The sequence below is a fragment of the Lactuca sativa genome, chromosome 8 (genome assembly GCF_002870075.4).
Source record: "Lactuca sativa cultivar Salinas chromosome 8, Lsat_Salinas_v11, whole genome shotgun sequence".
In the NCBI taxonomy this organism is placed as follows: Eukaryota; Viridiplantae; Streptophyta; class Magnoliopsida; order Asterales; family Asteraceae; genus Lactuca; species Lactuca sativa.
The window spans coordinates 333,717,852-333,862,030 of NC_056630.2; positions in this window are offsets into that span (position 1 = coordinate 333,717,852).

The following is a 144,179-nucleotide window of genomic DNA, read 5'->3' on the forward strand; positions in this document are numbered from 1 at the left end:
CACACCTCAACAAAATGGTGTTGCTGAAAGGATAAACAGAACTTTAAAAGACGCTGCAAGGACGATGCTGTGTGACTCCAAGTTACCCGTTTTCGTTGAGGCCGAGGCGATTCACATTGCTTGCTACGTTCAGAATCGTGTGTTGATCAACAAAGCTCAAATGAAGACACCATATGAGATTTTATATGGTCACAAGTCATCAGTCAGTCAATTATGTGTATTTGGCTGCCCTTTCATCCTTCTTCACCTAGAGTCCAACCCAAAGTTTCATGCCAAAGCTGATGATTGTTACTTCGTAGGGTATGGTGCACGCACTTCATATATGGTCTACAATAAAAAGACAAAGCAGATTGTGGAATCCTATGATGTGTGCTGGTTGGAGGAGAATGAAACCGATGCTTGAGTGGGTCCAGATTGGTTATTTGATTACACATCGCTCTTCAAGTCTATAAATGTGTCTTTGGATAGTTCATATAGGTCTTTCTATGGTTTGAAGAATGTTTCTGAAGAAGAAGACGAAGAAGTTGTCTACAGACCTCCAACGGTAACCTCTTCACCATCTGAGGGGGAGTCATCTACTACAACTAAGAAGGAGTCATCTGTTCCACTTGATAGTCCAAAGTCTCTAGTTCAAAATGTTACTCCAGATGCTGATGCTACACCTCTTACCCCTGTTGAAAGAGAGTTCATGTCGAGAGATGCTTCCCCTGTCACTTCAACGTTTATGGAACTACTCTTTCCTGAAGAAATCGCTAATGAGTTTGTCTCTGAATCATCTAATGTGGAACAATCAACAAATGATGGAGGTGTCAACATTCATAATCTTCCCATCTCACTAAATGATATCAGCCAGGAGATACCCTCAAGAATTCAACGCGATCATTCGATCGAAAACATCATTGGTCAGCTGGGCGAAAGAGTTAGAACCAGAAGTCGGAATGGAGATGTCAACACATGTCTCTATTCTTGCTTTATCTCTCAAATAGAGCCGAAGAATGTTGAAATGGCTTTGAATGGGCCCAGCAGTGTAGATGCCATGCATGAAGAGGTAACTCAATTTGAAAAGCTCGGGGTTTGGAAATTGGTTGAGTTACCAACGGGCAAAAAAGTCTCTTGACACACGCTGGGTCTATCGAAAAAAGCAGGATGATTCGGGTGTTATAGTATGCAAAAAGTAAGACTAGTGGTTCGCGGGTTTCGACAAGTCGAGGGTCTTGATTATACTAAAGTTCATGCTCCAGTGGCTCGCTTGGAGGCTATTCGTATCTTCCTTGCATATGCCTCTTACATGAATTTCACTGTGTTGGGCTGAAGTTCTGTTTTGTATTGCGTCTTTTGGGCTCGTAGATTAGCCTAGTATTCTCCGGTTTGGGCCTGTCCAACCGAGAGCCTTTTATGTATAGTATATAAGTTATCGCTTGCTTGCATATTAGGTTAAGATTTGAGATTCAAGATTTCTGTTTGAGCGTTTCAGAATTTACGATATTGTTCTCTTGTAATCTTCCAATCCTTTACAGTTGATGTTCTTAATCGAGCTCTTCTAAGGATTTTGTTAAATCATTCAACCCGTTTGATTCAAGCTGTTTGTTCTTTTTATTGCGTTCTGCCTTGTTATTTATATTGTGTTCTTGCAGTTTCATATTCATATAGCTGTTCATGATCTAATCGATCTTTATAGATTAAAAGTTATTGTTTTTAATCTCATCAATTGGTATCAGAGCAGGAGGCTGTGTAATCGATACACTTCTTTTCTGTGAAAAAAATTTTCATTAGGGTTTTCCGCAATCATCGATATTTATTGAGCCGTCATCTTAATTGACGTATCTTAATATTTATTGTTTTGCCCTAATCTGCTTTATTACAAGTCTGATCTTTGAACAGGTTATTTCGATCATTATGGACGCAACGCAATCAAACCCTATTAACATTTCCAACAACATTGGTTCGACGACAAAGATTCCAATCTTATACACCCATGACTATGAAGTGTGGGCACATCATTTTGAAGATTACGTGATTGGATCGGAGGACAATGGTTTTCTCATATGGGAAGCCATTATCAATGAACCGTTTTCTCATTCCGCGACATCCAGAGTTATTAAGACGCAAAAAGATTACAACGATTTGCTCAAGGACGTGACGAATATTGCGCAGGATGAGAAAGATAAATTCCAGTGCAATATTAAGGCACTAAGGTTGATCAGATTCGCCCTTCAGTCCGACACATTCAGACTAGTCAGCTCATGCACTACGGCGAAGGAAGTGTGGGATAGACTTCGCGAACTATATTCAACAGACGAAGATCTTGAACACTCCATCCAAACCTTGCTTCTATCTGAGTTTGGAGAATTCAGGCAAGGGGCCGAAGAAACCGTGACCCAGACGTTTGATCGCTTCAATCATCTTCTCAGCAAGATGATCAAACACGACATTGAAAGGAAGCTCATCGAACAAAAGGTTACTTTCTTGAACGGACTGAGATCGGAATGGAGAGCAGTAGTGTCTACAGTCAAAGCCCATGAACAGTTTAAATCATACTCTTTGGCGAAACTGGTGGGTATTCTAAAGTCCCAAGAGAAGATTGTTGTTCAAGAGAAGAACGTGGTGTCCAGTCTTGGTTCGTTGGCCCTCCTATCTAAAAGTAAAGCCGTGATGGAGGATGAAGAGCTCAACTTGGAAGAATATGACCTCACAACTGAGGATTATGCCATGATGGTATCCAATCCTAAGAGGTTCATAATGAAGAGATTCCCCAGCAACAAAAACCGAAATTGGCAGGGGAGTTATAGCTCTGAAAAGGCAAACAGTGAACCGAAGGCTGATGAGTCCAAGAAGGAACCGAAGGCAGATGGCGATTCCGGAGTAAGCTGCTTCTACTGTGGTGGCAAGAACCACTATGCTAAGGACTGTGTTCTTAAGAAGATGGCTGAAAAGGACGATGGAAAGGATGAGGAAGCTGTGCTGCAGAAGCGATTGGATGAGTTGAGGAAGAAAAAGTCTACCGCTAACCCTTCTATTAATGCTCTTATTGTGCAGGGTTCGGTTAATAACGATGAGTTCGGTAGCACCGAAGTTTGGTCTACTGACTCAGAAGACGAAGAAGTGAGGAAGCCTACTCATGGAAAGGCTTATGTGGCTAAGGAGGAAAGCAGTGGTGGAAAATGCTTCATGGTGTCAAGCGCATCTCAAATGAGGGGATACAATACCGATGGAGGAAGCAATGGACCGAAAGCGCAAGAAGATATGTGCTTCACAGCCAAACCACTCAGCCAACAGTTCAATGAGCTTGATGAACTGATAAAGAAGGTACAATCTGTTTTTATTTCATCTAAAGTACCATCATCCTCATATGAGAAAGAACTAAAAAACGTTAACACAAGAATTTCTCATTTAGATAGTAGCTTAACTCAAACTAGAGTCACCAATTCTAACCTGACTGATCAATTAAGCAGGGTGGCGTCGAAGAGTGAGGAGCGGCGTATGTGGATTGAGTTAAAAGAGTCGGAATTAATTAAAGTCAAAGACGAAAACATTTATTTGCAGAGAGACAATTTGAAATTGTTAAAACAACGAAATGTTTTTTGTTTAATAGCTAAACGTTTATATTCCAATATTACTCAACTGCATTTGGACTGTGAGATAGGCAAAAAGATTCACCGTATGATTTTACCATTCCTAGAATTTAAGGAGGATGAAATCGATGCCGAAGCTTACAATTGTGAGAGTGTGATTTCGTCTGATGATGTCAACCCAACTTATCAAATCGGACTGGACAAAATTGAGTCCTTCATTAAATCCAAAGACCATAAGGACATGCTCAAAAATCTGTTGGACGAAAATGATAGACTTAAACTGAGAACCGAAACCATACAAAAATTTGACTCTCTAAATGCCAAAGTAAGCTCAGAAAATAAAATTGATGTTGAAAATGCATCTGAGCTTAACGAGGACGAAAACATGAGTGAAATTTCTGTAGAGGATACGGTTGATTGCTCAGAATTTGTGAAAAGCGAAACTGAAAACCACAAAAATCTTATTTCTGAAAATTCTGTGGAATTCGCTAGATTGTCCCAACAAAAGTCCCCGAAATTAGTAGAAAAGGCTGTTGTCTATCAAAAGGTCAGAACCACTCCGAATCAGGTATACAAAGTGACAGGAGTAACCGAACATCAGACAGCTGAACTCACGGCTATTGTTAACGAAGACAATGCTGATGGCTGTGATGAGTTCTTCTGGGAAGCTCCTATTGACAATGGAAACGAAACCGTCGGCCTATCTGAAAGAACCTCTTGGATGAAGAAAGGGAGATACATACCTGAACCCTTGAACAAGCCTGATAATTTCAGTGAACCAAGCATAAGTGGTACCAAAGACACTCCTCAAGAGGTTGATCATTCAGTAAAAGAAGACATTCCTTCAACGCCAACAGCTCGAAGTGAAACTTCATCAGATACTCCTTCCACTTCCTCAGGACAAACTGAATCTTCTTCAGATATTCCCTCTGCTCCCTCGCTTCAAAGCAAAACTCCTAAAGTTCAAAAGGAATCAGCAAAGGATACATCAAAAGCGAAAGCGAACGTTCATCATCAACCTAAACAGATGAGGGATAAAAAGATAGAAAGGAACCTAAGATACAGGAAAAACCTTTCTGAAAGGAAACAATTCTGGCACTCCCAAAATGCATACTATTCACACAAGGACAAGAATCTGAGGTATGAAAATAATGATACCAACCGAAAGCCAAGGTTCGGTTCGCAAGATGATACCAACCGAAAGCCAAGGTTCGGTTCGCAAGAAGATACCAACCGAAAGCCAAGGTTCGGTTCGCAAGAAAATTCTAACCAAAAGCAAAGGTTCGGTTCTGAAAAGGAGTTCAACCGAAACCAAAGGTTCGGTTCCAAGAACAACTCCAACCGAACGCAGAGGTTCGGTTCTGAAGTCAGAAGAGAACAAGACTCAAAAGTTGAACCCACCAACGATCAAAAGCAAAAGGGTCACCTAGAGTCATCAGCAAGGAAGACACCTCAATCCAAATCCAAATCCTCTCTTCCTAATTCTTCTTGTTCATCTCCATCTTGCTCTAACTCTAATTCCAAGGGATCTCAAAAACCACGTCCACATGCTGAAAAGAAGGACAAGCAGAAAGTCGGTGAATTCAAACCTGAGTCTAAAGCGAACACAACCAATCCTAACAAAATAAAAGTTTTCACCATTAAAAAGAAAGATGAAACAACTTTAATTAAAAGAACATATCTTGTTGATATCTCTCTAACTATTCCTGTTCCCATGAAAACCTCACATGGACCCAAGAAACTTTGGGTTCCTAAATCTGCTTAATCTTTGCAGGTTATAAGTGACGAGCAGTTTGACGAAGAATGGTACATTAACAGTGGCTGCTCGCGTCACATGACAGGGAGGAAGGAGGAACTCAGGGAATACAGATCTCTTGCAAATGGTGGCAACGTTAAGTTTGGAAATAACTCTTTCGGCACTATAAAGGGATATGGGATGATAACGAATGGTGATTTTACCATAAGAAAGGTGGCTTATGTGGAAGGACTTCAGCACAACCTCATCAGTGTATCTCAGCTTGTTGGAGGTATAGGTCTCAAAGTTTCATTCGATGATGAAGGTTCTGAAATCATAGATAAAACAACAAAGAAAGTGATTCTGAAGTCAGAGCGAAAGGGTGAAATGTTTCCGTTGAACATGAAACCCATCAAAGGAAACCCAGCTATTTGTCTGCTATCAAAGGCTCAATCCGACGAAAGCTGGTTGTGGCACAGAAGACTCTCTCATCTCAATTTCAAAGATATCAACCGACTTGTCACTGGAGGTCATGTTAGGGGTCTTCCATTGCTCAAGTTTGACAGAGAGCATTTATGTGCTGCATGTGAAATGGGAAAGCAGAGTCGTCAAAGCCACCCATCCATTGTTAACACAAAAGTTGTTGAACCACTCGAATTGCTTCATATCGATTTATGTGGTCCTTCATCTATTGAAAGCATCGGTGGTAGCAAGTACATTCTTGTTGTCGTTGATGACTTCTCTAGATTTACATGGGTGTTCTTTCTAAAGCTCAAATCTGAAGCGACTCAAAAGCTAAAAGTGTTTATCAAGCAAATTGAAGTCCAGCTCAAGAAGGTCGTTCGCAACATCAGGAGCGACAATGGTCTCGAATTCAAGAACAGGGAATTTGAAGAGTTTCTTGCAGAAAAGGGAATTAGCCATAATTTCTCAGCTCCCTACACACCACAGCAGAACGGGATAGTCGAAAGACGAAACCGATCTCTATGTGAAGCTGCTCGAACTATGTTAAGTTTCGCTTCCTTACCTCTTTATTTTTGGGCTGATGCTATTTCTGCTGCTTGTTATACACAAAACAGGTCCTATCTCAACAAGCGATTCAAGCTTACACCATATGAGATATTAAACAACAGGAAGCCCAATGTGAAATTTTTCCACGTTTTTGGCTCAAGGTGTTTCATCTTTAACTCAAAAGAACACCGCAACAAGTTTGATGTCAAAGCTGACGAGGGAATCTTTCTGGGTTACTCACTCACTTCAAAGGCGTACAGGGTCCTAAACAAACGATCAAGAAGGATTGAAGAAACATACTATGTGACCTTCGACGATAGCTATGTCAAGAAGCTACAGGCCATAGATGACACTGCCAGGGAAATCTTCCCTCAAACTGGTCAAGTCACAATCTCAATCGCCAATATGTACGAGAATTTCCTGGATCTCTTTGATGAACCGGAAAAAGCTTCTCTCTCAGAAGCAGGGGCAGCCGACAACAAAATAGATCATATGAAGCAGATTGTCGAAGATGCTGCAAGAAGAATGCATGAAGGAGAATCGCCTACTGATGAATCTCCAACCATCAATGCTTCAGTCGAGGGGGAGCCAAATTCTCTTGTCGAGGGGGAGCCTAGCTCACAAGTCCAGGGGGAGCCAAGCTCTACTACTTCTACCGAAGGGCCTTCATCAAGCGAAGGTAACTCTCCAACTGAAGATGCCCCTCCAAACGAAGGTGCTTCAATGGCTAAACATCCAGCACCACAAGAAACCCCCGAACCTCATGCTTGTCAAGACTCATCAATTGAGGGGGAGCATGATGATATGACGCTTGATTTTGATAGCCAATCTGAACCTGAAGAGATGATCAACGCTGAACTAGATCCATCCTTTGATCCGAATTACCCTCCTCTTACAAAATGGACCAGAGATCATCCTATCTCTCAAGTAGTTGGTGATGTATCTGAAAAGGTTTTGACCCGATCTCAACTGAAGGCAAAACAGACATCCTTATTTTCAAAAGTTGAGTTCTGTATGTTTAACTCATTTGTATCAAAAGTTGAACCGAAGACAGTGAACACTGCCCTCGATCACTCTGATTGGGTTCAAGCGATGCAAGACGAACTGAATGAGTTTGAAAGGAACAAAGTCTGGCGCCTCATTCCAACTCCTCCAGATGCTTCGGTTGTTGGTCTTAAATGGGTCTTTAGAAACAAAATGGACAAGGAAGGTAATGTCATTAGAAACAAGGCTCGCCTGGTTGTCAAAGGATACTGTCAGGAGGAAGGGATAGATTACGAAGAGACGTTCGCTCCAGTAGCCAGGCTAGAATCGGTTAGAATATTTCTGGCCTATGCTGCTCACAAAAACTTTGAGGTCTTCCAAATGGACGTCAAGTGTGCATTTCTCAATGGAGAACTTGAAGAAACGGTGTATGTGGAGCAACCTCCTGGGTTTGTGAATGAAAAATATCCAAATCATTGCTACATTCTGGATAAAGCTATGTACGGCCTCAAACAAGCTCCGAGAGCCTGGTATGAAACGCTTACAAAATTTTTAAAGATGTCCAAATTTAAACAAGGTTCGGTTGACCCAACCTTCTTTCGCAAAAAGGAAGGTAACCACCTTATGATCGTTCAAATTTATGTCGATGACATCATCTTTGGCTCTACGAATCCCAGCTTAACAGCTGAATTCAGAAAGTTGATGGAGACTAAGTTTGAAATGAGCTCAATGGGTCCTATTAATTTTTTCCTTGGTTTAAATATAAGACAGGGACCCGAAGGCATCTTTATCAATCAGGAAGCTTACACGAAGACTCTCCTAGCAAAGTTTGGCATGATGGGAGACTCAAAAGTCAAAGTCCCTATGGCATTCGGCACCAAACTTACCCCTTCACTGGATAAACCGGCTGTCGACATCACGCTCTATCGTCAAATGATAGGCTCACTGATGTATCTAACTGCTAGCAGGCCTGATATCATGTTTTCAGTATGTTATTGTGCTCGATTTCAGTCTAACCCACGCGAACCTCACATGCTGGCAGTGAAGAACATCCTACGCTATCTCAAGCGAACCGCCTCCTTGGGTCTATGGTATCCTTCCAACTCTGGCTTCTTCGTTCAAGCCTATTCTGATGCAGACCTTGGAGGATGTGGACTCGACCGCAAAAGCACAACTGGTGGCTGTCAATTCCTTGATGGGAAGTTGGTCAGCTGGCAATCCAAGAAACAAACATGTGTGTCGCTGTCTACTGCTGAAGCGGAATACATTGCCGCTGCATCCTGCACATCACAAGTGATTTGGATCCAGAGTCAACTTCGAGACTATGGACTCAATATGAAGAAGATCCCTCTATATTGCGACTCTGAAAGTGCTATTAGGATCTGTCATAACCCGGTGCAACACTCTAAAACCAAACACATAGCACTGAGGTATCACTTCATCAAAGATCATGTGGAAGATGGAAATGTCGAAGTTCACTTCGTAAGAACCACTGATCAACTGGCTGACGTCTTCACCAAAGCTCTTCCAGAAGCCTCATTCAATAAAATTTTGCAAGGCCTAGGTATGATGGAATCAGAGTCAGTACCTCACACTACCTCTCAATCTCAAACGTAAGAAGCGAAACCAACCGAACGTTCGGGTTCGGTTCAACCATTTCACTCGCTCATTAATTCAAAGGTAGATTTTCTAAGTTGTATATTTCTTTTGCAAAATTTGTTTTTCTTTATGTAAATTTTTTTTTTTTTTGCATATCTAAACTTCTTGGTTTCTTAAAATTTTCAAGAACCGAAACCAACCGAAGGTTCGGGTTCGGTTTTTCAAAATTTTCAAGAACCGCAACCAAACGAAGGTTCGGGTTCGGTTTTTCAAAATTTTCAAGAACCGAAACCAACCGAAGGTTCGGGTTCGGCTTTTCAAAATTTTCAAGAACCGAAACCAACCGAAGGTTCGGGTTCGGTTTTTCAAAATTTTCAAGAATCGAAACCAACCAAAAGTTCGGGTTCGGTTTTTCAAAATTTTCCTGAACCGAAACCAACCGAACGTTCGGGTTCGGTTTTCCATTTTTTTATCAAAAGTTTTTTTTATTATCAAAAGTTTTTTTTTCTTGTCTTATTTTTAATCTTTTCTATTTTTTTTTCATTTTTAATTTTATTTTTATTTTTTTTATAAAATTCAAACACTCCAAAAATATTTTTTTTTGTATGTTCGTTTACTTATGGGGATATATTTGCTGAATTACTTAAGTGTCCCTAGAAGCATGCTGCTGTATGTGTCCCAAGCCTCATGAGATTTTGAATAATTGCCTTCACGACTTGGTATACACAAACCTTGTCTTCCCAATAAGGCTAACTTATTTATTCTAATCGCGAGCTACCTCACACTCTTCTCACATGAGTTAAGAGTCTCCTGCTTGGTCCTTTCTTTCACAGCAGAGGTACTATGTCTTCTTTCACCATCCCCATTACACTTCTCCATAACATTCGTTTCATCACTGTAACCCTAGAGACTCTCAGAAACTACCACTGAGGTTTATGGTTACACAACATCTGTGTTTATGATCTTAGTTTCGTGCCACTACGAGCTGAGTGAAACCCAAAATTCAACACCAAAGAATTGACGGTGACAAATTATTTTGATCAAGTTTTTACCAATGAATTGACGAATGTACCTTCCTGAAATCTCAATTTCTTTTCTTTTTGCGTGGTTCCAATGAAATTGTTACACACCATAACATTTCTTCCCAAGGGATCCAGTTTTAATTTTTTATCTGAGATTTCATATTCATCCAAGTCACTTAATAAACAACTCCAACCTACTTGTTCAACAGACTACACTGGTCTCACAAGTACTTTGTTCACATTCGTTCTTATATCAAGAATTGAATTGACGAATCAAAGCGAAACCACCCTTATTTTTATCTTATTAAAAGAAGCCTTTCAACATTTATTAATAAATGTTTGATCGTAATTCAACGGGATTCCACACTAACACTTTAAGGTCTCTCTTGATCTTGAAGGAAGAGATTCGTGCCCGGGATCATCAGTTTCGTGTCATAATTGACATCACAGATTATTCCAAAAAGAGTTGCTTTATTTCCTTATCTTTTACACTCTTTGCACGAAAATCCTAGATTTTCAAAAATTCCGTTACTAATTATTTTACAGGCTGGATAATTAATGGATGGTTCATAATGAAGTTGTGGTTACTAAAAATCCACGTGGGCGTTTTATTCGAAAGACAGCAGGTTAAAAAGGGGAAAAGTCAAAGATGCTGACGCGGCGGAAGTTCAAAGGATAGAAATTCAAACGACGGTAAAAAGGTGGGCGCGTGAATTTGAGGAGGCCGCGCTTTTTCTGACACTATTGGACGCGTGTACAATATTGAAGCGTCATCCATCAGGCATTAATGGCGCGTGTGGAAATGGAAACGGTTCATCTCTCTGAACCGGCGCTTATTGGGCAGCGTGATCCTAGGAAACTGACACTCTCTCTCCTACGTGATCATCGCACGTCCCAACTGTCATCAATCTGTCACTCAAATACCCTTCCATATTCCCATAAAAGATTTGAATCGATCTTTCTCTCTCCTATCACCTACTATAAAAACCCATCCAGACCACCTTTTACCTCTTTACTGCCCCCATAATTTCCAAAGCAAAATACTTCCAAACTCTCTCCCGGTCATCTTTTTCTCCACACCTGCAACAATGGCTGAATCCTCTTCCGTCCATGCTACTTCTCAGATTCTCCCCATCAGACCTCAACAATGCCTTGTCATTGATCTGAACCCACTAGCCTATGATCCCTACATGTCGCCCATTATTGAATGCCTCAAGTACTCCCAACTTGCTCCGGCATTGTCCAAGATTGAAACGGTGCCAATGGTGGCTCTTTCTCAGGTCTATGCGACGGCCTACTACGACAAGGGCGTCGACAGGATCTTTTTCGAAGTGGCGGAACACAAGACGTCAATTTCTCGTTCCCGCTTCTGTTCTATGCTTGGGTTTGCTGCTGACCCATCACGTGTTCACCCGGAGACAATTCCGGTTGGTATGCTCTATAGCATGTTCTACAACATGGGCTACACGGAAGTTCTCACCTCCGTCGCCAGATTCAAGAAGTCATGTCTACCGCCCCAATGGAATGGGTTATTCACAGTTCTCTTCAAGGGACTGTCAGAACGAAGCTCAGGATCGGACGGGGCCAGTCGTCTTTTCCTGTCGATTATGTATGCGGTGTACAACGGGATCAATCTGGACTACGGGTTTGTCCTCTGGCAGCAGCTGATTCAGAGCCTTTCTTCCACTTCTCGAGACTCTGAAGTGTCGCTGGCCCGGTTCTGGATCTTGATCACAAGATGGGCCATGGACAGGTTTGACGTCCAAACTGCTGACGGTGCACCGATGTCTTCGGTTGGTACGTTCCACACCACCAAGATCATCGTATCTGCTGCATCGAAATTCTCCTTCATTGGCTCTATCCCGGAGTCGATGTATGGTAGTGTGCCATCAGAGAGCAGTTTCATCAAGGCAATCAAGGAGTTAGGGCCATCTGGTCCGAGGGAACTGACTCCGGACATGCTGCGATCAATTCATGATGCTGACAAACCGATGGCAAGGGGTAAGAAGGCAGACAAGGGGAAGAAACCATCAAAAGCCCCAAAACCCACTCCCAAGAAACGCAAACAACCGAAAGCTGCTTCCTCTCCAAAACCGAAAAGGAGGAAGACCCAACCAAAACGGACGCTCATCCTTTCGTCATCCTCCAGTGAATCCGAAGGTAGGAGTTCGGACTCTGAGGGGTCACAAGGAGACGAATCTCCACAAAGAGGCAACACACCCCCTCGGTCCCCAACCCCGGAGATGGAACTTCACCAATCCCCAGTTCCTTCCCCTCCACCCACAATTCCTATTTCCATTCCCACCATAACCCCTACTATACCACCAACCTCATTCCCTATACCACCACCCATATTCACCACCTCAACCGAAACACCACCTGTAACCGAAACCCCTCCCGTAACCGAACCTCCACAAACCGAAACCCATACACAACCACCACCCGAAACTAACCCCCCACCTTCTCAACCTGAACCAACCAAACCCATAACACCCCCATCTTCACCACCACCTCAATCTCCAGAAGACGCCTCCGATGGCGATGATCAATATCTTGGTGGTGACCACCTGAACTTTGATTCGGTCTACTATAGTCCGTTTCAAGTTCAAAGTGATGAGGAGGATGATGCTCCTGTAACCAAGAAGCATCTCCGCGAGCTGAACGAGAAGGTTGATCAACTTCTCGCCTCCTCTTCCAATCAGCAGTCTTCCTTATCTGACGAAACCCTTCAACGGATAGTTGATGCCTTCTCTAGGGCTCAACATGACTCAGTGGCCTCTGCTACTGCTGCTATAGACGCCTCCACCCGAGCTTGTGAGGCAGCGACCGAAAAAGTCGATAAACTATTCCATGACGCTACAATCCTGCTGCAATCTATGCAGGAAAGCGCCGACGCCACCAAAACAACACTGGAACCACTTGTTCATCAATTGGCCCAGTTTGTGAAGACGGAGTTATCCTCGTTCGCTACCCTCAGACAAAACCTTAGCGACGACAACTCGGCACTCCGTGCCTCCATTGAAGCCCGCTTGGCAAAGCTACAAGAGGATCTTGCGGCTGAAAATAAACTGATGGACGTCCTGGCGAGTAAGACTACTGCCCTCAAGGTCAAGAGCACCCAACTTTCCAACTCCGAACAACAATTGGAGGCTCTTCGATCCGAAAGGGAAATAATCAAGACGTGTGTTTCGGATGTCCACGCCGCTCTGTCAAACATCCTGGAAGCACACGACCCCATTCTGAACCACTCGGTGAGGCGTACCCTTGCTGAGAAACTCTCTCCGGCCATGGCTCTATTGAGTAAAATTGAAGGCCTACCCAGTTTCGTGTCCATTCCGAAACAAGGGGGAGATGAGAAGAAAGGATCGAAACCACCTCCTTCCTCAAATGCAACTCACACAACCGAACCAACTCCAACTGGTCATGCCTCGGGTTCGGGTGTGAAGGACAAGGGCAAAAACATTGCAGAGGGAGGAGATGAAGATGAAGATGAAGACAAGGAGACTATTGCGGACATGTTAAAGAGGAAAAACAGTCGCAATACTGATGACGATGTCAGTCGTGTGGCACGTGAAGCTGAAGAAGCCGAACGTAAACAAAAAGAAGCCAACGATCTCCTTGAGAGCCGAAAGCTGCTCTTCCCTGCCTGGACCAGGGATCGACTGATAAAAGAGGCCATAGAGACTCCAAGCATACTATGGCTCGAGCCGGTGATATCATTCGACTGCATCAACTCGGTCGATTCGCAATTTGATATGCCGCTGACTCGAAAGGCGTTCATCTTTCACGCCTTCTCCAACATTTTCGAAGTCCCGCATCCGAACGATGAGCTTGACAGGGAGCTCATTGACTTTTATCTGGAGGCCGCTCGCCCTCAATACCTTACATGGAGCGCCCAGAAGATTGTCAATGTTCGGGTGATGAAGCCGTTTGCCGTGGGGAGATTCACGAACGTCAAGTTCAAGCTAATCCGAGGATCTGCAAGAACTGCTCACATGATCTCTCTGGCGGATCTGCCCAATCTGAACCCTCATGATTGGATAGTCTTGTACAACATCTTGCTGACAAACGAAGCTGAATATGGTCCCATCTTAGACCATGTCAAAAGGATGCTGGCATGCTACATCATGGAGGTGGCCCTAATGGATCAGGAGGTTGCCACAGTGTTTAAGAAGAAACCGAAAGTCAAGCCTGTGGGATCGGCCAGTGATCTAAACACGATGAAAATGGGCAAGATTGATTCGAGGCGAAACTCTGTGATGTTCACCAGAGCCGAAGGACAGAAATGTCTGTTCGCGTTAGCTGACAAGCACCTCTACACCACTCCCTGCTTGGAACACGTTCTATCTATCGTCAAGCGGTGTAAGGACAATTCGGCTGATGACATCAAATATTTTGAAGATATGATCAACTGGTACATCCGGTTTAGACAGACAATCCTTTCCATAACCAAGTGTCTGTTTAGTACCGTGAAGAAGAAGGTACCAGCTTCAGCTGCCGGCCCAAGTACGAAGTAATGGTCTCGCTCCAAATTGACGCAAAGGGGGAGATTGTTGGGCTGAAGTTCTGTTTTGTATTGCGTCTTTTGGGCTCGTAGATTAGCCTAGTATTCTCCGGTTTGGGCCTGTCCAACCGAGAGCCTTTTATGTATAGTATATAAGTTATCGCTTGCTTGCATATTAGGTTAAGATTTGAGATTCAAGATTTCTGTTTGAGCGTTTCAGAATTTACGATATTGTTCTCTTGTAATCTTCCAATCCTTTACAGTTGATGTTCTTAATCGAGCTCTTCTAAGGATTTTGTTTAATCATTCAACCCGTTTGATTCAAGCTGTTTGTTCTTTTTATTGCGTTCTGCCTTGTTATTTATATTGTGTTCTTGCAGTTTCATATTCATATAGCTGTTCATGATCTAATCGATCTTTATAGATTAAAAGTTATTGTTTTTAATCTCATCACACTGTTTATCAATTGGATGTCAAGACAACTTTCTTTTATGGCAAAGTGAAGGAAGAGATCTATGTCGATTAACCCCCTGGGTTTGTTAAATCGAAGTTTCCTAACCATGTCTACAAGTTAGGCAAGGCATTGTATGGGTTACTTCAAGCTCCTCGAGCGTGGTATGCGACTCCCACAAAGCACTTGCTCAAGCGTGGATATTCTCGTGGAACTATCGATCAAACTTTGTTCATAAAGCACTTGGGTAATGATAAGCTTCTAGTCTAGATCTATGTTAACGACATTATCTTCGGGTCTACCAGTCCACAATTATGCAAAGGGTTTGAAGGTGTAATAAAGAAGAGGTTTGAGATGAGTTTGTTGGGAGAAATGACCATGTTTATGGGGCTTCAGGTCAAACAAAGTTCAACCGGAATTCTGCTACATCAAGTTAAATATGTGGAGGATATTCTTGAGAAGTTCAGGTTTCAAGATGCTAAACCTGCATCGACACCGATGGCCGAAAGACCCCTGCTAAATCTAGATATTGATGGCGAATCTGTAGATCAGACTCTGTACAGATCGATGATCGGATCGTTGATGTATCTCACTGCAAGTCGTCCAGACATCATGGTTGCAGTGTGTCAATGAGTACGTTATCAGGCTAATCCTAAACTTTCACATCTTATTGCTATCAAAAGAATTTTTTGGTATATCAAATGTAGCCCGAAATTGGGTCTGTGGTATCTGAAAAATTTTGAATTTGATTTATATGCTTTTGCTGACAGTAATTATGGAGGCTATGAGCTTGATAGGAAGTCTACATCAAGTGGGTGTCAATTTCTTGGCGATAGGTTGGTGTCATGGCAGTGCAAGAAACAGCATACCGTCTCAACCTCAACAGTAGAGCGGAATATGTTGTTGCATCAGCTTGTTGCTATCAAGTTATCTGGATCCAACATCAGCTGTTAGATTACGATTTGAATTGAAATTGCTAAAAATCATGTCCAACATTCCAAAACCAAGCACATTGACATGAAGATTCATTTTATCAGAGATTGTTATGAGTGTTCACTCATCCGGCTGGAACAGGTTCCCACTGCTAATAATGTGGCAGATCTGTTCACCAAGTCGTTTAACAAAGCTCGATTCAATGTGCTTGTGGGTTTTTTGAAAATGATTCGTTTTGAGGATTAATTTTTATTTTTTATTTTTTAATTTTTATTATTATTTTATCTATTTTATCTTTTATTTTTATATTTATATTATTTTATTTTAGGATAAATTAGTTTAAATTTGCGCATTGTTTTATTTCATTCTCACCCATGTGCAAATTTAGGAGGAGAAATAAACAAAAACCAAAAAAAATGAAAATTTCAAAAATCCTAAAACATTAAAAATCAAAAAATCAAAAATATGTTGCTAGTACTTTTGGTTGTAGGTGATGTGCTAGGAAGTGATATTATCAAGTGATAACAGGCAATCTTAATCTGCGTATCATACCAAAGCTGAAGTGCCTACGCTCTGTGTTCGATGCGCTGGTAGGCACAAAAGATTTTAAATGGACTTGACTAGGTAGATTTGAACTTAAGGAATTCAAGACTTGACAAAATTAACCTAGTTAAATCCATTTAGCCTGACAATACGACGCTCGGGTAGGTTGAGCAGGGAGATATATATGGGAATCTTCTGTCACACTAAAAGAAACCGCATCTAGAACTGTGGACTAACTTTTCCTCGAGGTGTGGATTATGTCCTTAATCCCGATATTGATGGGGTGACTGTGGAATTCCAATAAGTTGGGTCTGTAGAAAGTTGTTTTCTTTCTTTCTTTCTGTCTGTTAGTCATATGTTGCCTCCTCTGCGTGATCGAGAATCTGACCTGGACTGTAACATATGACACTCTATCTTTATGCATTTTCTATCAATGCAATTCTTTCTGTCGGTTAGCCATATACTGTCTCCTTTGCATTACTTACAATCCGACCTGGTACACAGTATATATGCATCATTATTTTTCTTAGTCCCTCTAATACTTCAGTTAGTCATATGTTTCACCCTCTGCGTGCTTGGAAGAGATCCGACTTGGGTGTATAGCATATGCATTCGAATTCTATCTTCTCCTTTAATAACTGTTTGCTCACCCGGTGTAAGGAGTATTCTGGAAGTCCTTGATTACTAGAGCATACTAGTAAGGGGGAAACATGTTCTAGTATAATTAAGAACTAAACTCTTACAGATTGTCTGTAGATCTGGTTGCTCAATTTAGGTGGACAACAATATCTCTGGTCGTCGTCAGATAAATGGTCCCTAAGATATTAATTTAAGAATATAGGATCAAAATGTCTTGTCATTATTAGTCTGTCCTGATTCATCACAAATTCTTCGTGTTTAAGTTTACCACAATACCGGCGATCGATCAAACATGGACATGAAAGTAGAGGTACTGACAAGTGGACTAAGGCTGTCTAACAACTTTGATCCTAGTGTCACAAAATTACTTTAAGCATTTGTTAAGATAAATTCAGTCTTATTTTAATTTTAATTTTTATTTTGATTTTATTTTTGTTTTATTTTTAATTGTCAAAAATTTTAAATTTTAAATTTTCGAAATTACTTTATTTAGTTTATTTTCATTTTAATTTTAATTTTTAAATCCTCAAAAGTTTTATTTTTGAAAAATATTTGGAATTTGGACTGAGCCCTAGACTGTGTGAACAGCAGGTAAAATTAGAACATGGTATAAAATGTGGGTTTACAGCCGGAAACCCTTTTCACTCTTCACTTCTCTACTTCCGGCCACAAACCCTCTCTCCTCTCTCTCATCTTCGAAAAAAAAATTCTTTGTTTTTGTGAAATTGCTCGGTTAATCTCAAAAGTATTGCAAAATCGACCGTAAACTCTTAATTGACGGCCGTAAACCCTTAATTGACCATAAACTCCAATTTGACCAAAAAAAATTCTTTTTGGGCCAAAATTAAATCGATTAAATAAGAAAACTTAAAACATTAATTGCTCAAATATCTATGTTTTCTTACTTGGATTGTTTTAGTGCAGATAAAATGACAAATTTGAAGTTCGTTGACATACACAACTTGGAAATTGTACTGGCTGATCCTCCTGATGTTCATGGAGAATTCAGGTCGATGATCCACAGGCTGAGGGAATGCGGCTTGGCATCTGCTATTACTGTGAACCCCGTGGTTTATCAGATTATAATCAGGGAGTTCAGGCAGACCGCTAAAATGAAAAGAGATGATAGTGGAGTAGTCACTGTTCATGCAGTTGTGAAAGGATGCAAGATCGTTGTGACAACCCAAGTTGTTCCGTTACATTTCCTCGTTACCGTTAACGGAATATTCCAGTTTATAAAAGTTCTGTTAATTAGAGGTCGTTAATTTAATAAACATTCCATTTGTTTACATTTAATATGTCGTTAAGTCGTGATAAAAGGAAATAAAAACACATAACACACATTTCCATTTATTTGGAAAATGTTAAGTTTTATTATTACGACCACTAAATCGGGTGTGACTAAAAGCCCCGTTTAACGGCAGTATCGGGTAGAATATCACTAAGCTCTAACTCCCACCCATATATAAGGGGGAGTAAACTCCATTTGGAGCTTTTCCACCCCTCTCTCTCTATACTCTCTCTCTAGACTCGTTTTCGACCCGAATCCGCAACCAAACGCTTCCAAATTGTAAGTCCGCTTACCTTAGCTTATTTTAAACATTATGATTCGTGTTTATAGCCCAAAAATCAGACTTAGAAGCTGTTGAAAAGGAGTTTACGGCCTAAGCTCCTCCTTAGGCCGTAAACACCCTAAATGAGGCCAAAATGACCCCAAAATGTCCCTAATGGCTTTCAAAAAGGTTTTCAATTGTTTCAAAACTCTTACTTATATTGCTGTATCTAAAATCATTTCACACTGGTTTATAAAGGTTCCAAAGATTCTACAGGTTTTCAAACTTATTTTACCAAAGAATACCCAAAATGTGATTTTCCTAAGTATAAAGGTTTTCCAAGATTTTCGTCAAAGTTTTCCTTTCGTCAAAGATACACTTACTTTTGGCACACTTATAATTCACGATAAGAATCCACTTGTTACACACTCAAGCGTAGTTAGATGTATGTCTGTGCTTGTCTAGATGCATATAAGTAATGATTGAAGGACTTAGGAAGGCTTGTCCGCCCTATTTCCTTTTCTTCGTTGAGATGTGGTCTGGTGGGATCGGATGGCCGTCCGAAGGTCGTTTGCTTCATTAGTTATATTTTATGTATACGAGCATAGCCATACAGGAATTCTCAAGTCAGTTCAGTTAAGAGTCTCTACCTCTAGTCTATACTTACATTAGAAACACACTACCCACTATTTGGAAGTCTCTACCTCTAGTTCAGCACTTACACACTACCTACTATTTGGAAGTGTCTACCCAGTATTTAGGATGCCTCTTCAGGACACGGCCTTCCCCGTCGTCTAGTTGGTAACCAGAATCTCCTGTACGAAGAGCGGACATTGTGTGTATAGATCTATACGGGATTGACACCCCCACACCCAGACTGCTAGCTACAGTCCCGGCCTACCAAGCCACCGGGTGACAAATGTCATATTTTAGACGCTTGTAGGGCGTCTGGTACTCTAGTCAGTATGGTTACGAGTATCCCGGGTTACCTTATAATTCATTGGCTTTAAGGTAACAGTATTTCGCCAGTAATTTACACTGTATACTGGTAACTCTTTTTCAGAGTCACACTGTTTTGACCTTACAAGACGTATCTTTCATTTGATACTGTCTGGGGTCTTTATTCACTGTTTTGACCTTACAAGACGTATCTTTCATTTGATACTATCTGGGGTCTGTATTCACTGTTTTGACCTTACAAGACGTATCTTTCATTTGATACTGTCTGGGGTCTGTATTCACTGTTTTAGACCTTACCAGCTGTACCTTTCATTTGGTGCCTTCTGGGGTCTGTGTCTCCATTTGTTAGACTGAACTAGGCGTGTCGTTTGTTCGATACTTTCCTGGAGTCTATGATTCCTTTGCCTTAGTCAGCAGTCCTCATTGCTGAGGCATATGTATCTCCCTTAACATTGCTGAGGCATATGCTTTCTTAATAATCAGATTCAGTATTTTTGATAGTGATAGCAATTAAGGGAAAACTACTTTTTACCACATAACATTGACCAGTCTTGGTAGAAGGCTGCTTTTATTAAAGAAAATATAGGATTTCTGGAAAGAACTCTAATACACAGTAAATACTTAAACTACTACTTATTAAAGTTATTTGATTGAAACGTCACTAAATGCTTATGAACTCACCAGCATTTGTAAAAATGTTGATACTTGCTTTTCAAATAACTTGTATTCTCAAATTAGCATTGGACGGGTACATTCTAGGAGCCGTTGATGAAGATAGCTTAGTACCACGCTGTATTTATTCTATTACTTGTATTACTTTGATGTATTGTAATGTAACCATGTAAAACTGTTACTATTAATGCATTGTTTTTTTGTACTTTGATTAATATAATGCATGTGTTTTGATACTTGACATGACGTCATCCACCCCAGAACGTTTCCGCCGTTCCGGTTTTGGGGTGTGACAATCGTGATTAATGAACAATTTATCAGGGAAGCGCTGCTGATTGATGACCAACCAAATTTTCCAACTGAAATTGGGATTGAGGATGCTCAGAAGGTACTTAAGAAGATGGGCTACAAAGGCACTTTTCCTCCCACCATGAAGAAACTCCTACCACCATATTGGAGATTCTTGGCTCATGTCTTTGTAAGCTGCATTTCTAGGAGGAGGTCCGGTGCTGATGAGATCTCTCTAAGGAACACTGGAGCTATTGTGTCTCTAGCTGCGGTGATAAGCTTTAACTTTTCAAGGTTTATCCTAGAAGAGTTCGTAGTGAACATCAATGCAACAACCCGAGATACTTTCTTGATATATCCGAGGTTCATCCAAATGTTTATCAACACTCAATTCCCTGAGATGGTCAAGGAGGGTGAAACCCTAGATATGAAGTCACTAAGCACTCATACTATTGGACTCATAAAGCAAAATCACAAGGGTAAAGTCATTTTCCATGGATTGCATCCGGTTGTGAAGTTTGGAAAATTTGTTGAATTAAACGAGGGCTTTGAGTCTCGTGGATCGTCTAATAAAATATCCTCTAAGCCTGCTTCTTCAGAAAGGATGATTTTAGAAGATGAAGTGATCACGGTGTCAGAACATAACGAAAAAGAAGAAGATACAACAGTTCCCATTGCAGATGTGGTTGAGGAACATGATCTGACATCAGTTCCTATGCAAAGTGATTATCATGAAGGGTCTTCAAAGAGTGCAACTGAAATTGACTTATATGAATATCTTGATCTCACTGTCTTCAATAGAGATGAAATTCCAGTGAATTTTGGAAGCAATGAATATTACTTGTCAACTGAAAATCTCAACTCGCTAGTTAACAATATCGATGATGTCGCTCACACAACAACGAAGATACGGGACTTCGATGATGTTCTCGAATCAACGCCTCCTACTACCAAACAAGTGGTTGAAACAGCAACTCCTATGGTGACGGTTTCAGGGAATCCTCCCCATGACATTGTCCCTCCTATAACAGAACCACTTTAGAGTGATCATACAACAACCCCAACCTCTCAACCTCTTCTGAAAAAGAAGAAGAGGTAATCCCAAGCAGGGAATTCTTGATTCTGGTACTCTTCACGACCTGCAAATTCCTCCAACCACAACTTCTGCTATTGCCTCAATAGAACCTTTCAGAGAAGGCCCTAGAACCTTGCATGAAGCTGGCGGACCTTCTGCCCCAAAAGGATTGTCTCCTTCACAGCCATATCTTGATGCTGCCTCCGTAAGGCTTGCCCTAAATTTGGCTCAGGAACAAGATAAAGTACCTTCCCCTAGAGCCAAAGGAATTTCTATTAGGGAAGGTATCATAGGAAAAGACAATCCTTCTATCGTTGAGCTCCAAAAGGAAATAAGTGTGCTAAATCAAAAGAACATTGAGCTTGACATCAAGGTGGTTGATCTTATGAGTGAAAATATCATGCTCAAGACTCAACTGTTTGATCTTGAAGAACATAAGACGTTAAAGACCAAGCAGATCTCCAATCTTCAGACTCACTTTGGTCTCCTCATAGCTTGTTATTTCGATCTAAAGAAGAAACTGACAGAAGAACTTGGTGATAAGTTTAAGCCCTTTATTGATAAATCGAATATGTTTCTGCCATCTCAAGATCCTCCATTCGTACCACCATCTGCTCAATCATCCCGCCTTGTAGATCGTTTTGAGGTAGAGCCTATTCAAGCTCCTAACGTCGTCGCTTTTAAACGTGCTAGACATGAAATCTGCCGAGAAGGGACAACTTTTGTTTAAGAAGAGCTCGGATCAGAATGCACCTAGACATCAACCAAAAATCATTGTTACTGATCTCGAAGAAAGACGTTTTAGAGATACATATGGTGATACGTACGGAATTATTTCTTGGCATCAAGGTGGTTGAAATTATGAGTGAAAATATCATGCTCAAGACTCAAGTGTTTGATCTTGAAGAACATAAGACGTTAAAGACCAAGCAGATCTCCAATATTTGGACTCACTTTGGTCTCCTCACAGCTTGTTATTTCGATCTAAAGAAGAAACTGACAGAAGAACTTGCTGACAAGTTTAAGCCCTCTATTGATAAATCGAATATGTTTCTGCCATCTCAAGATCCTCCATTCGTACCACCATCTGCTCAATCATCCCGCCTTGCAGATCGTTTTGAGGTAGAGCATGTTCAAGCTCCTAACGTCGTCGCTTTTAAACGTGCTAGACATGCTAAATCTGCCGAGAAGGGACAACTTTTGTTTAAGAAGAGCTCGGATCAAAATGCACCTGGAGATCAACCAAAAAATCATTGTTACTGATCTCGAAGAAATACGTTTTAGAGATACATACGATGATAGGTTCAGAATTATTTCTTGGGGATTTCATGACACGCTGAATATGTGGATTCTGAGAAGAAAGAGTGGCAACACTGAATTGTACAAAGACTGCCATGATTTCTATTCATGGACTAGGGTGGATCTTTCAGAGTTATCTCAAGATCCTTTTGCAAATCCCTCACAAGATCCAAAGGAAACTTACTTCAAGCTCTTCTTGGAAGCCTAAGTGAAGAAAGGCTTTTTGGTGATGAAGACTCCAGAGTCTATTATTAAGCATTATCCAAATGTGATTGATCCCAAGACTTGTCATCCACTTCAAGTTGTGATGTGGCTTGCTACCAGTCAGGTTAAGCAAATCCCAGTACTTCAAAACTATCTAGATATAACTTTAAGCTCCATGCCTTATTGGGTATTTGACGAGACACCAGCCTCCACGGTCATCAAGCTCAAAGATGGATGCATTCGTCTATATGACCGGAGAGATCTATTCCAGTTCAGGAAATGGGATATCCATCAACCGAGTCTTCATCAAATTAAAGTTGTCGATGAAATTTTTGAGCAAGCTGCAAAAGAGTATACATTGATGGTTGCAAATATTATAAACAACAGAATGTGGAAGGGAGCAATGGGGAAGTCAGATGTGCTGGTGGTCAACAAAGATTAAATACAAGCTAGCCCCAAATCAAGGGGAGATTGAAGGGCTCAATTAATTGTTTGGTCTTGGCTTTCAATTTGTAATAGTTCTTTTGAGCATGTTTGGTATAATAGTAGGTCAAAGTTGGGTTCACGGTCAATGGAGAGTTTACGGCCGTAAACCTTGTTTCCGGCCTAGGTTCTTTTTGCAGTCATTGTCTATTATAAATAGGGGATGTGTAGGTCGTTATTGGTTGTTGATGCTAGATAGTTCACAGCTAAGTGTAAACAAGTTGTACCCGACGTTTTCAAGTAATAAATGTGTGCAAGCTTGGTTCAATTCTTCATATACTAATATTCTTGTTTCTGTGATTGTGTGATCGCTTGATCATTGGTAAAGATCTATTTTAGGACCTTACAGTTGTACATGACTTAATAAATCATACCATATGATATATTTTGTTACTTGCTAATAAAAATTATTATTTCCATGAAATAAATAATTTTGAATTTAATTATAACAGTTATATTGAATATTTATTAAAATCAATTTCTAATAAATAATGAATTGTATCAAGTTGTTGTTAGTGTGACCCATTAGTATCATATGTTCTTTAGCAATATCACTTTAATATGACTCTTGAGCACACACGACCTTTCAATCTCCCAATTGCGCACGACTCATATTAGACTGACATAGATAGTGGTGAACGTCTAGCAACATTTCACTACCCCTAAGACCATACGACTGTTTGCGCCATTCTATCAACTCCCAGTTCCCAAAAAGCTCAAAGGCACAATTGGTGCATAAGGTAAGTTTATCAATTATCCCTTTACTAAAGGCATCATGTTGAACATGAGATTCTGATCATGATTAATCTCATTAGTTTTTCAACTTTTGGTAAGGCGCCTTAGATGTCTAACTCTCAACACATAGGAGGAACAAATCCCATCTTGACTGCATAAGCCTCTTGCATAACTCACTCCATACCTAAAAATGGATTTTATAAATACTCATTTATGAAACAACATTTGACCATATCAAGCATAGTACTCCCTCGACTTGAGTCCCACTATGTATCTCAGGTGTTAAGGATACAAAGATAGTAGATTTTAATCAAGTATCATTCACGATAGCGTTCCATGAGATGATCTTGATGCGGGTCAAGGTCAATACTAGTTCTCTGAAAAGTACCTATGAAATATGGTTACAACCACTTGCCAATCTAGTGAGAATTAACCAATCCAATTTATATTAGTCTTACATCATAATTACTCCTACAATTAAAACTGACTATGAACTTTTTGAATAATAACATTATTCATGGATTAAACATGTTAATATAGAACACAACAAGTATTAATGTGATGATTATATCTCAGTATATCATAACACTATTTAATAGTTGCTGTTATAATGTTCCAATATCCAAATACTAAATCCAAATCAAAAATCCATTTCTAGAATAATAAAGTCTTATAGCCGAAGTGTGACCATTCATACTTAGCCCAAAAGAATGACTTTATTAATAGATCTATCAGAATTTAATTTGTGTAAATTATGTGAATACTATCATCTTCATACTTAACTGTACTCTAGGTATAGTTTAATATCCTGGAGATAGATTGATGTTTTTTTGTGACATAGAGTCTCTTATCTTGATTAAGTATACTCTCGAAGTCACAAAGATTTCTATGTGGTCCTCGAATGGCAGAAATCAACATAGTTTTTCAATGATCTCATTCATCCAATCATATTTGAATTCAACTTCTAAAGTAGTGTATTCTTATTTTGTAGTAGACTGTGTCATTATGTTTTGCTTGGACCTCATTCCAACAAAACTTACTTTTTATTCCATAATGAAGTCAAAATCTGATTATAATTCACAATTATTTATAGATGTTTAGAAATTAACATATTTTGTAGCTCTTTCCATAGATTTCCTTTCTAAACTGATTGTCTCATATACATTCTTTTAGTTCTTCTAAAGTACTCTTAGAAAATTTTCTTAGTCATCTAGTGACTTAACCATGTATTTAATTAGTATCCTGTGACATGCCTACAACATGATCAAATACCATGTCCTATTTATAATATGGCGTACATGATGAATTTATTTGACAGGCAAATAGAATATATATAATTTCATCTAGTTCAAACCTATGAGTTATGTATTTTTAAGGCTAGCTCAAAATGGTGCCATATGACAATGCCAAAAATTCTCTAAAAGAATCTTGTGTCTTGATCCCTTTCAAGATATTGCCAACATATGTATAACGACATCAAACTTTTAACATTCATTATATCAATCCATTATATATTTTATATCCTAAGAATGCATCTTCTCCTTCCTAAGTCTTTCATTTTAGAAATTGTTTCCGAAAAACAACCTTGCTTAGTTAGAATATGATTTCAAATGACTAAGTATGTCTCATTCATACAAGATTAGGAATTTCACTATTTTCCCACTAGTTCTTAGTAAACACACATGTTCTATTCATTTTGATATAAAAACATACCTTGTGCTTTTATATTGAAATGATGGTTTTCAACATTGAGATGTTTGCTTTATATCCACAGGTGGATCTCAAGATCTACACATTTTTTAGGATAACTTGGATTAAGAAAACCTCCAGGCTAGTGTATATAGATATCGTCATGTATATGTGTATTAAGAAAAAGCGATCTTTCTTGAAATCTATTTACTATATCTCATTTTAAGAATATGAATTTATAGTAAATAATACCCCATTTGATCTAATCATATCTACTTGTGAAAAAGGTTTCATCACCATCAATGTCATGAGTATGATGAGAATCATAGTCAATGACATGAGTATGAGAAAATCCTTTACTACAAGTCTTGCTTTAAATGTGTATGGTTATCCATGTAATTTATTCTATTTACTCCTTCTAACCTTGATATAGGGACAAATTTTAATCAAGCCCATTCTTGATTATCATACATGGATTACATCTTATGTTCATGACTCTAAGTCATTTATCAGATTCAAGATCTGACATAGCATCTTGGTATTTGATGGATTTTCCAAAAACCATCAATAAAATCTCATCAATGAGAGATTCCACATTTCTCAAATCATAGATAAACTCTACCATTAATGCGAAAAATATGTGTTTGTTAATAGATATTATTCAATTTTAACAATCCTTGTTAAAACTATTGCCAACTACTACTACATAAAGTTATAGTTCTTGAGCTGCTTCAAGTGCCATGTACCTCCCACTTGCTTTGTCATTAGAATCTTGCTTTCTACTAACTTAGCTTTCAAAAAAAATAAAAGAACTTATTCTTGATGGGTTTGCATATAATAATCTAAGCCACATTTAGAATACTATACAAATATGTGTTTAGCAGATTTTGGGTTTAGAAGCTTGTTAGGATGTAAATCCTTGAAGCTCGATTAGATTCTAGACAGTAAAGAAATAAAAACACAATGGAAGAATCAAAGTATGCTTAATAATTCAAATGTCACTGGCTCAGAAGAACTCGATTAAGAATTGCTAATGTAGAGGCATGGCTAGGTTTAGAAAATAGTATCCAAAAGTTACCAAAATATGATGCATGCATGAACCTTAAATACTATAACCCTAACAATAAAGACAAGTGGACAGGCCCAACCCGTTTACAATATAAACAAAAAAAATGGCCCATTGACACAACATAATAATCCCAACAATCTACCTCTTTGCGTCAATAGAGCAAAAGTTCATCAATTATGTATTCGCTTCTACACTTCAAATACTTTTGGAATTGTGCTCAATAATGCCTTGTGAACACGGACATACCAATAAATCTTGTCTGAGAAGCACTTTTTGTCACCCACACTGTTGCCCTTGAATTTGTTGACAAGGTCCAAAATAAATTCAAGACATGAAGTCGTATACAAATGTTTGTTAGGGAGGAAGAAACATGCTTTATGAAAATCAGCATCATTTTGTCCCCATGCTAAAAATACTACATACTAACATTCTTTGTAAATTTTCTCGACCTTTAACTTCTCAAACCCTTCCAGAGTCTCTTTAATAATAGCAGAAGGCTTCCTTCGTAACACAGCAGCTATCTCGATATCCATATTTCCCACCTCTTGAATATACAAAGTAATCACTAGCTTGAGGTGAGCGATAACTGGTTCGTACTTCTGTTCGTCTCTCAGCAACAAGTTGTAGAGCATGATCCAGTCATATGGGTTGATACACGATAGGTCTGTCAGAGTGAATTTGTGAACATGACTCGCAGAACCTCTGACAACATTGAATTTTGCATTTGGGAAACTGCCAGTCTCGATTGGTCTGGTGACCTTCATTGTCGTTATCTTTCTAGCACTCCACATCTCGTACTGCGGCCTCATATGCTTGAGATAGAATGCAAAGAGTAGTTGATCAGCACCATTGTCAGTAGATGGGACATTCTCAACTTTTTTGAAAGAACAAAACTTGAATGCTTTAGGAGTTATTGGAAGATATGATTGCGAGTCTTGTGTATTTTGAAGTTCGAAGGACACAAACGGTTCTAACCAATATTGATTTGGAGAGTCTACAACACGATTCTAGATTTGCTGCAGTCTCCACACATGAAACAAGAGTTTTCTGCTTTCAAGTGTAACCTAAGCTTTTCTTTCTGCCTTTTCTTTAGCTTCTGCCTCTCGAACAATTCTTTGATTCTCAGCCAACTCAGCTTCACACACTTTTCTCCTTTTACGTTCATCTTCATCTAGCTCTTCCTCCTCACTATTATCAACGATTGGTTCTTCAGAGATAAGCTTTTCTTTGCCTTTAGGCTCATATTTGCTTTTAATTTTTGGCTTGGGTGATGTCTTCTTTGGTTGATCTCCCCCTTGTTTTGGAATGCAGCTTGATTCTGAAACACCCTCTAAACGATGAAGCATGACAAAGACTAGCCTGAGCTTTTCAGCTCGATGTTTTCTAACATAAATAGTGATCATTGAATCCTTAGTCTTAATCATATTTGAGAGTAAGCCAGTAACGTCTGTGATACAACTTTTCATTACTGCCCTCTCATATAACAAATCATTGACTTGTTCCTCAGCCTGTTCTAGTTTGACAGTTAGAACTTCAACTTTTTCAGTCTTGAAAGCGAGGTATCCATTATCTTACTTTCCATGGTAAGTTCCTCCTGAAGCTTGGATACATAGGAGGAGACGGAAGACTTGAACTCATCATGGTCACTTTTAATGCCAGAACAAACTTCTTGAAATTTTTCTCTTTCAGCTTTAAGAGAGGAGCTGAGATTCGCAATGGCTTCATTAGCTTTCGTTGTATTTGACTCAAAGGAGGTCTGGAAGTTGTTCATGAAATATGTAGCATCAGAAATTAGTTTATCGACTCTTTCAGTCGTATTGTTGCAGACAACAGTAGAGGCATCAACTGCCTTGTTCATCTTTTCAAGATTTGTTGAATGTTCATTGGTGAGTGTCTCAAAGAGGGACTTGATTTTTGTTTGAGAATATTCATCAATGGATGAGGGCTTGAAGCATGAATCAACAAATCAAGTTTTTCATGGATGCCTTTGAGTTGCCCCCTCGTGATTGGAGCTTTGTCATCACTCTCAGTCCTGATAGTGAATGGACTGAAGGTGATTCCTGCAAAGTCATCTTCACCATCCCCATAAATCATGTCCAGGTCGTCTTGGCGAATTGGGGAATGGGTGGAAAATGTTAGATGTTGAAAAACATGAAGTATCAGCCCTTGGATCGGATGCGTTAACCAAAACAGGAGGTTCTACAGATGTTTTTGGTGGAGTTATAGAATCATAGAATAATGAAAGTAGATAAAGGAATAGTACTCTTTGTTTGAGATGAGACTGGTGGGGAGAGGGTGCAATAGTGATTGGTTTGGTAGAGGTTGTGGTTTTAGGTGAAGGATGAGGAGATGGAAGGAAATCATCATTTCGAATAGGCTCATTCTCGTCAATGCGAACATCTGATTAAGTGTCAGAATTCGAGTGTTCGGTTTTAGTTGGGGTTGGGGACTTGGGTTTGCAAACCGAATTCTTGGTCTTTCTCCTTTTAGGTGCAGGGGAACTAGCCTGACATTTTTGTTTCTTTGGGGCTTGAGTTTGAGTAGACGGACATTCTTGTCCCTCTATTTTTTTTCCTACTTTCTTCCCATCCTTTTGTGACAACCCTATATTTTCCAAAAGTATTGTAACACTCGAAAGCCAAATACAACGGAATCAACCTCGAAAATAAAGTGTTCAACTACCTAAGCTAGGATGCCTCAAATATTAGATATCATGCCAAGGTTTCCAAAAACATAAAGAACGCTCAAAACCGGGTTATATTGAAGAAAGTATAACCACTCGTATATTTACGACACGACGTTAAAACATTATTTGACGTAAAAAGTAAAATCGCAATAAAATACATTTTTGCCTTAAGTATCTAAACAAAAGTCGTAGATCTCGTTGAAAAGTGAGCGTGCATAAAAAGATCGCCCAAATTGGACCTTGTATGAAGAAGTTACGAATTTTCAAAGTTTCGTAACAGTAGTAGAGGTCTAAAAACTCGGATTGAAGATCGAGTGTTTTTTAGCAATCGCCACCTAAACGGAAGTTGAAGATCTCCTTAGTGGTAATAAAACGATAAAAAGACAAACGAAAACCGACGTCGAATAAAGAACCTATGAATTTTTAACGAACTTTAGGAGGCCCGGCCTATTAAAAATATATCATTAAAAATAAATTAAAAACTAGCCGACGGAGTCTAAATGAAAGTTGTAGAACATAATCTCACCTACGCGTGGATATAAAGAACACGAAAAACGGAGCTCGTACGCGAAAGTTACAGAATTTAGAAGAGGACAGGCCGGATTACGCCCCGCGTTCTCTGGGAGTACGCCCCGCGTACTAGACCCATAGTCGAGTCCCATCGGCCCGCCCCTCTATGCTTAGCTAGCTAGGAGTCGTAAGCCATGACGCCATATTACGCCCAGCGTAACGAGGTACGCGCCGCGTACTCCAAAATTACGCCCCGCGTACTCACTCTTCCAGCACTATAAATAGAGAGGTTGAGCTTCGAGTTTTGGCACACTTTCACAATTCCTCAGTCATTCTCCCAGCTCCAGAGACCACTCCCTCACCTCGGTTTCCGCACTCGAGCCCCCGACGAAGGATCTACGCTGCAGAGATTCCCGAGAACCCGAAGACGCAACTTTCCACGGTCAAAACTCTGCTCAACTCTAGCCTCTCTCTTCAAACTTAACGAGTGAGTTCATACCCCTACTTTTCAATTCTTTTCACGTTTTAGGGGGGGATACAAGTACATTACAAATCAAAGTATCATTTTATAAACATAATTATAATATCGTTCTGTTTTGATACAAAAATAACTTTATGTTTAAAGGGCTATTATATCACCAAGTTGTTATTACCAAATGGGAACATACTTTTTGAGAAACTATAATGAGTATAGTATTCCAGTTATTCATACATTTACATATACATCTCGACGAATGAAATACTTTCAAAAGAAGTAAAGTCTTTATTATCATAAATCTGTTTATACCAAGTAATGTGAGACATTTAAACTTCAACGTACTCGTATGTATGCATTTCAAGCCTTGTATTATATACCATAATCTCTTGGAGAGAGAGCATGATACTTGTGTATAGATCTATACGGGATTGACAACCCCGCACCTAAACTATTAGCTATAGTTAGACCGGCAGGTCTGGGGTGACAAATGTCATAACACTACAACACTTGAAGAATGTTGTTACAGGCCGTCAGAGTCAATAGTATGGTTATAAACATAAAAGTATAAAAACAAGTTTGATTTACGAGATTCATATATGCATTCAGTTTTCCATTTTGTTGTTAACACAAATTTTATCATTTTTATTCAAGTATGGAAAACACTAACGCACTCTAATACGGGAAACTTTTCAAATCATCTATAGAAAATATTGGATTTTCTGAAAACCTCGTACATCGATTTACTATCAAAAAGGACATACTTTTCAATGCAAAACTCTTATGAACTCACCAACTTAATTGTTGACACTTTTTCGAAACCACTTGTATATCACAGGGAATTAGTAATACAGGTAACCACCAGATTTTGGGGAAGGGAACACTAAGGATGTTTTATTATTGAACATTTATCATCATATTGTAATATTCTTTTGCTAATATGTATAACGCAACAACATACGTTTTCATTATATATGTGATGGTTGTGTTACTTTCTTTACAATATTCAATAGTTGTGATACTACGTGAAGTCATCCACCCCCGAATGTTTTCGCCATTCTGGTTTGGGGGTGTGACAGATTTGTATCAGAGCATTGTTTATAGTGAACTAAGTATATCGAACCACATACGATATACAAACTATAAATGTAAAGGGGACCAAAAACCCTCTGACGAAACATTTTCATGAACAAAATACTTTCTTTTAAAGATATACATTTTTACAAGCATGCATTAATCTCGTACCATAACAAGATTTACTAAAAAGTATTAAGGCAAGTTACGACACTATGATTGAGCCTCGGGGTATGTAATCAGGTCGAGAATAAATATAGCCTGATCAACTATATTTATCCTAGATTTGACCAACGTACGTCGAGGAATGGTCGTAGTGGACAACAAGCCAAGAACTTACCAAATACAAATTATTTTAGTTTCGCCATGTTGAAATATTATAGGAGTATTATTAAAATAGTTGTACAATAAAAATTATAGTTAAAAATAGTAAGTCGTTAAATAGGATTTTCTTTTCTTATAAAGATCTCATACATCTATCCTAGTACAGAAAAGTGGCCGGATTCCATTTACCAGGAGATCCCTACTACCCAAACCAAGGCAACGGCGGTTGGATAGAAGAAGACGCGGAGGAAGACCCAGAGGAAATCGAAGAAGAGGTCGAGGAAGAACCCGAAGGGGTTATCGAGGAAGAATTCGAAGTCGAAGTCGGAGAGATTTCTAGCGGGACAGACTCCGAGCCGGAAGTGATCGACCCTCCCATCCCTCATCCTCCCGTAATCAGACCATATCAACCGGGACCCATTCCCATCTGGGGAAGCCACCTCTACTACTGGAGCCGCCAGCAAGGTGTACGCCCTCCTTTCGGCATGTGCCGAGATTTTTACAATGTCAGTTGGGGAGGCTCAGCTGATCGAACACTTCCTGTCATCGTGAATGCTATAGCTAACCAGAACTACCAGGCGGACCAACAAAAAGCCAGAGTTCGCGAAATCAATGCTGCTACCCAAGGTAACGCCGCTGACATCCGCCGTTTGGAAGGACTACATGAGAATACCCAAATCTACACAGGAACACTTCAGAACCAAATGATAACGGCTCTGGCAGAAATAAGAGAGATGAAGGAACAACAAGTAGATCTCGAGAGGCGACTAATGGGAGTCAAACGGTCGGATGCCGAATCTAGCTCCAAACGCCGCAAGTAGAACTTGTTCGAGCCCCAACTATTTTGTTATAGATTAGGATTTCGGATAAAAGTTTTTCCCTTATTTCCCTTTTGTGTCTGTAATCGGAGACCCCTAGGAGGGTCAAATTTTCCAAACAAAACATGTAATGTAACACACTTCAGGTGTGACCTATATGTATGAACATGAAGTATTTCTTATCTTATACCTCTCAAAAAAAAATTATGAGTTTTAAATTTCTATGCCTACCTTGAAACCATAAACTAAAGTCAAAACAAATTACAAGATACAACTAACACACGATTGTCAAAACATTAGAAACTTATAGTATTCATTCTTATTTTTCTCTACCAGAACATGCCTCCTCGTAGATCAACACGCAGAAACTCAACTTCAACACCACCTCCACCACCTGCTTCAATTATGGACACCGTTATGTTCCAGACTGCTGTAACCGCTGATGTAACTGCAGCAATGGCACAAATGAGCAACAACGGATCGGGGGGAGGAACAAACAGTTTTACAAATGGCCAAGGTCAAAGCCGTTCAGGGGTATGCACTTACAAAGACTTCACCAACGGAAAACATATTCCCTTTTACGGGACTGGGGGAGTATTGGCTCTATCTCAATGGATAGAGAAAATGGAAGCTGTATTCGAAATCTGTGCATGTCCTGAAGAAAGCAAAGTAAAGTTTGCCGCTTTTACTTTCTCTGAACGCGCCCTGACATGGTGGAACGGCCACGTCCAAACACTAACCCTGGTGGTGGCGAACTCCATGGGTTGGGAAAACCGGAAAAGAATGCTCCTTCGAGAATACTGCCCAAGAGGAGAGATTCATAAGCTTGAATAGGAACTGTGGAACCTTTCGATGGTAGGTTCGGACATAGCAGGTTACACCAACAGGTTCAGTGACTTAATAACACTTTGCCCAGGAATGTTAACCCTGGAAAGCCAAAAAGTCGAGAGATACATTTGGGGACTATCACCCTAACTTCGAGGAAGTGTATTAGCCTCCAAACTCTTGACTTTCGCCAGCGCCAAGGAACTAGCGCAATCTCTTGTTGATCATGGTGTCTGTCAAGGAGTCGCGGCTATTATGGCTGAACCAACAAAAGGGAACAGCAACAATGAGATCAATGCCAACAACAACAAGAAGAAGAAATTTTGGAACAAAAGGAAGGGGCAAACTTCGCAAGAACCTTCAAAGAAGCGAATGGTTGCGGTTCATGCTGCTACTACCCCCCACCACAACTCCTGCTACCTCTTTACCAACAAAACCATATGCGGGGAATCTGCCCAAGTGCAGCAAGTGCAACTACCATCACCACGGTATTTGTCGCGAGATGCACTGCAAGAACTGTGACAGGAAAGGGCACACAGCCCGTTTCTGTAAAGCACCAGCACGACCAATCACTCAAGTTTCTGGCACTGGAGTAAGTCGGGCGTGTTATGGGTGCGGAGAGACTGGACACTTCAGGAGGGCTTGTCCCAAGGAAAGGAATATTGGCGGTGTGGGGAGAGTGATGGCAGTAGGACAGAGAGAAGCAATAGTGGACCCCACGGTGGTTACGGGTACGTTCCTACTCAACAACACTTATGCATGCACACTATTTGACTGCGGTGCGGAAAGAAGTTTTGTGAGTCATAAATTCAAACACCTACTTAATCAAAAACTCCAACCACTCAATAAAATATTCACTGTAGAAATGGCAAACGGTAAAACAGAACATGCAAACGATTTATACGTAGGGTGCACAGTAAATTTAAACGAGCGCTTGTTTCGAGTCGATCTGATGCCCATTTCCATAAGAAGTTTCGATATCATCATCGGTATGGACTAGTTGAGCCTTCACCATGCCGATATCCTTTGCCACGAAAGGGTCGTTCACCTAAATCTGCCAAACGGCGAAACTCTTGTCATTTATGGCGACAAACCTAGTTCAAGTTTACAAATCATTTCCTTTATTAAAGCACAAAAGTATCTTCGTATGGAATATCATGCCTTTCTAGCCCACGTAGTAGACAAGAAACGAGAATCGAAAAACATTAAAGACATTCTGGAAGTCTGCAACTTCCCAGATATTTTCCCAGAAGATCTTCCAGGAATCCCACCGGAACATCAAGTCAAGTTCAGAATCGACTTAATCCCCGGAGCTACCCCTGTAGCAAAGTCACCTTACCGTTTAGCCCCAGCCGAGATGCAGGAACTATCCAGTCAATTAAACGAGCTGCTGAGCAAGGAATTCATCAGACCGAGCTTCTCACCATGGGGAGCGCCAGTCCTATTCGTGAAAAAGAAGGACGGATCCTTTCGCATGTGCATTGATTATCGGGAACTAAACAAACGCACGATCAAGAACCGATATCCCTTACCGCGCATAGACAATCTATTCGACCAACTACAGGGAGAAAGCTACTTCTCAAAGATCGATCTAAGATCTGGTTATCACCAACTACGAGTACTGGAGGGAGACATCCCCAAAACGGCTTTCCAAACACGTTATGGTCACTACGAATTTGTAGTAATGCCCTTCGGATTGACGAATGCTCCAGCAGTGTTCATGGACTTGATGAACCGAGTATGTCGTCCCTTCCTGGATAAATTTGTGATCGTGTTCATAGATGATATACTCATCTATTCAAGAAGCCAGGAAGAACACAGCCAACATCTCCGCCAAGTACTGGAAACATTAAGGGCAGAGAAACTTTATGCAAAATTTTCCAAATGTGAATTTTGGATTCGGGAAGTGGATTCCCTAGGACATGTTGTAAGCAAAGAAGGAATACACGTGGACCCCTCCAAGATAAAGGCAATAGATAATTGGACTACTCCAAGAACCCCTATAGAAATCCGGCAATTTTTGGGACTCGTCGGGTATTACCGAAGATTCATACCGAACTTTTCAAAGATTGCCAAGCCACTTACCACCCTAACCCAGAAGAATGTGACCTTCGACTGGGGAGAAAAACAAGACAGCGCATTTCAGACACTAAAGCGAGCCTTATGTAGTGTGCCCATCTTAACCCTGCCAGAGGGAACGGAGGACTTCGTGGTCTATTGTGATGCATCAAACAAAGGACTTGGGTGTGTCTTAATGCAAAGAGGGAAGGTCATCGCCTACGCCTCAAGGCAACTAAAGACGCACGAAGTGAACTACACAACGCATGATCTTGAGCTAGGAGCAGTAGTCTTCGCTCTGAAGATATGGAGACACTATCTCTACGACACAAAATGTACCATCTTCACTGATCATAAAAGCCTCCAACATATACTCAATCAGAAGGAACTCAACATGAGACAGAGACGATGGGTAGAACTACTAAGTGATTACGAGTGCGAAATTCGATATCACCCTGGAAAAGCTAATGTAGTGGTTGATGCACTCAGTCGGAAGGAGTACTCAGGTCGCCGAGTGAAATCCCTAACTATGACGATCCAATCACACCTGTTCACGCAAATCAAGGAAGCCCAAATAGAAGCCTTGAAATCCGAAAATGTGACAGGAGAAGCCCTAAGGGGAATGGATAAGAACCTTGAGACCAAGAGCAACGGAATTCGTTATTTCATGGATCGAATTTGGATACCGAAGTTTGGTGGATTCAGAGAAATCGTTATGGACGATGCCCATAAAACACGATACTCCATACATCCCGGCTCCGATAAGATGTATCTCGATCTCAAGAAGTTGTATTGGTGGCAAAACATGAAAGCCGAAATTGCTACCTACGTGAGCAAATGCCTGACATGTGCCAAAGTCAAGGTGGAATACCAGAAGCCTTCGGGTTTATTACAACAACCAGAAATACCCGAACGGAAGTGGGAGCGGATAACCATGGATTTCATAACAAAATTACCCAAAACAACAAGCGGACTCGACACCATTTGGGTAATTGTCGACAGGTTAACTAAGTCAGCGCATTTCCTACCGATCAAAGAGAGGGATAAATTGGAGAAGTTAACAAGGACATACCTAAGAGAAATTGTACGACTGTATGGTGTGCCCATATCCATTATCTCGGACCGAGATAGTAGATTCACCTCAAGGTTTTGGCAGTTGCTAGAAAAAGCTTTGGGGACAAGACTAGACATGAGTACCGCTTATCACCCACAAACCGACGGCCAGAGCGAGAGAACTATACAAACCCTAGAAGACATGCTGAGAGCTTGCGTAATCGATTTTGGAAAAACATGGGACACACATCTACCCTTGGTCGAGTTCTCGTACAACGATAGCTACCACACCAGTATCAAAGCTGCCCCGTTCGAAGCCCTCTATGGCCGCAAATGCAGGTCACCTTTGTGCTGGGCCGAAGTGGGGACACACAACTAGCAAAAGGACAAGCAACTGACAACACGCTCACTGGACCAGAAATCATAAGGGAAACTACGAAGAAGATTATTCAAATTCGGGAGCATTTAAAAGCATCAAGAGATAGACAAAAGAGTTACGCAGATAAGAGACGAAAACCCTTGGAATTCCAAGTTGGAGACCATGTCCTACTCAAAGTCTCGCCTTGGAAAGGTTTAATATGCTTCGGAAAACGTGGAAAACTGAACCCTAGATACATCGGACCATTCGAGATCCTTGCCAGCATCGGTCCAGTGGCTGAAACTACGAAGAAGATTATTCAAATTCGGGAGCATCTAAAAGCATCAAGAGATAGACAAAAGAGTTACGCAGATAAGAGACGAAAACCCTTGGAATTCCAAGTTGGAGACCATGTCCTACTCAAAGTCTCGCCTTGGAAAGGTTTAATACCCTTCAGAAAACGTGGAAAACTGAACCCTAGATACATCGGACCATTCGAGATCCTTGCCAGCATCGGTCCAGTGGCTTACAAACTTAGACTACCTCAGGAGCTCCACAACGTACACCCTACCTTTCACGTATCGAATCTAAAAAAGTGCTTATCTGACAAGACCCTTGTCGTCCCTCTAGACGAAATCGCAATAAATGAAAACCTCCAATTTGTGGAGGAACCAGTAGAGATCATGGATCGGGAAATCAAAAGGACTAAACAAAGCCGCATACCCATTGTAAAGGTCTGCTAGAACGCCAAGCGAAGAGCTGAATACACCTGGGAACGCGAAGATCAGATGAAACAAAAGTACCCGCACCTTTTTCCTAAAACTGTAAACTCTATCTTAGATTAAATTTCGGGACGAAATTCCCTTAACAGGGGGATGATGTGACAACCCTATATTTTCCAAAAGTATTGTAACACTCGAAATCCAAATACAATGGAATCAACCTCGAAAATAAAGTGTTCAAGTATCTAAGTTAGGATGCCTCAAATATTAGATATCATGCCAAGGTTTCCAAAAACATAAAGAACGCTCAAAACCGGGTTATATTGAAGAAAGTATAACCACTCGTATATTTACGACACGACGTTAAAACATTTTTTGACGTAAAAGGTAAAATCGCAATAAAATACATTTTTGCCTTAAGTATCTAAACAAAAGTCGTAGATCTCGTTGAAAGGTGAGCGTGCATAAAAAGATCGCGCAAATTGGACCTCGTATGAAGAAGTTACGAATTTTCAAAGTTTCGTAACAGTAGTAGAGGTCTAAAAACTCGGATTTAAGATCAAGTGTTATTTAGCAATCGCCACCTAAACGGAAGTTGAAGAACTCCTCAGTGGTAATAAAACGATAAAAAGACAAACGAAAACCGACGTCGAATAAAGAACCTATGAATTTTTAACGAACTTTAGGAGGCCCGGCCTATTAAAAATATATCATTAAAAATAAAATCAAAACTAGCCGACGGAGTCTAAATGAAAGTTGTAGAGCATAATCTCACCTACACGTGGATATAAAGAACACGAAAAACGGAGCTCGTACGTGAAAGTTACGGAATTTAGAAAAGGACAGGCTGGATTACGCCCCGTGTTCTCTGGGAGTACGCCCCGCGTACTAGACCCAGAGTCGAGTCCCATCGGCCCGCCCCCATCTACGCTTAGCTAGCCAGAAGTCGTAAGCCATGACGCCATATTACGCCCAGCGTAACGAGGTATGCGCCGCGTACTCCAAAATTACGCCCCGCGTACTCACTCTTCCAGCACTATAAATAGAGAGGTTGAGCATCGAGTTTTGGCACACTTTCACAATTCCCCAGTCATTCTCCCAACTCCATAGACCACTCCCTCACCTCGGTTTCCGCACTCGAGCCCCCGACGAAGGATCTATGCTGCAGAGATTCCCGAGAACCCGAAGACGCAACTTTCCGCGGTCAAAACTCTGCTCAACTCTAGCCTCTCTCTTCAAACTTAACGAGTGAGTTCATACCCCTACTTTTCAATTCTTTTCATGTTTTAGGGGGGGATACAAGTACATTACAAATCAAAGTATCATTTTATAAACATAATTATAATATCGTTTGGTTTTGATACAAAAATAACTTTATGTTTAAAGGGCTATTATATCACCAAGTTGTAATTACCAAATGGGAACATACTTTTTGAGAAAATATAATGAGTATAGTATTCCAGTTATTCATACATTTACATATACATCTCGACGAATGAAATACTTTCAAAAGAAGTAAAGCCTTTATTATCGTAAATCTGTTTATACCAAGTAATGTGAGACATTTAAACTTCAACGTACTCGTATGTATGCATTTCAAGCCCTGTATTATATACCATAATCTCTTGGAGAGAGAGCATGATACTTTTGTATAGATCTATACGGGATTGACAACCCCGCACCTAAACTATTAGCTATAGTTAGACCGGCAGGTCTGGGGTGACAAATGTCATAACACTACAACACTTGAAGAATGTTGTTACAGGCCGTCAGTGTCAATGGTATGGTTATAAACATAAAAGTATAAAAACAAGTTTGATTTACGAGATTCATATATGCATTCAGTTTTCCATTTTGTTGTTAACACAAATTTTATCATTTTTATTCAAGTATGGAAAACACTAACGCACTCCAATACGGGAAACTTTTCAAATCATCTATAGAAAATATTGGATTTTCTGAAAACCTCGTACATCGATTTACTATCAAAAAGGACATACTTTTCAATGCAAAACTCTTATGAACTCACCAACTCAATTGTTGACACTTTTTCGAAACCACTTGTATATCGCAGGGAATCAGTAATACAGGTAACCACTAGCTTTTGGGGAAGGGAACACTAAGGATGTTTTATTATTGAACATTTATCATCATATTGTAATATTCTTTTGCTAATATGTATAACGCAAAAACATACATTTTCATTATATATGTGATGGTTGTGTTACTTTCTTTACAATATTCAATAGTTGTGATACTACGTGAAGTCATCCACCCCCGAATGTTTCCGCCATTCTGGTTTGGGGGGGTGACAGATTGGTATCAGAGCATTGTTTATAGTGAACTAAGTATATCGAACCACATACGATATACAAACTATAAATGCAAAGGGGACCAAAAACCCTCTGACGAAACATTTTCATGAACAAAATACTTTCTTTTAAAGATATACATTTTTACAAGCATGCATTAATCTCGTACCATAACAAGTTTTACTAAAAAGTATTAAGGCAAGTTACGACACTACGATTGAGCCTCGGGGTATGTAATCAGGTCGAGAATAAATATAGCCTGATCAACTATATTTATCCTAGATTTGACCAACGTACGTCGAGGAATGGTCGTAGTGGACAACAAGCCAAGAACTTACCAAATACAAATTATTTTAGTTTCGCCATGTTGAAATATTATAGGAGTATTATTAAAATAGTTGTACAATAAAAATTATAGTTAAAAATAGTAAGTCGTTAAATAGGATTTTCTTTTCTTATAAAGATCTCATACATCTATCCTAGTACAGAAAAATGGCCGGATTCCATTTACCAGGAGATCCCTACTACCCAAACCAAGGCAACGGCGGTTCGATAGAAGAAGACGCGGAGGAAGACCCAGAGGAAATCGAAGAAGAGGTCGAGGAAGAACGCGAAGGGGTTATCGAGGAAGAATTCGAAGTCGAAGTCGGAGAGATTTCTAGCGGGACAGACTCCGAGCCGGAAGTGATCGACCCTCCCATCCCTCATCCTCCCGTAATCAGACCATATCAACCGGGACCCATCCCCATCTGGGGAAGCCACCTCTACTACTGGAGCCGCCAGCAAGGTGTACGCCCTCCTTTCGGCATGTGCCGAGATTTTTACAATGTCAGTTGGGGAGGCTCAGCTGATCGAGCACTTCCTGTCATCGTGAATGCTATAGCTAACCAGAACTACTAGGCGGACCAACAAGAAGCCAGAGTTCGCGAAATCAATGCTGCTACCCAAGGTAACGCCGCTGACATCCGCCGTTTGGAAGGACTACATGAGAATACCCAAATCTACACAGGAACACTTCAGAACCAAATGATAACGGCTCTGGCAGAAATAAGAGAGATGAAGGAACAACAAGCAGATCTCGAGAGGCGACTAATGGGAGTCAAACGGTCGGATGCCGAATCTAGCTCCAAACGCCGCAAGTAGAACTTGTTCGAGCCCCAACTATTTTGTTATAGATTAGGATTTCGGATAAAAGTTTTTCCCTTATTTCCCTTTTGTGTCTGTAATCGGAGACCCCTAGGAGGGTCAAATTTTCCAAACAAAACATGTAATGTAACACACTTCAGGTGTGACCTATATGTATGAGCATGAAGTATTTCTTATCTTATACCTCTCAAAAAAAAATTATGAGTTTTAAATTTCTATGCCTACCTTGAAACCATAAACTAAAGTCAAAACAAATTACAAGATACAACTAACACACGATTGTCAAAACATTAGAAACTTATAGTATTCATTCTTATTTTTCTCTACCAGAACATGCCTCCTCGTAGATCAACACGCAGAAACTCAAATTCAACACCACCTCCACCACCTCCTCCAATTATGGACACCGTTATGTTCCAGACTGCTGTAACCGCTGCTGTAACTGCAGCAATGGCACAAATGAGCAACAACGGATCGGGGGGAGGAACAAACAGTTTTACAAATGGCCAAGGTCAAAGTCGTTCAGGGGTATGCACTTACAAAGACTTCACCAACGGAAAACATATTCCCTTTTACGGGACTGGGGGAGTATTGGCTCTATCTCAATGGATAGAGAAAACGGAAGCTGTATTCGAAATCTGTGCATGTCCTGAAGAAAGCAAAGTAAAGTTTGCCGCTTTTACTTTCTCTGAACGCGCCCTGACATGGTGGAACGGCCACGTCCAAACACTAACCCTGGTGGTGGCGAACTCCATGGGTTGGGAAAACCGGAAAAGAATGCTCCTTCGAGAATACTGCCCAAGAGGAGAGATTCATAAGCTTGAACAGGAACTGTGGAACCTTTCGATGGTAGGTTCGGACATAGCAGGTTACACCAACAGGTTCAGTGACTTAATAACACTTTGCCCAGGAATGTTAACCCTGGAAAGCCAAAAAGTCGAGAGATACATTTGGGGACTATGACCCCAACTTCGAGGAAGTGTATTAGCCTCCAAACTCTTGACTTTCGCCAGCGCCAAGGAACTAGCGCAATCTCTTGTTGATCATGGTGTCTGTCAAGGAGTCGCGGCTATTATGGCTGAACCAACAAAAGGGAACAGCAACAATGAGATCAATGCCAACAACAACAAGAAGAAGAAATTTTGGAACAAAAGGAAGGGGCAAACTTCGCAAGAACCTTCAAAGAAGCGAATGGTTACGGTTCATGCTGCTACTACCCCCCACCACAACTCCTGCTACCTCTGTACCAACAAAACCATATGCGGGGAATCTGCCCAAGTGCAGCAAGTGCAACTACCATCACCAAGGTATTTGTCGCGAGATGCACTGCAAGAGTTGTGACAGGAAAGGGCACACAGCCCGTTTCTGTAAAGCACCAACATGATCAATCACTCAAGTTTCTGGCACTGGAGTAAGTCGGGCGTGTTATGGGTGCGGAGAGACTGGACACTTCAGGAGGGATTGTCCCAAGGAAAGGAATATTAGCGGTGTGGGGAGAGTGCTGGTAGTAGGACAGAGAGAAGCAATAGCGGACCCCACGGTGGTTACGGGTACGTTCCTACTCAACAACACTTATGCATGCATACTTTTTGACTGCGGTGCGGAGAGAAGTTTTGTGAGTCATAAATTCAAACACCTACTTAATCAAAAACCCCAACCACTCAATAAAATATTCACTGTAGAAATGGCAAACGGTAAAACAGAACACGCAAACGATTTATACGTAGGGTGCACACTAAATTTAAACGAGCGCTTGTTTCGAGTCGATCTTATGCCCATTTCCATAAGAAGTTTCGATATCATCATCGGTATGGACTGGTTGAGCCTTCACCATGCCGATATCCTTTGCCACGAAAGGGCCGTTCACCTAAATCTGCCAAACGGCGAAACTCTTGTCATTTATGGCGACAAACCTAGTTCAAGTTTACAAATCATTTCCTTTATTAATGCACAAAAGTATCTTCGTAAGGAATATCATGCCTTTCTAGCCAACGTAGTAGATAAGAAACGAGAATCGAAAAACATTAAAGACATTCTAGAAGTCTGCAACTTCCCAGATATTTTCCCAGAAGATCTTCCAGGAATCCCACCGGAACATCAAGTCGAGTTCAGAATCGACTTAATCCCCGGAGCTACCCCTGTAGCAAAGTCACCTTACCGTTTAGCCCCAGCCGAGATGCAAGAACTATTCAGTCAATTAAACGAGTTGCTGAGCAAGGGATTCTTCAGACCGAGCTTCTCACCATGGGGAGCGCCAGTCCTATTCGTGAAAAAGAAGGACGGATCCTTTCGCATGTGCATTGATTATCGGGAACTAAACAAACTCACGATCAAGAACCGATATCCCTTACCGCGCATGACAATCTATTCGACCAACTACAGGGAGAAAGCTACTTCTCAAAGATCGATCTAAGATCTGGTTATCACCAACTACGAGTACTGGAGGGAGACATCCCCAAAACGGCTTTCCAAACACGTTATGGTCACTACGAATTTGTAGTAATGCCCTTCGGATTGACGAATGCTCCAGCAGTGTTCATGGACTTGATGAACCGAGTATGTCGTCCCTTCCTGGATAAATTTGTGATCGTGTTCATAGATGATATACTCATCTATTCAAGAAGCCAGGAAGAACACAGCCAACATCTCCGCCAAGTACTGGAAACATTAAGGGCAGAGAAACTTTATGCAAAATTTTCCAAATGTGAATTTTGGATTCGGGAAGTGGATTTCCTAGGACATTTTGTAAGCAAAGAAGGAATACACGTGGACCCCTCCAAGATAAAGGCAATAGATAATTGGACTACTCCAAGAACCCCTACATAAATCCGGCAATTTTTGGGACTCGTCGGGTATTACCGAAGATTCATACCGAACTTTTCAAAGATTGCCAAGCCACTTACCACCCTAACCCAGAAGAATGTGACCTTCGACTGGGGAGAAAAACAAGACAGCGCATTTCAGACACTAAAGCGAGCCTTATGTAGTGCGCCCATCTTAACCCTGCCAGAGGGAATGGAGGACTTCGTGGTCTATTGTGATGCATCAAACAAAGGACTTGAGTGTGTCTTAATGCAAAGAGGGAAGGTCATCGCCTACGCCTCAAGGCAACTAAAGACGCACGAAGTGAACTACACAACGCATGATCTTGAGCTAGGAGCAGTCGTCTTCGCTCTGAATATATGGAGACACTATCTCTACGACACAAAATGTACCATCTTCACTGATCATAAAAGCCTCCAACATATCCTCAATCAGAAGGAACTCAACATGAGACAGAGACGATGGGTAGAACTACTAAGTGATTACGAGTGCGAAGTTCGATATCACCCTAGAAAAGCTAATGTAGTGGTTGATGGACTCAGTCGGAAGGAGTACTCAGGTCGCCGAGTGAAATCCCTAACTATGACGATCCAATCACACCTGTTCACACAAATCAAGGATGCCCAAATAGAAGCCTTGAAATCCGAAAATGTGACAGGAGAAGCCCTAAGGGGAATGGATAAGAACCTTGAGACCAAGAGCAACGGAATTCGTTATTTCATGGATCGAATTTGGATACCGAAGTTTGGTGGATTCAGAGAAATCGTTATGGACGAAGCCCATAAAACACGATACTCCATACATCCTGGCTCCGATAAGATGTATCTCGATCTCAAGAAGTTGTATTGGTGGCAAAACATGAAAGCCGAAATTGCTACCTACGTGAGCAAATGCCTGACATGTGCCAAAGTCAACGTGGAATACCAGAAGCCTTCGGGTTTATTACAACAACCAAAAATACCCGAACGGAAGTGGGAGCGGATAACCATGTATTTCATAACAAAATTACCCAAAACAACAAGCGGACTCGACACCATTTGGGTAATTGTCGACAGGTTAACTAAGTCAGCGCATTTCCTACCGATCAAAGAGACTGATAAATTGGAGAAGTTAACAAGGACATACCTCAGAGAAATTGTACGATTGCATGGTGTGCCCATATCCATTATCTCGGACCGAGATAGTAGATTCACCTCAAGGTTTTGGCAGTCGCTACAAAAAGCTTTGGGGACAAGACTAGACATGAGTACCGCTTATCACCCACAAACCGACGGCCAGAGCGAGAGAATTATACAAACCCTAGAAGACATGCTGAGAGCTTGCGTAATCGATTTTGCCAAAACATGGGACACACATCTACCCTTGGTCGTGGTTTTCGTACAACAATAGCTACCACACCAGTATCAAAGTTGCCCCGTTCGAAGCCCTCTATGGCCGCAAATGCAGGTCACCTTTGTGCTGGGCCGAAGTGGGGGACACACAACTAGCAAAAGGACAAGCAACTGACAACACACTCACTGGACCAGAAATCATAAGGGAAACTACGAAGAAGATTATTCAAATCCGGGAGCGTCTAAAAGCATCAAGAGATAGACAAAAGAGTTACGCAGATAAGAGACGAAAACCCTTGGAATTCCAAGTTGGAGACCATGTCCTACTCAAAGTCTCGCCTTGGAAAGGTTTAATACGCTTCGGAAAACGTGGAAAACTGAACCCTAGATACATCGGACCATTCAAGATCCTTGCCAGCATCGGTCCAGTGGCTTACAAACTTAGACTACCTCAGGAGCTCCACAACGTACACCCTACCTTTCACGTATCGAATCTAAAGAAGTGCTTATCCGACGAGACCCTTGTCATCCCTCTAGACGAAATCCCAATAAATGAAAACCTCCAATTTGTGGAGGAACCAGTAGAGATCATGGATCGGCAAATCAAAAGGACTAAACAAAGCCGCATACCTATTGTAAAGGTCCGCTGGAACGCCAAGCGAAGACTTAAATACACCTGGGAACGCGAAGATCAGATGAAACAAAAGTACCCGCAACTTTTTCCTAAAACTGTAAACTCTATCTTAGATTAAATTTCGGGACGAAATTCCCTTAACAGGGGGATGATGTGACAACCCTATATTTTCCAAAAGTATTGTAACACTCGATAGCCAAATACAATGGAATCAACCTCAAAAATAAAGTGTTCAAGTATCTAAGTTAGGATGCCTCAAATATTAGATATCATGCCAAGGTTTCAAAAAACATAAAGAACGCTCAAAACCGGGTTATATTGAAGAAAGTATAACCACTCGTATATTTACGACACGACGTTAAAACATTATTTGACGTAAAAAGTAAAATCGCAATAAAATACATTTTTGCCTTAAGTATCTAAACAAAAGTCGTAGATCTCGTTGAAAGGTGAGCGTGCATAAAAAGATCGCCCAAATTGGACCTCGTATGAAGAAGTTACGAATTTTCAAAGTTTCGTAACAGTAGTAGAGGGCTAAAAACTCGGATTTAAGATCAAGTGTTATTTAGCAATCGCCACCTAAACGGAAGTTGAAGATCTCCTCAGTGGTAATAAAACGATAAAAAGACAAACGAAAACCGACGTCGAATAAAGAACCTATGAATTTTTAACGAACTTTAGGAGGCCCGGCCTATTAAAAATATATCATTAAAAATAAAATCAAAACTAGCCGACGGAGTCTAAATGAAAGTTGTAGAGCATAATCTCACCTACGCGTGGATATAAAGAACACGAAAAACGGAGGTCGTACATGAAAGTTACGGAATTTAGAAGAGGACAGGCCGGATTACGCCCCGTGTTCTCTGGGAGTACGCCCCGCGTACTAGACCCAGAGTCGAGTCCCATCGGCCCGCCCCCTCTACGCTTAGCTAGCCAGGAGTCGTAAGCCATGACGCCATATTACGCCCAGCGTAACGAGGTACGCGCCGCGTACTCCAAAATTACGCCCCGCGTACTCACTCTTCCAGCACTATAAATAGAGAGGTTGAGCTTCGAGTTTTGGCACACTTTCACAATTCCCCAGTCATTCTCCCAGCTCCATAGACCACTCCCTCACCTCGGTTTCCGCACTCGAGCCCCCGACGAAGGATCTATGCTGCAGAGATTCCCGAGAACCCGAAGACGCAACTTTTCGCAGTCAAAACTCTGCTCAACTCTAGCCTCTCTCTTCAAACTTAACGAGTGAGTTCATACCCCTACTTTTCAATTCTTTTCACGTTTTAGGGGGGGATACAAGTACATTACAAATCAAAGTATCATTTTATAAACATAATTATAATATCGTTTGGTTTTGATACAAAAATAACTTTATGTTTAAAGGGCTATTATATCACCAAGTTGTTATTACCAAATGGGAACATACTTTTTGAGAAACTATAATGAGTATAGTATTCCAGTTATTCATACATTTACATATACATCTCGACGAATGAAATACTTTCAAAAGAAGTAAAGTCTTTATTATCGTAAATCTGTTTATACCAAGTAATGTGAGACATTTAAACTTCAACGTACTCGTATGTATGCATTTCAAGCCCTGTATTATATACCATAATATCTTGGAGAGAGAGCGTGATACTTGTGTATAGATCTATACGGGATTGACAACACTGCACCTAAACTATTAGCTATAGTTAGACCGGCAGGTCTGGGGTGACAAATGTCATAACACTACAACACTTGAAGAATGTTGTTATAGGCCATCAGTGTCAATAGTGTGGTTATAAAACTCACATAAAAGTATAAAAACAAGTTTGATTTACGAGATTCATATATGCATTCAGTTTTCCATTTTGTTGTTAACACAAATTTTATCATTTTTATTCAAGTATGGAAAACACTAACGCACTCCAATATGGGAAACTTTTCAAATCATTTATAGAAAATATTGGATTTTCTGAAAACCTCGTTCATCGATTTACTATCAAAAAGGACATACATTTCAATGCAAAACTCTTATGAACTCACCCACTTAATTGTTGACACTTTTTCGAAACCACTTGTATATCTCAGGGAATCAGTAATACAGGTAACCACCAGCTTTTGGGGAAGGGAACACTAAGGATGTTTTATTATTGAACATTTATCATCATATTGTAATATTCTTTTGCTAATATGTATAAGGCAACAACATACGTTTTCATTATATATGTGATGGTTGTGTTACTTTCTTTACATTATTCAATAGTTGTGATACTACGTGAAGTCATCCACCCCCGAATGTTTCCGCCATTCTGGTTTGGGGGTGTGACACCTTTTTACCCCCTTCTTGGGTTTATCTGCTTCAGATATTATCGCTTGCATTTTAGGAGTCAAAGGATGAAATCCTATAACAAGAATTTTCTGGTATCCCTCCAAAATCTTGTTGGCCACTGGCATGTCACGAAACATTGCCTCTGGAATTGATCCCACAAAAGAGAACTTAGAAGTATCAGCAACAATGATCCCATGTGGTGTGAAAAGCTGGAATAGATGCCATCATTGCATCTTGCATCACCGGAATTTGAAGCTTCTCAATGGCCCTATGGACGATGATGGTCCAGAAATGTGCACAGGAGAATTCACTAGGACGTATAGTAGAGTGGTTCTCTGAATAACTTGAGCCCATAGAACTACCCCGTAATCAATGTTAAGACCTGTGTAGATGCCATAAATGATTTCCATGAGCAGCTTACTCGCACAATCCGATTCAGTCACTCTTTCAGAAAAAGCTTTGAACAACAGAGTGAAGAGACCATTCCATTGGGGCGGCATATTATGTTTCCAGAACTTGGAGACTGCGTTTAGGGTTTCTTTATACCCCATTTGGTAAAGCATCTCCACCAAAGCAGCGTTAGACCCAAATTCGTGGTTAATCATATCGTCTGACTAATGAAGCCCTAGAACAGAACAACATCGAGATTTGGAGATGAAGGTTTTACGATTGTGGATCTCAAACGTAATCTTTTGTTCTTCCTTGATAAAACTTGCAGTCCATAAGCTTTAGATAAAAGCGACATCGGAACGTTCTCCATCTTGGTAAGTGTGACAGTCACTAGAGACTATTTGAGACTTTCAACAATCGTAAGAATAAAACTTTTATACTTGCATGGATCAAGATCGATCAATAGATTCTGATTATGCTTAATGGCAAGGAGTGAAGATTACACTTCTTGAACAGAGGGAGTTTCACAAGAACCCGCAATTATTGGCAGCTTGAGAAAGAAGATGAACAGTGGAATGCTTTGATTGCCATAAATCTTTGAGAAAATTGTGTGACTGGAGAGGAGAGATGAAGCGCCAAAACCCTTTTATACAGTTTGTTTGGTGAGAGAAATCCGGAGAGAGATTGCCTTGGGAACTGAAACATCGCCTAAAAAAGAACAAATGTATAGTTGTTACGTCAGAAGCATGTGTCATATGACAGAAAATGAAACGTCCATTCAAAAATTCACGCGCCCATTTGAATTTCTATCTAGATAAGCTGTCGCGCCCGCATATACTCTTTCGTAGTCATTGCATAGATAAGAAATACATAGTGAACCATATCCTTTCGCATCAAGACTTTATTGATAGCCTTGTGAAACTTAGATGAACCATGAGAACCATGAACTAGACTTTGGAAAGATCACTAGGATCTTCGTGCTAGAGTGTGCAAAAGATACATAAATAAAGCAATAAGTTCGAAGGGATTCTAGTGATGTCTAATAAGACAAAAAACTGTGGATGCCAGACATAGATGTCTTCCTTCAAAGTCAAGAGACACTAAGAAGTGTCTGTGTGGCTTCCCATTAAAATACAATAAATTGTTTATGGAGGAACATTGAAAGGCATATTTTTATTAGGCTTACAGCATGGCTTTATCTTCAACCAGACACCAAAACTTGAGATAAGTATGAGCGTTCTGATGAATCACTCGTGTGACCAGTGTAGTCAGTTGAACGAGTAGGTATGGAAGTAATTTAGTGAAAAAAATTTTAGAAATCTCAAAAAAAAAAACTGAATCTTATGGGAAGAAATGTTTTGCAACTAGAACACCTCATAAAGATCTCGCAAAAGAAAAAGAGATTTCTTGGTACAGGCCACGAAAGTGGCTTTCATTAATTCCTTGGTGAAAATCTTGAACGTTTAAATGTTCACCGTCAATTCATTAAACTGTGTTGGATTTTGGGTGTCACATAGCTTATGGTTTTACGAAACCAAGATCATTAACATAGATGTTGTGCAACCATAAAGCTTAGTGGTATTTTCTGAGAGTCTTAAGGGTTACATGTATGAAAACGAAAGTGATGGAGAAATGTGAAGGTGGTTCCAGAAAAGTGAATGTACCTCTGCTATACAAAAGTAACCAAGCAGAAAACTCTTAACTCAATTTGAGAAGAGTACGGTAGCTCATGACTTATATGAATTTAACCCTTATCGGGAAGAAACGACTGGTTCGTTCGATTCATTAAGGCTTCACATAGAGTCGTCGAGGCTTCAGCTAACATGCAGCAGCATGCTTCTAGGACACTTAGCTAATACAATGTTAAAGAAATTTATACTTGCCCCATCTTAGGAACTGAGAATAACTATGAATTTTTGCCTTCAAAAGCTGCTCAATGATCTATTGTTTTTGGTATTTTATAATTTTTTTGAAACAAAAGAAAATAAAATAAAACACAAAGAAAAATATTTTTGTATTTTTGTTTTTCTGAAAAAGAAATAAAAATAGAAAGAAATTAAAAATGAAACAAGTAAAGACAATAATGTACACATTATACAAAAGGAAATAAGAGGATTTGAACCACGAATGAACAGTCTACTACGAATCACTGCGAGCGTTAGCACCGATTCACAATGTCAAAGTAGACTGTGAATCACTAAGAGCGTTCCCACCAATTAGCAGTGAAAATTTTAAGAAGGCGAAAGTGGTTTCTGAACAGACTCGGATTCCATCATTCCTAGGCCATCAAGTATTCTATTGAAGGTCATTTCTGGTAAGGCTTTCGGAGTCATAGTATAGTAGACATCGTTTCATGTTTATGCCATAGTCACGAAGTTGACTATGAATCCATATGACCTGTGAAGTACACGAGGAAGCAACAATGTACTCGGCTTCAGCTGTGGACATGGAAACGCAAGTTTGCTATTTGGATTGCCAACTTACGAGCTTGCCATCCAAGAATTGGCATCCTATGTTTGTACTCTTGGTATCTAGCCCACATCGTCCAAGATCAACATCCGAAAATGCTAGTACAAAGAAACCAGACTTCGATGGATACCATATTCTAAGTTGTCACACCCCGAAAACCGAAGGCGGAAACATTTCTGGGGTTGACTCCACGTTGAGTATCAAATCCAATGTACATAGTAAGTAAAGTAAAACAACCATTACATTACATATAGAAAAGTTTACATTTGTTTCAACAGTAAAGTTATACATGTGATACATAGTATATATGAACAAAATGAGACGAGTCTTCTGCGCACTCCGTCTTCGCCAAAAGAGATTGTCGGGTACCTGTCTAATGCGGACCTGAGAATACAAGCGGTTTGAAAATCAGCATAATGCTGGTGAGTTCATAAGCGGTTAGTTTTCTGAAAATGTACGAGTTCCTTTGGTTTCCTGAAAAAGTAGTTATCCAAGAAAATCCTATATTTTCTTAAAAGTTGGTTACCAAATCCAAAATGTAATGTAAAAGGTGTACAATGAAAACATGATTCTTCTTGTCAAATGTAAAGTTTGGTTATCTAACTTGTTACACTTTTCTGGTTACGTACCACTGTTACCCAGGAAAATCCTATATCTTCCTACATGTATGTGTGTGTGTGATGAACTGTTACCAATTCTGATTATGTTCAATGTTATCCGCAAGAAAATCCCATATTTTCCTAAATGTATGTGTGTGCGAATGGTTACCGATTCCGATTATGTTCAATGTTATCCCCAGGAAAATCCCATATTTTCCTGAATGTGTGTGTGTGCGAATTCTCCTGAAAGTCTAATTATCCTTAGATGAACATTAGTTTTATTACGTACATAAAACTAATAATTAAGTTTGAAGTGTTCATAATCTTGATTGCGAGTTCCTTAACCATACTTCAAACCAGATATGACTCGAGTCGTGGAAAATATCCTTTTTATGACTTTCGTCACCCTTGAACCTTTCGGTTGGGCTGTAGCTAGCAGCCAGGTGGGGGATTGTCAGTCCCGTATAGATCTATACACTCAAGTCACGCTCCCTATCTAAGAGATTTTGGTTACAGGTGCGGTCCTCCACTCGCGTATCTTTAAGATTACTCTTTACTCTCGTGTCTAGGGAAGTAGTATCTATGACTAACTAAGTTCTAATGGTGTCTGTCCTTTACACTCGAGCCTAGGTGTTTTATTAAGGACATTACAAATGTTTCATGTTTTCTAATGGTGTCTATCCTTTACACTCGAGCCTAGGGTGTTTTATTACGGACATTACAAAGGTTTTATGATCTCTATCCATATAAGTGTGAACAATCAATTGTGAAACATAACAGTATATAGCAAGATTTGAAATCGTTTAAACAAACAACTCTGCAAGTTAAAACAGTTTGTTAGTAGGTTTTCTATTCTTAAAAGTGTGCGAATTATGAAACCATTTAAGTAAAATAATGAATTTAAGTACAAGATATTCTTGTACTTTTGCTTGTATTCCCCCCCCCCCCCCCCGAAAACATTTCAAAACCATTGAAAAAGGGTAGGGGTATGAACTCACCGGACGCGGAAATGTGTCAAATGGGATGCTAAACGTCGAATCGAGGCTTGATAACACGCGAGATTCCTATGTAATGGTATACAAATATATCTAATTAGATTCATAGACTCTAATTAGATATTATATTACACTCCAATGAACGAAAACAGCTCAAAAAGAGTGTTTGGAGTGACCCGGGTGACATCTACGGACACGAATTGATGTGTGGGACTTGGGATTTGAGTTTACTCTTCAAGAGTAAACTCCCTAATGAGTTTTCAGCCTTATACACCACTCACACATGACTTCACGACCGTGAACTCATGTTAGAAGGTTTATGGTGCTTAATTGGTCAATATCACTTGGGAAGAGTTGGAACAATGTTACCTAAGGAATGGGAGTAATTAAATTCACCAAATGACATTATTTAAGGGAGTTTACGGCCCTAGCATGGAGCCTACGGCCGTAAGCTCCCATACTCCCTTAGATTGTGATTTTTAAGGCCTTAGATTAATCACATGTGATTCCTATAATTTTTACATAAGCCATGGTATGAATTTGGGGCTCCAAATGACACACAATTAGGAGTTTACGACCCTGGAGCACATGCTATGGCCGTAAACTCTCAAATGAAGAGTTTTGTTGTGTTTAAGGTCCCCAAACTATTTTTGGTTGGTTCTATGATTTATTCTAAGGCTTTTGGTGAAGTTATATGGCTTTCTAACATGTTTGAAATGAGTTTACTCCCCATGAATGAGGAGTTTACGGCCCAAGCTTGTTCTTGGACAGTAAACTCATGTTTACTCCTCAAATGATGAGTTTAGGGTGTCCTAAGTCCAATCCAATAAGTCCTTAATCCATATCTAAGCTCCAATGGAGTTTTGGAAGGGTTTTAAGGGTATATAAATGATGGGTTTTGAGCATTCTAACACTTCCTAAGTGTACATGCAACCCTAATAACCTTGGATCTATGTTTGTCTAATTATCATGCAAAGTTGAATTCCAAGGTTATATTCATATCTAGCATACATGGGGAACAATTTTAGCTTGAATCATAGATAGAATAACTTACCTTGTTGTTGCTTGTGTTCCTTGAAACCTTGTGAGCCTAGCACCCCAAGTGTGATGCCTCAAATGCTTCACACAACACCAAATGCTCTTGGAAAGACTCTTGAGATAACACACACTTCTCAAAATCGGCCAAGCCCTCTAGTTTCTTTTGTCTAGCCACTTGTGTAGCCAATTTTGTGGAGAATGGGACTCTTATATAGTGTTGGCACATCTAGGGTTACACCATGTAAACCCTAATGTGTCATGACTCTTCATTTCCATGACCCATGGGTGTGTAACTCCCATGGAGCATCCTATGGGTAGAACCCAACTTGATAATCCATGGAGCCTTTTAGCCCACTATACAAGATATGGATGATTTACATAACCAACCCATATATTTAATTAGTTATCCTTTGATCACTTAATTAATTCCAAATTAATTCTTTGATCAACTAATTAAATAATATTATTAATATATTAGAACTTATAATATATTAATAATCTCCAAGTGTTATTTCTCTCATTTAGTCTATCCAATTGCATGGTGCCATGCAACCCAAATGGACCATGCCGGGTCGGGTCAAGTACAAGCCCGAAATAGTTATGGACTTAGACACCTTATCCAACAATAAACCCCATTTATATGAGTTTACGGCCCAAGCATGTTCCTTGGCCGTAAACTCTTATTTGTCCCTCAAAATCGATGTCAAGGGTGTTCTAAGTACGGTTTTCCAAGCCTTAAGGTCATATCTAAGTCCCAATAATGGTTTGGAAGGGTTAAATTGCTCAAAAACCCATGTTTTTATGTGTTTATGGCCCAATCATGCTCCTTGCCCGTAAACACATGTTCCAGGTCCAAAATGATAAATTAAACATGAATTTGAAGGCCTAAGAGGTTAAACAACAAGTTGGGGACGTTACCTCAAAGATTTGGAGCCTTAATTCAATGTTTTCGACCTTTAATCTTTGATTGAGGAGAGAGGTTAGAGAGAGAGTAGTGAGATGAAGCAAAAGCTTCAAATGAAGGCTTAGAACACTTTAATTAGTGTTCGGGATTTGGACACGGTGAAATTCTACCCGATACCGGCTTTAGACGGGGCTTTTGGTCGCACCTGGCCAAGTTGCCGTAACCCGATATGGTTGATTCTAGAAATGATCCGATCACTAATATGGGGTGTTTAAATGAGTTCTAAAGGCATTAGGACACCCATTAAGTCATAATATAAAATACACGTTAATGACTTAATTAAATGACGGAATCGAAAACGAAATTGGAAACGGCGATTGGATTATCGAAATGAGTTACGAAAAGGGGTATAAGCAATGAAACGAAATTTCGGGTTGTTACATTATCCCCCCGTTAGAGGGAATTTCGTCCCAAAATTCAAAGATTTGAACACAGATCGCGAAGTGAAAAGAGATATGAGGATGAATCTACTGCTTCGGTCCTTCATGCTCCTAAGTGGAATCGGGTCTCCGCTTGACATTCCAGCGAACCCTCACTGTCGGAATGCGGCTTTGTTTCGAACGGTCAACCTATCAATCCATGAACTCAATTGATTCATCCATGAAGGTTCGGACTTCCGTTGATTTTGATCTCATCAAGGGATTTCTAGGGTTTCGTCAGGTCAACACTCCTTACGAACAAAGATGTGGAATATCAGATGGTTGTTGCTGAATTTTGAAGATAGCTCGAAGAGGGCTATGGAATCGATTCCTAATGAGGATCTCGAAGGGTCTAATGTTCCACGAGTTATGTTTTTCGCACTTTCCAAGGCGTAGTATGTCTTTCTAGAGTAAGACTTCCAACAAGTAGGTACATTTTCACTTGGCAGAGTAGCTAAGGGTCCGATAGTCCTAAAGGAATTTCTAGATAGTTTTGCAATAATAGTCGGAGGGACCCAAGAGTTGACGAGTTTCTATGGGTATCTCCGGTGCCGACTAATTCTTTAATGTCTTAGCTTTTGGAAAGGTCCATGAGTATGACTGCTTTGCTTTTCTAAATGACCAGGAAAATGGCTTAACCGAAGGGCACCACTACTACCTCGTAGTGATCATATCAAGCCCTGGTTGCTGTCTTGGACACATCGTCCTCACTAAGGTTTTGGCTACGAGGTAATTGCAGGGATTAGGTCGATGCAAGACTTGACTACGCTCGGAAGGAAATTCTCAGGAAATCTTTGGAAAATGCATCGGGGAAAGAGTTGCAGACTTCTCATTTTCGATGATCACATGGACGAGGAATACATGGGAAAACTTTTTAAGCTTCGATGCACGAAGATCATGAGAGTCGGGTCGGAGGAAGGTTAACACGTATGGTTTTCTAGAAACCAGGAATAACAGCATGAATGAGGCTCGGTCATTACATGCTAAAGACGACATCAAAGCATTTCATGAATAGTTTGTCATTAGATCGAACGGAAAAGAATAATTGTTCGGATTAAGGATACAATCTACGGATATGACGTTAGCGTTCTCATTCTCACTTGATAACCATCTCGACGATATACATTTTCGATTACTCACGAACGACAGGGTTTAAAAGATGTTCAAATGGATGGTTAGCGAATTTCTTTCGGCAATAAAATCGAAAAGAATCACAGGCATAAGATTCAACGAGGGGAAATATACCAGTGGAAACTGTGGGATCGGTGGCTGTCTCCTCTTGTCCTATCGCTAGAACTCTTCCGGTGTTGCCAGATGTTACTGCCTTGGGACAGTTTCGCTTGAAATTTCCAAATTCTCCACAACCATAGCAGGCCCGACGAATGCCCGCTCCGGAAGTTTGACTCGTTGATTGAGTTGGTGTTTTACAGTTTTTCTCCATGTGACCCTTTATGCCACAACTGTTGCAAAATACCTCTATACATGGACCGGAAGGAAGGTGATGATAGTTGCACTTGTCACAACTAGGAAGGGTTCCATCATACCTACTGACAGGTTTTCGAGTTGAGGATCCAACAACAGAAACAGTTGCAGGGGAAGTGGCAGCGTGAACTGCCACCGTTTGCTGCCTCTTCGAAGACTCTTGCGATGTATGACTTTTCTCCTTCTTTCCAATCTTTCTTCTCTCCATCGGCTCAGGAGTGGTAGCTGTCTCCTCAGGGTCATCACTATGATCTATTAAGATTTGTGCTAAGCGTTTGGCACTGTCGTATGTATCTGGCCTCGCAGCTATGACGTTTCCTTTCGTTGGCTGGGTCAGCCCCCAGATGAATTTCTCTATCTTCTTACTCTCCGGGGTAACCATTCCCGGGCGGAGTAATGCCAAGTCATCGAACCTGGAAGTGTAAGCGGTGATATCGGAACCTTTCATCTTTAGGTTCCAGAGTTCGTGTTCTAACTTCTGCATTTCACCTCGAGGGTACTACTCAGCCAGCAGAAGTTCCTTCATGGCTTCCCAACCCATGGCATTGGCTACAGGTAAGGTTAAGGATTTGACTCGGCCATTCCACCAAGTCAGGGCTTTGTCGATAAAGGTGCAGGCGGCAAACTTCACCTTGTCAGATTCTGAGCAGGCGCAAATTTCAAAGATGGATTCGATCTTCTCGAACCATCGGGTGAGGGAAATGACACCTCCAATGCCATCAAAGGACGTGGGTTTTGCGTTCATGAAATCGTTATAGGAACCCTCTTTTCGGTGTCCCTGACTACTTTCTTGGTTTTGGGTTTGGGTACCACCTCCCGAACTATCGGAACCGCCAGAGTTCCATTGAGATATGGCAGCTGTCACTGCGGCTATAACAGCTGCCTGGAATACTAAAGGATCAATATGGGGAGGAGGTGGTGGCGGAGGGTTGTTGGTCTTGGAGCTGGGTCTCTTTCTTGGAGGCATCTTGATCTAGTAAGATCAAGAAAGAGAGGATGATAAGTCCTCTGTTTTGAATCAAGAGATATGACGGATATATGTTGAATAAGCGATAAAGCAGGAAAGAGTTATCTAAGCAGGAAAATTATCGCTATGGAAATGATCAAAGAACAATGCATGAACGAAGATTTCTACCAAGGATTCGCTCGAGAAATACTCTCATAGTATTTCATGATTCGTTACAACACTGGCTCGATGTTTGTGGTATTAGGGTAAGTTTTAGGCATGCCGCATACCACAGTCACTCCGCAAGCACATGTTGGCCGTGTCTCGAATGAATATAGTTGGCCAGGCTATATTGACCCTAGACACGACTACATAACTGCCCAGGATTAACCACAGTACACAACACCCATTTACTTATGTTTTGTTCTACTTGTAGTTACGGATCTCGACGATTCGGTATACTTATATACTTTTGAAAATACTTATATTTTTTATGGCTACTTTTAGTTCAAAGCACTTAGGCCCCTTAATGTTTATAGTTTTATACCATGTAAGGTTTGGTATACTTTATTCACTATAAACAAGGGCTCTGATACCAATCTGTCACACCCCGAAAACCGAAGGCGGAAACATTTCCGGCGTTGACTCCATGTTGAGTATCAAATCCAATGCACATAGTAAGTAAAGTAAAAAAACCATTACATTACATATAGAAAAGTTTAAATTTGTTTCAACAGTAAAGTTATACATGTGATACATAGTATATATGAGCAAAATGAGACGAGTCTTCTGTGCACTCCGTCTTTTCCAAAAGAGATTGTCGGGTACCTGTCTAATGCGGACCTGAGAATACAAGCGGTTTGAAAATCAGCATAATGCTGGTGAGTTCATAAGCGGTTAGTTTTCTGAAAATGTACGAGTTCCTTTGGTTTCCTGAAAAAGTAGTTATCCAAGAAAATCCTATATTTTCTTAAAAGTTGGTTACCAAATCCAAAATGTAAGTAAAAGGTGTACAATGAAAACATGATTGTTCTTGTCAAATGTAAAGTTTGGTTATCTAACTTGTTACACTTTTCTGGTTACGTACCACTGTTACCTAGGAAAATCCTATATCTTCCTACATGTATGTGTGTGTGTGATGAACTGTTACTAATTCTGATTATGTTCAATGTTATCCCCAAGAAAATTCCATATTTTCCTGAATGTATGTGTGTGCGAATGGTTACCGATTCCGATTATGTTCAATGTTATCTCCAGGAAAATCCCATATTTTCCTGAATGTGTGTATGTGTGTGAATTCTCCTGAAAGTCTGATTATCCTTAAATGAACATTAGTTTTATTACGTACATAAAACTAATAATTAAGTGTGAAGTGTTTATAATCATGATTGCGAATTCCATAACCATACTTCAGACCAGATATGACTCGAGTCGTGGACAATATCCTTTTGATGACTTTCGTCACCCTTGAACCTTTCGGTTCAGTTGTAGCTAGCAGCCAGGTGCGGGATTGTCAGTCCCGTATAGATCTATACAATCAAGTCACGCTCCCTATCTAAGAGATTTTGGTTACAGGTACGGTCCTCCACTCGCGTATCTCTGTGGAGTGTTCATCGAGGACGTGTCTCCAATCTTTAAGATTACTCTTTACTCCCGTGTCTAGGGAAGTAGTATCTATGACTAACTAAGTTCTAATGGTGCCTGTCCTTTACACTCGAGCCTAGGTGTTTTATTAAGGACATTACAAATGTTTCATGTTTTCTAATGGTGTCTATCCTTTACACTCGAGCCTAGGGTGTTTTATTATAGACATTACAAAGGTTTTATGATCTCTATCAATATAAGTGTGAACAATCAATTGTGAAAAATAACAGTATATAATAAGAATTTAAATCGTTTAAACAAACAACTCTACAAGTTAAAACAGTTTTTTAGTAGGTTTTAAATTCTTAAAAGTGTGCGAATTATGAAACCATTTAAGTAAAATAATGAATTTAAGTACAATATATTCTTGTACTTTTGCTTGTATTCTCCCCCCTGAAAACATTTAAAACCCATTGAAAAAGGGTAGGGGTATGAACTCATCGGACGCGGAAATATGTCGAATGAGATGCTAACCGTCGAATCGAGGCTTGATAACACGCGAGATTCCTATGTAATATGAAATGGTATACAAATATATCTAATTAGATTCATAAACTCTAATTAGATATGATATTACACTACAATGAACGAAAACACCTCAAAACGAGTGTTTGGAGTGACCCGGGTGACATCTACGGACACGAATTGATGTGTGGGACTTGGGATTTGAGTTTACTCTTCAAGAGTAAACTCCCTAATGATTTTTCGGCCTTATACACCACTCACACATGAGTTAACGGCCGTGAACTCATGTTGGCAAGGTTTATGGTGCTTAATTGGTCAGTATCACTTGGGAAGAGTTGGAACAATTTTACCTAAGGCATGGGAGTAATTAAATTCATGAAATGACATTATTTAAGGGAGTTTACGGCCCTACCATGGAGCTTACGTCCGTAAGCTCCAATACTCCCATAGATTGTGATTTTTAAGGCCTTAGATTAATCACATGTGATTCCTATAATTTTTACAAGCCTTGGTATGAATTTGGGGCTCCAAATGACACACAATTAGGAGTTTACGGCCCTGGAGCACATGCTATGGACGTAAACTCTCAAATGAAGATTTTTGTTATGTTTAAGGTCCCCAAACTATCTTTTGTTGGTTCTATGATTTATTCTAAGGCTTTTGGTGAAGTTATATATATTTCTAACATGTTTGAAATGAGTTTACTCCCCATGAATGAGGAGTTTACGGCCCAGGCTTGTTCTTGGGTAGTAAACTCATGTTTACTCCTCAAATGGTGAGTTTAAGGTGTCCTAAGTCCAATCCAATAAGTCCTTAATCCATATCTAAGCTCCAATGGAGTTTTGGAAGGGTTTTAAGGGCATATAAACCCCATTTATATGAGTTTACGGCCCAAGCATGTTCCTTGGCCGTAAACTCTTATTTGTCCCTCAAAATCCATGTCTAGGGTGTTCTAAGTCCGGTTTTGCAAGCCTTAAGGTCATATCTAAGTCCCAATAATGGTTTGGAAGGGTTAAATTGCTCAAAAACCCATGTTTTTATGTGTTTACGGCCCAAGCATGCTCCTTGGCCGTAAACACATGTTCCAGGTCCAAAATGATAAATTAAACATGAATTTGAAGGCCTAAGAGGTTAAACAACAAGTTGGGGATGTTACCTCAAAGATTTGGAGCCTTAATTCAATGTTTTGGACCTTTAATCTTTGATTGAGGAGAGAGGTTAGAGAGTGAGTAGTGAGATGAAGCAAAAGCTTCAAATGGAGGCTTAGAACACTTTAAATAGTGTTCTGGATTTGGACACGGTGAAATTCTACCTGATACCGGCTTTAGATGGGGCTTTTGGTCGCACCCGGCGAAGTTGGCGTAACCCGATATGGTTGATTCTAGAAATGATCCGATCACTAATATGGTGTGTTTAAATGAGTTGTAAAGGCATTAGGACACCCATTAATTCTTAATATAATATACACGTTAATGACTTAATTAAATGACAGAATCGAAAACGAAATTGGAAACGGTGATCGGATTATCGAAATGAGTTACGAAAAGGGGTAGAAGCAATGAAACGAAATTTCGGGTTGTTACACAAGTGAAGATGTTCATTTTAAATACCGCAATATATTCTTGACCATGACCATGTGTGGTTCTTGAGGATTCGCTTGGAGCCTAGCACAATAAGAAACGGAAAACATAACATTTGGTTGACTCGTAGTAAGTACATTAAAGAACCTATCATTTGACGATAGAGAGTCATGTTTGCAGCCGGTTTATCTAGAGATGGAGTAAGTTTCATTCTGAAAGCCATTGGAACCTCCAACTTTGAGTCTCCTAACATCCCAAACTTAGTGTGCAAGGTCTTCATATATGCCTCCAGATTTATAAAAATACCTTCCTGGCTCTGTCTTATGTTCAATCCAAGGAAAACGTTAACAGGACCCATTGAACTCGTCTTAAATTTTGTTTCCATTAGATTTAGAAAATCAACTGTTAGGCTGGGATTAGTTGATCCAAAGATAATGTCATGAACATAAATTTGGACGATCATTAAGTGGTCACCCTCTTTCTTGTGAAAGAAGGTTGGGTCAACCGAACCTTTTTTAGATTTAGACATTTTTAAGAAACGAGTGAAAGTTTCGTACCAGACTCTCAAAGCTTGCTTTAGACCATAAAACACTTTGTCTAGGAAGTAGAAATGATTCGGATACTTCTTGCGAAGCCAGGTGGTTGCTCCATGTAAATAGTCTCTTCTAGTTCCCCGTTCAAGAATGCATATTTAACATCCATTTGAAATACCTCAATGTTTCTGTGTGCAGCGTATGCAATGAAGATGCGAACAGATTCCAACCTTGCAACGGGTGCGAAGGTCTCTTCGTAGTCTATGCCCTCTTCCTGACAATCGACGACAAGTCTCACTTTGTTTCTGATCATGTTCCCTTCTTTGTCTTAATTTTGCGAAACACCAATTTAAGACCAACAACAGATCCATCCAGTCGAGTGGGAATATATCTCCATACCTTGTTCCTTTTGAACTCACTGAGCTCATCTTGCATTGCTTGTGCCCAATCAGAGTGATCGAGAGCAACATTCACTCTTTTGGGTTTAATTTTTGAAACAAATGAATTAAACATGCAAAATTCCATTTTAGAGAATAGTGCAGTTTGTTTTGCTTTGTGTTGAGATCGTGTAAGAACACCTGCATATGATTCACCAGTGACTTGTGTTTTTGGATGATATTTGGTTCATTTAGTCAGTGGAGGATAATTCGGATCATAAGAAGGATCCAGTTTAGCATTTACATCTTCAAATTCAGATTGTTTATCCGAATCATCATTCGTATAATCTTCCTCCCCCTCGAATGATGTGAATATCTCATCTTCAGGTGCTGAATTCTCCCCATGGGGTGGACCTTTGTGAGTTTCTTGTGGAATAGAGTGTTCCCCCTGAAAAGTTGCATTGGAAGGTAATTCAGAACTCTCCACCTCAAATGTATCGTTCGTGTCATGAGGGACATTCGCACTTGGTGGCTCTTTGTGCATATCATTCGCAGTCACATCAATTATTTTCTTGAATTCCTCCTCCTTTTTGTATGTTGCATGAGATTCTGATGATATTGCCTTAGTTGGCTCGTCAAATAATAGCATGAATTTGTTAAAAAGATTTGCCAGTGGAGTGGTTGACTGGTTCGCTTGTGGGAAGATCTCCTCTAATTGATTCACATTGTGCTGATACCTTCTCAGATAATTATCATCGAACATAACATAATAGGTTTCTTCAATCCTTTCTGATTTCTTATTGAGAACCCTATATGCCTTGGAGTTCAGAGAATATCCCAAGAAAATACCCTCATTAGCCTTCACATCGAATTTGTTTATCTGCTCCTTAGAATTGAAAATGAAGCAACGAGAGCCAAAATGTGGAAAAACTTAACGTTGGGTTTGCGTTTGTTCAATATTTCATAAGGAGTGACTAGGAATTGCTTGTTGAGAATGGAGTGATTTTGTGTGAAACAAGCGGTTGCAATTACATCAGCCCAGAAGTAGAGTGGCAGATTCGAAAATTAGAGCATGGTCCTCGCAGCTTCACATAAGGACTGGTTTTGCCTTTCGACAACTCCATTCTATTGTGGAGTATAAGGGGCTGAAAAGTTATGTGAAACTCCTTTAGCAGTCAGAAATTCTTCAAATGCCTGGTTTTTGAATTCCAACCCATTGTTGTTGCGAACGTTGTGAACCAGCTTTTGCAGCTGAAGCTCTATCTGCCTTGTGAAGTCTTTGAGCTTTGGAATTGCTTCACATTTCTTTCTAAGAAAAGAAACCCAAGTGAATCTAAAAAAATCATCCACTACAACAAGAATAAATTTATTACCACTCACGCATTGGATTGCAGAAGGACCACAAAGATCGATATGAAAAAGTTCAAGTGGTTCAATAACTTTCGTATTAACAATTGTGGGATGACATTTCCTGCTCTGTTTTCCCATCTCACAGGCCACACAAACATGTTCTTTTTCATACTTCAAGAGGGGTAAGCCTCACACGTGATCACTAAGAACTAGCTTGTTGATATCTTTGAAGTTCAAGTGCGAAAATCTATGTTGCCATAGCCAACTGTTGTCTGATGAAGCTTTCGCAAGTAGAAAAATGGCCAGGTTTTCTATAACGCTTTTTAAATCAAGAGGAAACATCTCGCCTTTTCGCTTTGATCTTATGAGAACGTTCTTCATTTTCTTCTCAATTATCTCATACCCTTCATCATCAAACGAAACTTTCAGTCTTGTTCCTACTACAAGCTGTGTTTTACAAGTTGTGTTCATCCCATAACCTCTTATTAATCCAAGAGAGTTGTTTACAAACTTTACTCTTCATCCATCCATCAATGCCCTGTATTCTCGTCGTTCCTCCTTCGTACCTGTCATGTGACGTAAGTAGCCACTATCTATATACCATTCTGAATCAAACTGCTCGTCACGTATCACCTGCGAATATCAAGCAGATTTAGGAACCCAAATTTGTTTGGGTCCTTGTGAGGTTTTCATTGAAGCGGGAAAAGCAATAGATGGATCAAGCAAATATGTTCGTTTTATTAATTTTGTACTATCTTTCATAGTAATTTCAAAAACAATTGATCTTTTGTCTTTTTGATTCTATCCTTTGAGGATGATTTATGTTGTTGAATTTTATGTTTAAAAAATTGTTTCTCTTCTCTCTTAGACCTAATTTTGGACTTCTTGATATGATCATTAGGCTTCGAAACGATCTTTTGTTTTCCTTTAACATCTTTCGATGCATTGTCTGACTTTGAAACATTAGAATTTGTCTTTGATTTTTCCATAGGCTTTGTTTGATTTTGAAATTTAGGTTTTGAAGCCTTTGGAGTTTAAGACTGACTTTGTGAAACAACTTTAAGTTTTGTAGTTTGAGGGGTTTTCGCAATTGGATTGGAATGAGTGGATTTTTCTTTATGAAAATAATTGGGATTTCTTGATTTCCAGAATTGCTTTCTTTCCCTAAGATTTTTGTTATATATCGCATTCCTCTGACGTTTCTTGGCTGCAAATATTTCAGATGACTTGTGGATGTTTACCCTAGGTTTCGACTTTCTTAGAGGAGATTTGTTCTCCACCGATGTGGTTTCGTATGAAACATCCTTGGTTCCACTTAGAGATCCCTTTTTGTAGTCTGATGGATTGGTAAGAGGTTCAGCTACGTATCTTCCTTTCACTCTCCATGAAGTTATTCCTGATAGACCCATGGTTTCATCTACATTGTCGATTGGAGCTGACCAGAAATATTTGTCACATCCATCTTTGTTATCTTCATTGACAAGGGACGTTAATTCAGCAGTTTGATTTTTATTAAGTCCTGTGGTTGCAAAAACTTGATTTAGAATAGTTTGAACCTTTTGAAAACCAACAGCCTTTTCTTTCAAAGATTTTGATTTATTTACTGAATGACGTCTGAACTCTACTGAATTTTCAGAAATTAATACTTTCGCAGGTTCAGGTTTGTTTTTAACAAACATTGAACAATCAGTCTCATATTCTACAGAGATTTCACTCATATCACTGTCATCAGTGAATTCAGATATGTTTTCAACATTAAGTTTATTATATGCAATCAACTATGAACTAAATGAGTCAAATTTCTATATAGTGTTGGTTTTGATTTTCAGTTTATCATTTACATCCAAAAGCTGCTTTCACATGTTCTTATGTTCTTTGAACTTAATGTATGTTTCAATTCTATCCAGTCCTACCCTATAGGCATCCGAAACTTCATCAGTTGAGACGATGGACTCACATTTGTAGCAATCAGCATCGATTTCATATTCCTTTAATTTAAGTAATGGTAAAATCATTTTATTAATTTTCTTACCAACCTAACAATCAAAATGCAATTAAGTAATATTAACATAAAGCCTTTTGCAATTATACAGAAAATATAACGTTGTTTCAAAAGCATTAAATTGTCTCTTTGCAAATAAATAAGTTCACCCCTAGACTTAGAAATATCTGACTCCAACTTTTCAATCCAAATGTGTCGCTCCTCACTCTTTGACAAAACCCTGCTAACTTGATCAGTTAAGTTAGAATTTGTCAATCAAATTTGTTTCAAACTGTTATGAATACCAGAAAATTTGAATTTTAACTCATTTAGTTCAGTTTCATATCTAGACTCAAGAATATTAAGAGATTCGAGAATGGAGTTTACCTTGTTGATCATTTGATCACATTCGATGATCAACTCATACACCAGCTTTGCGGCAGAGCAGCTGTCGTTCTCACATCCAATGTCAGTGGTATACCCTCACATCTGGGACGCATCATCTGTCACCATAAAACATTTTGCTCCAAGATGTGAATCCTCAGCTTTCACAAAAAAGCTTCTACAATAATTAGGCATGCAAACCTCCCCATCTTCAGAATCTGTGGACCATACTTCCACGCTTCCAAACTCATCATCATCTTTATTTTCCTGCATAATTAAAGCGTGCATAGAGTTATCAGCACTCTTTTTCTTCTTGATTTCTTCAAGCTTTCGTAGATAGGTGGCCTCATCATCTTCTCCCTCTTTCTCTCGTTCAATCTTCGCAGCATGCACTCCTTGGTTAAATGATTTTTGTCATGGCAGTAATTGCAATCATGGCCGGAGTCACCTATGAGCTTCTTATCTTTCTTATCTTCATCCTTATGTGAACCGTTCACTTTTCCTCTTTAACCTTTTTAGATTTCTAACTACCCTGCCAGTTTCTGTTCTTGTTTCAGTTGATATTTTTCTTTACAAACCTCTTTGGGGTCGACACCATTATTGAAAACTCTTTTTTAGACAATTCACAATCAGAGAACTCAAAATCTGAATCGTCATCTTCAGCCGCCTTCTTACCCTTTGCGATAAGGGCCAATGCTCCCATTCTTGGGACTACTTTTGCTTCTTTAGTCACTTCATCTTCGTGTGACTTTAGGATGCTAAAAATCTTGGCCAATGTATAGTTCTTGAATTGCTCATGTGCCTTAACTGTAGACACCACTTCCTTCCACTCCGATTGAAGTCCATTCATAAACATGACCTTTTGTTCAATTATTTCACGTCTAATGCCACGTTTCATCATTCTACTAAGAAGATGATTGTAGCGGTTAAAGGATTGACTTAGACTCTCTTTTAGATTTTGTACAAAAGCACCAAAACTCTGAAGGTAGAAGTGTTTGTGTAGAATGCTCAAGATATGCATTAGTGGATTAGAGCTCTTTAAGCCTATACTAAATCACTTTAGCTGTGTCGCAAGAGCTAACCAGGCGAAAGGTATCAGCAGGTGAAGCAAATCGAATGACTCTCATTGCATTGACGTTACTAATCAGCTTGTTCTTTTGATATTGAGGGACATTCTTTACTTTGAGAAGAAGTCTATTGTAATCATTCTAAGTCTTAATGACTCTTCTGGTTCCAGTGTGAACAAAAGCACCCAGAGTGATAGCTTCCAATATAAGATAACCATTGTCCTACAAACCAAGAACATAATCTTCAAAGTGAAGCAACCAAACTTCATATTCATTGGGAATCAGGATAGGAATCCTTATGGTTGATCCAATGCCGCTAGACAGCTTGATTGAGTTGATGTGAGATTCATCGTGCTGCATGATGATAAGATCTTTAAAACTTGTTAAGAATCAGACATGTAAAATGGAGATAGATTTAGGGTAATATTGAGTCACTGAATCCCGTCAAGAATTTTGAGATGACGGCCAAGCAAGATCCAATATTAACGGAAACCCCAATGATTCTTTAAACATAAGAGATGCGTATAAATTACACAACATCTTGCTATCATACCAATTGTTAGGATGTAAATCCTTGAAGATTGATTAGATTCTAAACAATAAAGAAATAAGAACACAATGGAAGAATAAAAGTATGCTTCATGATTCAAATGTCACTGCTTCAGAAGAACTCGATTAAGAGTTGCTACTATAGACGCGTGATTAGGGTTAAAAAAATATTATCCAAAAATTACCAAAATATGATGCATGCATGCACCTTAAAAACTATAACCCTAACAATAAAGATGGGTGGACATGCCCAACCTGTGTACAATATGAAAAAACAAAATGCCCCATTGATGCAACATAATAATCCCAACAAAGCTTTAGTCCAACATCAGCTTCAAATCCACAAAGCATTAAGTAAGATGAGGATGGAGCCTTTCCATACTTTATCTTATAAAATGTTCAATCTATTTATTCATTGGTATTTGCATTCAAGATAAAATTAATAGTGATTGAAGTATTGTCCCAAAATATGAAAGGAGGATATTTCTATCGATTCGAAAGTAGATCATACCATGTAGGATTTAATTCATTCTTTATTATCATTAAGGCCTTAGATGGTTATTACCGGTTTATATCTCAACTTTTGAAACCTTAAAAAAAGATTTTGTAATTATTTTTACCACGTAAAATATAATTAAAATATCATCAGGAATCCTTTTTCATATAAATAAGGTTCACATATGTCAAATGAACTACATTATTTTCCTTCAAATATCCCTTTCTTGAAGTTGGAATATGTGAATGCCATTTATGTAATAAAGATAACAATGTCAAACTTGAGTTTGACTTAAAACAAGTTTAAGTAAAAACTGTATGCATATACAACTTAATTTCATTTATGAAATGTTGATATTTACTTCACAACTCTATTAATAGATTTAGCCTCACAAATAGAAGTTAATCATTTCAGAATATGAATATTATCATTACGAAAAACGATTAAGTAAATTAACAAACACTTGAATAAAAAACTGAGACATAAATAATAAACATTGTTTTACATTACAAGTAATTTATGTTCTAAGCATAAATAATAAACATAACTCTGAGAGTGTAGCTCCTACTTGATTATGCTCAACTTGGTTACTCTATAGTAAATATTTGCAAGTCATTTACAAAAATAAGATTAACATTTAAGTACCAAGTACCAAAGTGTTATATGAAAAGTATGAGTTCTATCTAGTAGATATAAGAAGTACTAGTCTCTTTTATACTTTCTTTCCAAATAAGAGGAGTAAATCCTCTTCTAGTGTCCAGTTTCTTCACAAAAGAAACAAGATCCATCCATGTGGGCTTTAGTAGATTTATTGGGCTTAAAGGTGTTCAGTCCATAAAACATGGGCCTCTTAGATCATACTAGGTGACACTTTTAGCCTTGCATTATTCCAATGTTTAAAATAGCTTTAAATAAAATATCATTGTATTTATTGGAATATTGCTTCACATGTTATATCATCAAATATATGTTTAAATTATCCAAGATTCCCTAGAAGTCATGAATAACTATTCCTAGCTTGATCTTAGAAGCATCTTAAGCATCACGATAATGCCATTACTAGGTATCAAGTTCATGTTCATTGCTCAAAGCAAATACTTTTGAACCAGGACCTTTATGTGTATACAATTCCGTATCTCTGACGAGATTGTCTCTTAAGACATGAACTCATTCATTGAAGTTGTATCGATTGAATGTTACTGTTTCATTAAGTCCTTAAAGAAAATGACAATACATGATAATGAAAATGGATTACTTAACTACAAAATTTTTAAAAAAAAATCATATACTAATTTCAATATTTAATCTTTAATAATGATTACCCTTTTCCAAAAACATTAATTATCAAAGTCTAGGATCCAAGTTGCAAAACAATTAAATGGTTAGGTATCCTTTATCTCATTCATTTGAAATCCACTCGGTAGATATCGATTATCAACTATATCTCACTATATAGTTCCTAGATTTATGGGATTGCTAATAACAAATTTAATTAGACATGTTTGATCTCATCTATGTATCGAAACTCTCTTGCTTAGGTATCCGTTATCACGAAAGATTTACAATCAAATCATCCAATTTGAAAAAAACTTGTGTAATTGGCCTATAACTTGGTTATAGAAATCGCGAATACACGTCGACCATCAAAAGATACCACTAAGCGGTTAGGTATCCTTTATCCCACTAGTTCATACAAGAGATTTGAGGTTTGTAAAAAGGGTCTTTATATAATTTATAATTCTAGTTTAAAAACATATTATATCATGGGTATTACATGCATATAATAAACCATGGTATCAATTTTCAAAAGAAAATTACTTTTAAAGGTTCTATATAAAAAACTAGATTTTATATAATTTGACGCAATTCAATTTTAATAACCGGTATTAAGTTTGAATGCATTTGAACCTTTTATATGTTTAATAAAACTTCATTTTATTACTTATATATATGGAGTTTGTATAAGTTGTAAAGTGTTGGATTAGTTTCTAAGCCTGTAACCATATTTGGTAAGTACTTGACCCGGTTGTGCATGGCCCTTTTGGGTTGCCTTCTAAAAAGCAACTTGACTGGAGAAATAATAGAGAAAGAGGTTATTATGATTTATTAATATATTATAGGAATAATATATTAAAGGAGAAATCATATTTGTTTAATTAATATTGGTCAATAATTAATTAATAATTAATTTTGTGATCAGATGTAATTAATTAAACTAAAGGGCTGAATTGTAATTATGTGATAGTTACAAATTAGGGCATTGGTTGCCCCATGGAAGGAGTGGACGAATTCAAGGGGATAAGGCCCTAGAATTCGTCCAAGGATAAGGTTCTAGACTTATCTTATGGATTACTTGGTGAGCAAGCAACTAGATAAGGATAAGGACTGAAACCCTAATCTCTACCCTATATAAAGACCCCTTGGCTAAGGGAAATCGGCCACTTGATTCTAAGAAGGCTTAGAGCCGATTTCCAGCCTCTCCCGTCTCTCTCTCTCTCTCTCTCTCTCTCTCTCTCTCTCTCTTGCCTCTCCATTTTCTTGTGGTGTTTGTGAGCCATTAGAGGTACTACACTTGTGGTACTTGCTTTCCAAGACAAGAGATTGAAGATTTGTGTTGTTATTACAATATAGAAACAAGAGGTATGTAATCCCTTATAATATATCAATTTAGAAATATGTAGATGCATGCTATGGTTCTTCTTGTGTTCATAAAGTTGTGTAACTAATAGAGAAAACATAGATCCAAATCTAGGGTTGCATGCACACATAGGATTGTTTGTATAAAACTTTAGGTTTTATGGACAATAAACCCTAGGAGGCAAGGATTTCGAATTTAGGGTTCTTGAACCCTAATGTTCGAAATTTTGAGAAGGGTTTTCAAACCTTTTTCCTTGTTGCCCAAGATTTCGAGATCTAGGGTTTCCAAACCCTAGATTTTCGAGATATGCCTCCTCCCCAAGATAAGTTCCTAAAATTTAGGGATTTGAATAATCCCATATCTTGTAATTATCCTTTAATAGTTAAATATGGTAATTAAAGATTTTGAATTATCCCATCCCTTATTTTCGAAATCTAGAGGGATTTAAGGGATTAGGATAAAATTAACTGTTTAATTTAAAATAATCCTTTATGATTTAGTAATTCAAATTAATTGTTGAATTCAGATAATTATTAAATCAAGAGTTTTAATATTTAAATTTTTAATTTAAAGGTTATAAATTTCGAAAATTTTAAATTGAGATTAAACCCCAAGTATTTTAAAATGCTTAAAATACACCCTATACTATTATATTATTACAAGATTAATATATATATATATATATATATATATATATATATATATATATATATATATATATATATATATATAACTAAAATGCTAGTCTTACCGTTAGTAGGACTCATTCACGAAGCCGATCAATAAGGCGGGTATAAGGTTATGGCCTATAAAATGGTCGTTTAATGGGTATCCACTCTTTCCCACCGCTTCCTTGATTGGTGGAGGGTCGTTAGCCGAACGGGTAGGATAGGGCAATCATCTCTTCATTAATAAGTATAATGAAACTATATAAAGTAACTAAACGTTTTTCAAAAATTCCCAATCCTAGTTACTTTAGGCAAAAGTGAATTGATGCAACCCCATGAAATTACACATTGCACCCTTGCTCAGAAGTTAGTGGAGCGTGTGTGGTTAAATGGCACACTAATTGGTTCTAAGTAAAGGTGGCAAAGGGTGACTCATTGTTTGTCATAGTTCGATGGAGCGTGTGTGGTTAACCGACACATTGAATAGGTGACTGTAACAATTAGGGCACCATGTATATTTGCATGGTTATTCACACCCGCTGTGATCCTCGGCATCCCAGTCACAAACGAGAGGGGCATATCGAGATTTAAACATGCCATTGAAAAGTTCAATGAATCTTAAAAAGAAATCTAGGAATTCTCAATACATTTAAAACCTAAACCTTATGTTTTTCATGGTGAAGAATTAGTGAATCGTCATTCACTTACCACCAAATTATTTGCATGTTGGATTATGGCATCCCTTTTCTAATGTGTAAATAATGTTTTTGGATCCTAGCCCTAATTTCTCATTTTGGGTGTTTAATTAGGGATTCAATTCTAATCAAACTTTGTTCCTTTCTATGAGAGATGTCTAACGCAAACGCCAACAACGCTGCTGCTGGTTCATTCTCGCTAATGAGCCTATGTCAAAAGGTGACATTCGACGGATCAAATTTCAATGAATGGATAAGATACATTCACATGATTGCTCGCTACGAGGACAAAGAATATGTCCTCGACGAGAAGCTTGAAAAGATCAATCCGGAAATCGCTACTCCCAAAGAAATGGCCGTCTTTGAGACCCATGAGCGTGATGCAACGAAAGTCCATTGCATTATGTTGGCCACTATGAATCTTGAGCTCCAAAAGTCCTATGAGGACATGTTGATGGGTTTTTAGCATTCTACCACTTCCTAACTGTACATGCAACCCTAATAACCTTGGATCTATGTTTGTCTAATTCTCATGCAAAGTCGATTTCCAAGGTTATGATCCTATCTAGCATACATGGGAACAATTTTAACTTGAATGAAAGATAGAACTACATACCTTGTTGTTGATTTTGATCCTTGAAACCTTGTGAGCCTAGCACCCCAAGTGTGATGCCTCAAATGCTTCACACAACACCAAATGCTATGGAGTAAACTTGGAGAGAAAGTATAACACTCTAAAATCGGCTCTAGCCCTCAAGTATGCATGTCTAACTGATTTTGGGAGAAACATGAGCTTTATATAGTGTTGACACATTTAGGGTTACACCATGTAAACCCTAATGTGTCATGATTCTTCATTTCCGTGACCCATGGGTTTGTAACTCCCATGGAGCCTCCATGGAGCATCCAATGGGTTTAACCCAACTTGATTATCCATGGCGCCTCTTAGCCCACTATACAAGTTATGGATGATTTACATAATCAGGCCATATATTTAATTAGTTACAATTTGATCACTTAATTAATTCTAGATTAATATTTGATCAAACTAATTAAATAATATTATTAGTATATTGGAACTTATAATATATTAATAAACCATAAGTGTAATATTTCTCTCATTTAGTCTATCCAATTGCATGGTGCCATGCAACCGAAATGGACCATGTCGGGTCGGGTCAAGTACATACCAGAAATAGTTATGGACTTAGACACCTTATCCAACAGTCTCCCACTTGGATAAGTCTAATAACTATAATTGCAAGTATGACTTCATGAACTGATCGGCAATCATACCTCTTTTTAAGGTTTCTCGGAACTGAGAAGATGATGGTACGCCATTTCAGATAAGGGATCATATAATCCTTTGTTCTAGATATCAGCCAGACAAACACATGGAACATGGTCTTGCTTATTGTCCAGCAGTTTGTTTCCCGATTTCCGATTTGTTTGACATAGAACTTAATAGAACACATCAACTTAGTTCTGACCGGGCCCGGTACATGGGTCAAAATAAAATCATCAAGGGGCCCGGATATCAGCTTCTAATCCAAGAAGGAACAGATAAACTTCGACTCATATGCTTGTTCTACTACTTGTTAAATTACACACAAACGCACGTTTTACAACATCGAGTTACCAATGCGTTTTCACACGATCAATGAATAACTAACTCATAGTTAACAAGTCGTATCTCCAGGTTTGAAGACTTATATGATATTACCGTCTCGCGATCACTCGAGATAAATTCCATGAAGTGATACCAGCGAGCGTGGGTTGAATCCAATACTCAGAACGTATGAGCGCTCATGAGTGTTGAGGCCATGTCCAACAACTTAGACCTCTACAACCAACTCATGACATATGACTGACTGTGGATAAGTTGAATAATATGTAAAAACATAACATAAATATTTGGGAAGTCAAAACATGCAAAAGAAATAATAGTAAACGATTGACAAAAGATAGCAACACTTTACTCATGAACAAACACACCTTTTATTCATCATCAAATGTCAATTACACTTTACATATTTCAGAATTATCTAACTACTAAAACTAATATCATCCTTCAGCCCTATGACCCTTGCATGCTGGAGATGCTTAACCCTATCCAGTCCCTTCGTGAGGGGATCTGTCGGGTTCTCAACTGATGATACCCTCTTTGCCACGAGGAGTCCTTCTTCTATACAATGTCTGATGAAATGATATTTTCTATCAATGTGTCTGGATCTCCCATGATCCCTTGGTTCCTTTGCTAAGATAACTGCACTTTCACTATCACAGAAAATCTCTATGGGCTCTGATATAGCTGGTACAACTCCAAGGTCTCCAATGAAGTTCTTTAGCCATATAGCCTCTTTTGCCGCCTCGCTTGCCGCTATATACTCTGATTCGCAAGTAGAATCAGCCACTGTCTCCTGCTTGGAACTTTTCCAAGAGATTGCTCCTCCATTTAAGGTAAAGACCCAGCCCGACTGAGAGCAGAAATTATCCCTATCAGTCTGGAAGCTAGCATCACTATACCCTACAACTCTCAAGTCATCACTCCCACCAAGGGTAAGGACCCAGTCCATAGTCCTCCGCAGGTACTTGAGAATGTTCATTACCGCTGTCCAGTGAGCCTTACCAGGGTTCCCCTGATACCTGCTAACCATGCTTAATGCAAAGGCTACATCAGGACGAGTACAGGTCATAGCATACATGATCGAGCCTACTATCGAAGCATAAGGAACCCGACTCATTTCTGCTATCTCAACCTCAGTACTCGTGCTCTTAGTCTTACTCAGTCTAGTGTTACTTTGGATGGGTAACTCTCCTTTCTTGGAATCTTGCATGCTGAATCTCTTCAGCACCTTATCCAAGTATGTACTCTGACTAAGTCCAATTAGTCTTTTACTCCGGTCTCTCGAGATCCTTATCCCTAGAATATAGGCAGCTTCTCCTACGTCCTTCATAGCAAAACACTTCCCAAGCCAGGACTTAACTTCCTACAGAGTTGGGATGTCATTTCATATGAGTAGTTTGTCATCCACATACAGTACCAAAAAGCTAACTATACTCCCACTAGCCTTGACGTATACACAAGATTCATCTTCACTTCTCAAAAAGCCAAACTCTTTGACTTTCTCATCAAAGCAAAGATTCCATCTGCGAGGTGCTTGCTTTAAACCATAAATGGATTTCTCAAGCTTACACACTCTATTAGGGTACTTTGTGCTGACAAAACCCTCTGGCTGATTCATGTAAACGTCTTCAGCCAACTTTCCATTAAGGAATGCAGTTTTGACATCCATTTGCCATATTTCATAGTCATGAAATGCAGCAATGGCTAACAATACGCTAATAGACTTAATCTTGGCTATTGGTGAAAAGGTCTCATCATAATCAACTCCTGGGTTTTGAGAAAAGCCCTTTGCAACCAGTCGTGCCTTATAGATGTGTACATTACCATCCATATCGGTCTTTTTCTTGAAGATCCATTTGCACCCAACTATCTTACAACCTGGTACATTGTCAACCAAGTCCCAGACCTGATTGTCACACAAGGATTGTATCTCGCTATCCATTGCCTCTTTCCATTTAGCAGACTTGGGGCCTGCCATGGCTTCCGCATTGTTGTTAGGTTCATCCAGAATTACCAGTGTCTCATCACTGATATGTGTCTCACCTTCTGCAGTAATATGGAAACCATAGTAATGCTTAGGTGCTTTCCTAACCCTTGTGGAACGCCTCAGAGGTACATTTGGAGGTATAATTGGATCAACAGGAGGTTCCTCCTCAAGTTGACTGCTAGGGTTTGAGGTTCCTTTACCACTTAACTCTTGAAGTTCTTCAATGTCAATTTGCCTCACACTGTTTCCTTGGCTTATGAACTCTCTCTCTCTCTCGAAAGACATCCCTCCTTGCTACAAAGACTACATTCTTAGTAGGTCTGTAGAAGAGGTAACCAAAGGATTTATGTGGGTACCCGATGAAATACACCTCTCACTTCAAGGTTCGAGCTTGTTGTGAGTCTCGCGTCTCACGAAAGCCTCGCAACCCTAAACCTTGATGTGGGCTAGACTAGGAGCTTTTCCAGTCCACATCACGTGAGGTGTTTTGGAAACCTTCTTTGTGGGGACCAGATTAAGGGTATGGGCGACAGTCTCTAAGGTATACCCCCAAAATAAGATTGGTAGCGAAGCTCGACTCATCATGGAACGAACCGTGTCCAACAAGGTTCGATTACGCCTCTCAACCGCACCATTCAACTGTGGTGTCCTGGGAGGTGTCAATTGTGAGACAATCCCACTTTCCCTAAGATAGTCAAGGAACTATGAACTAAGATACTCACCACCTCGATCGGATCGAAGCATCTTAATGTTCCTACCCAATTGATTCTCAACTTCCTGTTTAAATTCCTTAAAACTTTTCGAAAGTCTCTGACTTATGCTTGATTAAGTAGACATATCCATATCTACTGTAATCATCTGTAAAAGTCAAATAATAACGATTACCATCCCTTGTGGCATGTTTGAAGGGTCCACACACATCCGTGTGTACAAGATCCAACAAACCTTCACCCCTCTCACAAGAACCAGTGAAGGGTGACTTTGTCATTTTTCCAAGTAAGCATGATTCACAACTATCATCTGACTTTAGGTCAAATGATTCCAAAACTCCATCCTTTTGGAGTTGGCCTATGCGTTTCCTACTTATATGTCCAAGACGACAATGCAATAATGATGCTTTATCCAAGTTATTATCATTAGTAGAATCAATACACAACACATTATTTCCTAAATTATCTACAACAGACACAGCTTCATACACACCATCACAAGGTAATGCTTTAAAATAAAAAACATTATTAAAGAAAGCATTTATTCCACCAATTTCATTATCAAAGGAAAAGGTAAAACCTTGTTTATACAAAGCATGAAAAGAAATAATATTTCTTGCCATTTCTGGCGAATAACAACATTTATTCAAATCTAAAGTAAATCCACTACTAAGCAACAAAGTATAAAATCCAATCTTGGTGACAGGTGAAACTTTCCTATTCCTCATGATCAAGTTTATCTTTCCATGCTCCACATTCTTACTTCTTCTTAGTCCCTGCAATTCAGAACAAATATGAATACCGCAACCGGTATCAAGGACCCAAGAGTTAGAATATAGTGAATTATTAGATGATATAGTGTAAATACCTGCATGGTTGGGTTTCACTTTCCCATCCTTCAAATCTTGCTGGTACTTTGGGCAGTTTTGCTTCCAGTGTGACTTTTCATGGCAATAGAAGCATTCAGCCTCTTTGGGATCAGAATAAGGTTTAACGAAACCTTTCTTGGTTCCGCTAGAAGAGGAGCCATCAAAGGTCTTCCCCTTGGTACCCTTCGAGGGGGTCTTCCTCTTCTTCCCGTTCCCTTTCCCGATTGCCAGGACAGTTGCGGAGTTTGGAGTAGGAGTAAAAGTGGTAACAACCGACTTACCTTTAAGAGTTGATTTTGCAGTCTTAAGGAGTCCCTGAAGTTTGCTAAGTGTAACTTCCTCCTTGTTCATGTGGTATGTCATGCGGAATTGATCATAACATGAAGGTAAGGAGTGCAAAATAAGATTTATTGCTAACTCCTCAGGAAAGTTCACATTCAACTTCATCAATCGGTCCACTTACCTTTGCATTTTCTGCATGTGGCTTGTGATGGGTTCACCATCTTTCATTCGGGTTGTTATCATAGAGGAGATGATTTCATATCACTCTTGAAGAGCACTCTGATGGTAGCGGTCCATCAAATCCTGGTGCATCTCAAAAGGATAGTAGTCCTCATAGGACTTCTGGAGCTCGGCTGTCATGGTGGCCATCATGATGCATGCCACCTTTGTAGCATCTCTTTCATGTACCTCATATTCAGCAAGCTCTTCAGGAGTAGCATTTGGCTCAGGCACCTTGAGCTCCTTGTCAAGAATATATTCCTTGTTCTCGTAACGAGTGACCATCCTGATGTTTCTGATCCAGTCAGTAAAGTTCGATCCATCAACGATGACTCTCCCATAATGGTTCATGAGAGAGAAGGAGCCAGTAGGATTTGGGCCAGGAGTAGCATTATTGGAAGACATCTGAAAAGAAGAAAACAAGTTTAGTTTAGATATAGGGATAGTCCTTAATAAAACACCCAAATGTATTATTAAGGCTAGGATCCAATCACAATATGTTATAGCTTTAGAAGAGGGATTCCTTAATCCGAACTATAACATATTTTAAAGGTAGGTGAATGACGATTCACCAATTTCCACCACGAAAACGAAATATAAATTATTAGGTTTTATTTGGTTTTAGAAATTCCTAGATTCTTTGAGATTCATTGAACTTTTCAATAGCATGTTTCAATCTCGAGTGTGCCCTTCATGTTTTGTGACTGGGATACCGAGGATCACAAAACAAGGTGTGAAGTAACCATGCAAATTACTTGGTACCCTTAATGTTTTTCACTTAATCGTTGTGCCGGTAAACCACACGCGCTCCTTCCGACCTCATCAAAAGCCTTAAGTCACCCTTTGCCTACCTTGTTAAGTCCAAGTTAGTGTGTCGGTAAACCACACATGCTCCACCAACGACTTAAACAAGGTGCAAAGTGTAATTTCATGGATTAGCACCTTATTCACATTTTCCTAAAGTAACTAAGATTGGGAATTTAAGAAAAAACATTTAGTTACTTTATAATAATCATTATACTTTTAGTGAGAATTTTTAAGTCATTGTCCTACCCGTTCGGCTAACGACACTCCACCAGTCAAGGAAGCGGTGGGTGAGAGTGGACACCCATTAAGTTGCCATTTTATAGGCAACAACCTTATACCCCCCCCCCCCCTTATACACCGGCTTCGTGAATGAGGCGTACTAGCGGTAAGACAACTTTGATCTTATACACACACACACACACACACACACACACATATATATATATATATATATATATATATATATATATATATATATATATATATTAACTTATAATATTATAAGTATAAGGGTTGAATTTTAACTTTTAAAATTCTAAGGGTTGGAACTAAAGTTTTAATATGAATTTACTTGTTCCAAAACATGAGGGCAAGTTTTGTAAACTTTCAAAACTTTTCATTTCTCATAACTTATGAATTTAATTGAGTATTAAAATTGAAGACACTTCATTTTTATAACTCTTGTGTTCTATTAATGTTTTTAATAAAGTGACTTTTGGTTTTCCATAACTTGAGGACAAGTTATGGACTCCATTAAAAGACATTATGATCAAGAATGAAACTACCAAGTAGGTTACAAAGAATTCCTATGATCATCTAATCTTCATAAGTTCAAGAACATGAGTATAAACATTTCAAGAATCATAAATTACTCATAAAACTTGTAATTTTTTTTATTATAGCCATTTTAAATGGATTAGCATAAACATTACACCATCTAAAACAAGTTTTATAACACCAAAACAGTTTAGGGTAATGTTTCTAGTCCATTTCCAGCAGCAAAAGTCGAAAATCTGCATTCTAAGACTCCTACTCGGCGAGTAGGATGAAGATACACATGAACTCAGCGAGTCCCCCCATGGACTCGGCGAGTTCATCAAGCAGATTGCAAGATTTCGACTTTTTTCTAATATTGTGCATCAAGTATCAAAAAAACAAGCCTAAGCTCTGATACCACCGATGGGTTTTGAGCATTCTAACACTTCCTAAATGTACATACAACCCTAATAACCTTGGATCTATGTTTGTCTAATTCTCATGCAAAGTCGATTTCCAAGGTTATGATCCTATCTACCATACATGGGAACAATGCTATGGAGTAAACCTTGTGAGCCTAGCACCCCAAGTGTGATGCCTCAAATGCTTCACACAACACCAAATGCTATGGAGTAAACTTGGAAAGAAAGTATAATACTCTAAAATTGGCTCTAGCCCTCAATAATGCATGTCTAACTGATTTTGGGAGAAACATGTGTTGGATTAATGTCTAAGTCCATAACTATAATTGGTAAGACTTGACCCGACCCGGCATGGTCCATTTGGGTTGCATACCATCATGCACTTGGATAGACTATAATGAGAGAAATAAGACACTTATGGTTATTAATATATTATAAGTTCTAGTATATTAATAATAAGAATAATAAGATTGTTTAATTAGTATTGATCAAGAATTAATCTAGGATTAATTAAGTGATCAAAAGAAGACTAGTTAAATATATGGGTTGATTGTGTAAATCATCCATACTTATATAGTGGGCTAATGCTCCATGGATAATCAAGTTGGGCTAAAACCCATAGGATGGTCCATGGGTGCTCCATGGTGTATTTGAACCCATGGATCCAAGGAAATGGAAAGTCATGACAATTAAGGATTTACCCTAATTGTAACACTATATAATGATATTATTCTTGACAAAAAATCGGACACTAGAGAGAGTAACAAAGGGCTAGCCGATTTCATGAAGTGTAGGACTCTCTCAAGTTATTCTAAGAGTTTTGATGATTGTGATTCCATTTGAGGCTTCCACACTATTGGGGCTAGGCACTCAAGCTTCATGAGGACTTTCTACATCAAAGAGGTATGTATTCTATCTTGTTATATTCATGTTTTCTATGATAGATTAGGATGATACCTTGGATATTCTTATTTGCATGTATAATAGAGAAAACATAGATCCAAGGTATTTAGGGTTGCATGCACACTTAGGAGTGTTGGAATGCTCAAAACCCAACAGTGGTATCAGAGCCTAGGCATGTTTTCTTGTTATACTTGCAAATGGAGCTGAAAAATCGAGTTGTGATGCTGTCAGCCCAGCAGACTCGCCGAGTCCATGAAGGGACTCAACGAGTCCAAGGCAAAATTCATCCAACTCGCCGAGTTATGTTCATGCACTCGACGAGTTGGACCCCAGACAGCATATTTTCGAGGTTTTGGCTAGAAATGGACTAGGAACATTACCCTACGTTGTTTTTGAACTTATAAACTTGTTTTTTAATGTGGTAATGTTCATGCTAATCCATTTTCAAAGATAATTGTCAATAGATTCATGTTTTGTATTAGTTTAAGGTTTAGACTAATTACATGAAGAAGTTTGATATGAATTATCTTGTTCTTATGAGTTGCTTAGATTAATAGAAAAGTTAATTGAAATAGTTGTTTTCAATCCATTTTAATCTAAGAGTTGAGTACAAAATGTGTTTGTGTAACTTGTCCTCAAGTTACATGAAGAGTCACATTAAGGACTCATAAAACTCATAAAAGTTGGTAATGGTTACAAAATGAAGAGTCTTGTGTCATTGAATTTTTTTTTTTTTTTATGACTCCATAACTTGTCCTCAAGTTATGGAAATTCAAGAGTCACTTCATTAATAAATAAATAAATAAATAAAGTGTAACCTTAATTAATTCCATAAGTTATAAAAAATAAAGAAAAGATTAATTCTTTTATTAGTTTAAAGTCTTCCATAAGTTATGGAACTTGAAGAGTTTTTTGGATTAAAACTACTTTAAACACATAAGTTATGGAATTAATTAGTTTTGAATAGTTTCAAAACTTGCCCTCAAGTTTTGGAATTTGAAAAGTCTTCACTTATGAATACTTTAATTCCAAGTTAGCCCTTAGAATTTTAAAAAAGTTAAAATTCAACACTTATACTATTTATAACATTAATGGTTAATTATTATATATATGTATAAGAACAAGTCGTTTTACCGTTAGTAGGCCTCATTCACGAAGCCGGTCTATAAGGTGGGTATAAGGTTGTTGCCTATAAAATGGCGACTTAATGGGTGTCTACTCTCACCCACCGCTTGCTTGACTGGTGGAGGGTCGTTAGCCGAACGGGTAGGACAATGACTTTAAATTCTTCCTTCATTAAAAGTATTAATGATAAATACTAAAGTAACTAAAATCTTAATAATTCCCAATCTTAGTTACTTTAGGAAAAATGTGAATTTGGTGCTAACCCATGGAATTCACACTTTGTACCTTACCAAGTCGTTGGTGGAGCGTGTGTGGTTAACCGGCACATTGATTAGGTGATAATATTAAGGATACCAAGTGAATTGGTATGGTTATTCACACCTTGTTTTGTGATCCTCGGCATCCCAGTCACAAAATTTGAGAGGGCACACTCGAGATTGAAACATGCCATTGAAAAGTTCAATGAATCTCAAAAGATCTAGGAATTTCAAATCCAATTAAAACCTAATAAATTATTTCGTTTTTCATGGTGGAAATTGGTGAATCGTCATTCGCCTACCTTCAAATATTTTATAGCTTGGATTACGGCATCCCTCTTCAAAGTTATAAAATAGTTTGTTGGGTCCTAGCCTTAATATTTCATATTGGGTGTCATATTAAGGACTTTAAATCAACTATCTTGAATATCTCCCAAAACATGTCTGGTTTAGACATTTATGATCTTCCCAAATCTCTTGAAGATGATGTTCCTCAACATCATGCTTCACTTCCTTTATCTCCTCCAATTATTCTCCCTCACCCACAAGTTCTTGAAAAGTTTAAAGTCACTCAAGCCCTATTGGCAAGTTAAGGTCTTGGTGTGGTCACATCTTGGAGATGTAGTCACATATTGGCAAGACGGGAGAGTTGGGTGTCAAAGTCTCGTGAAAGTTGGATGTTCAATCACTTTCTTAGTAACATAGCGGGTCACTTTGGGACTACTATGAGACAGACTATGACACGAGCCTTAATGATCTTATCTATTTGTTTTGTGCTGTGGAATCAGCAATGATTTGGAACACTAGTAAAGCAAATTTTGTTAGAAGATCAACTTCCCAAACCTTGAATGGACATTGGCAATGGTAGCATTGGATATCTAGAAAAGCATTTCTCTTCCCAATGGAAAGGGATCGGCCATAGTCAACTCGGTTGACCAAATGGTAAAGAGAAAGGCTAAGTCTGAAATAGTCTCATGTGCCATTATCAAAGGGTCTCCATATGTTTATATTGCCAGAGAAAGGGGCATTGGTTGCGAAGCTGCCCTATTTACCTGAAAGGTCATAAGGTTGATCAAGTCAAGAGGTTTGACTCTACTTCGGGTAAAATACACTGTATAACTCTGTTAAGTTCCTATTTGGAGATTCTTATTACATAATGTGAATGGGTCACATGCTGATGTCCTTTAAGAATCAAAGAAAAGATAGGAAGCTTAAAGTAAGTATATGCTGATTCTGATTGCGAAGATGGGTTTCGATCGCATGGTTCGGTAATCAGAATTTTGAGCTGTTGCTTAAGAGTTATAATATATTGCTTGTGAATAGATAACAACAAGGTTTTCATGTGGATTGTAAGGATAAGTTTTTCCGCAAAGTTTTAAAATAAAAGAGAAAAAAAAAGGTTTTAATTTTATTTATTTTAAAAATATCCTTACAATGGCATCGGTGGAAAATTGTTGCTTATATGTTTCCAGTAATAGCAATATTGGAAAGTGGATTTGATTCTTTCATTTGTGGTAGTGTCTGAATTTACCAAATGACGAAAGTTTTTCATCACCCAAGTTTCAATTGGACAGAAACTTGGAATCATACAAGTTGTATTGTATGATGAATGAGAATTTTTCATCTTTGAAAAATTAAGACTAATTCTTTGATCACATGTATATGTGAGTCAATTGAAGGACTAAGGAATTAGGTACACTGGGTGTGCGCTGGTCAAGGTCCACCACAAAGATTGATTTGTCATGATTTACTAAAGATTAGTAAATATGATTATACTTATAAGGTTAACTATAATTTTGTAACATTGGAAAACGAATAAGAAGAATCAAATTAGGCAGAAAGATAAAAGTTTCTCAAATCTGAAAGGACGGGAGAGTACTTTAGTATCAGCTTTGTGATCATCTTAATGATTAAGAAACCATATCAAAATTTGTTCTCTAAGAAAGTCTTAGTGCATTCTTATGATTAAGAAGAAGGGATCTTGAAATTGTTGAAATGGTTAAATCAAGAAGATGAATCATACTTCGTTCCAATACAAGTCTTGGAGTCATACTCCAAGATTGTAATTTGAGTGACATGTCTTAAAGAAGGTTTAAAACACTTATCAAATGTAAGAGTAAAATGTTTTCTACTCTTGTACATTTGAGATTGGTAAGTTGTGATGTCTTGGATGAGACAAAGACCAACTAAGACCAATTGTGTGAAGTGTTAGTCTTGATAAGAATCCGCACTATCCCTTGAATATTTGTTTTATCAAGGAATGGTTCTTGACTAGGAAAACTTATATGTCAAGGGGACAGTGGGAGCCTTAAAGATCCTGAAAGAGTTTCAAGATTTAATCAAGAGTAAAACCTGTAATTTATCACTAGCACACGACTTAAGGTCTTCAACCTATCGTGTTGACATAATTCTTATTTCTGTACCTACTTCAAATAAGTTGAATTTACATGTGAGTTATCAGAGTTCAACTTGGAAGCATTGGTGGGCCTTGTGTTACCAAGGTGACAAGAAACTAAGATTGAATAAGTTTAATCCATGTAGGGCTGAATTTGTCACTAACCTTATCTTGTGATTATGGTTTTGACAAATTCGCATGGATAGGAACTCATACACTATTAAATCTAAGTGTCATAAGGTTTCTCTCCGATTCATGAAAATGATGGTGAGGAAATGCTTTCACTAAATAGATTTTAAGTAGATATCAATTGTGTCATTTGCATTTTCAAAAGTCATTAGTGGAGCGCGTGTGGTTAACCGGCACACTAACATGGACTTGTGAGAAATGGCAAATGCCTAAGCAATTGAGACTATGATTACGGCATCCCTTTTCATAGTTCTGAAAATTGTTTAGACACACATGTGAGCTATCTAAGAAAGGGTGTATGAATCTAAATTTCAGAAGTCCAACAGATTTCTGGAAATGTGTCAGAGCTAGTGGGAGCATAAGTGTTATGCTGATAATCATCATGTTAGTGGGAGCATGACTATTATGATTAGTATTGCAAGCTAGCAATGTTAATTATAGAAAACAAAGTTTCAATCCGTGAAGTTGCAGGGGTTGAAAAGTTGTTTTGCTATAATTAAGGGAGAGGAAATTATACTTCATGTCAATTCTAAAGCTTAGATTGAGATTTTAATCATCTTTAGTCAAGAATATATGTGAATTTTGTGTTGGAATGGTTCAACTTGAAGAAATTCTATATATATTGCATTTTCAAAATTCGATTATGATTACGGCATCCCTCTTCATAGTTAAATTTTGAAAACATGGCAAATAAAAAATATTGTAGCAAAAGACTGGTCTAGTGTCATGTCTTTATGTCAAACATCATGAATAGTATCCCATATGCTTCGGATATAGGATCGATTTCATGTGCTATAATATTCATCCTTTCTAAATTTTCCAAATGCTTAAGGCATTTAGAAGGGAAAAGTCTAGAACTGGATATGACTAAAGTGATTAAGCAATTGTCGAGGACAATCTGAGGTTCGCCAAAGATTGGTTGCTCAGGGACATTTGGAAGTCTAGTGTTAATTTTGGTAGGACCATATCGACATTTTCTGAAAAGAGGTAACTCTTGTTCGGAAGTGATAGTCAAATAGGACTATGGAAATGTCTCCATAGGTGGAAGTGATTCAATCTATGTAAGATTAGGAAACTTAATGCAAAAAGGATGTTCCCAAGGAGCTGATCTCCTTTGGAATGCTCTGTAATGGTTGTTGCCAAGTCTTTCTGACTTCGTGCATAATCATTACAAGAGGATCAATGCATATAAGTTTAGAATCTAACAGATTTCAGTAAATGACATGAATTTGGAATTCTTGCATTTACAATAAGGATTTGGGATTGTGAAATGAGTATCATTGGAATCATGTTCAATTGATCTACATCACAATGTAAGGATCATAGACAAACATAGTGTGCATACTTGGGGTATGGCATAACTATTGTTTAGAAAAACAAAGTGTACATGCTAGGAGCATGGGACGACTGTTGTTTTTATTCAAGTCTTAAGTTGATTATTTGAAACATTGAATAATGTGTAATCAATATGGTGATAAATAAAAAGTGGTTTTATTTATATTCAAAATGGTTCTGAGACCATATTAGATTCGATTATTATTGTATTTCACTTTGCATGTTTTGACTTCCAAAATAGCTAGGTTATTCTTTCCGAATGACTAAGTTATTTAAACACTCCACAGTCGTTCATATGTTGGAAGTAGGTATGAATCAAGACTGTCATGAATCGGGTTTGTAGATGGCTAAATGAGTTTAGTCATGGCAATGGTTGCTACAACATTCATGAGTACTCATAAGTTATGAGTATTGGAATAAACCCACGCTCACTTGTATCACTTCATGGAATTTATCTCGAGTGATCGTGAGACGATAATATCATATAAATCTTCAAACCTAGAGATATGAGTTGTTACCTATGAGTTGGTTGTGCATTGATTGCACGTAAACGCATCAGTAACTTGATGTTATAAAACGTGCCTTTGTGTACAATTCAACAAGTAGTAGAACAAGCATATGAGTCGAAGTTTATCTGTTCCTTCTAGAAATAGAAGCGATATCTGGGCCCCTCGATGATTTTGTTGTGACCTATGTACCGGCCGGTCAGAACTGAATTGATGTGTTCGATTAAGTTCTTTGTCAAACAAATCGAAAATCGGGAAACAAACTGCTGGACAATAAGTACGACGTTGTTCCATGTATTTGTCCGGCTGATATCATGAGAACAGAGGATTATATGATCCCTTATCTAAAATGGACAAGTCATTGACAAGATCAGAGTTCATCTACAAGGTCAGAGTTCGACAGAAGCTTTTGAGAGCTACGATTGTCGGTTGGTTCCTGAAGTCATACGCAATAATAGTTTTAGACTTATCCAAGTGGGAGACTGTTGGATTAATGTCTAAGTCCATAACTATAATTGGTAAGACTTGACCCGACCCGGCATGGTCCATTTGGGTTGCATACCATCATGCACTTGGATAGACTATAATGAGAGAAATAAGACACTTATGGTTATTAATATATTATAAGTTCTAGTATATTAATAATAAGAATAATAAGATTGTTTAATTAGTATTGATCAAGAATTAATCTAGGATTAATTAAGTGATCAAAAGAAGACTAATTAAATATATGGGTTGATTGTGTAAATCATCCATACTTAACTAGTCTTCTTTTATACTTAGCCCACTATATAAGTATGGATGATTTACACAATCAACCCATATATTTAACTAGTCTTCTTTTGATCACTTAATTAATCCTAGATTAATTCTTGATCAATACTAATTAAACAATCTTATTATTCTTATTATTAATATACTAGAACTTATAATATATTAATAACCATAAGTGTCTTATTTCTCTCATTATAGTCTATCCAAGTGCATGATGGTATGCAACCCAAATGGACCATGCCACTTTCTACATCAAAGAGGTATGTATTCTATCTTGTTATATTCATGTTTTCTATGATAGATTAGGATGATACCTTGGATATTCTTATTTGCATGTATAATAGAGAAAACATAGATCCAAGGTATTTAGGGTTGCATGCACACTTAGGAGTGTTAGAATGCTCAAAACCCAACAACATGAGCTTTATATAGTGTTGACACATTTAGGGTTACACCATGTAAACCCTAATGTGTCATGACTCTTCATTTCCATGACCCATGGGTTTGTAACTCCCATGGAGCCTCCATGGAGCATTCAATGGGTTTAACCCAACTTGAATATCCATGGAGCCTCTTAGCCCACTATACAAGTTATGGATGATTTACATAATCAACCCATATATTTAATTAGTTACAATTTGATCACGTAATTAATTCTAGATTAATTCTTGATCAAACTAATTAAATAATATTATTAATATATTGGAACTTATAATATATTAATAAACCATAAGTGTAATATTTCTCTCATTTAGTCTATCCAATTGCATGGTGCCATGCAACCCAAATGGACCATGCCGGGTCGGGTCAAGTACATACCAGAAATAATTATGGACTTAGACACCTTATCCAACACATGTATCCCTATGAAATGCACCAAGATTTGTTGGAGAGGTACCGCCAAAGCGCAAGGCAAGAGCGCTACGAGATCATCACTAACATGATCACCGCTAAGATGGGAAGTGGAGAGTCCCAAACCTCGCATTTGCAAAAGATGCAAAGGTATGTTGATCATCTTCGCAAGTTAAATGTTAAATTTGGGGAAGACTTGGCTATCGACATCATTCTCCACTCCTTGCCCTCGCGCTACAACCAATTTAGGATGACCTACCACATGAACAAAGAAGAAGTCACCCTAAGCAAACTCCAAGGACTCCTAAGGGCTGCTGAGAGCAAACTCAAGGACAAATCTATTGCACCAACTCCCACTCCACCTGCTGCTCCTGTTTTGGCCATTGGGCAAGAGAAGGGCAAGAAGAGGAAGGCTCCTTCAAAGAGCCACCACAAGGGAAAGCCCTAAGATGGTACCTTTTCTAGTGGAACCAAATTTGGTCCTGCTAAGCCGAACTCAAACCCTAAGGAGGCAGAGTGTCACGACTGCCATAAAATAGGACACTGGAAGAGAAGCTGCCTGGAATATCTGCAAGCCATCAAGGATGGGAAGATCAAGCCGTCTTTCGCAGGTATTTACATAATTAAATCTAATGATTCATCACATACTATTTCTTGGGTTCTTAATATAGGATGTGGTTTTCACATATGTTCTGCTTTGCAGGGACAAAGAAGAGATAGGGATGTGGAGTGTGGAAGAATAAATCTAGTCATGGGGAACAGAAGATCGTCGCCTGTCACCAAGATTGGAGTGTATTCTTTAGCGCTTAGTAATGGATTAGGTTTAGATTTAAATAATTGTTGCTATTCGCCAGATATGGCAAGAAACATCATTTCATTTCATGGTTTGTTTAGACAAGGATTTAGATATTCATTTGATAATGAGAAAGGTTCAATTTATGCTTATCCATATTTTGAAGCATTGCCTTGTAATGGAATTTATGAAACTGTTATGCTTGTAGATAACTTAGGAAATTATGTGTTGTGTGTGGATTCTTCCAATGGTTTGGATAAAGAATGCTTGTGGCATTTTTGTCTTGGACATGTTAACAAGAAACGCATAGCCCAACTCCAAAAGGATGGAGTGTTGGATTCATTCGACCTTAGGGACGACGACGTGTGCGAGTCTTGTTTACTGGGAAAGATGACCAAGTCACCTTCACTGGCACTTGTGAAAGGGGTGAGGGTTTATTGGATCTCATAAATACCGATGTGAGTGGGCCCTTTAGATCTACCACGAGGGATGCGAACCGCTTCTATGTGACTTTCACTGATGATTATAGTAGATATGGGTATATTTACTTAATCAACACAAGTCAGAAACCTTTGAAAAGTTCAAAGAGTTTAAACAAAAAGTGGAGAATCAATTGGGCAGTAAAATTAAGATGCTTCGATCTGATCGAGGAGGAGAGTACCTAAGTCTTGAATTCCACGACTATCTCAAGGAATGCGGAATAGTTTCTCAATTGATGCCACCTAGGACACCGCAGAGTATCTTAGTACAAAGTTCCTCGACTATCTTAAGGAATGTGGTATTGTCTCACAATTGAAGCCTCCCAGGATACTACAGTTGAATGATGTCGCTGAGAGGCGTAATCGAACCTTGTTGGACATGGTTTGTTCCATGATGAGTCGTGCTTGACTACCTATCTCATTCTGGGGGTATGCCTTAGAGACTGCCACCCATATCCTTAACTTAGTCCCTATAAAGAAGGTTACCAAAACACCTCACGAGATGTGGACATGGAAAGCTCGCCCGTTGGCACATATCAAGGTTTGGGATTGCGAGGCTTTCATAAGACGAAAGACTTACGACAAGCTCGAACCTCGTAGTGAGCAATGTATTTTCATCGGCTACCAGTAGAAATCCTTTGGATATCTCTTCTATAGACCGAGTGACAATGTTGTCTTCGTTGGGAGGAGAGGGGTTTTCCGAGAGAGAGAACTCATAAACCAAGGAGACAGTGGGAGGCAAATTGATCTTGAAGAGATTCAAGAGTTGAGCGATGAAGGAACCTCTAACGCTGGCGCTCAACCCGAGGAGGAAACTCCGGTTGAACCGATTGACGAATTCTTACCTCTTAGACGTTCCGAAAGAGTTAGAGTTCAACCCCAGTTGTATGGTTTTCATATTACTACCAAAGGGGACACGTATATTAATGATAGTACACTAGTAAATCTAGATGAACCTAACAACTATAAGGAAGACATGGCAGGCCCGAAGTCTGCAAAATGAAAAGAGGCAATGGACAGGGAGATTCAGTCCATGTATGAGAACCAAGTTTGGAATTTGGTTGACAATGTTCCCGGACGTAAGATGGTTGGGTGCAAGTGGATCTTCAAGAAGAAGGCGGACATGGATGGGAATGTGCACACATACAAGGCGCGATTGGTTGTGAAGGGGTTTACTTAATCTCCCGGACTTGACTATGATGAGACCTTCTCACCAGTTGCTAAAATTAAGTCTATTAGGGTGATGTTAGCCATTGCTACATTTCATGATTATGAAATGTGGCAAATAGATGTCAAAACCGCTTTCCTTAATGGGAAGTTGGCTAAGCATGTTTATATGGCTCAACCAGAGGATTTTGTCGATATGAAGCGTCCCAATAGAGTGTGCAAGCTTGAGAAGTCCATTTATTGTCCCAATAGAGGGCTCGCATGACTTTAATTGAATATCATCACAATGAATATACATGGATCATAACATAAACATCACCATGCATTAATATATTACAACTGGAATTGTTCACATCAAGAACATTGTTTTAACATTACACATTCATAACATAAATTGTTTGAGTACATTTAACAACATAACATCTAACATTACTTCTTATTACTCTTCCGCTTACCTGTTACCTAAGAGTACAAGTTATTTTGGAAAAACGTCAACATATGAAATGTTGGTGAGTTCATAAGCAATGTTGTGATAAAATGATTTGTGTAGTTTGTAAAACCCAGAAAATCTGATATTTTCTGAAAAGACTTTTGTTTATCAAAGTGTGAAGATCCATAAGTTGATGCATGAATGATTTCAAAAACATATATATATATATATATATATATATATATATATATATATATATATATATATATATATATATATATATATATATATGAAGGGTATTATGTATTATACTTATAAAATTTCGAGCGAGTAGTATTAAATTCCCCGGAAAACCCAACGTTTTCCGATGTTGAAGTGTATGCGTGATTACTGATTTTTGTATTGTCTTAACGAATGAATATTGATTAATCCACATTGTATATCATCCTAATTTTGTCTACCTTGATTTCTCGTAAGCCTTAACGAACGAAGAGAAGGGGAGCATTATGTCCCACTACTATCGTAAGTACCTTAGGCTGTCGCGGATGCGAAAGACACAATGGTCCAAATCGCATTTGATTACTGTGACCTTACTAGCTTTTCTAACGGGACACTTTGGCCCACTAGCACATAAAAGCTATTGAAAGTCCTTTTATAAAATATTGGGTCATTGAAGGCCCAATAACATATAAGCGTTATCCCTTTGGGCCCAAAGATCATGTTGGTGGGCTTGCAAGGCCCAACAAGCATGATTTGAAACTCAGAAGCCCAAAGTTTGTAGATTTACTCATTGTAGTCATCACGTATCTATTGAAGAGTTTTGATTTGATGATTGTTGTTTTGTATTGATTCGAGACCGAATATTCGTTTATAACGATATTTGGTATTGAATGTGTATTTGTTTTCCGTTTTGTCGGTAGTCATGGATCTTGTATTTTCTCTTAATGAATTAATTTGTTTAAAAGTAGAATTTGACCTTTTCACTACCTTTCTTTTATAAAAAAAACACTTTTAGTCCTTTATATAAAAGAATTTCATTTTTAGTCCTTAAAACATTTTCTTGACACTTTTGTATCATAAACTTGTTGAAAAGACAGTTTTCACCCAAAATTTATTTTGTTAATAGCTTTAGCCCTTCTAAAATGGTATTTCTCGGTTAGAACCCCATTTTTCGTAACCATTACAGTTTTGGCCTAAATCTAAAAAGTTTACATTTTTGGTCCTTTTCGCAATTATGGGCTTATTGGGCCGAAAAGCCCAAAGTTAGCCCATTAAGCTAAAAATTTGCATTTCAAGTCCTTTGAAAATTCTAAAATTCAGAAAAATGATTATAGAAACTGTTTTGACCCTTTTGACCCTCAGGAAACCGTGACTTGACAGTTTTTAACCCAAGTTTTGTATTTTTGACAATTTATGCCCTAAAATGGGTTTTATGTTAGAATATGTTTCTCATAACCTTTTAAGCTATTTTTCTTGACTTGATTAGTGTAAAATAAATTAGATTATGTTTGTTTCCTTTCTCATGTCCTAGATCTCGAGTTAACACCCCTTTTGGTTACATTTTTATCACAAAAACACATAAAATCACACACATACATGCATAAAATCACACATAGCATACATATACACATAGATCTACACATTTTCTTGTATTCTCCCCCATAAAACATAGGACAACTGAAAAGAGAGGGGTATGAAGCTCACCTTGAGTTGTAGTTTCGGTTTTCAAGAGAGAAAAGAAGAAAATTTCGATCGTAGCAAGTCTTCTTGGTAGATCTCGAGTTTAGTGACTTCTAAGGTGCAAGATCACAAGTTAGAATAGATTTAGAATAGATTTTTGATGAAATGAAGTAGCTATATCATGGGTTTAACATCAACTTACCTTAGATGATGTGTTTGTGGGAAAAATCTCCTTGAAAGCTCCCTTAATCTCGAAAATTTGATGAGTGAGTGTAAGGATGTTCTAGTGAGAGTTTGAGAGAATGGAATGAATTTTTGTGTGTGTGTGTGTGTTGTGTTCGGCCGAGAGAAGAAGAGAGGAGAGAAGAGAGAGGATTGATGAGATGGTTTCATGGAAATATGGGAGTTGCATGGAAAACAACTAAGTAAAAATGAGTTGGCACACATAAAGTCAACTCCTCCTTCTTTGTGGGCTTGGGCCGAGAATGGAGAGGGAAAAGAGAAAGAATTGGGTCTTGAGTGCTTAGCCCATATTATGACTCACTTTAGATGATGTTTGGTCCCAAATAAATCAAAGTGTAATTTTTATGACCTAATAGGGCTAAATTAGTTGGTTGTGACCCATTAAGGCCTAAAATATTATGTTTAATGTATATGGGTCTATTTAGGGCCCATTAGAGAGTTCTAGATTCAAGATGGATAATTTGGAAGTTTATTAGTCCATTAGGCCCAATAAGGAATTCCTAGACCAAAAGGAACTTAAATCGTGATTTCAAAGGTTTCCAATTCTTTGTTGACCATTTGTAGTGCTAGAATGAAGTATTTGATGAAGTTTTGTTGTTATAGAATAAGCATCATGTGTGCTTTCATGTTATTGATTCATAGTTGTTATAAGTGTTGTAGTTACAAGGCACCAAAATTTCTAGTTGTGACATTTATGGACTTAAACAAGCATCTCGCATATGGAATCTTTGCGTTGATGAGAAAGTCAAAGAGTTTGGATTTGTACGAAGCAAAGATGAATCATGTGTGTATGTCAAAGCTAGTGGGAGTATAGTTAACTTTCTCGTATTGTATGTCGATGACATATTACTCATAGGAAACAACATCCCAACTTTGCATGAAGTTAAATCCTGGCTCGGGAAGTGCTTTACTACGAAGGACCTCGGAGATGCTTCCTATATTTTGGGAATAAGGATAGTGAGAGACCGAAGTAAGAAACTAATAGGACTTAGTCAGAGTACTTACTTGGACAAGGTACTAAAACATTTTAGTATGGAAAACTCAAAAAAGGGAGAATTATCGATCCAAAGTTATGCCAAGTTGAGTAAGACTCAAAGTCCGTGTACCGAAGTCGAGATAGCAAAGATGAGTCGAGTACTCACCCTGATGTGGCCTTCTCTTTAAGCATGGTCAGTAGATATCAAGGGAGCCCTGGCAGAGCACATTGGACCGCGGTCAAGAATATCCTTAAGTACCTTTGGAGGACCAAGGAATGGTTTCTAGTTCTCGGACGGAGTGATGACTTAAAGGTGCGAGGGTATAGTGATGCCAGTTTCAAGACCGACAGGGACAACTACCGTTCACAGTCGGGCTGGGTCTTTACCCTTAATAGAGGAGCAATGACTTTGAAAAGTTCCAAGCAAGAAACCGTAGCTGATTCAACGTGCGAATCAGAGTACATTGCAACGAGCGAAGCATCAAAGGAGGCAATATGGTTGAATAACTTCATTGGATACCTTGGAGTTGTACCTTCTATAAAGGAGCCTATGTAAATTTTCTATGATAATGAAGGAGCGGTTGCCTTGACCAAGGAACCGAGGGATCAAGGTAGATCTCAACATATCGACAGAAAATATCACTTTATTAGACATCAAGTAGAAGAAGGACTTCTCGTGGTTAAGAGGATATCATTAGAGGATAACCCAACAGATCCGCTTACGAAGGGACTGAGTAGGGTTAAGCATTTGCAGCACGCTAGGAGCATTGGGCACAAGGACGATGTTAGTTTGGATTAGATAGTTTTGAAATGTGTAATAGATAATTGTAATTAACACTTGATGATTAAATAAACGAGTGTTATTTATTAGTACAGTTACTGTCTTATGTTAATTGGTTGACTATTATTTTGCTTTGCATGTTTTGACTTCCTGAATAATTGAGTTAATTAAGAATAATCGAATTATTCAAATGGTCCACAGTCGTTCATATGTTGGAAGTAGGTATGAATGAAGACTGTCATCAATTGGTGTGTAGATTGTCTGAAAGGTATCAGAGATAATAAACGTTTGTCACAACGTTCATAAGTTCTTATAAATAAGTTTTGAGCATTGGAATAAACCCGTGCTTGCTGGAATTACTTCATGGATTTTATCACGAGTGATCGCAAGACGATAATATCATATGGTCTTAAAACCAAGATATATGGTTTATTGTTTGCTAATTGATTGTACATTGATAATGCGAAACGGCATCAGTAAATTGATGTCGTAAAACGCATTGGTGTGTATAATTTGATTAGTGAGTGCTAAATGCATATAAGTCGAAGTTTATCTATTTCCTTTATCCTAAGAGGGTAAAAGCGATGTCAGGGCCCTTCGATGATTTGATTTGACTTATGTGCCAGGCCCGGTCACGACTGAATTGATGTGTTCAATTAAGTTCTATGTCAAATAAATCTGAGATCGAGAAATAAACTGCTGGACAATAAGTATGATTATGTTCCATGAGATTGTCCGCACGATATCTAAAACAGAGGACTGTACGATCCCTTATCTACAGGATAGGTTACTGATAAGATCAGAGTTCGACAGCATCTTTGAGAGCTACGATTGCTAATCGAGTTATACTTACAATTGTGGTTACTAGACTTATCCAAGTGGGAGACTGTTGGATTAGTGTCTAAGGCTATAACCATATTTGGTAAGTACTTGACCCGGTTGTGCATGGTCCTTTTGGGTTGCCTTAACCAAGGCAACTTGACTGGAGAAATAATAGAGAAAGAGGTTATTATGATTTATTAATATATTATAGGAATAATATATTAAAGGAGAAATCATATTTGTTTAATTAATATTGGTCAATAATTAATTAATAACTAATTTTGTGATCAAATGTAATTATTTAAACTACAGGGACTGAATTGTAACTATGTGATAGTTGCAAATTAGGGCATTGGTTGCCCCATGTAAGGAGTGGACGAAATCAAGGGGATAAGGACCTAGAATTCGTCCAAGGATAGGGTTCTAGACTTATCTTATGGATTACTTGGTGGGCAAGCAACTAGATAAGAATAAGGACTGAAACCCTAATCTCTACCCTATATAAAGACCCCTTGGCTAGGCGAAATCGGCCACTTGATTCTAAGAAAGCTTAGAGTTGATTTCCAGCCTCTCCCCTCTCTCTATCTCTCTCTTGCCTCTCCATTTGCTTGTGGTGTTTGTGAGCCATTAGAGGTACTACACTTGTGGTACTTGGTTTCCAAGACAAGAGATTGAAGATTTTTGTTGTTATTACAATATAACAACAAGAGGTATGTAATCCCTTATAATATATAAATTTCGAAATATATAGATGCATGCTAGGCTTCTTCTTGTGTTCATAAAGTTGTGTATCTAATAGAGAGAACATAGATCCAAATCTAGGGTTGCATGCACATATAGGATTGTTTGTATAAAACCCATCATAAAGATCATTATTTTAAACTTATAATAGAGTAGTTAAAAATTTGATGTTATTAACGATTTTATAAAACCGGGTTTTAAAATACCTTGTTACATCATATGTCCCATTTTGAAAACCCAAACTCCATGTGATGTTTATTTTGTCCAAAATTATGTTAGTATGTGGAAAACTAATTTTATAAACCACACAAAATAATTGCAAAAAAATAAACAACACAAGCATGTATAGAAAGATATGTGCATAAACATAACCAAATAATGACATTTTGTGAGTCAACACAAAAGGTGCCAAGTCCATTCCTAAAGGGACATTTAAGAGGACCAAAATCTTATTGTAATGTTGTTGAAGAAGTTACCTCTTGAGTAAAAATCCATTGGTTGCAATAGTTTGGAAAAACTTTGTGAATGCTAAAATTTTGCAACTGTCGCTAAAAGCCAATAGCCCTTTGTCAACAACATTAGTAATACTTTTTCAGAAACTGTCACTAAAAATCTTGCACACCTTTTAGACTTGAAATGACTCCATTAAAACACATTATGATCATGAATTAATCTACCACATAGGTTACAAATAATTCCTATGATCATCTAAACATCATAAGAACAAGAATATGAATATGAACACTTTCATATATCAAAATCACATTTAATCTTTGTAATTTTGATAACTAGTTGTTGTAAATGAGTTAGAAAAGACATTACACCTTCCAAAACAAGTTTTCAAGTACCAAAACAGTTTAGGGTAATGTTTCTAATCCATTTCCAGCAACTAAAGTCGAAAAACTGCACTCTGTCGACCCTACTCGCCGAGTGCATGAACCTACTCGACGAGTAGGTTGAAGATACAAGTGAACTCGGCGAGTCCCCCCATGGACTCGGCGAGTCCATCAGACAGACAGCAAGATTTCGACTTTTTCAAGCATATTGCAACAAGTATCAAACAAACAAGCCTAGGCTCTGATACCACTGAAGGGTTTTGAGCATTCTAACACTTCCTAAGTGTACATGCAACCCTAATAAACCTTGGATCTATGTTTGTCTAAGATACATGCAAATAATTAATTTTCCAAGGCTTATATCCTAACTAGCATGGCATGGGGAACTTGAATCAAATAAAGCTAGTAGAAACACTTACCTTGTAGATGTAGTTGATTGCTTGGAGTTCTTGAGCCTAGCACCAATAATGTGGATGCCTCAAATGAAAGTCACAAATCACCACAAACTTGGAACTTTAAGAGAATAGTCACCACTTCTTGAAATCGGCCCTCAACTCCACAAGTGTCAACTAGTGTGATTTCAAGAACCAAAGCCTCCTTTATATAGTGTGGTGGATTAGGGTTACATCCATGTAAACCCTAATACCCATGTCTCTTCATTTCCATGAGATCCATGGGTTAAAGCTCCATGGAGTATCCATGGACTTCTCCATCCAAGCCTAGCCCATTCCAAATAAGCATAAGCCCACACTATATAAATATAGAAGCCCATATTTAATTAGTAATATCTTTGATCACTAAATTAATCCTAGATTAATTATAGATCACTACTAATTAAATAATATGATCGTATATTAATATATTAGAACCTATAATATATTAATAAATCATAGCTTGTACTATTCTCAAATATTATCCATAAAGTGTTCGGGTGAAGTGCAACCCAAATGGACCATGCCGGGTCGGGTCAAGTATATACCAAATATAGTTATGGACTTAGACACTATATCCAACAGTCACCCACTTGGATAAGTCTAGTAACTATATTTGCAAGTATAACTTCAGGAACCGATCAGCACTCGAAGCTCTTTGAACTCTGTTTAACTAGAACGCGCCATTTAGATAAGTGATCATATAATCCTCTATTCTAGATATCAGTCGGACAAACACATGGAACATTGTCTTACTTATTGTCCAACATTTGTTTCCCGATTTCCGATTTGTTTGACATAGAACTGAACTGAACACATCAATTTAGTTCTGACCGGGCCTGATACATAGGTCAACACAAAATCATCGGGGGGCCCAGATATCAGCTTCTAATCCAAGAAGGAACAGATAAACCTCGACTCATATGTTTGTTCTACCACTCATTGAATTACACACAAAGGCACGTTTTATAACATCGAGTTACCAATGCGTTTACGTACAATCAATGCATAACCAACTCGTAAGTAACAAATCATATCTCTAGGTTTGAAGACTTATATGATATTACCGTCTCACGATCACTCGAGATAAAATTCCATGAAGTGATTCCAGTGAGCGTGGGTTGTGTCCAATGCTCAGAACTTATGAGCACTCATGATTGTTGTAGCCTTGTCCAACACCTTAGACCTCTACAACCCATCATGACAGTCTTGATTCATACCTACTTCCGACATATGACCGACTGTGGAGGTTTGAATAATATGTTATACCAAACAAAAAATTATTCTGGAAGTCAAAACATGCAAAAGAAATATAGTAAAAGATCGACAAGAGATAGTAACACTTTACTCATAAATAAAACACCTTTTATTCATCATCAAATGTCAATTACACTTTACAAATTTCCGGGTTATCTAACTACTAAAACTTATATCATCCTTCAGCCCTATGCTCCGAGCATGCTGGAGATGCTTAACCCTACTCAGTCCCTTCGTGAGGGGATCTGCTGGGTTCTCATCCGATGATACCCTCTTCGCCATGAGGAGTCCTTCTTCAGTTCGATGTCTGATAAAATGGTATTTTCTATCGATGTGTCTGGATCACCAATGATCCCTTGGTTCCTTGGCTAAGGCAACCGCACTATTGCAGTCACAGAAAATCTCCATTGGCTCTTTTATAGCTGGTACAACTTCAAGGTCTCCGATGAAGTTCTTTAGCCATATCGCCTCTTTTGCTGCTTCGCTTGCCGCTATATACTCTGATTCACAAGTAGAATCAGCCACTGTCTCCTGCTTGGAACTCTTCCAAGAGATTGCTCCTCCGTTTAGGGTAAATACCCAGCCTCACTGAGAGCGGAAATTATCCCTATCAGTCTGGAAGCTAGCATCACTATACCCTACAACTCTCAAGTCATCACTCCCACCGAAGGTAAGGACCCAGTCCTTAGTCCTTCGTAGGTACTTGAGGATATTCTTTACCGCAGTCCAGTGTTCCTTGCCAGGGTTCGCCTGATACCTGCTAACCATGCTCAAAGCAAAGGCTACATCAGGCCGAGTACACGTCATGGCATACATGATCGATCCTACAGCTGAAGCATAAGGAAATCGACTCATTTCTGCTATCTCAGCCTTAGTACTAGGGCTTTGTGTCTTACTCAATCTGGCGTTACACTGAATGGGTAACTCTCCTTTCTTGGAGTTATGCATGTTGAATCTTTTCAACACTTTGTCCAAGTAGGTACTTTGACTAAGTCCAATTAGTCTTTTACTCCTGTTTCTCAAAATCTTTATCCCTAGGATATAGGCAGCTTCACCAAGGTCCTTCATAGCGAAACACTTCCCAAGCCAGGACTTAACTTCCTGCAGGGTTGGGATGTCATTTCCTATGAGTAGTATGTCATCCACATACAGTACCAAAAAGCTGACTATGCTCCCACTAGCCTTGATATAGACACAAGATTCATCTTCACTCCTTGAAAAGCCAAATTCCTTGACTTTCTCATCAAAGCATAGATTCCACCTGCGAGGTGCCTGTTTCAATCCATAAATGGATTTCTCGAGTTTACACACTCTATTAGGGTACTATGTACTGACAAAACCCTCTGGCTGAACCATGTAAACATCCTCAGCCAACTTTCCATTAAGGAAAGCGGTTTTGACATACATTTGCCATATTTCATAATCATGAAATGCAGCTATGGCCAACAGAACCCGAATAGACTTAATCTTGGCTACTGGAGAAAAGGTCTCGTCATAGTCCACTCCAGGAATTTGAGAGAAGCCCTTTGCAACCAGTCTAGCCGTATAAGTGTGTACATTACCATCCATGTCGGTCTTCTTCTTGAAGATCCATTTGCAGCCTACAGTCTTACGACCAGGTACATTCTCAACCAAGTTCCTAACTTGATTGTCATACATGGATTGTATCTCGCTATCCATGGCCTCTTTCCATTTAGCAGCCTCAGGGCCTGCCATGGCTTCCGTGTAGCTGTTTGGTTCATCCAGACCTACTAGTGTCTCATCACTAATAAGTGTCTCACCTTCCGTAGTAATATGAAATCCATAATAATGCTCAGGTGCATTCCTAACTCTCGTGGAACGCCTAAGAGGTACAGGCACATCAATTGGCTCAACAGGAGTTTCCTCCTCAAGTTGAGGGCTAGGGTTTGAAGTTCCTTCACCACTTGACTCTTGAATTTCTTCAAGATCAATTTGCCTCCCACTGTTTCCTTGGCTTATAAATTCTCTCTCTCGAAAAACTCCTCTTCTTGCTACAAAGACCACATTGTCACTAGGTCTGTAGAAGAGGTAACCGAAGGATTGCTGTGGGTAGCCGATGAAAATACACCTCTCGCTTCGGGGTTCGAGCTTATCATGAGTCTCGCGTCTCACGAAAGCCTCACAACCCCAAATCTTGATGTGGTCTAGCTTAGGTACTTTACCAGTCCACATCTCGTGAGGAGTTTTGGCAACTTTCTTTATAGGGACAAGATTAAGAATATGGGCGGCAGTCTCTAAGGCATACCCCCAGAATGAAATTGGTAGCGTAGCTCGACTCATCATGGAACGAACCATGTCCAACAAGGTTCGATTACGCCTCTCAGCCATACCATTCAACTGTGGTGTCCTGGGAGGTGTCAATTGTGAGATAATCCCACATTCCCTAAGATAGTCGAGGAACTCTGAACTAAGATACTCACCTCCTCGATCGGATCGAAGCATCTTAATGTTCCTGCCCAATTGATTCTCGACTTCCTGTTTAAATTCCTTAAACCTCTCGAAAGTCTCTGACTTATGCTTGATTAAGTAGACATATCCATATCTACTGTAATCATCAGTAAAAGTCAAAATAATAACGATTAGCATCCCTTGTGGCATGTTTGAATGGTCCACACACATCCGTGTGTACAAGGTCCAACAAACCTTCACCCCTCTCACAGGAGCCTGTGAAGGGTGACTTTGTCATTTTTCCAAGTAAGCATGATTCGCAACTATCATCTGACTTTAGGTCAAACGACTCCAAGACTCCATCCTTTTGGAGTTGGCCTATGCGTTTCTTGCTTATATATCCAAGACGACAATGCCATAACGATGCTTTATCCAAGTTATTATTATTATTAGAATCAATACACAAATCATTATTTCCTAAGTTATCTACAACAGATACAGCTTCATACACACCATCACAAGGTAATGCTTTAAAATAAAAGACATTATTATAGAAAGCATCAATAGAACCAACTTCATTATTAAATGAAAAGGTAAACCCTTATTTGTACAAAGCATGAAAGGAAATAATATTTCTTGCCATTCCTGGCGAATAACAACATTTATACAATTCTAAATTAAACCCACTACTTAGCGATAAAGTATAAACTCCAATCTTGGTGACAGGTGAAGCTTTCCTATTCCCCATGATCAAGTTTATTCTTCCTTGCTCCACATTCTCACTTCTTCTTAGTCCCTGCAAGTCACAACAAATATGAATAACGCAACCGGTATCAAGGACCCAAGATTTAGAATGGGGTGAGTTATTAGAAATGATAGTGTAAATACCTGCATGGTTGGGTTTGACTAAAACATTACAACTTCAAAATAACTATGCCTTTATAGATAACATTACATCACCATCGAACACAATATCACCTTCGACACCTTACAACATACTTCGACTCTAACAATCTCCCCCTTTGTAAGAAGTCTCGAAAGCAGGTTGTGAAAAGTTGAGCATCTTGGTGTAATTCTCTTCTTATCTCAGAGTACTAGCTGACAATCATCTGAATTTCAGCTTTCTTCTAGTCACTACTCTTCGCACAATTGTTCATTTGAATCAGCAAATTTGTGTAATACGAAGAAGTGAATCTTTCAATTTCGTTTACTTGAAATAAAAACATTGTCGATGTACCCTTCTAATTCTTTCCCACAAACACAATACCTAAGGGATTCAAGCAAATATCCTTATCTTTGTAACCATTAAGAAAAGACTGATTTTTGATCATCGATTTGGGAACAATCACTTTCTCTCCCAATGGTGTGGCCAGATCAATATCAGTTATGGCCAGGGCTCCAAAGTAACCATCAATGAATACCCTCAAGTGTTCAAAACCTATAATGAAATCCTCTTTGTTAACTTGTTGCATCCGTGAATAATAAATTGACTTCAAGATCTTCACAACTATTAAAAGATCATATAGGTTCATCAACGAGAAATCAGCAACTGAGAAGTTAAGCACCATATTGTTCGCCCTTACTACAACATATATGTAATTTTGTAACACACCTTCGAATAACACATCCTAGGTACCATTAAGAACTCGAACGATTTTTACTAAAGACCAGACTGAATCTTCATTCCTTCCCAACACTACATGAAATCGATACTTCAATCGTCTGAACTCCTCCTTGTCCTTGAACTCATTCGCATGCTCGAATTGCTCATCACGAAACATCATTAGATTTATAGGAAAATCTAACTGATTGATATTAGTGTTGTAACATTCGATTTATCAATTATATTGTTTTGAATTATTTAATTTAAGGATTTTGGAGAGACTCGACGAGTTGGTGCCTCAATGAGTTCAAGGATGAACTCAGCGAGTCGGATGAAGTTGGTGTAACATCCTAACTGTCAGGTATCATTATTATTCAATTTAGGCTTCATGTTTCAAGGACTACTCGACGAGTTGATGTTATGACTCGTAGAGTAGCAGCGGGATGGGACACGTCATTTAATGATTTAACTCGGCGAGTCGGGAAGGGGACTCGACGAGTAGGAGTTGGCGGGGGAAACCCTAAATTTCAAGGGTTTTGCACCCTATATATTGGACCATTAGTGCCTCCCACTATCTTTATCATCCCCCTTGAGAGCCTGAAACCCTAATTTCGTGTGTGTGAGCCTTATGAGTGTTTTGGAGCTTTGGAAAGTGATTTAGTGAAGGAAATTTGTAGACCAAGAGGCTAGCATCAAGGAAATTTGTGTGGAAAGTATAGGGTAAACAGTTGATTACCTTGATCATTTTCCTCCTAGAATCTCTCTTGAGTAAAATTTAGGGATTCTTTAGCTTATTTATGAAGGGATTACTATGTGGGAGCTTGATCTGAAGTTGAAACTTCAGATCTGAACCTCCCTCGGGTCCTAAGTTCATAAAGTTCTCAGTATTGTCATGAAAGAACCCTTCCTTATGAGTAAAGCTTCATTCCAAGCTTGGATTCGGATTTTAAGGCACACAACTACGTAAAGGTAGAAACTTTACGTTGCTAATGCACTCTAGGGACCTAGATCTACTGTTTGGATCGGAGGAATAGTTCAGAATCACTTGATCATGGGAGTATTCGTATAGACTCGGCGTGTCTGGGAGATGACTTGACGAGTCGAGTGGCGTTTTTATCTGAATTGGTCCCGCGTGGACTCAACGAGTCTGGGAGATGACTCTGCGAGTCAATTTGGGTTTCCAAGCACTGGGTCGCGTATTGACTCAGCGAGTCTGTTAGAAAATCGACAAGTTGAGTCGAGTACCTCTTGAATCAGTAGGGACTCTATGGAGGGAAAGTTGCACTCAGCATATAGGGCAACATGGACTGTTGACCATCGACCAGTGACTTTGACTTTGACTAAGGAGTGTCTTATGCCTTCCAAGGGCTTTTTGGTAAATTGAGTAATTATTGAGTGGACCACTTATGGGTACAGGCGAGGTGGTTGAAGCTATATCTGGAAGTGTGGACAGTATTATTCCGAGCTGCTAGCGAGGTGAGTTATCCTCACTATATCACTAGGGTCTTAGGCACCAAGGGTGACCCTTTAGGTTGTTCTTCTGATTATAGTATGTTGTATTTGTTTATGATCTGTTAGATCGGTATCCGGATTGACAGGATGTTGTTATGCTTTATGATTCGTTAGGATCGGTATGTTAGTGACCTGGTTAGGTCGGTATTCTGGTTATAAGTGATTGCTATGATAGATGATCTGTGAGATAGTTATATCTGATATATATATATATATATATATATATATATATATATATATATATATATATATATATATATATATATGCCAATATATGTTATTTATGTGCACATGGCTATTTCTTTGATGGTTGGGTTGAGGCAGTCCTGCTTTGTGTTGAAGGCCATCACACCCAACGAGCGATCCGGATAGACTGTAGGACCTGCATGACAGTATTGTCATACCGAAGGCTCGGGATAGATCGAGATATATTGTAGGCCTTGCAAGGCAGTCCAGTTTGGCTGAAGGTCAAGTATACATGTTGTTGTTATTTGTTACTGATATGGTATTATCGGTGTGGTATTGGTATTTTGGGGGTAAGTCACTAAGCTCCCGGGCTTACAGTTTAAGTTTGTTGTTTCAGGTACATCAGGAGATCGTGGCAAGGCAAAGGCATGACCGTACCGCTCCTCATCCTTATGATTTTGTTTCTGGGACACTCTGATGAATAATATTTTGAAAACAATTTGTATAATACTATTTGGTTTTTAATGGATGAAAATGTTATAAATTTGGCTTAAATTTTTGGATGTTACAGTTGGTCTTGATTGTGTGGTTAAAGCAGAACCCGTCGAGTTATTGCTAGACTCGACGAGTGGATTCGGGGCTATATGGGGTTGGAGGAGTATGGACTCGACGAGTTGGTAGATCAAATCGGTGAGTCAGGTCAGCTGGATGTTGACTTTGACCAAGTTTGACCAAGGTTAACTATTAGATTATTATGGTTTAAATGTTGTTTTGGGTATTGATAGTTCGGGAAGCCGAAGGGTCAGCAGTTTAGAGGTGTCGGTTAGTAGTCAGAAGTGTTCAGTGAATCTTCGGCAGTGTGTGTCACACCCCCGAATCGTCACAACGGACGGTGGAAACGTCCGGGAGTAGGTGACGTCATACGTAGTATCACAACAATCGAATCATAGCAATCAAAGTAAACACAAACATTACATTACAATATGAATATTTACATCTATTTGAAAACATAGTTTGTATACATCAGTATATAACAAAAGTAAGAGACGGGACTCTAACGTGTTGCATTTTCTCCAAAAGCTGGCAAAGGTACTTGTCTATCGTAGTCCTGTGAACACAAGCGGTTTTGAAAACGTATCAGCATAAAGCTGGTGAGTTCATAAGCATTTTTTTATTGAAAAACTAATCACTGAATTTGTACAAATGATTTCTTTTCATTATAGGTAAAATATCGTTTGTATCAAAACCCTGGTCAATCACCAGTAAGTAAAATGTATTACGTTTGAAAGCCCTGGCTACAACCAATAAGTGATGTGTGTTACGTTTGAAATCCCTGGTTACCACCAGTAAGTGATGTATGTTCTGTTGAAAACCCTGGCTACCACCAGTAAATGATGTATGTTCTGTTGAAAACCCTTGCTACCACCAGTAAATGATGTATGTTCTGTTGAAAACCCTGGCTACCACCAGCAAATGATGTATGTTCTCTTGAAAACCCTAGCTATCACCAGTTTGTAAGGTAGTTTTATTACTTAAAATAAAACCAAAGGTTGTGTCCCTGGAATACCCTCCAGTGTAGTAAGTTGGTAGTCTTATTAATTAAAATAAAACAATTGAAGAAGGAAAATCTCGTAAACAAAGGTTAGTTATACTATTGTGAGTTCGTATAGCCATTCTAATGTGACTGATAACCTCTACGACGTTTTGTCAGACGTCGTATGTTACAAAATTTGTCACCCCAGGCATGCCTGCCTAACTATAGCTAACAGTTTAGGTGTGGGATTGTCGATCCCGAATAGATCTATTCACAAATTTTACAGTAACATCCAAAAAATTTCAACCAATTTAAACTTTTCAAAAACAACCCATTTCATTAATTCATTACAAAAAGGTTTTCAATTCATTTATTATCAGAGTATTTCCCAGAACCACATCATAAATACATAAAACATGAGGAGCGGTACGATCACGCCTTCGCCTTGCCACGATCTCCTGAAGTACCTGAAACAATACACTAAAAACTATAAGCCCGAAAGCTTAGTGAGATAACCCCAAAATACCAACCATATATACCATACTCATAACATATCATATCATAAACATAATAGCCATGCACTTCGGGTCTACTGTGTGACTGGTCCGTCGCACTGGGCCTTCAGTCCACCTGGTCCACCCTTCGAGTCTAGCCATATACATGGAGTCTGCAGTGTGGTTGGTCCGCTCGCACCGGGCCTTCAGCCCACCTGGTCCACTCTCTGAGTCTACAGTATGACTGGTCCGCCTGCACCGGGCCTTCAGTCGGCCTGGTCCACTCTCCGAGCCTCGACAAATCTGGTCCGCCCTCGTGGGGCCTACAGCCTATTCGGACCGCTCGTTGGGCCTTCGAGATATCCAGTCTTTCCCTGGGTGTGTTGGCCTACAGCACAAAGCAGGACCCGCCTCAACCCAACCCCAGTCAATCAACCATGTGCACATAAACATATAATCATATAGCAATTCATCACTAATCAACCGATCTAGCAGATCACATACATAGCACACTCTAACCAGGATACCGACCTAACCGGTCACAAACATAGCATCATCCTATATACCAGGATTCCGACCTTAACCATGTCTCTAACATATACCATCCTAACTATCAGGATGCAAACATATAGCAAAGCAATAACATAACAACTATCCGGATTTCCATCCGATAAAGGATCGGCCTTGGTGCCTTAGACCCTGTCGATATAGTGAGGATAACTCACCTCGCAAACGCTGACTGAAGAGATAAGATCACGCTGCTCCAACCTCTGACATGAACTCCACCACTGATCAATACCAAATGACTGAACTCAATAATTACCAATGATTACAAAAATACCCTTGGAAGTCAACTGGTCAACTCTTGGTCAAAGCCAAAGTCCTCAGTCAAAGTCCACCTTTCTGTGTGACCCTACTCCCCAAGTCGCCCCGCCGACTCGTCGAGTCCCATAATTCTAAGTCCCTTCTCACTCAACTCACCGAGTCATCCCTTGACTCACCAATTCACCGTTCAACCAGAAAAAGGTTAGGACTCCACGACCAGACTCGCCGAGTCCAAGGCAATATTCAATGGACTCGCCGAGTTGTTCTTCCAACTCGTCGAGTTCATGCACATATTCATACTACTCGGCAAGTTCACGCATGTGACTCGCCGAGTCTAGACGTGACATCTTCATCCAGATGATTTCTGGCCATTCCATTGCTTCCAATACATTGATTTGGACTCCTAGGGCCAGATTCACACGTAAATTTTCCAACTTTATGTGCATGCAAGGCTCAACAAGCTCCAACAAGCTAAAAATGAAGGTTTACGGCAAGGACACTCTCAATCAAGCCCAAGCACTGATGCTTTCTACCCTTATGACTCCAATACAACCTAGATATGAAGTTGCAACTTCAGGTCTAACCTCTAAACCCGAAATGGATCCAAACCAAGCTAAAGAATCCCCCAAAACAACCACTATGGATGAAAATAAGGAAAAAGGCTTAAGGCAGTGGCTTCTTACCCGAAAGATGAGTCTAAACTGATGTAGACTTCAGATCCACAAGCCCTCTTGATGCTATCCTCAATGTCCTCCAACTTCTCTACACAAACTTCTCCTTCCAAGCTTTAATCTTCTCAACAATGGAGCCTCTCACGGTTTAGGGTTTTCTGGAACTAAAAGGGAAGGTAAAGAGTCTGAGAGTGGCTATAATGTGCTTTATATATGGCACAAACCCCGGATTAGGGTTTTTCTCCCTTCAGCACCAACTCGCCGAGTCCAGCCGCCGACTCGCCTAGTTGGTCACTAAGCACGTGACCAAAATCGCGACTCGACTCGCCTAGTCTATCCATGGACTCGCCGAGTCGATCCTTCTTAATTACACTAAGCACCTGAACTTGCACTTCTGAACTCGGGGTGTTAAATTCACGCTCAACCTCCAGGAGATTCTTATTGGATTAGTGTCTAAGTCCGTAACTATATTTGGTATGTACTTGACCCAGTCATGCATGGTCCTTTTGGCTTGCCTTCACCAGAGCAACTTGACAAGGTAATTTAAGGAGAGAGAGGATATTGTGATTTATTAATATATTAAAAGAGAAAGCATATTATTTAATTAATATTGGTCATAAATTAATTAGGAATTAATTTGGTGACTAAAAGAGATTAATTGAATAAAGGGGTATAAATTGTCAAATGTATGATAGTTAAGTTTTGGGCTAAGGAAAACTAATGGACTAAGGGGGAACGAAATTATGATGAAGGATCATCATATTTTCGTCCAAGGGCCTTATTCCAGAAGGTTCCTTGGGCTGCTTGATAGCTAAGTTATCCATTAGGGTTTTGACTGAAACCCTAGCATCCACCAGTATAAATAGGGACCCCTAGCTCCCAAATTCGGCCACTTGTTTCCAAGGAAACCCTAGGGCCGAATTTAGTATCCTCCCACCTCTTTCATATAGTTTCCTTCTTGCTTGTGGTGTTTGTAAGCCATTAGAGGAGTTACAATTATGATTCTAAGATCCAAGAAAAAAGAATAAAGCTTCCATTGAAGAGGTAAACATCCAGATCTGATTCTATATGTTAGTTTTTTATATATGTATGCTAGAATAGGGTTTATAAGTCTTGGATTCATTACATGTACAATAGAGACACCTAAATCCAAGCATTAGGGTTTTTTGAAGATAAAAACTGAATTTTATTGTAATTGAATGATTATCCATGCCAAAATAATAGATAATTTCAAATCTTTTGAATAATAGTTTATTTATATGAAAAATATGGATTATTTATATCATTTGGTAATTATGTTGTTACTAAAATTATATTAAGTCAAATATAGATAATTATGAAATTCATTTTTTAATTTAAATTATTTGTTATTTGATCCCTTTTGTTTTGAAAAGTTCAAAACTTGTCCTCAAGTTTTGAAATTTAAATTTTATGATCAAAAGTTTAATTTTAAGTAATTTAAATTTCAACCCCTTAGAGTTTTACATGTTTAAAATTCAACCCTATATTATTATATTATTATAAGATTAATATATATATATATATATATATATATATATATATATATATATATATATATATATATATATATATATATATATATATATATATATATATATATATATGTATAAGATTAAAGCTAGTCTTATCGCCAGTAGGCCTCATTCACGAAGCCGGTCTATAAGGTGGGTATAAGGTTGTTTCCTATAACATAGCGCTTAATGGGTGTACACTCACACCCACCGCTTGCTTGATTGGTGGAGGGTTGTTAGCTGAACGGAAAGGATAGGGCACTTAATACCTCATTACAGGTATAATGAATATTGCAAAGTAACTAACATGTTTTAACAATTCCCAATCTTAGTTACTTTAGGGAAAAATATGAAAATGATGTTATTCCATGGAATTACACTTTGTACCCTTTTCAAACGTTCGTGGAGCGTGCATGTTTAACCGGCACACTAATTTGGAATTGACATTGGTGGCAAAGGGTGGCTCGATGTTTATCTTAGATCAATGGAGTGTGTGTGGCTAACCGGCACATTGATTAGGTGATAGAGACATTGAGTGCACCATGTTGATTCACATTGTTATTCACAACTTGTTTGCGATCCTTGGCATCCCAGTCGCAAATTTGAAGTGCATATCGAGATTTATACATGCCATTGAAAAGTTCAATGAATCTCAAAAGATCTAGGAGTTTTCAAATACATTCAAAACTTAATCTCTTTTTCATTTTTCATGGTGAGAATTAGTGAATCGTCATTCACTTACCTTCAAATTATTTACTTTTGGAGAATGGCATCCCTTTCTAAGTTGTAAATAATGTTCTTGGGTCCTAGCCTTAATTTCTCATTTGGGTGTTTAATTAGGCACTCATTTCTAATCAAACTTTGTTCCTTTTCTTTTTCAGATGTCTGCTAACAACAACAACAACAACAACAACAACAACAACAACAACAACAACAATGCTTATGGGTCATTTTCGTTGATGAACCTATGTCAAAAGGTGACATTTGATGGCTCATATTTCAATGAGTGGATGAGGTACATTCGCATGATCACTCGCTACGAGGACAAAGAATATGTCCTCGCTGAAAAGCTTGAAAAGATCATCCCAGATGTTTCTACTCCTGAAGAATTGCCCATCTTTGAGGCCCACGAGCGTGATGCTATGAAAGTTCATTGCATCTTGCTGGCCACCATGAACATCAAACTCCAAAAGTCCTATGAGGACATGTATCCGTATGAAATGCATCAGGATTTTTTGGATAGGTACCACCAAAGCACGAGGCAAGAGCGTTATGAGATCATTACTAACATGATGACCGCTATGATGGGGAATGGAGAATCTCTAAAGTCTCATTTACAGAAAATACAGAGGTATGTTGATCGTCTTCTCAAACTTAATGTTAAGTTTGATGAATATTTGGCTATCGACATAATCCTCCACTCCTTGCCTTCATGCTACAACCAGTTCAGAATAACCTACCACATAAATAAGGAAGAGGTCTCCTTGAGTAAGCTCCAAGGACTGCTAAGAGCAACCTCGAAGACAAATCTGGTACACCATCACCTGTTGTGGCTGCTTCTTTGTTGGCAATTGGTCAAGGAAAGGGAAAGAAGAGGATGGCTCAATGTAAGAGCCACCATATGGGTAAGACCCAATATGGTTCCTCTTCTAGTAAAACCAAAGCTGGTTCGGTCAAACCCTCTTCCGACCCCAAAGAAGTAGAGTGCTATTACTGCCACCAGAAGGGCCACTAGAAATGAAGCTGCCCTAAGTATCTGCAAGACATAAAGGATGGGAAGATTAAGCCCACCTTCGCAGGTATGTATTCTATTAAATCTAATAACTCATCATTTCCTACTTCATGGGTTCTTGATACAGTGTGTGGTTACCACATTTATTCTGATTTGCAGGGCCTAAGAAGAAGTAGGGAGATGGACACATGAGAAGATAAACTTCATTATGGGAAACAGAAGATCGTCGCTTGTGACCAGAGTCGGAGTTTATTCTTTAGTTCTAAGTAATGGGTTAGGATTAGATTTAGAAAATTGTTGTTATTCGCCAGATATGGCAAGAAACATTATTTCATTTCATGGATTGTTTAGACAAGGTTTCAGATATTCTTTTGATAATAGTAATGGTTCTATTAATGTTTATTTGAATGGTGTCTTTTATTTCAATGCATTACCTTGTAATGGGATTTATGAATCTGTGATGGTTGTTGATAATTTAGGAAATGATGTATTGAATATTGATTTGTCTACTAGCCTAGACAAAGCATGCTTTTGGCATTGTCGCCTTAGCCATGTCAACAAGAAACGCATAGCCCATCTCCAAAAGGATGGATTGTTGGAGTCATTCGACCTTAGGGACGATGACACGTCTGAGTCTTGTTTGCTTGGGAAGATGAACAAGTCACCCTTTACTGGCACTTGTGAAAGGGCTAGGGTCTATTGGATCTCATACACACCGATGTGTGTGGACCCTTTAGATCCACCACAAGGGATGCTTGCCGCTTTTACGTGACTTTTACGGATGATTATAGTAGATATGGGTATATCTACTTAATCAAGCAAAAGTCAGAAACCTTTGAAAAGTTCAAAGAATTTAAGAATGAAGTGGAGAATTAGCTGGACAGGAAAATCAAGATGCTTCGGTCAGACCGAGGAGGAGAGTACCTAAGTCTTGAGTTTCGCAATTGACGCCTCCAAGAATGCCATAATTGAATGGTGTGGCTGAGAGATGTAATCGGACCTTGATGGACATTGTTCGTTCTATGATGAGTCAGACTTCATTACCAATAGCTTTCTGGGGTTATCCCTTAGAGACTGCATCCCACATCCTTAACTTAGTTCCCACCAAGAACGTTACCAAGACTCCTCATGAGATGTGGAGAGGGAAAGCTCCCTCGTTAGCACATATTGAGGTTTGGGGTTGCGAGGCTTTCGTAAGACGAGAGACTCATGACAAGCTCGAACCTCGTAGTGAGAAGTGTTATTTCATCGACTACCCACAGAAGTCTTTTGGCTATCTTTTCTACAGACCGAATGACAATGTTGTCTTCGTTGCTAGAAGAGGAGTTTTCCGAGAAAGGGAATTGATAAGCCGAGAGGACACTGGGAGGCAAATTGATCTTGAAGAGATTCAAGAGCAAAGCGATGAAGGAACCTCTAACACTGGCACCCAACCCGAGGAGGAAACTCTTGTTCAGACTGTTGACGAGTCCTTGCATCTTAGACGTTCTAGTAGGGTTAGTGTTCAACCCTAGTTTTATGGTTTTCATATTACTACTGAAGGGGATACGTTTATTAGTGATGAAACACTAATGAATTTGGACGAACCTAGCAACTAGAAAGAATCCATGGTAGGCCCGGAGTCTGCTAAATGGAAATAGGCGATAGACAGACAAATTCAGTCCATGTACGACAACCAAGTTTGGAATTTGGTTGATAATGTACCGTGTCGTAAATCAGTCGGGTGCAAGTGGATCTTCAAGAAGAAGGCGGACATGGATGGGAAAGTGCACACTTATAAAGCACGATTGGTTGCGAAGGGCTTTATTCAAAATCCCAGAGTTGACTATGATGAGACCTTCTCAACAATTGCGAAGATAAAGTCTATTAGGGTAATTCTTGCAATAGTTGTGTTTCATGGTTATGAACTCTGGCAGATGGACGTGAAAACCACTTTCCTTAATGGGAAGTTGGCTGAGGATGTGTACATGAATCAGCAAGAGGATTTTGTCGATGCGAAGCATCCAAATAGAGTGTGTAGGCTTAAGAAATCCATTTATGGATTGAAACAAGCATCTTGCATATGGAATCTTTGTTTTGACGAGAAGGTTAAATAGTTTAGCTTTCTGCGAAGCGGAGATGAATATTGTGTATATGTCAAAGCCAGTGGGAGTATAGTGAGCTTCCTCGTATTGTACGTTGATGACATACTACTCATAGGAAACGATGTCCCTACCTTTCAGGAGGTCAGGTCCTGATTTAGGAAATGTTTCGCTATGAAGGACCTCGGAGAGGCTACTTATATTCTGGTAATAAGGATAGTAAGAAACAGGGAAAAGAGACTGATAGGACTCTTTCAGGATACATACATGGATAAGGTACTAAAGCGTTTTAGTATGGAAAATTCCAAGAAAGGGGAGTTGCCAATACAAAGAAATACCAAGTTGAGTAAGACTCAAAAGCCGAGTACATAGGCAGAGATAGTTGATATCAGCTGAGTACCTTACGCTTCCGCAATAGGCTCTATCATGTACGCTATGACTTGTACTTGCCCTAATGTGGCCTTCACTTTGAGCATGGTCAGCATAAATCAAGGGAATCCTAGTAGATCTCATTGGATTGCAGTTAAGAATATTCTTAAGTACCTACGAAGGATCAAGGAATGGTTTCTAGTCCTCAGTGAGAGTGATGTCTTAAGGGTACGAGGGTATAGTGACGCTAGTTTTTAGACGGATAGGGATAGTTACCGATCACAGTCAGGCTGGGTCTTTACCCTTAACGGAGGAGCAGGAACTTGGAAAAGTTCCAAGCGGGAGATCGTGGCTGATTCAATGTGTGAATTAGATTACATTGTTGTCACACCCCAAAACCGGAACGGCGGAAACGTTCTGCGTTGGATGACGTCATGTTAAGTATCATAACATATGCAGTATAGTAATCAAAGTACAACAACCATTGCATTAATAGTAATAATTATACATAGGTTACATTTCATAGCAATATCAAAGTATTACAAGTAATAATATAGATTCAGCTCGGTACTAGGTTGTCTTCACAAAAGCTCCTGGAATGTACTTGTCTATCGCTGACCTGAGAATACAAGTTATTTTGAAAGCGAGTATCAGCATTTTATAATGCTGGAGAGTCCATAAGTATTTAGTATCATTTGTGTAAGTAAGCATTTTTATTCAAAATAACTTTATAAAAGATAGTATTTTAGAATCTACGTTGTATTAGTGTCCTTTCCAGAAAATCCTATATATTTTCTAAATGAAAGCAGTTTTCTACCCAGACCCGACAGGGTTATGTTTTAAAAAGTAATTTTCCCCGAAATACTATCATTACCAAAATACGGTATTGACTTTAAAGAAAATATGAGAATATCACTAGTAAAAATACTAAGGGAAAATGACATGTTCCTTAGCAGTAATACTGTTGACTAAGGCAAAAGAAATCATAGACTCCAGGAGAGTATCGAATGAATGATATGCCTGGCACAGTCTAACAAAAGGAAGCACAGACCCCAGGCAGTATCAAATGGACGACACAGCAAGCAAAGTCTAAAACAAATAAATACAGACTCCAGACAGTTTCGAGTGAACGATACAGCTAGCAAAGTCTAAAACAGAGGAATACAGACTCCATATAGTATCGAGTGAACGATACAGCTAGTAAAGTCTAAAACAAAGGGTGAATGTCAACCCGTATGTAACAATGGTGATCAACGATAGAGTATCCGATGACCCTCCAGGTCACGCGTAGAGGTAGTGGCATTAGAAGTAGTGGCATCATGTCAACCATGGGCCTTACCAGCGCGGACTGTAGCTAGTAGTCAAGGTGTGGGAGTGTCGGTCTCGTATAGATCTATACATATGATGTTCGCTCTCCTTCCCGGAGACTCTAGTTACACGGCGTTGGCGCTATGAACCGTCGTAGAGGGAAATAGTGTGTCACATTCTAAAGTAAGAGACAGAGAGAGAGGGATAAAGAGAGATAGAGAGACATAAAGAGAGAGAGATAGATAGATAGAGAGAGAGAGAGAGATAGAGCCTCCTAACTATTCCTATAATAGTTACTAGGGTTCCAGAAACATGAATAATAAAGGGAGGCCTTTACTACCCAAGGCGATGAACTGGCTGAGAGAGAGAGAGAGAGAGAGCTTTTATGTCCATATATGTATACATGATATATAATTAATGTTTAAATGACCTTCGGACGGATACCCGATACCCACCAGACCACATCCCAACGAGGAAAAGGAAATAAGGCGAACTAGCCTTCCTAAGTCCTTTAAACATTATTTATATAATTATACAAATATAGGCATGCATTTAACAAAATAAGCACATAGAAGAAAACTTTGGTAAGACCTTTGGAAAACCTTTACACTTAAGAAAATTGCGACTTGATATCATTTTGTAAAACAAGTTTGAAAACCTTTGGAAATCCTTTGAAAACCGTTCATAAACACGTTTTGAATATAATTTGATAAAACAATATAAGTAAAGAAAACTTTTGTTTAAAACACTGTTGTAACTGGTTTTGAAGTAAAACATACAGCGCGAGAGACAATTTGAGAAAAGATTTAAAAAAGTAAAGACGTTTTGGAAAACCATCTATAGTTAAGCCATTGGAGACCTTGGAGTTAGATGGTTAAAGAACTTCATTGGAGACCTTGGAGTTATACCATCCATAAAGTAGTCGATTGAAATTTTCTGTGATAATGAAGGAGCGGTTGCCTTAACCAAGAAACCGAGAGATCATGGTAGATCTCGACATATCAACAGAAAATACCACTTTATTAGACACCGGGTAGAAGAGGGACTCCTCGTTGTGATGAGGGTATCGTCAGAAGAAAACCCGGCAGATCCCTTCACAAAGGGACTGAGTAGGGTCAAACACTTGCAGCACGCTAGGAGCATTGGGCTGGAGGATGATATAGGTTTGGATTAGATAGATAAGAAACGTGTAATAGATATTTTGTACTTGACATTTTGATGAATAAATAAAGTTGAGTTATTTATGAGTAAAGCTGCTATCTTGTGTTGGTTATTTATCTATTGTTTCAATTCTGCATCTTTTGACTTCCTAAATAATAAGATTATTCGAACAGTCCACAATCGTTCATATTTTGGAAGTAGGTGTGAATGAAGACTGTCATGAATTGTTTGTAGATTGTCTAAAAGGTTTTGGGCATAGCAAAGGTTTGCTGCAAAGTTCATGAGTGCTTATGAATATGATTTGAGCATTGGAATAAACTCGCGTTTGCTGGTATCACTTCGTGGTCTTTTACCTAAAGTGATCTCAAAGCGATAATATCATATAGACTTAAAACTTAGGGATATGGTTATTGTTTACTGATTGTGATGAGTTTATCAAACTCTTAGATCGGTTAGATCTTATAACAGGTAAATCACGAAAGCAAAAACAGTAATGTAAAACTCAAGAATGAATCTGAATGTGTCGAATGATTCAAAATGAATCAATCCTCAGCAGAGCTCGATGAAGAACTTCCGTTGTAGAGGATATTAGGGTTACAAAAGATAAGAACAATGAACGCTATCAAATTGTCTCTCAAAAACTTACGTTCTAGGATGCATGCTAGCTTCTATAAATATAAAACCCTACAAAATAACTCACGGATGGACAGGCCCATACCGGAGATTAAATGGACTAAATATCGAGCCCAAGACGCAACACCTTTTGGACCTAACAATCTCCCCCTTTGCGTCAATTGGAGCGAGACTATCACTTCTTCTTGCTGGGTCCAGCTACTGGAACTTTCTTAGTAGTTTCAAACAGACGTGGGATGAGAGCAAGGATTGTCTGTCTGAAGCGAATGTACCACTGGATCATGTCATCGAAGTACTTCTTGTCGTCTGCTGAATTCTGCTTGCAATGATGAATGATTCCCAGAACATGTTCGAGGCATGCAGTGGTGTAGAGATGTTTATCTGCCAAAGCGAACAGGCATTTTTGGCCTTCGTTCCTTGTAAACATGACAAAATTTCGTTTCGGGTCAATCTTTCCCATCTGCATCATGTTCAAATCACTAGTTGACCCAGCAGGTGAGATAGTGGGCTTTTTCTTGAAAATGCTAGCGATCTCCTGATCCATCTTGGCAACTTCCATAATGTAGCATACAAGCATCCTTTTGAAGTGATCAATAATCGGACCATACTCTGCTTCATTTTTAAGGAGGATGTTGTGCAAAATAATCCAATCATGTGGATTCAGGTTGGGAAGATCAGCAAGCGATATGGCATGTTCGGTCTTAGCAGAACCCCTCAGCACCTTGAATCGAACATTCGTGAAGTTCCCCTCACGAAACGGCTTGAGGACCCGAACGTTGACAATCTTCTGAGCGCTCCAAGTTTGATATTGTGGTTGAGCAGACTTCAGATAGAATTCAAAGAGTTCCCTATCAACCTTTGGATGAGGATGAGGGGTATCAGCAACGTTATCAAAAGCATGGAAGATGAAGGCCTTTCGGGTCAGTGGCATGTCAAACTATGAATCGACAGAGTTGTCTCGATCCAGTGAGATCACAGGTTCTAGCCACAGAATGCTGGGAGTTTCAATCGCTTCTTTCAACAGCTTCTCAAGAGTCCACGGAGGAAAAAGGATTTTCCTACTCTCAAGAAGGTCATGAGCCTCTTTCATTTTTCTTTCAGTTGCCTCAGCCTCTCTGGCAACTCGAGCGCTCATATCAGCATCTTTATCACGGCCTTGCTTCTTTAAGAGATCTGCAATCGTCTCTTTATCATCATCACTATCTTCAGCAATTTTCTTCCCTTTGTCTTTGACACCCGAACCTGAGGCTTGACCTGTTGAAGGAGGTTCGGTTGTTTTTGTTGTTGTAGAGGTGGGAGGCAGTTGAGATACATCCTCTCCCCCTTGTTTTGGAATGTACACGAACTCAAGGAGCCCTTCAATTTTGCTTAGGAGAGAAAGGGCAGGAGCAAGCTTTTCTGTGAGAGTACGCCTTACTGAGTAATTCAGTATTGGATCATGTGCTTCAAGGATGTTGGAAATGGCGGCGTGGACATCCGAAACACATGAAGAAACAATCTCTCGTTCAGATCGAAGAGATTCAATTTCCTTTTGAGAATTGGAGAGCTAAAGATTCTTGACCTTAAGAGCAGTGGTCTTTCGAGCGAGAGCGTCCATGAGTGAGTTCTCGGCAGCTAGATCTTCTTGTAGCTTAGTTAGGCCCTCCTCAATAGTCGTCGTAAACGATGAGTGGTCATCACTGAGAGCCTGATGAAGACTGGCGAACGATTGCAGTTCAGAGGCAACTGAGGTGGAAATTTGGTTGACAAGAGAGTCAAGTCGCGCTGCGTTGGAATCAGCAGTTCCCTGTAAAGACTGCAAAATGGAAGAAGCGTCAACAAATAGTTTTTCGACTTTTTCGGTCGCAGCAGCACATGCCTTAGTTGAGGCATCAATAGCGGCAGTGGCTGAGCTGATGGAGGCTTCATGAGCCTTAGTAAAAGCATCAATAATCCCCTGAATAGCAGCCTCGGAGATGGTAGACTATGAGGAAGAAGAGGAGGAAGCAATGAGAGAATCAATCTTCTCGTGAAGCTCCTTGAGATGCTTCTTGGTTACATTAGCATCATCGTCATCATCACTTTGCATCTGATACGGACTGTAATAGACCGAATCAAATGTCATGTTCTCCCCACCAAGAAAAGGTTCTTCATTATATGCGGAGTGAGCAGGAGATGAGGGAGGAGGTGAGGGTGGAGGCTCGGTTGTGAAAGTATGTTCGGTAGTAGGAGTGGGTTCGGGTGCTTTAGTAGGAGCCCCCGTATCAGATACGTTGGTTCTTACTTCAGCGGTGGTTGTGGTAGCTTCAGTGAAAATGGGAGGGGTACTGGGATAGAGGTAGGTGGTATTTGAGTAGTGGAGGTTATGGGGGGAATGGAAATAGAAATGGAGATTGGTGGAGAAGAGACAGGTGAAGTGGAAACGTGTACCTCTGGGGTAGACGATCGAGGAGGAGTGTTACCACGGGGAGGACTCTTCGGAGTCAGAACTTTCTCCCTCAGAATCACTAGAGGAGGAGGCAAGTATCAGCTTTCGCCTAGGTTGGGTTTTCCTCTTCTTCAGTGGAGGAGATTGAGCCGCCTTGGTAGGTTTATGCTTTTTCGGAGAAGGGCCTTTTGCTCCCTTGACAACCTTCTTATCTTTTCCCTTTTCATTTTTCTTTCCCCTCAGAGCAGGCCTATCAGCATCATGGATTGATTTAATCATATCAGGAGTGAGCTCTCTAGGACCAGAGCGACAAAACTCCTTGTAGGTTCTGATGATGCGGCTGTCGCTTGGAACGTCTCCAAACATCGACTCAGGGATTGAGCCAATGAACTGAAACTTAGAAGAATCAGAGACAATGATCTTCGTAGTGTGGAAAGTACCTATTGAAGAGAGTGGAGAATCAGCAACAATTTGAACGTGATACTTGTCCATCACCCATTTTGTGATCAGCGTCCAGAAGCGAGCGTAGGAGATCTCTGAATGGCGAGATGTAGATGCAAGACTCTGAATCAGTTGCTGCCATAAAACCAACCCATAGTCAAGGTTGATGTTGTGGTATACCCTATAAAGAATCGTTATAAACAGACGACTCGCTCTGTCTGAACCGACACTGCGTTCCGATAATCCCTTGAACAACACTGTGAAGAACTCGTTCCACTGAGGAGGCAAGCACGATTTCTTGAATTTGGTGACCGTCGTCAGAACTTCAGTGTATCCCATGTTATAAAACATGGAAAATAACTATCCCACCAGGATGGATTCAGGATTAACCCTGGATTCATCAGGTTGAAACCCTAAAAGCGAACAGAATCGCTGCTTGGAGATGGAGGCCTTGTGATCAAGAATGTCGAAGAAGATTCGATCGACGGACTTATCATAGTGGGCTGTGGAGAAGATTTGTGACAAACACTCCATTGGAACAGCTTCAACTTTGGTGAGAGCGGGAGCTAGCGGCGAATATTTGAGACATTCGATGATCGGAAACATAAAGGCATTGTAAACGTGTGGAGGGAGATCGATGATCAGGCTTTGTTGAGGACAAATCGGCAGAATGTGAGAAGTTGCATGAACTGAGGATGAGTCCGGCATTGAAGAGAAATTGGGAGAGATGATGAACAGTAAAGAGGTAAATTATGGTCGAAGTTACCTTTTATACCGTGGTGAGAAGAGAGAGAAAAATATGTTCCCAAATCTTCAAGGGAAATACGAAGAGTTTCCTTAGGTGATTGACGCATGACATTTAGGATCCCCAATGATTACGCAGGAGAGAGAAGAACTGTCCCGTGTCACACGCCTTCCCATCAGGCGCCGTTTGAAATGTCAACAACGGTTCCACTTCACACGCCTGTCTTTCAAGTGCCGTTTGAAATATCAAACCGATTGGATTTTCGGCTGAGTCAACAACTTATCCCTTTAGTGTGAGCTGTCATCATAAAGTAGAATAACCACGTGTAACATTGTGAGCCACAACACTTTTATTACTTCAAATTCCATTGAGAAAAAAAATGCCTTGAAAGGAATGAAACCAGAATTGTGGAAAATCAAAAAAGATTTTCGTGCTTAGTGTGTAAAAGAAAAAGAAATAAAGCAACACATATGTGGGAAATTGTGATGTCAATAAATACACAAAACAATGGATCCCGGGCATGAATCTCTTCCTTCAAGGTCAAGAGAGACCTTAAAGTGTTTGTTTGGTTTCCCGTTGAATTACGATCAGACACTTATTGAGAAGTGTTGAAAGTCATCTTTTAATCAGGCTAATTTGGGTGGCTTTAGCTTCAGTTTAGGATTCCTAATCTTGACATAAGACAGAAATCAACTGAAGTACTTGTGAGACCAATGCAGTTTGTTGAACAAGTAGGTGTGAAGAGAATATAAGTGGCATGATGAAAATATTTGTAGGTGAAATCTCAAAAAAAAAAAAAAAAAAAAAAAAAAAAAAAAAAAAAAAATTGGATTCCAGGGGAAGAAATGTTATGGGATTTAACAATTTCATAGGAATCACACAAAGAGAAAATTCAGAGATTTCAAGGTACAGCCTCAAGGGTGAATTCGTCAATTCTGTAGTGAAAACTAGAGCAAATTTAATTGTTCAGCGTCAATGCATAGAAGGTAGTGAATTTTGGGTTTCACTTAGCACATAGTGGCACGAAGATAAGATCATGAACACAGAAATTGTGTAACCATAAACCTCAGTGGTAATTTCTGAGAGTCTCAAGGGTTACGTTTATGTGATCGAAATATGATGGAGAAAAATATTTGAGATGGTGTAAGGAAACCAAAGTACCTCTGCTGTTAAAATAAGGACCTAGCAGAAAACTCTTATCTCATGTGAGAAGAGAGTAAGGTAGCACATGATTAGAATAAATATAAAAGTCTAATTGGGAAGACAAGGTTTGTATATACCAAGTCAATAAGGCTATTATTCAGAATCAAGTGAGACTTTGGACACATACATCAGCATGCTTCTAGGGACACTTAACTAATAAAAGAACTCGCCCACAAATGTCCACACATAGAAATTAGCGAACCCAAACAAAAGAAAAAAAATTATTTTTGGAGTTTTTGATTTAAAGAAAGAAAAATAATATCTTTTGGAAACAAACAAACAAAAACAAAAAGAAAAATTATATTTGGAACCGAACCCGAGCGTTCGGTCTATTTCGGTTGAAATTTTTTTTTTGAAAAATAAGAGAGATGAAATCGAGAAAAAGTATACATAAAGTTTACAACCAAAGAGACTACGTTTAAGTGATAAGCGAAGACAAGAGAATAAAGAGTAATGTCGTAATCATAATCGAAATTTTTAAGAACACACTATGTACCTTTGACTAAATTTATTAACATTTCTCAACCTAATCCTTTAGATTTGAAATGAAGAATAATATTCTCTCCCTTAATTATAGCAAAACAACTTTACAACCCTTACGACTTTGCAAGGTATAACTCTTGTTTTCTATAATTAATATTGCCAACTTGCAATACTTTCTATAATAATCATACAATCATAACTTTTATGCTCCCACTATCATGATGATTACTATAAAACATAACACTTATGCTCCCACTAGCTTCGACATGTATTCATAAACATCTTAACTTTCAGAAAAACAACACCTATTGAATTTCTTCAGTCCATGTTTCTAATACTTAATGCTTTGATAATCTTTTATCAAGGCTTCTTGAAAATATACACCTTTGCCTTAGATAGTTCATATGTGTGTCTAAACACTTAAGACTAATTGCCAAACCTCACAATTCAAATCATGGAAAGGGATACGTAACCATAATCGAATTCGAGAATGCAATTTTACAATCACTATCTTCTTAAAATCTTTCTTAGTGAAAGCATTTCCTCACAATCATTTTCATGAAGGAGGAAACCTTATGACACTTAGATTTAAATGGTGTATGTGTTCCTATCCATGTGAATTTGTTAAAACCAAAGTTTACGACTAATTCAAACTCATATGGACCGAACTTTCTTAATCTTGATTTCTTGCCTTATGGTAGCACAGCTGCCCACCATGTCTTCCAAGTAGTTAAGCAGCTCACCCTTTCCTATCAATGTACCTTTCATTGATTAAGGTGCCTTGCCTTTTATGTGTTCAAAATGAGAACTCATAGGACTCACATGCATAATTTACTCAAGTGGAACAGCACAGAAACAAAATAATGTCAACACGATAGGTTGTATACCTCAACTCGTGTGCTAGTGATGATCGATAAGGTCTATTTTGATTTGTTCTTGAAACCTTTCAAGACCATTAAGACTCCCACTGACTCCATGACATATAAGATTCTCTTGTCAATAAACATTTCTTGACAAACAAATATTCAAGAGTTAGTGTAGCTTTTATCAAAAACACTTCATAAATTGGTCCTCGTTGGTCTTTGTCTTATCCAAGACATCACAACTTTCCACATTTGATGAATGTTATAAACCTTTCTAATACTTGTCACTCAATGTCACAATCTTAACTCTAAGACTTGTTTTGGAATGAAGTATGATTGACTTTTTGATCTAACCATTTCTTCAATTCTTGATTCCTCTTCTTAGACATACAATTGTACTAAGACACACTTAGAGGATCAATTGAGATATGGTTCTTAATCATTAAGACCTATCATAAAGCATAAAAGCTACTCTCCCTTATTCTTAGAATGGAGAAACTTTTATCTTTCTGCCTACTTGATTCTTCTTATTCGTTTTGCTATTGATTTAAACCTTTTTAATCAATTCCGAATTATACTTAATCTTATAAGTATAATCATATTTACTAAACCTTTAGTAAATCATGACGAATATCTTTGTTACTCTTATGGTGAGCTTGAGCAAGACGCAACTTTGTGTGCTCGATCTCCTAGTCCTTCACTTGACACTTTGTTAATGAATTAGTATAATTTCCAAATATGAAATTTCTCATTCATCGTGCAACCAAGTTGCATGATTCCAAGTTTCTGTCCAATTGAAACTTGGGCGATGAGAAACTCTCCCTATTTGGTAAACTCTCGACTTTCCATAAATAACATAAATAAGAACCAAATCCATTATTGCTAATAATAGAAACATTCAAACACCAATTTGTCATATACGCCATTGCAAGGATAAATAAATAATATAAAATCAAAATTTATTTTATTGCAGAAAAATTTTGTCCTTACAATGCAATTCAATGAAAAACTATGCTAATACATCTTTCTTAGCAATCTAATTCTAACTCTAAGTAGTAGCTCAAGAACTAATCTTCGAGAAATGCGATCGAAATCCATTCCTTCACGGTTAGATTCTGCTCACTTCTTCCCTTAAGCTTTCTTTCTTTTCTTCGATCCTTCAAAACATCAATTGTAATCTTATCACATTATGTATTAAGAATCTAGAATAGAAGCTTAAAAGAGTTAGTTAATGAATTTTACCTATATTAGAGCCATACGTTTCGACTCTCCCATCTCTTAGATCTCTTAGGTAAATGGGGCAGCTTCGTCTCCAATGCCCTTTCTCTTGGCAATAAAAGCAAATTGACTCTTTTGGAACATGACATGGAACTACTTCAGACATTGCCTTTCTCTTATGATCAAACTTTTCGATCATAGCATGTCTTTCGTTGTCATTGTCTACATCCATAGAGGTCTTGAAGGCAGATTCACCAATCAACTTTGCTTTTATATTGCGCCAAACCATTGTTGATTCAGCAACAATAAGCATATAGGTGAGATCTATAAGGGTCACATCGTGGTTCATCATATAGTACTCTCTTACGAACTCACTATATGAGTTAGGAAGTGACTGAAGAACCCAATCAACAGCCATTTCCTAACAGACAATGGATCGCAACATTCTTAACCTATCAATGTGTTACTTCATCCCTAGGGCGTGTGCACATACCGGCTTTCCTTTTTATGTTTACTTGCCAAAAGGGCTTGAGTGATCTTGAACTTTTCAATCCTTTGAACTTGTGGGTTAGGGAGAATAATTGGAGGAGGTGGAGGAAGTGAAGCATGATTTCTTGTTCCTCGATCGAATCGTGGAATATCATCTTCATGTGGAATTCTTGTTCCACGGGATTTGAGAAGACCATAGTTGTCGAACTTTGACATCTACAAAACGAGAGAGAACGAATTCAAGTTAGTTGATTTATTGAGTCCTTAGTAAATCACCCAAATGAGATACCAAGGCTAGGACCCAACACAATATTCTACAACTCGGGAGAGGGATGTCGTAACCCAAATTGCAGAACATTTGAAGGTAAGTGAATGACGATTCACTAATTTCCACCATGAAAAACAAAAAAGAAATTTTAAGTTTTAAATCTATGAAAACTCCTAGATCCTTTGAGATTCATTGAACTTTCAATGGCATGTTTAAATCTCGATATGCCCCTCTTGTTTGTGACTGAGATGCCGAGGATCACAAAGCGGGTGTGAATAACCATGCAAACTTACATGGTGCCCTCACATGCTACAGTCACCTATTCGATGTTCCAGTAAACCACACACTCTCCACCGAACTATGACAAACATTGAGTCACCCTTTGCTACCTTTGCTTAGAACCATTTAGTGTGCCGGTAAACCACACACGCTCCACTAACATCTTCGCAAGGGCACAAAGTGTAATTTCATAGAATTGCATCAATTCACTTTGCCTAAGTACTAAGATTGGGAATTTTATGAAAACATTTAGTTACTTTTATAATTCATTATACTTATAATGGAAGGTTTCGTCCTATCCTACCCGTTCGGCTAACGACCCTCCACTAGTCAAGAGTGTGGTGGGTAAGAGTGGATACCCATTCAATCGCCATTTTATAGGCAATTTCCTTAAACACCCCTTATAGACCAGCTTCGTGAATGAGGCCTACTAATAGTAAGACTAACATTTACTCATACATATATATAATGTTAGACTTTTAATGTTATATCTAGTATAGGGTCTATTTTACACTTTTAAAATACTAGGTGGTTTAATTTAACAATTATACTTTTAATTCAATTAAATTGTTAACCTAAACTTTTATGGATTTATTAAACCTCTTTTAATTATACACCTTAATTAATTAATAAAACCATAAGGGTGTGATTTGAACTTTTTCAAAACAATACCAGGGTTTTAGAATTTAACATTGCTAATTAAATTTTTAATCAACTTTTAAATTCCAAAACTTGAGGGAAAGTTTTGAAACATTTCAAAACATTAGGGTTTAGAATTTAAATATACATCAAATATAAACTATTAATCAAAATTTAAATTCCAAAACTTGAGGGCAAGTTTTGAAACCTTTTTCAAAACATTAGGGTTTTAACTATTTAAATTTTAAAACAACAAAACTTTTGGGTTCGAATTTAAACTATAAAACCTAAAGGGGAAAATATTAAACTTTTCATAACAACAAGGATCAAATAACAAATAATCTAAATTAACATTTAATTACATAATTATCCATATTTGATTTATTTAATGATTTCTTGCAAAACAATTTATCAATTTAATCAAAATAATTAATCAATTATCACATAAGGAAACAAATATTTTATTAATTGATAAATATCTTCAATTAGATCAAGAATATAGTCAAATATATCATAAAATTGGATTTATATTGATCTAATATGATAAGGTAACTATCCCAAAGCAAAAACAACAAGAAATCTCGAGATATGCTCCATCTGACGAGTTGACTCGTCGAGTCAAGCTTGGACTCGTCGAGTCTGCATGGACTCGGCGAGTACATCTATGGACTCGGCGAGTCCAGCCTCTAGAAACCAAAAAAAACAAATTTTTTAAACATATCAAGCATCATGCAATAGAAACCAGTCTAGGCTCTGATACCACTGATGGGTTTTGGTCATAAGACATCCTATGTGCTCATACAAACCCTAATGCTTGGATCTAGGTTTCTTTATTGTACATGCAAGTTATCCAAGACTATAAACCCTAATTCTAGCATACAAGTAATCATATTAACATAAGAATGGGTTTAAGATGTTACTTTGATTGTTATGTAGTAATAACAATCCCAAATCTCCTTGTATTGACTTTAGAAAGCATAGAGTCACAATTGTCACTCCTCTGATGGTTCACAAACACCATAAGCAAGAGGATGAAGATGAGAGAGGATGGAGGCTGCCCAAAAACGTCTACAAACCCTAGAGGAGTCTTAGCCACGTTTTTGGTCATAAGGGATCTCTTTATATAGGAGGCAATTAGGGTTATCTAACAAGGAAACCCTAATTTGGATGCTTAAGCCCTAAGCAACCCATGGAGCCCTTTCCTTAAGGCCTTGGACGATTTCATATGGGCTTCCCCATAGAATTCGTCCACCTTATAATAAAAGGCAATCCATGGCCCAAATTGCAATTATCTTATAATTATAATTCCAGTCCCTTAAGTTTAATTAATCTCTTTTAGTCACAAAACTAATTACTAATTAATCATTGACTAATATTAATTATACAATATGATTTCTCCTTTAATATATTATTCTCATAATATATTAATAAATCATATTTAATCCTTTCTCTCCATAATTCATCCTATCAAGTTGCTTTGGTGAAGGCAACCCAAAAGGACCATGCACCATCGGGTCAAGTACATACCAAAATAGTTATGGACTTAGACACTAATCCAACAGTTTGGTCTTGGAGTGTTGCACTGGGTTATGAAAGATCCTAATTGCACTTTCTGAATCGCAATTTAGTGGGGACTTTTTCATATTGAGTCCATAATCACGGAGTTCACTTTGGATCCAAATCACTTGAGATGTGCAAGAAGCGGCTGCAATGTATTCTGCTTCGGCTGCAGACAATGAAACACATGTTTGTTTCTTAGATTGCCAGCTCACCAACTTCCTGTTGAGGAATTGACAACCTCCTGTAGTGCTTTTCCTGTCTAAAACACATCCTCCAAGGTCTGCATCTGAGTAGGCTTGAACAAAGAAACCTGAGTTTGAAGGATACCATAGACCAAGGGAGGTGGTTCGTTTCAGATACCGGAGTATGTTTTTCACTGCTAGCATATGTGGTTCACGAGGATTCGCCTGAAACCTAGCACAATAACACACAGAAAACATTATATCGGGCTTGCTAACTGTGAGGTACATCAAGGAGCCAATCATCTGGCGGTATAACGTTATATCGACTGTCGGTTTTTCCAAGGATGGTGTGAGCTTGGTGTCAAACGCCATTGGAACTTTGACCTTTGAGTCTCCCATCATGCCGAATTTAGCAAGAAGAGTCTTGGTGTATGCTTCCTGGTTGATAAAGATGCCTTTGGGTCCCTGTCTAATGTTTAAACCAAGGAAAAAGTTAATCGGACCCATTGAGCTCATTTCAAATTTAGTCTCCATCAGCTTTCTGAATTCAGCTGTTAAGCTAGGATTCGTTGAGTCAAAGATGATATCATCGACATAGATTTGAACTATCATAAGGTGGTTACCTTCCTTCTTTCGAAAGAAGGTTGGGTCAACCGAACCTTGTTTGAATTTAGACATCTTTAAGAACTTAGTTAGCGTTTCATACCATGCCCTAGGCGCTTGTTTCAGACCATAAACTGCCTTGTCTAGAATATAATAGTGATTTGGGTGCTTTTCATTCACAAAACCAGGAGGTTGCTCCACGTAAACCGTTTCTTCAAGTTCTCCATTCAGAAAAGCGCATTTTACATCCATTTGGTAGACCTCGGAGTTCTTGTGTGCAGCGTAGGCAAGAAATATTCGAACAGATTCCAGCCTTGATACCGGAGCAAAAGTTTCTTCGTAATCAATTCCTTCTTCCTGGCAGTATCCTTTCACCACTAGACGAGCTTTATTTTGAATCACATTTCCCTCCTTGTCCATTTTGTTTCTGAATACCCATTTGAGACCAACGACAGAGGCATCTTTAGGTGTTGGAATGAGGCGCCATACCTTGTTTCTTTCAAACTCATTGAGTTCATCTTGCATAGCCTGAACCCAGTCAGAACGATCAAGAGCAGTATTGACTATTTTCGGTTCAACTTTGGATACGAAAGAATTATACATGCAAAACTCTACTTTGGAAAATAGGGAGGATTGCTTTGCTTTCACTTGAGATCGGGTTAGGATCGTTTCAGATACATTACCTACTATCTCAGATACAGGATGATCTCTGGTCCATTTAATGAGGGGAGGATAGTTTGGATCATAGGATGGATCCAATTCGGCGTTCACCATTTCTTCCAATTCAGATTGACTATCGTCATCATAGAATATATTGGAATTCTCCCCCTCGACATACGATGAATCATTTGGTTTTTCAGGTGTTACAGGACTTTCGGGTGTAGCTGAGCTTTCGGGTGCTACAGGACTTTCGGGTGTAGTTGAGCTTTCAGGTGCTACAGGAATAGAATTCTCCCCCTGAAAGTGTGAGTTCGGTTGATTTGAAGAAAATAGATTCTCCCCCTCAGCTGAAGTGTCGTGCTGAGGAGGTTCGTTTGGAACTTGTTCTCCTTCACCCATTTGTTTGGCTGCATCTTCGACAATTTGCTTCAGATGATCGATTTTCTTGTCTGCTGCCTTGGCTTCCGAGAGAGTGGCTTTCTCAGGTTCATCGAATAAGTCCACAAACCGATCGAACAAATTAGCAATCATGGCTGTGACTTGACCTGTTTGAGAGAAAATCTTTCCAATTGCTCCTTCAGTAGTCTTTAGCTTCTTGACATAGCTATCATCGAAAGTCACATAATATGTTTCTTCAATCTTTCTAGAACGCTAATTTAAAACCCGGTATGCTTTTGAAGTAAGAGAGTATCCCAGAAAAATTCCTTCATCTGCTTTAACGTCAAACTTGTTACGATGTTCTTTGGAGTTGAAGATGAAACATCATGAACCGAACACATGGAAGAATTTTACGTTCGGCTTCCTGTTATTGATGATCTCATAAGGAGTAAGAGAGAAAAGCTTGTTGAGATAAGACCTATTCTGCATAAAGCATGTAGCAGCAATAGCATTAGCCCAGAAATATAAGGGAAGAGAAGCGAAACTTAGCATGGTTCGGGCCGCCTCACACAAGGATCGGTTTCGCCTTTCGACAATACCATTCTGTTGAGGCGTGTAGGGGGCTGAGAAGTTGTGACTGGTTTCTTTTTCTGCCAAAAAGTCTTCAAATTCTTTGTTCTTGAATTCCAGTCCATTGTCGCTCCTAATGTTTCGAACGACTTTTCTCAGTTGCACTTCAACCTGCTTGATGAACATCTTTAGCTTAGGATTGGCTTCAAATTTGTGCTTCAGAAAGAACACCCATGTAAAATGTGAGAAATCATCAACAATAACAAGAATATAATTGCTACCGCCAATGCTTTCGATTGATGATGGACCACACAAGTCGATGTAAAGCAATTCAAGTGGTTCAACAACTTTTGTGTTTAGAATAAATGGGTGACTTTGACCACTTTGTTTCCCCATTTCGCATGCAGCACACAAGTGTTCTCGATCAAACTTGAGCAAGGGAAGACCCCGAACATGACCTCTAGTGACAAGCTTGTTGATGTCTTTAAGTTGAGATGTGAGAGCCTTCGGTGCCACAACCAGCTTTCGTCAGAATGAGCTTTGGACAAAAGACATATAGCTGGATTTCCTTTGATTGGATTGAGATTTAGAGGAAACATTTCGCCTTTTCGGTCTGATTCGAGGATGACCCTGTTGGATTTCTTCTCTATAATCTCTGAACCTTCGTCGTCGAATGAAACTTTGAGACCGGTACCTCCCACCAGTTGAGATACACTGATGAGATTATGCTGCAACCCTTCAACGTACGCCACCTTTCTTATTGTGAAATCTCCATTAGTTATCATTCCATAACCCTTTATTAGTTCCATAGGAGTTGTTACCAAACTTGACATTGCCACCATTTTGAAGAGATCGAAACTCCCTTAGCTCTTCCTTCCTTCCTGTCATGTGACGTGAGCAGCCACTGTCAATGTACCATTCTTCATCGAACTGCTCGTCACTTATAACCTGCAAAAATTAAGCAGATTTAGGAACCCAAAGTTTCTTGGGTTCACGTGAGCCTTTCACAGGAACAGGAATAGTAAGAGAAACATCAACAAGATATGTTCTTTTTATTAATGTTTTTTCATCTTTTCTTTTAATAGTAAACACTTTGATTTTGTTAGGGTTAGCTACAGTCATTTTGGTTTAAGGTTCTGGTGTATGGGCATTAGTCTGCTTTCGGTCATCCTTGACTGAGGAAATCTTCGATTTTCCTTTCAAGTTCGTTGATGATTTTGAATTTTGTGCAGGAACAGAATTGGGTTTAGAAGAGGATTGAGAATGAGAATAATCAGAAAGAGATAATTTAGAATGGGAGTTTTTCCTGACTTGAGGTTCGAAATGACCCTTTTATTTATGGTCATTAGAGGGACCGAACCTGGATCTTCGGTAGCCGTTAGCTGATGAGCCGAAGTTGGATTTTTGATTGTTGTTGGTCGGACCGAACCTATCCTTTTGGTTGTTGGTGCTTTCAGGACCGAACCTATCCTTTCGGTTGTTGGTGCTTTCGGGACCGAACCTATCCTTTCGGTTGTGTTCCTCATGTGCCTGAAAGTCTTTCTCCCTGAATTTGAATTTTTATCAGGATAAGAGAAATGAGTATTTTGAGAGCGCCAAAACTGCTTTCGCTCTGAGAGATTCTTTTTGTATCTCAGGTTTCTCTGCTGCTTTTGATTTTTCACCTGTTTCGGTTGCCTGTGGATATTAGCTTTTTGTTTCACCTTCTTGGCAGCCGGTTCGCCCTTCATAGATGAGGTTTCGTTTATGGAGGTGACTTCTTCTACAGGAATTTCTTTAGTGCCACTTGTACTTGGTACGTCAAAGTTAGCAGGCTTATTCAGCGGCTCTGGAACATATCTTCCTTTGGTTTTCCATGATGTTCGCTCTAACAGACCAACTGTTTCGTCTGCATTGTCTATAGGAGCTGACCAGAAAAACTCATCACAGCCATCAGCATTGTCTTCATTCACCATGGTGGTGAGTTCAGCTGTTTGATGTTCGGTTACTCCTGTGACTTTATATACCTGATTTGGAGTAGTTCTAACCTTCTGAAACACAACAGCTTTTTCTCTAAGGACTGGGGACTTAGATTTGGACAAGCGAGCGAATTCTACAGAATTTTCAGAAATCAAGTTTATGTGGTTTTCAGATTCGCTCTTGACAAATTCTGAACATTCGACTTCATCCTCTACAGAAATTTCACTCATATCACCGTCCTCATTAAGTTCAGATGCGTTTTCAACATCAATTTTGTTTTCTGAACTTAAGTTGGCACTCAATGAGTCGAATTTTTGTATAGTTTCGGTCTTGACTTTCAGCTTATCATTTTCATCCAGAAGATCTTTAAGCATGTCCTTATGGTCTTTGGACTTTATAAAAGATTCTATTTTGTCTAGACCATACATATAAGTAGGATTCACATCATCGGAAGATACAACACTTTCACAGTTGTATGCTTAAGCATCGATTTCATCTTCCTTAAACTCAAGGAAGGGTAAAATCATGCGATGTATCTTCTGTCCTATTTCACAATTCAGATGCAGTTGAGTAATGTTAGCATAAAGCCTTTTAGCGATTAAACAAAAAACATTCCTTTGTTTTAACAATTTTAAATTGTCTCTTTGCAAATAAATGTTTTCATCTCTAGTCTTAATGATCTCCAACTCCTTCTGCTCAATCCACATCCTTCGCTCCTCACTCTTGGATGACACCCTGCTTATTTGGTCAGTCAGGTTAGAATTTGTGACCCGTGTTTTAGTTAAACAACTATCTAGATTTGAGATTCTTGAATTCAAGTTATTTAATTCCTTTTCATATGATTTCTATGGAATTTTGAATGAAATAAAAAGAGATTGTACCTTCTTGATCAGTTCATCAAGTTCACTGATCTGCACACTAAGAGGTTTTGCTGTGAAGCATAATTCCTCTCGCTCCTTGGCGTCTTCATTTCCACCATCAGTATTATATCCCCTCATGTGAGATACGTCAGTCACCATCAGACACTTTCCACTGCTTTCACCACCTCTTGCGACATAAGCCTTTCCATGAGAAGGCTTTCTCACCTCATCATCTTCTGAGTCGGTCGACCAAACCTGTACGCCACCAAACACATCATCCTCTGCCGAACCCTGTACAATAAGAGCATTCATAGAAGGATTAGTAGAAGCTTTCTTCCTTTTAATCCCTTCTAGCTTTTTCATCAGGATTGCCTCTTCATCTTTCTCTGTCATTTTCTTCAAAACACAATCTTTGGCGTAATGATTCTTTCCTCCACAGTAATAACAGCTGACACCAGAATCCGCTTCAACCTTCACCTCTTTCTTTGGTTCTTCATTCTTCAGCTCCTTCCTTACTTTTTCAGAACTGTAGCTTCCCTGCCAATTTCGGTTCTTATTGGTAGGAAACTTCTTATTGATGAACCTTTTGGGATTGGACACCATCATAGCATAATCTTCTGAAGTTAGATCATAGTCCTCCAGGTTCAGATCTTCGTCTTCTACTGCATTCTTACTTTTAGACAGGAGGGCCAAGGACCCCAAGTTTAAGACCACACTCTTCTCTTGCATCACTATCTTTTCTTGGGATTTCAGAATTCCCACCAGTTTCGCCAGTGAATATGATTTGAATTGCTCGTGTGCTTTAACTGTAGACACAACAGCTCTCCATTCGAATCTTAAGCCATTCAGAAAAGTAACCTTCTGTTCAATAAGCTTCCTTTCGATATCATGTTTGATCATCTTGCTGAGAAGATGATTGAAGCGATCAAACGTCTGTGTAACGGACTCATCAGGATTTTGCTTGAACTCTCCAAACTCAGACAAAAGTAAGGTCTGAATTGAGTGCTCCAAATCTTCATCTGTGGAATACAACTCTCGCAGCCGATCCCAGATTTCTTTAGCAGTACTGCATGAGCTCACCAATCTAAACGTGTCAGATTGAAGAGCGAATCGAATCAGCCTCAATGCTTTGATGTTGCACTGAAATTTCTCCTTTTCGTCCTGAGCGATGTCTTTTACATCTTTTAACAAATCATTATACTCTTTTTGAGTTTTAATGATTCTGGATGTTCCTGAATGAGCAAATGGTCCAGACACAATAGCTTCCCATATTAGATACCCATTATCTTCAGATCCAATGACGTAGTCTTCAAAATGATGCGCCCAAACCTCGTAATCTTGAGTGTAAAGAATTGGAATCTTTGTTGTAGATCCAATACTGTTTGAGATGTTGATAGGATTGGATTGAGAATCGCCCATGCTTGATCGTTTAACCTGTTGCAAGATCAGACTTGTAATATGTAATATTAGGGCAAAACGAATAAATAATGAGATACGTCAATTATGGAGTGACGGCTCAATAAATATCAGTTAATGCGGAATAAACCCTAATCGCTTCTTTCACAGAAGAGATGTGTATGAATTACACAGCCTCCTGCTCTGATACCAATTGATGAGTTTATCAAACTCTTAGATCGTTTAGATCTTATAACAGGTAAATCACGAAAGCAAAAACAGTAATGTAAAACTCAAGAATGAATCTGAATGTGTCGAATGATTAAAAATAAATCAATCCTCAGCAGAGCTCGATGAAGAACTTCCGCTGTAGAGGATATTAGGGTTACAAAAGATAAGAACAATGAACGCTATCAAATTGTCTCTCAAAAACTTACGTTCTAGGATGTATGCAAGCATCTATAAATATAAAACCCTACAAAATAACTCACGGATGGACAGGCCCATACCGGAGATTAAATGGACTAAATATCGAGCCCAAGACGCAACACCTTTTGGACCTAACATATTGGTTATGCATTGATGATGTATAAACGCATTAGTAATTTGATGTTATAAAACACATTGTTGTGCATGATTTAATTGGTAAAGAATAGATGCATATGAGTCGAAGTTAATTTGTTCCTTTTATTCTATGAGAATAAAGGTGATATCTTGGCCACTTGATGATTTGGTTTGACTTATGTGTCGGTCCCGGTTAGTATGGAGTTGATGTGTTCAACTAAATTCTATGTCGAACAAATCGGAGATCGAGAAACAAGTGTTGGGGAATAAGTATTGTCAGCATGATATCTAGAACAGAGGATTATGCGATCCCTTATCTGAAGCACGAGTTACTGATCAGAGTTGACAGTGACGTGTAAGAGCTACGATTGCTAATCGGATCCAGAAGTCATATGTGAGATATAGCTACTACACTTATCCAAGTGGGAGACTATTGGATTAGTGTCTAAGTTTGTAACTATATTTGGTATGTACTTGACCCGGTCATGCATGGTCCTTTTGGGTTGCCTTCACCAGAGCAACTTGACAAGGTAATTTAAGGAGAGAGAGGATATTATGATTTATTAATATATTATAATATTAATATATTAAAAGAGAAATCATATTATTTAATTAATATTGGTCATAAAGTAATTAGGAATTAATTTGGTGACTAAAAGAGATTAATTGAACAAAGAGGTATAAACTGTCAAATGTATGATAGTTAAGTTTTGGGCTAAGGAAACCTAATGGACTAAGGGGGAATGAAATTATGATGAAGGATCATCATATTTTCGTCTAAGGGCCTTATTCCAGAAGGTTCCTTGGGCTGCTTGATGGCTAAGTTATCCATTAGGGTTTTGACTGAAACCCTAGCATCTAGTAGTATAAATAGGGACCCCTAGCTCCCAAATTCGGCCACTTGCTTCCAAGGAAACCCTAGGGCCGAATTTAGTATCCTCTCACCTCTTTCATATAGTTTCCTTCTTACTTGTGGTGTTTGTAAGCCATTAGAGGAGTTACAATTGTGATTCTAAGCTCCAAGAAAGAAGAATCAAGCTTCCATTGAAGAGGTAAACATCTAGATCTGATTCTATATGTTAGTTTTTGATATATGTATGCTAGATTAGGGTTTATAAGTCTTGGATTCATTGCATGTACAATAGAGAATCCTAGATCCAAGCATTAGGGTTTGTATGAGCACGTAGGATTGTTATTATGCATAAAACCCATCAATTCTGGCTATGCTAAATGTAGAGGATTTGCCAGTACCCCGAAGGGTACAATGAAGAGATGTCTCACAATCTTGTATTAACTAGTTTACGTGTTGTTCTTTTTTTCATATGTTCGAAATCGTTTGTGTACGGTGTAGAGTATAAATAATAATACACAAAATTATTATTTAATAAAATACTCTTGCGTTCTGTATGCAGTATTGAATAAACTAAATCTGTCATAGTTTATATGTTTGACTTTGGATGTAGTTTGAATCTATAAGACGGGTAATGAAATCCCCAAACTATACCTCTTATAGTTTGACTGGTTTGTGATGCTCATGTACTATTCTGAAAACTATGCAATTTTGTTTAGAAAACGTCCCTTATGCTCCGCATATTACCAAGGGATAAAGTATCTAAATGTTTGATGTAAAACGTTGTAATTGCATTAGTTTTAAGTTGTGAAAAACTTTATGTTTAGCTTGTATCCCCCTCCCCTAAAAATGTTTTAAAAACTATAAAAACGTAGGGGTATGAACTCACAGTTTGTTGGTTGAAAAGGATTGAATAGGAAGATCCTCGAGTTGACGCACGTGGAACTTAACGGAATCCTAATATCAATAAATACATATACGTTTCAAAATTAGCGATTTCGTTAGATAAAGTGTTAGATAAACACTTGTTTTCGGTTAAGGAATGTTACCGAGACTTGGTTGATTCGAGGAAACAGGCTTTTCACCACTAAAGAGCTGTTTATGGACGTATATGGGGTTTACGGTCGTGAACTGGGTTTGCAGCCGTGAACAAGGTTTGCGGCCGTGAATAGAGTTTATGCCCGAGAACAGGGTTTACGGCCGTGAACAAGGTTTACGGCCGTGACCTGAGTTTACGGCTTTTGAAGATCTGAAGGATTAGAGCCGTAAACTCAACAACAAGGGTGTTTGTTTTCGATGAAAAAGTGCTCCAGATGCTCCCAAACAGCCCCAAATGATGATTTCTGGCGTTTTTTGGGTGAAAGAAGGGCTTTTTGGTGTTTACGGTCAAGAGGTTTAGAGAGAGAAAGTGGGTGTTTCCAGCCAAGAAAGTTCAAATGAGGGTGGGGGTCCAATATTTATAGGCCAAGGGTATGGTCGGTGGTGGGGTCCACCTGGTACTGACTGTAAACGGGTTTACGGCCGTACACGAGTTTACAGCCGTAAACTCGTCTTGGCCGCGAACTCTTTGTTTTTCGAGGAGTTGTGAGTTTTTCATGCGATTTTTGGTTTTCCGACTCGTATGTAATTATAACTATAATCTTAGTTAATTTACTTAACCTAAGAAGTTGACAGAAAATTTAATAAAAATTAAATTTTATTAACAGAGGTGGGTTAAAAATAACGGAAGAAATTTCGGTTTGTCTTATCATCCCCCCGTTAGAGGGAATTTCGTCCCAAAATTCAAACATAGAATACAATTATGGATTCGGAAAGAGATGTGGATACTTTTGTTTCATCTGATCTTCACGCTCCCAAGTGAATTCAAGTCACCGCTTGGCATTCTAGCGAACCTTTACTATTGGGATGCGACTCTGTTTCATTCGTTTGACCTCCTGATCCATGATTTCGTCTGGTTCTTCCACGAAGTTTAAGTTCTCTTTGATTTCAATCTCCTCGAGAGGGATCATAAGGGTCTCGTCGGATAAACACTTTTAAGATTCGAGACGTGGAAGACGGGATGAATGTCGCTAAGTTCTTGGGGTAAATGAAGTTTGTAGGCTACGGGACCGATCCTAGCAAGGATCTCGAAGGTCCTATGTATCTTGGATTTAGCTTTTCACGCTTTCCAAAGCGTATCATGCCCTTCTAGGGTAATACCTTCAGCAGGACACGATCTCCAACCTGGAACTCCAAGGGTTTTCATCGTTTATCTGCTTAGCTCTTTTGTCGATCTCTCGAAGCTTTCAGTCGTTCTCTAATTTCTATGATCTTTTATGTGGTTACGCGGATGATTTTTGGACCAGTGAGAGTTCTATGGGGACTTGTCCCTTGGCTAGCTGTGTGTCGCCCATCTCAGCCCAGAATAGAGGGGATCTGCACTTACGGCCATAGAGGGCTTCAAAAGGTGCAGCCTTGATGCTGGTATGATAACTGTTGTTATAGGAGAACTCAGCCACGGGCAAATGGGTGTCCCATGACTTACCGAAGTCAACGACATATGCTCTCAACATGTCTTCCATGGTCTGGATGGTTCTCTCACTTTGCCCATCTGTCTAGGGATGGTAAGTTGTGCTCATATCCAGCTTAGTTCCAAGAGCTTTCTGCAGTGACTGCCAAAATCTCGAGGTAAACCTCTTATCTCGATCATAGATAATGGATATCGGCACGCCATGCAGTCGGACTATCTCTTGGAGGTAGATTCGCGTGAGTCTCTCCATTTTTAATGTTTCCTTGATTGGCAGAAAGTGGGAGGATTTTGTCAATCGTTCGAATATTACCCAGATGGCATCGTACCCACTCAGAGATTTGGGCAATTTGGTGATGAAATCCATGGTAATCCTCTCCTACTTCCACTCAGGTATCTCTGGCTGCTGGAGCAAACCTGAGGGCTTCTGATACTCGACCTTCACCTTGGCGCAAGACAAGCACTTGCCCACGAAGGTAGCGATCTCTGCTTTTATGTTTGGCCACCAGTACAGTTTCTTGAGATCAAGGTACATCTTATCCGATCCTGGGTGAATGAAGTATCTAGTCTTGTGAGCTTCGTTCATGACCACCTCTCTGTAACCACCAAACTTTGGGGTCCAAATCCGGATCATGAATTAATAGACTCCGTCTCCCTTGATCTCTATGTTCTTAACCATTCTAGTCAATACTTCGTCCGACACGTTCTCTAGTTTTAAGGCTTCCAGATGGGCCTCTCTGATTTGTGCAGAAAAGTGGGAATGGATGGTCATTGTCAGTGCCTTTAGTCTACGACCTGAGCATTCTTTTCGACTAAGGGCATCAGCCACCACATTGGCCTTGTCATGATGGTAGCATATTTCGCACTCATAGTCGCTGAGTAGCTCTACCCATCGTCATTGTCTCATGTTCAACTCCTTTTGGTCGAAGATGTGATGCAGGCTTTTATGGTCAGTGAAGATTGTGGACTTGGTCCCGTAGAGGTAATGTCTCCATATCTTCAATGTGAATACCACTGCTCCCAACTCCAGGTCATGAGTTGTATAGTTGACGTTGTGTGCTTTCAGCTGTCGCGAGGCATAAGCAATAACTTTTACTCACTGCATGAGCACACAACCTAGGCCGTGATTAGATGCATCACAGTAGACAACGAAGTCCTCTGTCCCTTCAGGCAGAGACAGGATAGGTGCACTGCATAGGTCCTGCTTTAATGTTTGGAACGCAGTGTCTTGTTTTTCACTCCAACAAAAGGGTACACCTTTCCGAGTCAGAGTGGTTAAAGGTTTAGCAATTCTGGAGAAGTTTTGGATAAATCTGCGATAATAGCCAGCGAGGCCCAAGAATTGAAGGATTTCTGTGGGCGTCTTCGGAGCTGACCAGTTCTCTATCGCTTTGATTTCGGAAGCGCCCACGTGTATGCCTTCCTCGCTTACCACGTGACCTAGGAAGGTTACCTTTCGAATCCAGAATTCGCACTTGGAGAATTTAGCATATAGTTTCTCCGTCCTTAGAGTTTCAAGCACCAATCTTAAGTGTTGTCTGTGATCTTCCTTGCTTCTTGAATAGACAAGTGTATCGTCGATGAACACGATTACTAACTTGTCCAAGAAAGAACGACACACCCGATTAATCATGTCCATGAATACCTTCGGTTCGTTGGTTAGACCGAAAGGAATTACTACGAACTTGTAATGACCATATCGAGTCTGGAATGTTGTCTTACGAACATCATTCTCGTGGACTCGCAACTAATGGTACCCTGACCTTAGGTCTATTTTGGAGAAGTAGTTGGCTCCTTGAAGTTTGTCAAAGAGGTCGTTGATCCGAGGAAGAGGATAATGCTTTTTGACAGTGATCTTGTTTAGTTCGCGATAGTCAATGCACATCCGGAAGAATCCATCTTTCTTTTTCACAAATAAGATCAGGGCTCCCCAGGGTGAGGAACTCAGTCTGATGAATCCTTTGTTGAGTAGCTCATTGAGCTGGCTGGATAACTCTTGCATTTTTGCTGGCGCTAGGCGGTAAGGGGACTTAGCTACGGGGGTAGCTCCGGGGATTAAGTCAATGCGAAATTCGACATGGCGCTCAGGAGTGATTCCCGTGAGCTCTTCAGGAAAGACATCGGGAAAGTTGCAGACTTTGGGGATGCTCTCAAGGTTTTTAACTTCCTGCTTCTCATTAACAACATGGGCTAGGAATGCATGACACTCCTTTTGCAGAAGTTTCTGGGCTTTGATGCACGAAATGATACGGAGGTTTGAACTGATTTTATCGCCATAAATCATGAGGGTTTCACCAGTGGGAAGATTGAGACGGATAGATTTTTCGTAACAAAGGACATCAGCATGATTGGGGCTCAACCAATCCATGCCGATGATGACATCGAAGCTCTTTATAGAAACTGGCATAAGGTCGATGGGAAAAGAATGATCATTTAGGGAAATGGTACAGCCTACGAATATATCGTTAGTGCTCTCTTTCTCACCGTTAGCCATTTCAACGATAAATGTTTCGGTTAGCGGTTGAGGTTTATGTTTGAGAATATGTTTGAATGCATGACTAACAAAACTTCTCTCCGCACCAGAATCAAAATGAATGCATGCATAAGAGTTGTCGAGGAGGAACGTACCCGTAACAACTGTGGGATCTGCAACTGCCTCTTCGTGCCCCATACTTAGTACTCTCCCCATATTGCCAGTTGTTGTTGCCTAAGGGCAGCTTCTCTTATAATGCCCGACCTCCCCACAACCATAACAAGCTTGACCAATACCTGATCCAGAGGCCTGATTGGTTGGTTGGAATGGTGTTTTGCAAAAACGAGTTGTGTGCCCCTTCTTGCCACAGCTGTTGCAAAGCACTTCTCGGCATGGGTCGGGGTTATGATGATATTTGCATTTGTTGCACCAAGGGGGGGTACCAGTATATCCGCTGGTAGGTGCTTGAGTGGCAGGAGCAGCGGCATGAGTAGTAGCAGCATGGACCGCCACCATTTGTTGTTTCTTTGAGGGGTCATGCGAAGACTGGCCCTTTCGCTGTTTCCAGAACTTTCTCTTCTCGCCACTTCCCTTAGCTGGTTTGGGAGCAGCTGTTACTTTATCAAGATCAAGTTCGTGATCTATGAGAGTTTGCGCCAGGAACTTGGCGCTATCGAATGTGGTTGGCCTGGCGGCCAAAACATTTCCTTGCGTCGGGGGCGTCAATCCCCAAATGTATCTCTCTATCTTTTTGCTTTCCGGGGTGACCATTCTCGGGCAAAGAAGTGCTAGGTCTTCAAACCTGGAAGTGTAGGCAGCAATGTCAGAACCCTTCATCTTCAAGTTCCATAGCTCGTGCTCTGGCTTCCGTATCTCGCCCCTTAGGCAGTACTCAGCAAGCATGAGTTCCTTCAAGCTCTCCCAACCCATAGCATTCGCTACTGGCAGGGTTAGGGATTTGACCCGACTATTCCACCAGGTCAATGCACTTTCTGTGAAGGTGCAAGCAGCAAACATCACCTTGTTGGCTTCAGAACATGCACAAATCTCGATGACAGATTCAATCTTCTAGATCCATCGAGTTAAGGCAATGACACCTCCATTGCCATCAAAGGATCTAGGCTTTGCGTTCATAAAGTCTTTATAGGAGCACTCCTTCTGGTGTCCTTGGCTTCCATCAAGATTGAGGGGTTGGGCACCACTTCACGACCCGGTAGAGCTGCCATTATTTATCTGTGACATTGCAGCAGCCACAGCGGCAGTAACAGCTGCCTGAAACATGGAGGAATCGAACTGAGGAGATGGTGGAAATGGATCTGTTGGAGGATTGTTATTCTTTCTGTTGGGTCTTTTCTTTGGAGGTATCTTGTTCTATATCACGAAGAAGAAGAAGAAGATAAGTCCCTTTGACTATTGATTCAAGAGATATGAACAAGGTATATCTCTATCTGATAGATAAATTGTTCTACTAAGGGATAAACAAGGAAGGGTTACTAATGCAAGTAAACTATCGCTAAGAAAGAAGGAGTAGCAACACTTTGAATGAATCTCTACAATGTATTCAGCTTTAACTAAAATACTCCCATAGTATTTTAAGTTGTATGTCTTGTTCTATTGATACCTTGTTGTATGGATACTTGGTAAGTTTTTAGGCCTGCTGTAACACTACAGTCACTCCCAAGCACATGTTGGTCATGTCTCGAATGAATATAGTTGATCAGGCTATATTGCCCCTAGACATGATTACATAACTGCCCAGGTTTAACCGCTGTGTCCAACATCCAAATTCTTTAGTTTTGTTCTACTTATGATACTATTTCTGGTATGTAGCTATACTTGTATATTTTTCGTAAAAATACTTATATTTTAAAAGTATACTTTTAGTTCAGAGCGCTTCGGCCCCTTAGTGTTTATAGTTGTATACCATGTAAGGTTCGCTATACTTCGTTCACTATAAACAATAGTTAAGATACCAATCTGTCACACCCCTGAACCATCAGAACGGACGGCGGAAATGTCCGGGAGCAGGTGACGTCAAACATAGTATCACAACAATCGTATCATAGCAATCAAAGTAAACACAACCATTACATTACAATATGAATTGTAGCGCCCCGATTCTCAGGTATTGTTCAATTATAGTTTCTTGGTTTTGGCCCTACTCGACGAGTTGGTTGCCCTACTCGTCGAGTAGCAGCGGGCTTGGATCGCAAATTAAGTGACTGGCTCGGCGAGTCCACTAGTGGGACTCGACGAGTAGGAGCTGGCAAGTGAAACCCTAATTCCCGGGGTTTGTGTCCCTATTTAAAGGAGACTTAGCCTCCTTTGGGCTTCTTTACAGTCTTAGAGAGTCCCTGAGAGATCTGATTCGAGTGTGTGTGCCTTGGTGAGTGTGTGAAGCTTGATTTGAAGATTTTGGAAGAAGAAGGCTTGAAGGAAGAGGAGGTTGGAGCAAGTAAGGTGGGGAAATCAGCACTATTCTCAGTTGTCATCTTCCAGGGGTATCCTAAATCACCATCTCTTCTGTGAGTTTTCTTTTTTATGAAGTTCTAGGGTTTTCTATGGACCTTAAGGGTTGATAAGTTGAACAGTGAGTTGGATCTGAAGTTGTAACTTCAGATCTGAACCCACTCCAAGCTCTAGCAACATAAAGTTGTAGAATTGATCATGTATGATGTCCCTCTTGGGCATAAAGCCCCATTAAGAGCATAGATTTGGCATTTAGAGCCTTAAAAGCAATGCATGTACGTAAAGTTTGTGACTTTACGTGATAAGTATGCCTTAGAAGCCTAGATCTATGAATTTGAGCCATTGCATGGCTCAGAATAAGTCTGTATGGAAAAAGGACCGAACGGACTCGGCGAGTAACAAGGATGACTCGGCGAGTCTGATGAAGAAAGCCGTGAACTCGACGAGTTGGATGAACAACTCGGCGAGTCCGATGAAGATCATCATGAAACTCGGCGAGTCGGATGAATTTCCCCCAAAGTTGTGCACACGTGTGTACCCGTCGAATTTCGTTTAGGAAACCCAACGAGTGGCTTTAGAATTCAGTCAAGAAACAACAGAAACTCGACCAGTCACTCGATGACTCGGCGAGTGCACCGGAAGCCAAGGAAACTCGGCGAGTAGCCGAGGGAACTCGGCGAGTCAGGTCAACATGGAATGTTGACCTTGACTTTTGACTTTGACCATTGACCCAGGTTGACCCTTTGACTTTTGAGGACAGTTCTAGAAGGATTAGAAACTTACGTATACAATTCGTGATAAATATAGGTGGTGGAGTTCGTTATAGTGACCCGAGGGTTGGAGCTTATTTCTGTGAGTTGACGTTACAAGGTGAGTTATCCTCACTATACTAAGGGGTCTAAGGCACCAAGGCCGACCCATTGGATTTCATATCCTAGTAGTTATTGATATGTTGACTTGAGTTAGTAATGTGTGCCAGTTGATATGCTAGTTGTGTAGATCTGTAGGATTGCCTGTGATACTTATTGATTACGTGTATGTGCATTTATCTGTTACATGTCGACATGTTATGTGGGGTGGGTTGAGGTTGTACTGCTCCGTACGGTAGCCAACAAACCTGAGAGTATTCCAGATATGAGCTGAGGGCCCGGTAGGCATTCCAAACTCATACTGAGGACTCGAGAGCATTCCAGATACGAGCT